Raw genomic sequence first — 111353 nt, 5'->3', positions numbered from 1 at the left:
GGCAGTTTATACCGAGAAATAGAGTTTTGTCTTATTTGCTTGAATAATTTATCAATTTCACACAGAGGAAAACGAGGCGTGAAGTGACACAGTTTCTATGGCTCTACTGAAACCTGAAGACCAAACAGACCAGCGCCTGAAATAAAAGTAAAATCAAAGAGAATTCATTCATTTTGTTGGGATCTGGTCGCCCCAATAAATACTGTTGTTATAGAAGCAAAGATTTCCCATTTGGCAGCTTCGGCGACTTCATATCACAAAAAACACAGTCGTACTACCATCTTCTGCTTAAAATAAGAAGTGACCCATTTACTGTCTTATCCTTTCTTATTTGTCCTCTCTGCAGGTGGTCCGGTGCCTCAGGTGGGCGTGACGATCACAATGGACGACGAGATGCTGAACGGCACCAATCGAGTCGTCCTGGATGGAGTCATGACGGAGAAGGAGTGTGACAGAATACTGCAGTTAGCATCAGTAAGTTCAATCAGTTTTTTTTAACGCACGCATGTGAAAACCCCTAACTTACACATTTACGTGGTCTTGCATAGGTGGCAGGATCTCTTGGAGATGGCTATCGAGGACGGCGGTCTCCACACACTCCTCATGAGACGTTTGAAGGTCTGACTGTCCTCAGGGCGGTGAAGGTGGGTGGAAATGACATAACTGAAGCAGGTCTATGAGATGCTCTCAGCAGCATCTCGTGACCCTCACTGCTGCTTCTTCCTCAGTTGGCTCAGGAAGGCCTGGTGAACCAATCAGATGCCAAGCTGTTACATGAGCTGGGTGAGAGAGTGCGAACCGTGCTGCACTCCTACTTCAGGAGCCCCTCAGGACTTTTCATCACTTTTACACACCTGGTCTGTCGCACTGCTGTCACAGGTAAAACCAACAGTATTCAATACTGGGATAAATGGAACAGGTCCTTTAATGTGTAACTAAATCATCCACTCTATTCTTACTTTATTACTTAAAGTTAAATGTGTTATTTTGTTGTTGTTCTGTTTTTTCTTTTTAAATCAGACGATCAGAAGGGCAGGCTCGACCTCTCTCACCCCGTCCACGTTGACAACTGTCTCCTCGAGCCGGAAACCAAGCAGTGTTGGAAGGAACCACCAGCTTTCACACACAGAGACCTCAGGTACTGAAAAAACATCTCTTCGTGGATTAATAATAAATTTGGGCTCACACTTTCTCCATAAATAATTTTAGAAGATGTTCTCAAGCCATTTTATTCCAGCAAATATCCACGAACAAAATGTTTTAATATTCCTTTAATGGTAAAATGTCATTTAGATATCATCAGCATATAGCAGTGAGAGAATGGTACATGTCATCGTTGCCAAAAGAAAGCTGTCACAAACCGAACAAAGATCTCTGTGATCCAGAGACTCGTGTCTGCTTAGAATACAGGTTTCTGAGAAACATCTTTAGCTGCTTGAGGAATGTGACATTTTCAAACCATTATATAGAAGATGTGAACATCGACGTTGTTTCTCCATTTCACAGCCCTAAGCTACATTTGGGAGTGTTACAATGGACAGCTAAAACACTTGTATCTGCAACTAATTTTGCTGTTTAAACAATGATGTATCCCAAGATACTGGTGCTCAAAAAACTGATTACAGAAAAACATCTTGCTGTTTCTAAAGAGGACAGGTGGGAACATTTCTTAGATGTTGCTGATTTTACATGGAATTACCTAAAAAGCATTAGTTTACACTGCAAGTCTTAAACAGTGTTTCAGGGGAACAATTGTGGCAAATATCAAAACAACCAGAGCACCTGTCGTCACTGATAAATAGTTTTGTTCTGTTGTTATGGGGAAATAATGACACCTTAGAGCTACATGAACTGATGGAGGTGGAGGGAGAGCAGAGAAAACACTGCTCTACAACACAATTGCTCCATAAATTAATGCAACTGAAAACTGAACGTGACACTTAAAGTTGCTGGTTTTAGTTTTTATTATATGTGAAGAGGTCAGTCTAAGGAAAAAAACGTTAATAATTGAAAACTGAAATGGCTTAGTTTCAGTGTTTCAATGTTTCTGCTTTGACCAAAATGTTCATCCTCTTTGGGTGTAATCATGCCAATTCTATCACCAAAGGAAGGAATTATGTAATTGTTGCATGTTCTGTTTGTCTGTCTGTTTGTTTGTTAGCACTTTAGTGGCCACAGTTTTCAAGATATCATTTTCAGATTTTATGAGATGGTTATGAGGTGGATGGAGGTGGGCCGTCTGAGGTTTCCTTTTATGAAATGTAAATGTCAGTTTTAACATTTTGTGACATTATTGAATTGAATTTTAGTCAGTGGCAGATCACAACAACAGTAACCTCAAGATGCTTTATATTGAAAGTTAAAGACCCTACAACAAAACAGAGAAACCCCAACAAGATGACCCCCTAGGAGCAAGCACTTGGTGACAGCAGGAAGGAAAAACTACCTTTTAACAGGAAGAAACCTTCAGAGGAACCAGCCTGTTACAGATTGAGGCTTTCTATTTCACCTTTTAAAACTTTAACCCTGGATTTGACCTTCCTTGTGGCAGGAAATCTGCAATGCTGCAAAGTAAAGTTACATTTCTTTTTATTTCAGGGGTGAGGACTTTATTTTATCTTTTGGGACAATTTTTTTATCTAAATGTTATATTATTTTTGCATGATTGATTAAACCAGAGGTTCCCAAAGTGTGGGGCCCGCCCCCTAGGGGGGGATGCAGAGCCAAAGCAAAGCAGGAGATGAAGCATCGCCAAATATGTTTCCAAACCAACTTCCTTCCAAGCCAAAGACTAGAAAATATGGTGAAGCATATCTTCCCTTTGAAGCATATCTTCCCTGCACAAGTGCCGAGGTAGGTTTCCCCTGCAGAATTGGTTTTCCTGCGTCGGGAGCACGCGCTGGGCTCTCCAAATCATGGACAAACAGTATCGGATTTTTAGTTCACAAACACTTCTTGTAATGACTAACTACTCCTGGGGAGCAAACATTTTTCTTGTAAAACAAAGGGGGGCCTAGCAAAAAAAGTTTGGGAACCACTGGATTAAAGTGACATTTCTCCATGGCACAGAATCTCACCTAGACACAACATCTTCACCTGCCTGTTTCTTCATTGTATAGTATACGATGAAGAAATGTAAAGTGGCCATAGATGGATGAAGACATGAGAAGTTTTAGTGAGAAATTAAAACGGTGTACGTAGGTGTGAAATTTAAGAATAAATAAATGGGATTAAAATGTGCAGTTTAAATGGAATTAGCAGGACTACATAACAGTGTAATAACAGACTGTAATAATCAAATGACTGTGTGTGCATTTATGCTCAGATTTCAGCCTAATTCTTACACAGCAGGTTACTTTTACGACTCTCTTTCTCCCAGCGCCATCCTCTACCTGAATGACGACTTTGATGGCGGAGAGTTGTTCTTCACTAACAGAGACGCCAAGACAGTAACGGTAAGTCATTTTAATCCTGTTATTACTATTTTTACTCTTTAATTAATATATTTGTTGGAGCTGGTAAACTTGTCTTCTGTGCCTTCAGGCTCGAGTGAAACCCAGCTGTGGTCGACTGGTGGGCTTCTCCTCGGGTCCGGTAAATCCTCACGGTGTTACCGCGGTAACCAGAGGCCGGCGGTGCGCCCTGGCCCTCTGGTTCACAAAGGAGAAGCTCTACAGGGACAGGGTGAGCTTTATGACAGCACAGAGCTGCCATGACCTCCTTCTCCTCCTCCTCGGGTCTGGCCGGTCACCTGCAGGCGTGTGGTTGATGATGTCATGATCCCGGTGTTGGATAACATGAGCAGCTGGGGCACAATGCAAATCTGGTGGCTGTTTGCATGTTTTCCTATTTACTGTGCCTGGTCTGTGGTGATGCCATGACATTGTCTTTTAGGTTTATCATAAATGCAATCATTTTTCATGCACCTGTCAATTTATAAACCAAAACACGTTTAGTCTTTTTTTATAAGCTGTGACTTTCTGCAGTGAGGGAGTGCGTCCTCATCAGTGATAATAACAGAGATGTAAGGAGCTGCGCTGAAGAGCTGCTGTCGAGCCAAAGAGACTATTGAAACGACTCAGTTTACATAACTTTTAGCATCACGTAGATAAAAGAAAATCTAAATTTACATGTAGAAACACACTTTGCTTAGATGAGCAGGGGGTTTTCAGCTCCAGCCTTACATTTTCTGCTTGGCTACATTTTCATAAAAGTTTTGGTTATGCAAGCAAAGTTTCATTAACTTAGTTTATCCCGCATTGGTCATTGTTTGCCCTGTGGGCTCGTGTTGAGCAAATGAAGCTCCCTCTAACAGAGGAGAATCTCTTTTACAGAAAAATTGTCCTGAAAGTGCAAGAAGAGAAGTTGAAATTATTCCAACAAAGATGAATATTCCTCCCAAACTTTAGTTTTATGTCATTGTGACTGCAGGAAGTCAATATTTGAGCTGTATTTTGGGTCTCTCCCTCAGGAGCGAGAGGAGGCAGAGGCCGTGTGGGCTGCAGATGGACACAGCGTGGTGAAAACGGACGAGGAGACCGAGGGCGGCGCCACCTCTAGCCGCAACGCTCGGAGCCAAGTGACAAAGGAGAAGAAGCGAGAGAGAGGCAGGGTGACGGGGGGCAAGGATGAGCTGTGAGGGCCAGAATGAGCCCAAACTCTATCATTTACCCACACATTCACCCTCTTCATGTTGCTGCCTGGTGGTGTAAAGTTTGCATGTGTGTATATATTTATACTGTATATGATGAGGGTATATGAGAGAATAATGTCCTGTCGTCCCTCTAATGTAAATGTCAATCACTGCCCTAAAAACCAAAGAGAATAAAAAAAGTCATAAATGTGACTCTGTACAGGTGTATCGTGGGTATTGTATACCAAAAGCATGCAAGTGCTGAACAAAGAGCGCATTAGATGATATGAAAACAGGGCTGTGTAATCTATTAGGTGATTACCGCACACCCTCTTTAACAGCCTGCTGATAAAAACAATTAAAACTAAACAAAAAGAAGGTTAAAGTTTATTTAGTCTGTTAGACAAAGATAGGATGATAAGATAGGAACCACACAGCAGCAGGAACCTGTAAACACAGTGACGCCGTCCAGAAACTATAATTTGAGGCAGTAAAAGAGGGAGAAAAGGACCAGAGAGAGACAGCGAGAGGTGTGGAGGAAGGGAAAAAAAGATAGAAATAGAGAGATTACTGTTAATCCCTCATAAATGAGTGCATTTGTTTATGAAGCTTAAAAACATCTCCCATTTAGAATATGGAATAGTAATCCGGGAGAGATGATTTAATCATTCACATCCAGCGCAGTGACACTCGACCACCTTCTCCCATCTTATCCTCCCCATTACAACCAGAGCCTCCGCTCAGCCCCCCTCCTCTGCTTTCATCTTGTGCATTAGGTGCCGACTCAAGTACCATTCATGGCCCATATTAACACTCTTACTCCCCCGTTATAATCCCCTGTGGCTGGAATTGGGTCGGTGGGCCCTTTTTAATGCAGCCTTGGGTTTAACCTCTTCCCTCCCTCTCACAGTGAGACCACGTAGCGCCCAAAACACCTCCGCATTAATCTTCACTTAAGTAGGAGTTAGTCACTAAAAAGCATTTTATGCATAATGCATTTTAATGCTTTATATATGCGCATTAAAGATCACACCCGTCTAATGATACCTGCGTATACAAACAAGAAATTTACACATCAAATTTCTATGTTTTTACATGAGCAGCAGAAATTATGTAAGGCTCAGCCGCGTAGTTATAAAACTGGTGTTATTATAATTGAATGCTGTGTGTAGTGAGTAGCTGACAGGATCACTCATCTCCTATATCACATTTCCTACTATTTGTGATTATGACCCTAACCTCCTATTGGTTGCTTGCTGATGATGGTGCCTTACATAATTTTGAAGAGTAGAGTAAACAGAAATAATAAGATTCTGGTTTTTATATCACAAGTTTTATTTTACATTCCTGTTTATAGAGGTGGCCTGACAGCAGGCAAAGCTTCCTCAAATATGGGTAGGGCTAAAAATAAATATCAAAAGTTAAAAGAACAGCAGCAGAGATGCAACATTTCAACACACCGACTGGTTACATACAGTCAGAACAACAATAGCACGTCACAACAAACTGTACTCGGTTTACAGCAGCTTACTGTTACTGTTGAACCCTTCAGGGTAGGTGCATCATCAGACACAGTCAAAGGTGAAAAGTCGTCACAGTCATCTGAGTTTGCTTGGAAAGTGGAAGGAGACTCTTTTCCTCGACTCCCCTGCAGACGGCTCAGAAAATCAACTTTGAGTTGAACCCAGAACCTTGTTGCTATGAGACAACTTCTTCTGCCAGTTTACACAAGAAAGATACTGAAAGAAACTTATCAGAAAAACGAATGCTCTTCATTTTAATGTAAACAGTAAAACCTTGAAATATCAGTCAAATTATACCCACAGCTGATTGACAGATTTTTTTTTCCTAAGCACAAACTGCCTGCTGAGAGTGCACAGATATTGCTTGGGAACATATGCAAGGTGAATAAACACCCACTCACTTGCTATTTCATTTTAAAGTTCATCTTGCTAGTATCAGGTTGGATCTTCTTTCACCTTTAGAGCTGTCTTAATTCTTCACGGATTCAACAAGGTGCTGAAAACATTCCTGACATATTTTTCACCATATTCACATAATAGCATCACACGATTGCTACAGATTTGTTAGCTGCAAATCCATGATGCAAATCTCCCGTTCCACCACATCCCAAAGGTGCTCTATGGGACTGAGATCTGGTGATTGTGGAGGCTATTTGAGTACAAGTGAACTCATTGTCAAGAAACCAGTTTGTGATGATTTGAGCGAAATGGCACATTATAAAGGGATGGATATGGTCAGCAGCAGTTCACAGGTTGGCTGCGGTGTTTCAGTGATCCACACCTGGTAATAAAGTCCCCCCACACTGTTACACTACCAGCAGCCTGAGCAGATGTTGCAAGGCAGAATGAAACCATGCTTTCATGTTGTGTCTAATTTTGACCCCACCACTCAAATACTACATCAGAAATCAGTAGATCAGTACATCAGTAGATCATCAGTTTGAAATACTCAGACCGGGCTTTGTAGCACCAACAACCATGCCGTGCTCAAAGTCATTTAAATCAGCTTTCTGCCCCATTTGGATACTCGGTTTGAACTTCAGTAAGGGTCATCTCGACCATAACTAGATATATAAACATCAGCAGTCTAACAACATGTTTGTGTCTGACACATTTGTCATTTAATCCACTCACTCCTCCCACAGATCAAATGTTCAGAGATCTCTTTCAGCGTGTGCAAAGTAAACAAAAGAAACTCTCCTCTTCTTGTTTTTATTGTGCTGTGCAGGGACCGAGTGCAGAATGACATATATTTAAATTTTCATCTCATTCGGGGAGGGATGCTCGCCTTTTCTGCTTTCAGTTCAGTCGGTTTAACATCAATAGTAAATGTAATAAAATCATAGCAGATTATAAGATTTTACAAACCACTCTGAGACTTTTCCTTGTAGTAGAGCATTGTTAGTCTTTAAATAGTAACCCATAATCGGACACTCTTTCTGTCTTTATCCCGTCCTGTGTCTGTGCCTCTGCTAACAAATCCCTTGTTTTGCTCTTTGTTTTTTCTCTCTGTGTCACTCGCCGTTTCACAGCCTGTGCTTCCCTGACTCCATTTCTCCAAATCAAGGGTCAGCACCACTGTCGTTACCACAATCCAGCGAGCAAAGGTCAACACTTTTAAACTGCAGAGCTCAATTTAGCCATGCTGAATCACAGAATAAAGCCAGGAAGCACACAGCAAAGGCTTTTCTGCTCCAAACACAGATATGTTCGCAAATGTGCAAACAAGGGATTCGTATTGTCTTAGTAGTACAGTGATGTCGCCTAACTGTGGGAATCCGTGTCAACAAGGGTTTGCCTGGAAAGTAGTAATGTGATATCTGAGGTACTTGTTCCATATTGGAACAAATAGAATCTTAATTTCTTCATTGGCAGGAACTAAGTGAAGTGTGTTTTAGAGAAAGAACATTAAACAAGGTCTTAGACTGGCATGTTTTGCATATTGTCACTGTGTACTTGTAAACACCCCTAAGCAAATTTGTTTTAGGACTAGTTTAGGATTTGAATGTGTTCTTCTAGTTCAGAGGACACTGGGTATTTAACACAAATTTCAAGGAGAAGTTACAAACACTGCAGTACAATAGCTCTGCCATAAATTCTTAATGAACATACTTCAGCTACAGAAAGTAACTCTCAATAAAGTGACTCTCCTGATCCATGTGAAAACCTCAGTGGGAGAAAGGAATGGGCGCTCCCTTTAATAATGCAGTTGGGATTCAGCACCTGATTCGGTGACTTTATCCCAGGCCTTTTGGGTCAAATGCAGTCTGTTCTCGTGGATCCGTCTCTCTGCCTAACAATGCAATGTCATGATCGTGAGTGCAAGCTGCGTTGTTTCATAACTAACACAGGTGATTTACTCTGTTAGATAATGTGCAAAAGCTGTGGAGTGGCACATCAACAGACGAGTGACAACAGAAACCTCTAAATTTAGATGTTTGGGCAGAACTCGAGCTAACCGAAGGGATATTAGGCCAGAAAGAGAGGCCTTTGTGGCCCTTTATCTCTACCTTTAGATGACAAAGAACATAAGAGACAGCTATAATGGCACACACTCTCTACACCGACAGGAAATTCCTGCAGTAATTCTTGCTTTATCATTATAGCCAGTCTGATCCCTACACTGCCAATCTCCCCCTGCCCATAGACTTTCTAATATTAGCTTCACCTCAGGTTTACAAAACACAAACCCTCCTGTCAGTCATAGATCTTTTGAAAACTATCTCAGCACCATAAAAAGCCATGTTCCCAGGTCCTCTATTTATCCTCTTCTCCCTCCCCTCCACGATTTCCATCTCTTAGTTTTTTGACTTGGATTCACCCCGGCTCATGTCTTGTGACCCTACAGACATGCTCTGCACCTTGTTTGGTTTCACCCACTGTTTCTTCTCCCTTTCTGTCTATTTCACCATCACCCCCCCCCCTCCCCCTTACTCTTCCATCCCAGGGTTTATCCCCTCATTGCTGATCTCCCTTCATCCCTCCAATCCTCATTTGTTCCTCATAGGAGCAGTGAGGCAAGTGAGGAATACCGCACTGTGCGCGATACCAAAAGCGAATGAGTGGAGGAAAGAGCAGGAACAGACAGGCTGAACTTATGACAGCAACCTGAGGGAGGCCGCCGCAGGAAGAGGGATTCAAGATCCACCAGAACACCTCGATAGCAGTCTCCGATTGGTAAGTGGATGGTCATGTGTTCCTTTCAGGAGACACTGATGTTTTCAGGTTTCAGTTTTGTGGATATGCTGCTGTGTCATGCTTCACGGGCATCAAGGGGTCATACAAAACTGACCTGAACACATTTACGGCTGATATCTTTTAAAAATGTGTCCATATTTCTGACATTTTTAAATGTGGTTGTTTTGAGTGTTGTGAGGCTTACACTTCAGAAAAGAAGTGTAAGTGTTTCTCAAGTTGGAAACCTGCTGATTATTAAAACGGTCTGATGAAATATGGAGTATGGAGATGTCACATTTATACTGATACACACCCGATGCCTTTAGCTGTGTTTCAACTTGTGCTTATGGCACATGCAGATGAGGGATTTGCATGGGATCAGCATACAATAGTGATTTAATTGTATGCGCTGATAATCTGAATAAAAAACAAACTCCTTTTGTGGTCTGACTCTTAATGCGATCAGACATAATCTGCATGACAGAGCTGCGTAAAGTTATTTCAGATGCATTATTTTCCGTGTAAACTTAAGAATCAAAGCATCGGCTGTTTGAAGTTTTAAGAGTTGAAGAAGTGGTCGATGGCATTTATGCAACATGAAAAAAATGATCTGTTACAGTGTGCCTTTTAAAAGAAGTCATATACACTGTTAATGGAGAAGGGAGAGATGCTTTGGCTGAAGTCAGGAAGACATTTTCACTGTGATGCAAACTGAGTGTTACATTTTAATTAAAGCCAATGAAAAACATCTTAATAGTGACATAAATGTCATTTCACATAAACTAACAATTAGCTGCCATTTAACAATTTTTTAACATCCCCTTCAAGTTGCAAGAATATAAGAGGGAAACTGTTTGAGGAGTCGAATCACTGGCCATACTCATGGACCCTGCCCCACCTTTCACCAGCTCTCCCTCTGCCTACCTCCTCCATCTGCCCCCTACCTCATTCTCATGCCCCTATCTGCCGCCCCATCCCTTTCTCCATCTCTTATCCAGATGCAAAGAGCAGTCAGTAATCGGATGAGAGCAGATTTGATTCAAAAGGCATCCCTTAAAATCTCAGCCAGTAGGATTTAAAACTCACTCTCCTGCCTCACCTCTTACCCTCCACCCCCCCTTATTTCAACTCCCTGCCTCCCCTCCCTCTGCCTCCACTTCTCCCTCTGTTTGTGTTAATGCACTCCACCATCCCGCCACCCGTAGCAGTCATTTAATCACACAGAACAATGGCAGGGTCCCAGGAACACAATGGCAAAAGGGTAATAGCACGACTAAAACACTCAAGCGTCATTAAAACGCTCATTACTGGAGCAATTTCCACATCTGGAGCAAAGGCTTTAAAATCCCCCTTGGTTCAGAAACTTCAGGGACGACGTATCAGTCAGCAGTTTAAGAAAGCTACACCCAAAGTGTAGCTGCTGTGGCTGGTGTGTGTTTTTGGAGGCCATCATCCATTTACTTTAGCTTTACACATAAAGCCCAGTGGCAAACAATTAAATCAAATCTCTTTCTTTTACAGAGTCACTCCCTCCTTTCCCTTCCTCTCCTTTTCACTTCAAACAAATTAGAGGCAAATCCACTTGGTCATGTGTTTTGACAGGGACACTCATTCAAATAGTAGAGGGGAGAGAAAGCGAGAGATTGCTGCAGGGACGCAAACGGTAAAATCAGCGCAAGTATTCCCTCCTGTCACTTTTTAAGGTAAGATAAAGGAAATGGCATCATGAAAACTGATTGCTTTAGAAAGAAAAAGAAGTAACTTTTAATATTTGTACAAGAAACTGAAAAGGGTGTGTTTTCTTTTTAAAGTTTGCTTATATTGTGGTGCTTCACCTGAGAAATTAACGCCGTGCTTTTCCATCTGAACTTCTCTGTGCTTCTTTCTGACTTTCTGGCTACCTCTTCAGTTGTGCGTTGATTACATTTGTCACACTTTATGAGTCTGACCATTAGGCGATTGGTTTTACCGCTAAACATTGCTCATTTAATCATCACATTAGCAAATTTAATAGCCATCAGCAGCAGATGAGAGCTCAGCTGGAGTGTTAAATGGCACAAATTCCTCTACAAGTGTTGTGAATTTGCCGTGAAGCTGAGAGGCAGCGAGTGAGAGCTGGTACACATCATTACAGGACATACTGGTTTGTGTGTACATTCAGGGTGAGGATCTTTGCTCTCACATCGTCTGAAGGGCAAACTTTAACCGCGTGAATATTCATACGGTGTGCCTCTGCGTGCGTGTCTGAGTGTAGGTGTGTCCTGTGGGTTTCTCTGTATGTTCCTGCGAAGTTAGAAAAAGTTTGCAAAGCAGATGGGGGCAGGTTTGACTTGCAAAGCAGCACTTACCTGGAGACCTACAGTAGGGAGGTTAACAGGTAAATGCAGGTAAAATTCTGAGATGGAGTGATAGCGCGGGCGGCTTGGCAAAGATTTTAGGATTTCTTGGTGACTGAGTTTTGTTTATGCTGCTTCACCGGAACTCTCCTTCTTATTCCCAGGACTACGGCCTCTTCTGACATCTTCTCTAGAGTCCACTATTGATTGATCACCATGGGTGAAATGGAGCAACTTCGAAAGGAGGCAGATAGTCTCAAAGACCAGATTACCGTAAGTTGGCCGCAATATATCATCTGTGGTAGATCCAGCATAATACACATGCTGTTCTGTCTGACGTGTGTTGACATATTATTCCTGACGGCACTTTGTGTGTGTGTGTACGTGTGTGCTCTGCAGGCAGCTCGCAAGGCGGTGCAGGATTCCACACTGCAGGAGGCAGCAGCTGGGATCACAGTGGTGGGGCGTGTCCAGATGAAGACCAGGAAAACACTAAGGGGTCATCTTGCCAAGATCTATGCAATGCACTGGTCCACTGATTCAAAGTAATTACCCAACATGCTGCACAAATTGAAAGGACACCTGCTTTTTTGTTGTGTCGCAGCCAAGATCTGATAGTTTTCTAATAATTTTCTAAATAATTGTGAGGAGAGTGAGCAAAGTCCAGATATGCAGAAGGGAGATGGTAAATTAGATTTGCTTTAACCTGAGTAAATTGATAGGGGGAAGCATATTCTTAATGTTACAGCCTCTGCTTCACGTGGGGTTTTTTTGCTGATTTTAATCCACATTTCTCCCCCAGGCTGTGTGTCAGTGCCTCGCAGGATGGAAAACTCATAGTGTGGGACACCATCACGACCAACAAGGTAGGAGAGGCCAAAGGGCAGGGCTATTACAATTCCGGTAATAGGAATTTTTGTTTCCAGCTATACCTAAACCCAAAGTAAACGTGGTTGTAAACCTTGCAGGGTGTATTCACTCTCAAACACACCAAAATACACAATGTACTTCTCACTGTGCCTTAAGCATCTCTCGCTCAAACATTAAGACTTAAGCACATACCTTTAAAAGTTACAGGATCTAAATTTCCATCGTGAGACAGCTAAATACACAACAGTAAATTCAGAGGCTGAAAACAAGCTCTCCTGTCCTCTGTGTGCACCTAGGTGAATGCCATCCCCCTCAAGTCATCGTGGGTGATGACCTGTGCCTACGCGCCTTCTGGAAACCTTGTGGCGTGTGGCGGTCTGGACAACATGTGCTCCATCTACAACCTGAAAGGCAAGGATGGGAACGTCAAGGTCATGAGAGAGCTTGCAGCGCACACAGGTAGGAAGATGACAAGAAACAGAAATGAAACGCTCCTTTGCGATGAGTCCTGCGGTGCCCCATGTGGTATTTCTGTGGTTGTACAGGTTACCTGTCCTGCTGTCGTTTCCTCAGCGACACTGAGATCATCACCAGCTCAGGCGACTGCACTTGGTAAGAATATAGTTTGATTCACTGAACAAAAGAAAGTTTCAATTGATTTTTTTGCACTTGTTTGAATTAAACTTGCCCTTCTAGCGTACTATGGGACATTGAGACAGGAACCCAGAAGACTGTGTTTGCCGGACACCAGGGAGACTGCATGTCCCTCGGCGTGTCCCCAGACTTCAAGTTCTTCATCTCAGGGGCTTGTGACTTCACAGCTAAGCTGTGGGACATCAGGGAGGGCACCTGCAGACAGACCTTTGCAGGTCACGAGAGTGACATCAACGCCATTGGGGTGAGAACAAAGGGGGAAAAAAGATTTCCTTTTCCATTGTGTGCAAAGCTCTCAGTGCGTCCTGTCCAAGGAGGCACGCTTTCTAACCACTTCTTTTTCCTCCAGTTCTTCCCCAACGGTAATGCAGTGATAACAGGATCAGATGACGCCACCTGCAAGATGTACGATCTGCGAGCTGACCAGGAGCTCATCACCTACCAGGACAGCAGCATCATGTGCGGGGTGACCTCTCTGGCCCCCTCCCTGTCTGGACGCCTGATACTCGCTGGCTACGACGACTTTAACGTCAACATCTGGGACTCGCTCAAAGCCGAGAGAGTCGGTGAGAAACCGAGTTATTCCACTTTTTTTCCTCCATCTTTTTTCTGCTATATTCCTTTTACTTAGTTTCCAGAGTGAGTTTGCTCTCTTCTTTTTGTCATTGTGGTTTCAATACAGTAATATAATGCAACACAAACACCTGACACACAGTCCCATAGACATCCCAGGCACAATAAATATTTGCACCAACTCCTCTTAATGCTGCTGGACAAATCTGACCAAACAAGAAAGACTAAAACTACATTTCCTGTATATTATTATTTTTACAAGCACACAATATTGTTTTAGTTACATTTCCTTGTAAAGTTTAGTTTTGCACATAAGTAAACTAAAACCAAAAACAGGGAATTGGAAGTTTATTTTAAAATGTTTGACCCTTTGTCTCATTTATTTCCCTGCTCGCTGCTGTTCAGGTGTGCTGGCTGGTCACGACAACAGAGTGAGCTGCATCGGAGTATCCACAGATGGCATGGCGTGCTGCACGGGATCCTGGGACAGCTTCCTCAAGATCTGGAACTGAGGCTGTTCATTGCAAAGAGAGCACTTAGTGAAGTGAAGAAAATATAAAGAAATTGAGGTCTGAGGGAGGGGATGAGGAGTCACATGGGGTGAGAAGAGGGTATGTTAAATTGTGCCAAGTCCTATCTAACGGTGGAGCGGGGTTGTAATGTGAAGATTTTCTCTCCTCTCCATCACGTTGCGCTCCAAACTTTCTTCTCACGTTATGGGGGAATTCTGGGTTCGGGGGTCTGAGCAAATGTCATTCCCATCAGTAGTTAATTGTACTGTGGTTCACATGGATCAAGTATGCACATTAATTACAGCAATTTGAGAACAGTTGCCAAATGGAAACGGTAGCACACAGGATGAGATAGAATTGAATACGTCCAGCTGAAGCATATGTTGTGTTGGGTAACTTACTAACATGCTGTGATTTCTATCATAGCATAAGTTAAATCATATAAATAATATGAGCTTTATTGTTTCAGACTGTTGTTTGTTGTTAGTTTTGGTAGATTCTGTAGATGCTTACATTTACTTCCTGTTCATTTTCTAACTTTAGTTAAAATGGAGTTCTAGCTTGCAGATGTCTGCATTAGCGTGTGTTTTTGTATGTGATCGATGGACAATATTTACCAGGATTTCGGGTCTCATCACTCGGCCTAACCCCTCAGTAGCTAGACCTGAAAAGTGCTTTGGGTAAACTGCTGAACTGACAGATGGGATAATAAAATGATTTTCATGCTTCGCTAAGCACTTACATAAAAAGATGACCCATTTGTCTCAGGACAGGACTCTTTGTATGAGTGGTGCATGGATGGTAATAGCTGCTGTGCTTATGAGTAGTACATCTGAATGTGTATATAAGTGCTTACTTTTCCTCTGCATGCAAACCTTTAAACTTGAAGGACAGGTTGTGTATATAAAAATGAAAAAAACAATCTAACTCTAATTTAAACAGGCTCTTTTCCAGAGTGGATACACACTGTACAAAGTGAAGCAGCACTACCTAATAAACATCTGCATTACACAAGTCTAAATGTTTATTTCTGGCATTCAAATCCTTCTAGATATGAGTGAAGCATGTGAAATGTCATCCACGCTTCTGTTGTCTTTGATTTCACTGTAGAGAAAATGTGAGCATTTATTTGTAGTGTGACTTTAGTTGTCTAGACAAAAGCATAAGAATGTAGTTTCTCTTAAGGATAAACAGGCTCTTTTGTGCATTTAACAAGCTCAGATGTGAAGCATTGCAGGCTTTTTACACACAGCTGCATGCTAAACAAAACCTGATTGCTTTTATAAAAAAAAATCTGCTCTTGTCCTGAATTCCCTGTCAAACCTGTTTAGTTTTATTATTCATTAATCAGGAACCATGCACACACACACAAACAAAAAACATCTCACAAGATGCCTCCAACCAGTTTAAGATACAAGTTCCGTTCCTTCTGCAGGTAGACAGGATATAAAAAGCTAAAAAATACAATAATATAATTATTGATAGTTGCATTTATTCAAGCAGGACTTTATCTATCTCACATATTGCGTCCAGCTAATTTAAAAACACCAACTAACCTAACATATATGTCTTTGGACTGTGGGAGGAAGGCACAGGAAGAGCAAGCAAACCCCATACAGAGATGCACCAGTTGGAGCTCAAACCAGGGACTCCCTTACTGTGAGGTGAAAGTGCAAACAGCTTCAATCAGCCTCACTCCCATCCACACTGTAAAACCTTCACCAACTTATTTAAACCGTATATTATCAATTAAAAATAATCATAAAAATTATGATGATATAGCCTCAGTTAAAAATGCTATAATAAAGATCACCTGTCAGACAGATGCAGGGTTGCTGCCTCAGCTCATCCCTTTTTGGAATACTCACAGAGGCCTTGTCTCATAGGAACTAATAGCTAAGAACCATATAATGGCATTACTCACAGATGATCTTATCACTTACCTCCAAAATCCAGATTTAACTCCGCCCATACTCATGAACATGTAGGTTATCATGTGAATATCTCCAAAGCACAAGTTCTCTATCAAGTTATAATACATTCATTATAATAGAGAGATTCAAAAGGGAATTTCACCAGAAGATGATGGAGTGATTGAAAGTAGTTGTAGCAGTTCATGTACAAAACTACGAGCATACCAATGGACTCTGTAGTATTTTTTCTGCTACATATTTTAATAATGTTGACACTAAACGCTTTAGAAGACATATTTGGTTGTGATATTTTCAAGGATCCCAGAGTGACACTTTTGGTACTGATACCTAGCGGCACGATTCAATATGACAATATTCCTCCCTTCACAGTTTTGAATATTGCATGTAAAAAGACCATAAATAGGAGCTGCTCCTCCAAGAACAGATCAGCGGCTGGCACTCATAGAAAAGTGTGGGCCACATGATCTGCCTGCAAGTCAAACATTTTAGAGTATATAAAGACCTGTCTACTACTGTGCTGTTTATTTTCTGTTACTCTTTCCACACCCTTCTCTCTTCTGTTCTTGTTTCCTTGTGAAAAAAATAAATAAAAAATTAATAAAATGAATAAATGTAAACTTAAAAAAAAAGGCCACATCTAATTAATGCTAAAATGTCTGTTTTTCTTAAGATTTTATTAGGTACACCTGCTATACTGCTCGTTAGTGTGAATGTCAAAGAGCCAATCACAAGACAGCAACTCAGCAGACATCAAGGTAACCTGCTGAATGAACTGGTAGTTACATAGTACTTTTTCTTAACTCAAAGCATGCCTTGGGGATAGAAAAGACACTTTACACTCACACTTTGATAGGTGAGGACAACGAAGTGTTCACCATTGCCCAAGGACGCTTTGACATTTAGACTAAGGAGTCGAGTCAGTTCAATGACATGTGAGCTATGCAATCTTTGCAAACTGGAGAAATATTAAATTTCAAGTGTTATTTCTGAATATAATTTAGGTGTTGACGAAGATTAAATGCGCACAAAAATGAACAAGAAAATTCTCCAAATAACAGATAAGAGTTAATCAGTAAAATTTTAAGCTCTAGTAGGTTTGCAAAGTTTATTTACACAACAACAAGCAGTTAAATATATACAGGACAACAAACAGTTTGTGGAAGCTATACACATAAAAACACATTTTTAAAAAACAGTGCGTGTAGTGCCTCATTGGTTCTCCTTATCCAGACACACAGCCAGCACTCGGCGGTCCATCTGTCCAGCCCTCTGCTTGTCGGGAGTGGACGTCTTCAGCTTCATCTGGAAGGAAATCAAAACGTGAATTTCCTGTGTTTTTGGACAAGTAAAAACACAGATGTTGCTTTCATGAGCTGATATATGTGGGTAAATTACAGCTACAAATACCTGAGCGCGCTGGTCTCTGGGTGAGTTGGTCTTCTTGAGGATCTGCAGCGGGGAGCGGCCTTCAGTTCCTGAAGAAAAAGAAAGTTTAAAAAAGGAAAAGCAATACAGTCTCACCATAAACAATCAAAAGGTGACAAACTTCCTACACACCTTTCTGCTTCAGTTTTCCAGACTGTCCTTTGTTTTCGTTGGCTACGTTCTTAACGGCCACACGGATGGCGAGAGGAGAGGAGCCTCCTTTTCCACCGAGCCCCTGCACTCCTCTCGCTCTGAGCCCAGACGGACGAAAGCCATTTCCCAGCCACTGCGGTTTGAAAACAGTCTGGCTAGGGCTCTTTGAGTCAAAGGTGGGGCAGCGGATGCCGGTGCAGGCCTGTGGCTGCTCAGGACCACGAACGCATGGTGGACCGGATGGAAGCAAATTAGCTTCTTTACCGAGCTCTTTAGTTTCTTCCTTCTCTGGCTGTGCAATGGAATCATCAGCATCAGTGTTGGAGGGGGCAGGTTCAACAGGAGAGTCTGCTTCAATGGTAGCAGAAGGAAGGGTGTTGGAGGGGGCAGGTTCAACAGGAGAGTCTGCTTCAATGGTAGCAGAAGGAAGGGTGTTGGAGGGGGCAGGTTCAACAGGAGAGTCTGCTTCAATGGTAGCAGAAGGAAGGGCGTAAGCGTGATCCACACCATCCCCGAGTGGCTCCACTTCTGCGCCAGGTTCTGGGGATGAAATATTTTCACGATGGACCTCTGCAAAGGCTCGGGGGGAGGGAGCGCCCTCGTGGCAGGTTATCAGGCTCATGCTCAGTCTCTTGTGAACAGGAGACTCTCTTGCTTCCTCAGCCTCCTCCAGGCTAATATCTGCTTCAGTTTCTATCTCCACCTCCACCTGAGGCTCTTCAGGAAGCACAAAAGGACTCAATTTCTCTACGCTCTGGAGAGGGGGCTGGACAGGTGTCACCAGTAAGTTAGCATGTTCATTAAGGTTGCTGGACAGCCGTGGGCCCAGGAGGGGCTCAGTGGATGCCAGCTCTTCACTTATAAAGTCCTCCTCTTTCTTTGATGCGCCACGGAAGCCTTTCTGATGGCCTTCGGGGAGTTTCCCTTCAACCTCACTGTGAAAAATCATACCCAGGCGACGAGCAAAGGACCCGACTGTTGCTGGAAAGAAGAATGAAAGGAAGTCATTTTTTTAGATTATTTAAAAAAAAAAAAAAAAAAAAAAAGTGAGAAAAGTCAAGCTGAAAGTTATTACGTTTATATATTACTTACCTCTCATGACTTCTCTCACAGGGGTGCGGGTAATGCCAATGGTAGGTGAACGTGGATCACTGAACACCACAGGGCACTCGCTTTTCATCTCAGCAGACGTTTTGGACACAAGCTGCCCAACCTTGCAAAGATATTCAATTATTCCATGTTTGATTGCCCCCCAGTTTACAACAGTAGTGTACGGAATAAAGCAGGGTCAATAATTATCCGTGCCTACCACCTATTCCCCATCAGAGGATGATTTTTTCCTGATGTTGTGACATACAGGTTTAGCAGCTAAACTGCACCAGCTTTGTGTTTATTACACAAAGGATCAGTGACAAACATTGATATCTTGGATCTGTTTTCTGATACTTTACTGGAGAAAACTTCAAAATGTGGATTTTGGGTGAACTTTCTAGACTCATCAACACCATCTGGGAAAGATGGCGTATAAGCGCATGTGAAAAGTCTCATTTGTTCTCCTCACACCTTCTATAGTTTGGACATATCACACTGATCAAACAAGAAGCTTTTCAAAGTCTTTGAAATGTGAGTATAGAAGAGAGTTTGGATCAGAGGGCCTCAAGATCAAAGTAAAAGTTTTCATGCCTTCATTAATAAAAAAAAAAATGACTGCACATTTTCTGGAGTTCAGACAGTACATTTTTTTTTCAGACTTCCTGTTTTTTGTTTTTTTTAAAATATATGCATGGATCCACCAGGTAACCCACCTGAATAGGTGTTCGTTCTATGCCAGCTGAGGGGGAGCGAGGATCGATGAGGTGACTGATGTGAGTCTTTTTGAAGGCTGGCTCTGGTTTTATGGCTGCAGATGCAGTCATCTTACTCTCACTTGATCCCATGATCCTTTTCTTAATGTTACCTGCCATTCAGGTAAACAGAGTTCTATTTATTTATTCATTCATTCATTCATAACATAAAAAACACAGCAAAAATACAAAACACAGATGTACACATATTTAGATAAAATACAATAAAACTATGTTAATAGTAGATATCCCATAAAAATACTGTCTAATATTCTCATTCATCAATACATTGAAAGGCTCGTTTCTTGGCGTGTTCCTCATTCTTACAATCACACAACGGTATGCTTAACAAGACATAAATAACCTGTTGCTAAACATTTTATTTTAGCTTATTAGCTGATGGATTAGTGCTCGTGACTTAAAGTTAACGTTTAGTTTTTAAATAAAAAAAGATCGTAGCTCATCTTAAACACGACTTTACTACTATATCTGTCACTATGGACAATTTGTATGATATTTACAGAGCTGGAAACCATATTCACATCTACGTATGTTAGCTAAATGTTGCAGTTTCACGTGACTGCACCGTTAACCGTTTAAAGTAGAGCAAAAGAAAAAACACAAACTCGGGCTACATCATTCAGACGTGTCATTTATTTCACTACTCACCTGAAAAAACGACAAATACAGTGGCCCAAGCGTATAGTTTATCCGCCTTTCTCCTATTCCACACTTCAGATCAACAGGAGGAACACACGACTTTTAAAACATTTAAATGGCGTGGTGCGCTTATGTTATTTTTAAATGAACCAATCAACTTTCTCTTGCGCTTCGCCTTCTCGACTCTGATTGGCCTAGAGGAATGCGAAGTTTAAAAGTGGGTGGGGCGTTGAAAGCGATTCACGTTTTGTTTTTCACTTGTGGGAGAAAATGAATGGGTTGGGAAAGCTCCGGAAACACGAGTTACGAGTTTTCTTTTGAATATGACTTGTTAAAGTAAGTATGGAGGCCGGAGTATGCCAAGAATAAATAAACATTGAACATGAATAGCGAGTTCGCATTTAGTGAAAACCTACCTACTAAAGTGAAAATGAATAAAATCTGCACATAAATAACAATGATAGTCAAATGTTAAAAACACAATGCTTGCTATATCCCTTCAGATTTCCAGATAGATTTAGCATAATTTTTTTTAAAGCATTTAAATTTAGATTTTTTACTTTGAGCACCTGTACGTTAGGGGAATGGATTAAAACAAACAAAGGAACTGAATTAAATGCAGTTCAGCACCCAGTATGACCTAAATCATGAAGTCAGGTTACTTTTTCCTGACAACCTCAACAAAAACCTAAATGTATGAGCCAATGTCATTGGTATGAGCTCTGTGAAAATTTCAGGCTGTACTATATCACTGGTCATATTACAGTCCGCAAGTGTACCTAATCAAGTGGTTGTTAAAAAAAAAAAAAAACTATAAAAATTATAAAATTATAAAGTCCCCCCCCCCAAAAAAATAAATAAATCATGTTTTGGCAAATTGACTGTTTTTTTTATTAAGTGCTGAGCACTCAAAGCACTTTATTACAAGGCTCATTCACCAATTCATGCAAACCGTTTCTATGCATAAGCACTTTTAAACTAACATTCGCACACACTCCAATGTGCATCAGAACCCCTCAGGGATCAGTATCTTGCATGAAGATCCTTAAACTTGTAGACCAGATGGCCTGCGCTACCTCCCAAGCCACAGCATTTCGTATTTCATAAGTTTGAATAATTTGGGGAACTAACTAAAAAAAAAAAAAAAAGCGTGTTAAACAAATTAAAATCCTTATTATTACCTCTGAGCAAACTTTAAATGTAATACCCTGCTGATTTGGCAAGTCTTCCCACTTCTTAGAGCTGACACTTTGATAAAGCCATCTTGCTCTATAATATGAAAATCTAATTTATTCGAAACCTTTAAATTGCAAATTAGTCGAAAGGGCCATGAAACACACCCATATACCAACTAGAGGGGGTCCAAATTGAAATAAAAGGATAATAACAGATGTCTGGAATCAAAGCTTTTATTGCTGAATATTATATTAAACATTGCTGTCAGGATATAAGTAGCCTGAAAACAATTATAGTGCATCAATTATGTTACAATACACAGTATGGCATAGAGCATTATTTTACAATGAAGCAAGTAGTTTTACAGGAGCAATATGAAAAAGAGCACGGAACCCAGAAAAGCTACTCTCATTGACATAATGTCTCTCACCAGAACCACACACACACAGAGACACACCCACACACAAACACACCTTATCATTTGAGTAACAGTCCCGCTGGTTATCAGTTCATTATCCTGGCATGATAATGATTACTAAAAAATTAAATAAAGTATAACAAAAGAGCTGTAGCACTTATGACTTGTATTTCTACTTTGAAATGGCATAATCTGTAATCCTTCTGCCTGCTGAGCACCTTGGATCATAAGCAGCACTCTTTAATGTCAGAGGTCTTGTACCTTGAGTGTACATAACCGCAGAGAGTACACACATCTGATAATTGCTGTGTTGTTCCTCCATCAGGACCATCACTGATCAATCACACCGTTGCAATCAGGGATGGTTGCAGCTCTGGAGGTAGAGCGGGTCGTCTACAAATTGGAAGGGCTGGTTAGACCACTGGCTCATCCAGTCCTTCGTATGAAGAGGCATGTGAATTGATAAAACAGGGCTTGTAGTGTAGAAAGCATTATATATACTGACTGCAGTCATTTAATATCATAGCTTTGCACCTGAGGAGGGAGAAAAAAAAGATGCTTGCCTTCACAAAGTTCTAATATGAACACAAGAGCATCTTTTGCTACCGAAAACACTATCATTTTATACACCTAACCAAAGTGACTGAAGTAAATACTTTTCAAAATGAAAAGCAGTCAACTAAGTCTCACATGAACAAGGACTACAAGCCTCAGTCTCCTGGGTGAAAGTCTTATGTTTCACCCATTCATGAACCACAGCGTTGTCCCTACCAGACTCTTGTGTACATCTTGTTCCCAAGTTGCAAAGCTAAGATAATACAACAATGTGATTGTCCGGTTGCAATGGTGGTCCTGAAGCAAAGTTAACGAGACGCTGTAGGAACAACATCAACACAGTAATAGATAAACTCAGAGGCCACCTAACTGTGAATAAAGACAGGGAGAGGACTGAGTGTCTTAACACAAACTAACATTGCTGGATGGTGAACAAATTAGTGATTAAACCACACTTATTCTTGTTTCTCTTCTTCTATGAGAAAGATTTTCAAGTTAAAATCATTCAGTCTGGTTCTCTTGATCAACAAAGGAGGAAATCCAGTGACTGCTGAACGTGTGAAACAGTTCATGACTGGATTACTGCTGCCTGCTTCTCTACAGGTGAAGCCTGATACTGCAACACTTTTAAACACACGTCCACATGATGATGATGATGATGAGCACTTTGATCACTTCACAGTGTGTTCCTTGATCATCTCCTTTTAACCGTTAGCTGTACCATGTCTCCTTCATTCCTCCATTCAATCAGCTTCATTCAGCCACTCATACATTTACCTCCCAGCAAAAAACATTCACACTCAATGAGCCCTCCCCTGGCAGGTCCTCATTCAGTCCCACCATCCACCTCTCTCTGACAGAAATGAGCCATCAAGGTGTCCAAGTCTCGCCTGTCGGCCGCGGCGTACAGAGAGCTCTCTCCCATCATGCTGAGAGCCATGCGCAGGGTGGACCAGATATTGTCGGACATCATAGTGGCCGCAGCTCCTCCGGGACCCCTCGGAGCTCTCGCTCCATCCTCTACAGCCTGGCGCTGGAGAGATAAAGCTTCAAGGAAATGCTCCACTGCCTCTCTGTGGATTTAAAAAAGAGAACAGGATGGATTTATGCTCAATCTGCAACGTGCTGATATCAACCTGAACAGGCAACAGTAATAAAAAACTTGTGTAAACTAAGTTCACTTTTGCAAATTAAGGTCCATTTCTCACTGGTGTACACTCTGGTGGCCACTTTATTAAGTACACCTGGTCAGGCGTTGTTTAAGGCAAATATCTAATCAGCCAAATGGCTACAACATTTAGCTTTTTAAACATGGCGAAGATGACCTGCTGACGAGAGATCAGAGATCACAATCCAATACAGCACCTCTGGGATGTCAGGGAATCATTTCAAAACAGACGAAAATGTCTGAGGAATGTTTCCAGCACCTTGCTGAAGGTATACCTTATAAAGTGAATGTTAATCATCATCAACACAAACCTTTGTGAGATTTCTTAGATTTCTTGCACATCTGGTCTAGTGTAGCATCTTTTGTGTGTGGTCTAGCTGTATCACATAAGCCCTTTTTGCATTAGTACCTACTCTGATCGACTTGCCACAGATCGCTACAACTCGGATCGACTGGTTTTCCATTACAACCCAGTGTGCGTGCTGTTGCCATAGCAATGCGTCTGGGCATCCCGCGACGTAATTAAAATGCAACACGAACACTACAACAAAGGTGGATGTCTAGCCAAGAATATAGCCACAGACTGCTGCTCGGTCTGTGGCTTTTTGTCAAACTCAGGGATCACTGCGTAGCCATTTCCCTCATTGCTGGTTTCAAAAATGGCAGTTTTAATTTTCGTGAACGAGATGCTCTCATGACTCATCGAGTGATGCTACTGACGAGCCAATCGGTGGCATGCAGCATGACGATGTAACTTCTAGTACCTGCTTGGATCGCTTGAAACCCTGGCTGAGCAGCTTCTATGGCCTAACGGAAAACCCTGAAAAGCGTGGCGAACCATCCTGAGTCGATGGGAGTAGGTACTAATGGAAAAGGGGCTATAAAATACCTTGCACTAGGCGCCAGATTTAACTATAAACTGCCCCCTAGTGGAAGGTAAAAACATCTGGGAAGCAGCATAAAATTGATAAAGTTCAAAAGTAGCACTCTGACAGAATTTGAAAAGGCACAAAAAGCATTTGATGTGTATGTAAGCAGTAGAATGTCAGTGTGTTTAAGACAATTTGAAAGGTTTAGGGTTAGAATGCTGATTTTACATAACATGTTTTTTAAAAGTTTATGTAAATTTAAACTGCTGGACTAATTCCACATCTATCAGAAAACTGTTCTGTTAAGAGAGCCACACTCAGGTCATCAGTGGTAAGGTTGTGAACCACAAACTGAGTAAACCTTGACACTCCCCTATCATAAAAAACAGCTTCTGGAGGATTATGCATTTAATCTAAAGAAGATTTTACATCTTTACATGCCAAGACTATCTAGCAAAATACACATCAAAACAGCACTGTTGCCTCACCTATGCGCCCCTAAGTTTACACAGCTGATTCCCAAGTTATAGCGACTGCGTACAAAGCCAGGCTGCAGTTCCAGTGCTCTCCTGTAGGCGGCCACAGCCTCTTCTGAGCGGCTTCCGTTGGCTAGCGTGGCGCCCAGCTTATTCCACAGCAGATAGTCCTTATGGGGACAGAAAAACAAAGAAAAAGCTCAGAAACTGAGCACATGACATGAAGCCATTGGGATCTCTACAAAGGCTTCTTCACCAACCTGTGGAGTGACGGAGAGAGCAGCGCTGAAACAGTCCACCGCTTTGTCATACTCTCCACTGAGGTTGAAGAGGACGCCGAGACCGCACTGAAGCTGAGGGTCCACCTGGGTAGGGTCAACGTTGGCTGCTCGCAGGTACATGGACTGGACGTCAGTAAACAAAGACCTGCACGAGGGAAAAGCCATAAGGAAAGGGCAAAGAGAAAGCAGTATCTTTGTATTCTCCTAAACGTGTGTGATGCTCACTCTGGCAGCAATGACCCGAACCTCTCTCTGTCCTTCTCCCTTTCTTTGGAGCCGTCTTTGGAGCGTTCGCGCTCACTCTGCTCCCAAACAGAGTGGTATTTTGGATTGTGCTTTAGCCAGTCACGAAGAGTCTCACAGGCCTGCCTGTGCAGTGACTCATTGGTGAAACTGACAGCCAGCGCCATGAGGGCAGTCAGGTTGTCGTTCTTCAGCTCTATACACCTATGGGAAGAATGGTGGTGTTAATAAAAAGAAGAAGTAGTCAGACAGAAATACATCACTATTCATTTGGCACTGAAACTCTTTTTTGCAAGTGTTAAAATATGGAGGTGCTTTCTTGGTTGACAATATTTCTTTAGAGGTGACACTCACATTAGTGCGTATTTAAAAAGGTCTTAACAAAAATCTATGCATTTTGTGTTTGAATAAATGAAACCCCCACTTTACCATAGTCTCTGTGGTGGAAAAAAAAAACATTTTTTATATGCAAAATGTGTATTTATATGCTTACAGATACAAAACTATACACTACATTTGATGAGACAAGAGACAACATCCACATCCAGGGTAATGATAATAATAACAATGATGATAATAATAATAATAATAATAATAATAATAATAATAATAACTACATGTTTTACTACATGTTTTAGTCAACTCTGACTTCTGACCTGCGGAGGGCGCTGATGGCGGCAAATTCTTGCTCATTCTCTGCCTGACAGGTTCCCAGATATTGCCAAGCCTGCAATTTAATGGGGAAAAAAAAGACACATGGTATTATTTCAAGGGCCTTCTGTTGGAAGCAGGAGAAAAACATGACTAAAATTAGAAGTAGGGAGACCTTTTGGCCCACAATTTTATATTAACTAATAACAGGATGTTCAAAGAATTTAAAAAAAAAAAAATAAAAAAATAAAAAAGTGTAATGCAAATGAGAACACAGCCTTTCAGAGTCTTACCAGCTGGTTGTCTGGTTCCTTCTGCACAGCACTTTCAAAGAACCGGACGGCACCAGGGATGTCCCCTGCCTCCATCCTCTTCAATCCCTCTGACAAAGGGTCCGGGTGGGATAAGTAGGGGTTCTCCTCTTCAAACTGATAACCCTGCAAATGAAAACAAGGAAAACATGGAAACTTTTCAGAGAACTTGTGTGTGTATATGATTTTAATTAGTACTTATTAGGGTATATGAAACACAGGAAAACATTAGACATTGTGCATGAGAGCTGTATGCACAAAAATGCTGAAATCATGCAACACAAAACAGATAGCAGCTCTCAGCAGACGCCTGCTCTGAGCAGGCTGACGGATACCTTGTCATAAGAAGTGCTGAGTAGCTGATCGAAGTCAGACAGCCAGGGATGACTCTCTGCATCTCTCTTCGCCATCTCCTCCCACTCCTGCTGCAGCTTCTCCCAGAAATCCACATCACTCTGGCAAAATGACAGACACGCGTCATTACTTCACAGCGTATTGGAGATAACTTTGACCTTTTTCAAATGGAAGACGCTGCTGCATCGATGATGCTTTGTAGGATGGCCCTATATTTTTTTCATTCCTTAAACAGGATTAAGTTTGTGGGTTTTTTGTTTTTTTAAATCAAGGGCACCTTCATGCCAATCATTCAGGAAAGTTTCCATTTTCAAACCTCAACTCCGATGACACTCTGTGCTTTAACCTCTACAATACTACTTATTATACTTGGCTTTGGGTTTAAGGTTTTGCTTGTCACAGACTCTTGCCTCACCTCCACTGCAGCTTTCGCTTGTTGAAAATCAGGTCCTGATGTAGCGAACTCATCTACCCAGGCTTCAGCCGACTCCTCTGACACCTGAATAACAATGAAGAGCAATGAGCAGGGGTTGATAGGAATCTGTATGCACTGGCGGAGAAAACTGTTATTAGAGGGGGAGAACGGGGGCATTCAGAGAGGAAAAATATAGAGGGGAGTGAATGTGAAGGAGTAAAGAAATGAAAGCTGGAAGAACACAGAAGAAACCATTTTTCTCGTACTGCTTCCTTTATCTCCTTCCTAATTAACTTCCAGTTTTCTCCTAAGACAGTAAAAGCACTAAACAGCAACTAGATCCAGGAAATCTGAGACTATCTGAATGGATGGGTAGGATCGAAATCGTTAACACTGGTAGCAAAACATACAAGTAACTACAACTGCAGCTTGAAATAAAACATGTACAGCTGCCGCGACCACAGAGGTCGTACCTGCCTGACGACTCTGGCCCACTGCTCTGCTTGTTTAGCTTTTACTTTGTCAATCTTCTTATTCACCTCTGGGGGTTCCAGGGGAAGACTCCCTCCCCCCGTCTTCATCAGGAACTACGGAGGGAGGGGTGGCAGTAGGGAACGGGACAATGTTTCGAGGAAGAGGAGGAGTTGGTGTGGAGGATTTTTACAATTTTTTTGGAGGGGTGGGCAAAAAAAGGAGTAATTTGAAGTATCAAGAGGAGCAGATGAATAACAGGTGTTAATGGAGGCAATGGTAAGCCAAGAATTCAAAGGCAGGTTAAAAAAATTAAAAATAAAAAAATAGGAAAAGCATAATTCAGAGTTAGAGGGCGATGGCATAGATGTAATCATAATGTAGCATGAATATGGCTGACAGCTACACATGCACAACATAATGTGGAAGCCATTTAGGCCAGGAAAAGAACACGAAACAGATGTAAAGCAGAAAAAAAGCAAACTGAGATATCAGGTCAAATTTTTGACTTACAAAAGATTAAATTAAGTACAGATTATAGTTTAATTTATACTTCTGCGTTGAATCTATTTAGAGCCTGTGCATCTATCCCTGATGTTCCTGCAATGCTCTGCAATTTCCCTATCCAAACACTAGATGGTGGAACACAGATCATAAAGTCAACGTTTAAGTGTCTTACACCTGCATTCTATCTGGAGGCCACCAGATGGCGATAGCTGTAGTTGCAAAACTACTAAAAAAACCCATCTTCCTGTTTTGACCTGTGTAAACACTCTCCTGATGAGTTCATGGGCCCAGTCACTTATTTTGGGTCATACCGAATTTAAAAAAAAAAAAAAAAAATGATGATGATAGTGATGCTATCTTTCCTGCACACTCACTGGCTAACCACCTGTCAAACAAGCAGTTTCACAGTCAGACTTTGTCACAGGAACATTCTTGAGGTCATTTTTTTGGGTTTGTTTTTTTGCAACCAAGATCCCCTCTCTTACAGTCGATTTGAAAAATGGCGGCAGAAGTAGCCAGAGAAGCTTAAGCCCAAACGGCGCTAGTAAACAAGACTGTGTTGATGATACATTTATGGAGTGATGCATGGTTACAGCACAGAGCTTCACAAGGGTTTGCAGTAAAAACAGCATAGATTTAAGGCAGAAGTATAAACACCCCATTTCTCCAAATTCTGACTAGATTAGTAAAAATTAGTAAGTAAAAATAAAAAAAAAATTTAAAAAAAATTGTTACTAACAAATCAATCGCTAGATCCAACTTAGGAGGGGCCAAAAAAATAAAATAAAATAAAAAAACCCCAAAACCTTCTTATTTATACTCATTTAATCAGAATAATTTAATAATCCCTAAGGAAATTATGTAAATCGCGAAAAATTGACTAATTTGCTGCTTTGCAGAGTATTTTTAACTTTCAAATTACATGGTTCATTTATGCCCTCAGTGGTATATTTCTTTGTGCTGTAAAATGTTTTATACTATTAATTTTTAAATAGACTTCTTCTAGAACTTTTGTTTCAGGAATTATCCCATTAATATAGCAAGAATAACAAAACTAAATTTATTTGCATTTTTAATATTATATGTGTTGATTTTGTTGTAGTTTTCCCTTCTAATCACTACATTACACACTTGTAATGTTCTGCAGCAAACTATGGATCACAGACCTAAAATGGCAAGACTTACTGCTGCAGAAGCCTTGAGGCTAAACCTAACCTTTTCAGGATACAGAATGACTGAATAAAACATCATCACAGCAGTTCAGAATTTCTGACATGAACACAAACATAATTTTTTATTTTTTTTTTTTTAAAGAACCTATTTGGTCATTTTTGTCACTTGTGGGTTAAACATATTCAACTCTGATCTATATTTTTGGAGGGTTGTGTGTATTTTTGCATACACTCAGAAATGTAATGCATTTACTTGACTAATTATTTTGTCTTGTTTTTCTGGATCAAAGATACAGCTTAAAAACCAACCGTTCAGAGTATAACCCCACCTTTCCTCCATGATAGCTAGGTTAGCAGTTCAACATTGTTGTGACAGACCTTAAAATCCCAAAAGAGCCTCTATTAATCTGAAACCTTGATTTCATAAGCAGTAATGCCCCGTGCTTTGTTTAATACAGTTTTCTCTTGGTTTATGCTGGAAACATTGGGAGGTACTGGAATCTTTGTCTCTTGAGTCACCACTTAGCCAGTCTGAATGCATTTCAGATGCATCGTCTTACATCCTGAAGCCATATTGGTTCAACTGATCTAAGAGAAACATGAAATATCCAGCAGACAAACAGTCTGCAGTAGTATTATAGCTCAAGAAATCAGGCCTTCAAATCAATAAGGCTCCTTTGGGATTATAAAATCTCTCATTAATTCAGTAAAACGCAGCTTCTTTTCGTTTGGTCAAGTGAAAGCATTACGCCTCCGTACTTTTGTATCTGTCGTCTTTTAGAGAAATACATTCAGAGAGAAACTCAATCTGGCATCAGCCTTTTACTGCCTGAACTGGTCGAATACAAAGCAATGAAGTTGCACCTTCTGTGAAATCCAGAATGAAAGGAAAATCACGTCAAGATGGGAAAACCCCAAATCTTGGTCGCGCACATTAAAACCTAAATGCTCAAGAGGAGAAGCTGACAGTTATGAGAGCCCTTTCTCTGCAAAACAAATTCCATCTGCAACACTGCAGCCCGGAGACTCATATTACAAGCAGACTGGTGGCTGCTTCTGGTTACATTTGTGGAAAGTTTTACACTGCATCAGATACTGGGGTGATGAGTCACAAGGCTTAGCCTATACTGGGCAACAGTGAACCAGTGTTCAACCCGAATATCCAGCGTTCACAGTTGTAACCATCCTTTCCTCAGTGGGCTGCGACTCGTACCTGGTTGAGGTTGGAGGCCCAGTTCTGAGCATTCTCGGCCTGAGCTTTATCTGTGAGCTGTTTGTCTGTCTTGCTCTCCACTGTCACAGTGCCCTCGCCAATTTGCCTAATGAATCGCAGGAACTACACAACAACAAAAAACAAATTACAACAAAAAAAGGCATTTACTATTACTAATTCATCAGTTTTACACCAGTAATGCTAGTTTCTTCCCAAACCAGCAACTTTCTTCCCATACTGAGACAAAAGCCATGAAAAACCACAAAAATCATCTGTGCACCACACGCTACAGTCTCAAGGACCTACTCTACAAAAGAGTTAAAGAAAAAAGTGAAAGAACATGGTGATAGACATGTAAAAGGAAATGATGTGAATTATGGTGTCACAATGACACGCTGCTCACCTCTGTGTTTTGTAACTTGGGGTCATCAACCTTTGAGACAAGCTCATTGGCTGTCTGCCTCAGCTCGTCTTCTGCTTGATACTCCTTAGTCCTGTCAGATTAACAATAAAAAAAAACAAAAAAACATAAATTTGATACTATAAAACTAGAAGAAGGTCTTGAGCAAGAATTTCCCATGATATTTTAAAGTGGTCTAGAACAATAGTTCTCAGGGTTTTCTGAAGATCTTTCAAAGCCTTTCTTTGATCATTTGCTGTTTTTTCACTCATTTCGACATAAAATAGTTTTATTTTTGTACCAACAAGGTATTCCCAAAGACTTATTAATTGGAAACTTAGCATAAGGCCTAGGCATAAAAAAAGCAGCAAATGATCAGTATTTGAAAGATGGAAAAATCCAGAAAAGACCTGACACAGGACCTCAGAAATGCATCTGGACCTTCTACTGTTCACTGAAGCCTCATCAGAAATGGTCTCAGAGGAAAGGTTGCCGTCAAGAAGCCAATAAGGAAAGCAAACTGGGAGAAAAGGATGAGGTATGCCAAGTTACACAAGAACTAGAGTAAGCTACTGGCAACACGTCCAATGGACTGATGAATCCAAATGTGATACTTCTGGTTCAAAAGGTCAGGTGACAGGTACACCAATGAGTGTCTAAGCCATCTGAAAAACATGGTGGAGGTTCTGTCATCACTTGGGGCTGCAAGTCAGCCAAGTGGTGCTGGGGATCTTGTCAAAATTGATGGAATTATGAACACAAAAAAGTGTCACCATTGGGCTGAAAAACTATCATTTACCATTTGGAAAACTTCTGATTGGCAACAGCTTCATTTTCCAGAATGACAATGGTCACAAACAGACTGCCAATGCAGTAAAAGCACAGCTGGTTAGAAAACCATACAATGGAAGACAATCAGTCATGGATCATTTCAACAGAATAGAACAAAAGGCAGCCAACACCCAAAGAAGAGCTTTGAATGTCCTTCATGAAGAGTACTTAAAGAAATTATAAGAAACCTTGTCTAAGACAGTTCAGGCTGTGTTGAAGAATGAAGTTAGTCATAGCATAGCATAGCATAGCATACTGCTTTTCAAGCACATTAGAATTGTACACACCATTTTCGACTTGTATTCTGTATTTCAATGTATGTTACAGATGTTTCAATGACACCCATTTCCAATTTTTCATAGAATATAAAATATAAATATAAAGCAATGATGACGACTGGCTCAAGACTTTTGCACAGTACTGTAGGTTGGAACAAATCACTTCAAATATAAACTGCGTTTTACACTCTCGTATTTAGAGACCAGTGCACAATGATAATTATACATTTTAAAGGATTCTTTAAATCAGCTTTCACTTCACGTTCAGCTGCTTCTACCAGAGCCTTAATGGATTAACTCAACACTGTCAGACAAGACTAGATCAGGTTAAATGTTTAACAATTCAATAGAAAATTCACTCACCAAGAAGAGAACATTATCACAGTTTTTTTAATTGCTTTAAGTTCTGCCAACAGCACTCTTGTCCTCCTTGATTCTCCCTCACATGTCTAGCCTACATTTTCTACATGTAATGCAGTGCTTATAACCCCCTCCACCCCCTGGCTCTATCCACTGCTCACCATTCATTTGCCTTGTCTCCAAGATCCCCCAGCCACAACTTCTCCTCAGACTGCTCCAGATACTCTTCTGCCCAGCGGCCAGGATCTAAAAATGAGAAAAATTTAACAATTAAAAGACAGCAAACACATAATAATGACATAAGCCGTTTTCACCCATGCAGTGCATCTAAAAAAAACCCTTTGTAGACACCTAACAGAGCTGCATGTGAGAATTCACACGTCTGATACTGCTGGATTGGACATTAAATGGTTTATAACCGTCAGCTCCCTTTTAAACAGCCTGTGCCTGAGTCTATGTGAGAACAGTGCAGGTAATCATTCGATGGACTCTCAGCACCCTCAACAAACAGTTTATTTTTAGCAGTGAGTACAATTTTAAAGTAGATCATCTCTTGCTTTGTGCTACATGTGTGCAAGGACAACCTTCGAAGAAGCTCGGATGCAATTCTGCTGACATTGTCCAGAGTTCATGTGTCAGAACAGCTACACTATGAAGACTTCGTCCTAAAGATATTCACTCTGATTTGAGCAAAAAAATGTGATGACATGAGACAGACTGATGATAACGGCAGAAAGATGATTTGCTCATTAAGCAAAAAATGCACAGAAGAAGGCCAAGAAAAGCAACGAAAACAAAACACACCTGCTGCCTCGGCAATAAATTCTTTCGTCCAATCAGCATCTGCAGTATCACCAAGCGCAATGAGCCCCGGGGCGGAGGCAGAGTCAGAGCCTTGGAGGAACTCCTCCACCCAGTCACCAGAGAGAGCCAGCGCTGCCACATCAGGAGCTATGACAAGGAAATACGAAGAGGTTCAAATTTACTGAAAAAAAGGTTTAAAAAAATCTTTAAACTTCATCAAATAATGATGAAGAGCACCTCTCTGTGGAGCTTGTCTGTAGCTCTGCTGGTCAATCTGCTGCATTTCCTCTAACAGCTGACCCATGTCAAAGGTCTGTGGAGGGCGTGGAGGTTCCTGAAGGAACTCGTTAACGAGCTGGAACAAAAACATAAATTTGATATTAAACCTAACAGTAACTCCTAATGATTTTTAAACACGCTGAGAAAACCTATTTTAGCTTTAGGGTGTAAACTTGAATTATATACTGTACAGTCTTAGAGCAAATCATTCAAATGTAAAGAAAAGGACTTACATCTTCCTCAGTTGCAATTTCAATGGGAGTGGGGTGAATCTGTTAAAAAAATAAATAAAAAAATAAATTACCGTATAGTATGTTTTACTTGAATGTTTTGCACAAAAATGTTAAATCAAGCAGCTCCAGTGATAAAGGTCACAGGAGCTTGAAAATATATTAAGAAAAGTTATTCCAAAAACAACACTAGTGCTTTTGCTGTAACCTGGTGCCAACTGCACATAAAATTCTTGAACTTTGCACTTAATATTAATAATTTTTAAAGGCCAATCAGCTCTTAAACTGCTATATAACAAGGGTGACAGAGAGCAATGTTAGATTTTCTAATTAAAAGGAAAGATATACTTGTAAATTTACAGCCCTACAACAGATTGTGTTAAATCTTGTATTCTTGTAGCAGAGGCACTTTTATACATTTACTGTATGCATTGATACAGTTTATGCATTTTAAGTTAAAAGCATGGATCCAGGAAATATTGTTCAGATCCTGCCTCAAAAAGCTCGATCAGTTATTCATAATAAGGAGCTTTTCTAAGAGTATCTTGATGCAAAGTGCGTGCAGGACAATATTCTGTTTTGCTGATGAAGAACTTGCCTTCTGTCTTTGACACTGCCGACCACCTCAATTTGCTCAATAGGCTAAGAATCTGGGTGGGTGTGCTGGGCTCTCCTTTGGAGCAGATCATAATACCTGTCACCATCTGTATAAATGTTCCTTTTCTGTGGCTGCTTCTTAGTTCAGGTTCTCTTCCTTGTCTCTTGTCTACGGTGTGCCACAGGGTCCTCTTCTGGTTTTGACTTTAAGAGTTCTGCATGGACAAACACCTGAGTACTCATATTTTCTTCTTTTGGGTAACCTTTTGTTTTGATGTTCTAGCATTTTTGTTGTGAGGTACTTTATGATTTTTATCTTGAAAGATCCAATATTAGTCAAATTTTACTTACCTGAATTCAGTTCTATGTTGTTCTGTATTTACTTTGCTGTGCATCATGCAAACGAGGGCCCCTCATTAACAGGAGGAGTAACAGAACATGGACGAACCCAAGAGCAAGGCTACAGCTGTTAATGGTATTTCACACCTGCTACACCAACTACTTTTACTTTGTGTTTGCTACTGAACCAGAATCTCCAACAAGATGAAGCTTCGGGGTCTCAGAAGTTGATTAATACTATTTGATAATAATATCCCCATTTCTTGTCATCTCCACACAGGAAAAGAAGAAACTAGCTTGGCTATGAATGACAGTGGTATGAAACAGCCCAACAACTCACTTTGAGATTAAAAAAAATGAAACAAATGCAAATAACGTAAGATGAATAACACAGGGTTGTCAGGTATTATTTCACTAATACATACCACTCAGCAAATTTGAACTCTTGGATGTAATTCTTTGTTACATTTTATTTTATAAAGTTACAAAGGGAAAGTTTAAGTAGAGTCTAACATTGCCTTAAATAAAAAATAATGAATGTCAGCCCCTTCCTCACAGACAAAAAATTTGGTTTTATTAATTTAATGTTGAAACTCAAAAAGTTTGCTAAAAAAATCAATAAAGAGACAGAAATGTCCTTGTTATTTTTCAAAGTGACCTCAAACTTCTAAGCATATCGTGTAGACAACAGAGCTCAGAGCCTGATGTCTTACAAAATACTCACTGGAGGTGCTGTGGCGTTCCGCCATGGCCCCCCTTCCTTGGTCATGTGACTGGTCAGCTTCATGAGGGGATTGGCTCCCCCACATTCTGCCTCCACCAACTCACGCATCGCCATGGCAACACAAGGATGAGGCAAACCCAATCAGACCACCTGCAAACTGAGAAGAAGAGCAATAAATGAACCACTCATATTCAGTCTGTGTTCAAGAAAAGTATTGCTATGAGAAGAGAGTTGTTACAGTTTTATTTAGTTTTATTTTGTCTTCAGCTTAGCTTCACTAAGTTTCCCCGAATGGCTTGGCTTTTTTTTTACTTTAGTTTTGACTGTTTACATTTTTTTTTTTGAGTGTAAAATATTTTTGCTGCTAGTTTTCTTTTCCCCTCATTTGCAGTTTTTATTTATTTACTTAATATTAGCCCAGTGATGGACTGGCTTTTTTGTTTCTCGCTCAGCATCAGCTGGAAAAGGCTCTACGCCCACTCTATGACCCTGCACTGGGTAAGCCATCCAACCATATACATTCTTCCACTTTCACAGAGCTAACACAGAAACAGATAACTGTTCACGCTAATTTAAAATCACCAGTTAAGCCAACATGTGCGTCTTTAGAATGGGGTGCTTCCAGGAGGCCTGGATGCAGGACCTTATTGCTGTGAGGCAACAGCGGCTAACCACAGCACCAATGTGTCGCACATGAAGAACACGCAAACTCCACACAGAAAGGTTCCAGTCAGCAGGTGGATTCAAGGCCACTTTGCTGTAAGTTGGCACCGCTGACCACTGCACCACCACGCCATCCAATTATGATTTTATCTATTACCATTTATTTTCTTTTTTCATATTTAGTTTTACTGTGATAATCATGCAATGGACTATGTAGAGTGAAGCACCTCAATGGAACAATTAAAAGCTGCAAATCCTAAAGCATCCAGTATGAGATCCAATTTCTAATTAGAAGATGACAACACTTAAATATTTGAGACACCAAACAAAATATAAAATGTTTTAATTTTTAACACTCCAAATATTCAACCCAGAAAGATATTTTTTAAAATTCGGTACCAGAGAGTAAGTTTTTAGTTCAAATTCAGTTAGTCCTTCACATTGTTTTGTGTCCCTTCCATCACATCTAAAAATAATTATTCAATTTCCTGACCCCTTTAACAGCTGACAGGCCGAGTGAAATCTTCAGGCTGCTCAAATAGCCTCATGAAACACACACAAATTCAAGCTCCATCTGCTGTTTTTCATTTCATCTTCTGGCTCTTAGTGAACCATTAATAATGAGAATGTGATGGCTCAGCAGGCACAGGCATCCACAGCATGTTTCACTTAACTCATCTGGTACGTTCAGAAGATTTTTGCTTTTAACAGCATTTACCAGGATAAATAACATCAGCATCACTATACTATCACACTGACTACATATAATACTATTTTATTTAAGCAAATCTTCTAATCAGTTGAGAAATGCTTATTTTGATAAATGCTAGCACAAATACTCCGGATTTGTGTACGCATTACTGTTAAAAGCTCTTGAGCCACCCCTCATTTCTTTATATTTTGTTAGGAAAATTGAAAATACATGTACTGGCAATGATTTCTTGAAATGTGCAAACATGCATTGAACTATAGAACATAAGCTGAAAAAAAAAACAAAACACCCCAACAAGATTTGTACTACTCTAATGCGCTTTAAAGTTAATATCTGGAACTTTGTTATGCAAGCTTTCTTATAATTTTATTAAGTAGTCTTCAAGAATAGTTCTCCTCTTTGGACGTTGGCTGCCTTTTGTTCTGTTCTCTGTCAAACTGCTTCAATCATTTTGAGGTAGATGCTCTGGGGAGGACAATCCATTACTGATAGTGTCCATTTGTGTGTTTTGCTATCCAGGCAGTGAATTAAGCTGCTGTCAATCAGATGCTTTCCAAATGGCAAAATCTGATGGATTTTCTGTGTTTAAAATTCCATCAATTCTGACAAGATCCCAGCACCACTGCCTGAAAGGGAGGAAAAAAAAGGTTCATACTCACCATTGTACCACACTGACGACAGTTTGAATCAAAAATTTCAATTTGGATTCATCATTCTAAGATTTGCTGCCACTGATTTTCAGTCAATTTCTTGGATAATTTGGCATACCGCAGGCTTTTCCACTGAGACCAGGTTTTCATGGATTTTTTCCTCATTCTTAAGAACCTGACTTTGAGATATTTCCAGTCTGCTGTAAATAGTTTTTTGTTGTTGTTGTTTTTTGTTCTTTTAGGCCTAATGTAACCCAGAGTAAAATCTGTTTTACTAGCATTTAGCAATTTCCTGCACTTATTTCCTGCCATTGAACACATCACCAATACATGACTCCAACCACATGACTTTGCTCAGCCAATCGGATGGCATGTAGGTCATAGTAAGCCTGTCCCGGCTTCCTCCCGTCAGATGCGTGGAGGTCGAGGGTTCTGCCAAGATTCTCAGCCCAGCTAGTCAATGTGTTGTCATTCAGCACCCGGGTTCAGGCCTGCCGGGTGGTTTGTGTGTCAGTAATTGTCTAGCTGGGCCGAAGAAGGTTGGTAAGAATCCAAAACATAGCGCCTCCAGCCCTAAACCAGGGTTTTGCTTCCGCTGCGGAGAAGATGGTCACATTAAGCCACAATGTGAAAATGCACCCAATTCAGCATTGGTAAGTGCTAAGCGGAAACAATTTGACAACAAACAAAAGTGGCAGAAGCAAAAGTCCTCTGCTTCTGAGGATTTAAACTAGTTCCAGTTCCTGTTGAGGGGCAACCAGGAGCTGAGCTGGACCAACCTTGTCCCGCTAAGAACAAAAAGCATGCCAAGTGTGCAAAATTGCAGACAAAGACAAAGATCCACACTGGATTACCGACAGGATTAGTTGGATCCAGATGTACAGCAGAAGTCAGCATTGCAGGTTGCAACTGTCCGTGTCTACTGGATACTGGTTCCCAGGTTACCACAATACCAGTTTCATTTTATAATGAGCATCTCTCCGATCAGCCAGTCCACCCATTGAATGAGCTTCTTCATGTGGAGGGGCTGCTGGTCAGTGTGTTCCATACCTTGGGTATGTTGAAGTTGCCATGACGTTTCCAAAAGACTTTCTTGGGAGTGACTTCCCAGTTCAAACGCTTGCACTTGTTGTTCCTGATGTGAGACCTGATTTTCCAACCTCAGTACTTATTGGCATGAATACACTTGAAATTCTTTATGAACAATTCTCTTCTAGTAACTGTTCATCATTCCAGCCTACCTCTTACGGGTACAGAGCAGTTCTGCAAACTCTCCAAGTGACGTACCAACAGAATTGTAATGATCATCTTGGTGTTGTGACCACCCTTAGTAAATCTCCTGTGCTAGTTCCAGCTGGCTGCACAGTTGTGGTCGAGGGTTCTGCCAAGATTCTCAGCCCAGCTAGTCAATGTGTTGTCATTCAGCACCGGGTTCAGGCCTGCCGGGTGGTTTGTGTGTCAGTAATTGTCTAGTCGCTCTTAAAGCTGGTACACACACTCAGGTTCCAGTTGTTGTATCCAACGGAACAGAGCAAGACATCTACATACCAGCTTTGAGTGTCATTGCAGAGCTGGGAGCCTATGACTGCATAGTCTCTGAGCACAGTGTGACCAACCCCCAGATCAGGAGATGTTGTCAACATCACTCACTTTCAATTTTGGTGAGTCACCAATACCAGCAGAATGGAAAGAACGGATTACAACAACACTGAATGCCATGTCTGAAGTTTTTCACATCATGACTTGGATTTTGGTTGCACTAAGGAAGTGAAGCATCACATCAAGCTCCATGACAATACCCCTTTTAAACACAAAGCAAGACCTATTCATCCCCAGGACATAGAAGCTGTTCAGTAAACATCTTCGAGAGCTTCTAGATGCTGGTGTTATCAGGGAGTCGGAGTCATCATTTTCATCACCCATAGTGGTTGTCAAGAAGAAAAATGGAGACATTCGACTATGTATTGACTACCGCAAACTCAACTTGCAAACGATTAAGGATGCGTATGCATTGCCCAACTTGGAGGAATCGTTTACAGCACTCACTGGATCGAAATGGTTCTCCGTGCTTGATCTCAAATCTGGTTATTACCAGATCGAGATGGATGAAGCCGATAAAGCCAAAACCGCTTTTGTAACGCCAATCGGGTTTTGGGAGTTCAATCGAATGCCTCAAGGAGTTACTAATGCACCTTCAACGTTCCAAAGACTCATGGAGAAGTGCATGGGAGACTTGCACTTGAAAGAGGTCCTGGTGTTTTGGACGATTTGATCATATTCTCCAACAGCCTTGAGGAGCACGAAGACCGTTTGCTGAGAGTGTTAAATCGCTTGAAAGAATTTGGGTTAAAACTTTCTCCAGAAAAATGCAAATTCTTTCAGACATCTATTCGATACTTGGGCCACATTGTGTCAGAAAATGGTGTTGAGACAGACCCAGAAAAGATTGCCACTTTGAAATCCTGGCCAATTCCAACCAACTTGAAGACCTTGAAATCTTTTCTGGGATTCGCTGGCTACTATAGGCGTTTTATTAAGGGGTATGCCATGATCGCCAAGCCACTCAACAACCTCACACGTGGGTACCCATCCACACACAAAAGCTCCAAAAATGAGACTTCTAAGAGCTCACAGTTTGATCCCAAGCAATCCTTTGGTTCCAGGTGGAGTCCTGAATGTCAGTTGGCTTTTGATACACTCATTGACAAACTTACCACTGCACCAGTTCTAGGTTTTGCTGATACGGCACTGCCTTACATCCTCCACACAGATGCCAGCACCACCGGATTGGGCGCCGCCCTTTACCAAGAGCAAGAGGGGAGACTTAGGGTGATAGCCTATGCCAGTAGAGGTTTGTCATCCAGTGAAAGTCGTTACCCAGCTCACAAGCTTGAATTCTTAGCACTGAAGTGGAGCGTGACAGAAAAATTTCATGATTACTTGTATGGAGCAAATTTTACAGTGGTCACGGATAACAACCCACTTACCTATATCTTGACATCAGCAAAGTTGGATGCTACCAGCCATCGTTGGCTGGCTGCTCTTTCTACATTCTCGTTCAAGATACAGTATCGAGCCGGCAAGCAAAATCTGGATGCAGATGCACTTTCCCGTCGGCCCCATGATGGTACTTCCTCTAGTGAACCTGCTCAAAAAGATGAGGAGCTAATTAATCAGTTTACTCAACAACATCTCTCAAGCAGCAGTGACGGTGAAATATCAGCTGAAGTCGTCGATGCGATTTGCCAAAGCTGTGTTGTCAGGACCCAAGCTGGGAATAGTCTGGTCGAATCCCTGTCCATCAACACAGCAGTGCTTCCTGAGAATTACTCAGAAGATTCCCATGGACTTCCTGTTATTTCCACCATATCCCATTCTGAGCTTTATGAAACACAGAGAACTGATCCAACTCTCCGGGAGGTTATTCACCAGTTGGAGTCAGGAGAAAAAGTTCCCCTGACAGCCAGGAAAGAGCTTCCTGAAATTCCTCTTCTCCTTCGAGAACTGAATAAATTGGAGCTGATTGATGGTATTCTCTATAGAAAGAGATATGAAAATGAACAACCATCATACCAACTGGTCCTTCCGACAGAACTGCGGCAAACTGTTCTCCACAACCTCCACAATGATATGGGCCACCTGGGAGTAGAACGGACCCTTGACCTTGCCAGGACTCGGTTCTATTGGCCAAGAATGGCAGTGGATGTAGAGAATAAAATAAAAAGCTGTGGCCGGTGCATTCGCCGGAAAAGCTTGCCAGAGAGAGCTGCTCCTCTTGTTAACATTCGGACATCACGTCCACTTGAACTCATTTGTATGGATTTCCTCAGTCTCGAGCCCGATACCAGCAACACCAAAGACATCCTGGTACTGACAGATCATTTCACCAAATATGCCCTTGCCATACCAACACCAAACCAAAAGGCAAAAACTGTGGCTAAATGTCTTTGGGAAAACTTCATCGTTTATTATGGAATTCCAGAAAGACTCCATACAGATCAAGGGCCGGACTTTGAGTCGAAATTGATAAAGGAGTTATGTGCCCTGTTGGGAGTCCAAAAGTGTCACACAACACCGTACCATCCAAGAGGAAACCCAGTAGAGAGGTTTAATCGCACTCTACTGGCCATGTTGGGAACTCTTGAACCCAAACAGAAATCCAAATGGAAACAGTTTGTAAAACCACTCGTCCATGCATACAACTGTACCAAAAATGAAGTCACTGGCTACACCCCATACGAACTAATGTTTGGACGTTGTCCTCGTCTCCCCATTGACCTCGCTTTTAATCTCCCTGTACGTGAGAAAGAATATCAGCCACATTCACAGTATGTCCAAGACTTAAAAGCTAGGTTGAAAGAAAGTTATCTGCTATCTTCAAAGAATGCTGCAAAGAACGCTGAGAGGAACAAGACTCGATTTGACCAACGTATTATACCATCCAAACTGGAAGTTGGAAGCAGAGTTTTGGTGCGGAACATGAGGCTGAGGGTAAACATAAACTTGCTGACAAATGGGAACCAGATGTCTTTGTAGTGCTGACATGTGCCAAAGATCTCCCGTCTACACAGTAAAACCAGAATGCAAAGACGGCCCAATTCGCGCACATTGCACAGAGATCTCCTCCTTCCGTGTGGGTTTCTTCCTGCAACAGAGTCAGGAACATCAGATGAGACTATTCCAATCACAACCCCTTTAACTCGTCAACAGAACAAGAAACAGCAGGAATCTCCTGAGTACTTTGTTGAAGAGGATGAATTGGAACCAACTTTTGTCCATCTTGCCCCACTCCCAATGGAGTTTAGGGTGGAGAAGTCTCTCAGCCCCTACAGTCTTTTCCTAGTGGTGAGGAGGAAGAAGGTACTCCAACACCTAGACCTGAAATGGGATCAGCTGGGGAAGCTCTGTTAGGATCTCAGAGTGAAAAACCATTGGAGTTTGATGCTGATGAGACATCTGAGGCAGATTTGCTTGAAATCTTACCCGAACCCACTCTTGAAACCGTATCTACAGACTTGTCCGATCCTGAAGTCTCTGACAACTTAACGGCCGAGCCTAGTCCTGTGACATTACCAACTCTTAATAGCTCAGATTGGGTTACTGACCCCCTCTGAGGCGGTCAACGCGTCACAGATCACCACCTAGGCGACTTCAGTATGCCCATTTAGGCGATCCATTGATATCAGTTGTTCAGTCTCTGTTACATAGTCTGTCAGATGCTTTAACCACCACAACCACCAATTCTAATTCTTCAGTCGTACATGTTGTGTAGTGTTAACATGCAACGGGTCGTGCATGTATTCAAGGGGAGGTGTAACCCAGAGTAAAATCTGTTTTACTAGCATTTAGCAATTTCCTGCACTTATTTCCTGCCATTGAACACATCACCAATACATGACTCCAACCACATGACTTTGCTCAGCCAATCGGATGGCATGTAGGTCATAGTAAGCCTGTCCCGGCTTCCTCCCGTCAGATGCGTGGAGGCAAGCCAGGTGACAGAGCTGTTGCAGGTTTGTATTGGCAAACATTTGCTTTTCCCGTTTTAATGCATTTTTTTAACCGCAACTACCTTATGCAACTTAGACGCTGATTACTGTGAGCCAGAGCCATAGTGTTGTTGTGCACTGAACAGAACGGAATTGGTGAGTTTGAACTTTTAATTGACTGTTTGTATTGCTACCAGCTGACGCTAATTGGCTGCTGCCGGTCCAAACAATTTGATTTTGATTCTTGATTTGACCGATAGTTGTTGAATAACAAATGTTGTGAAGCTATGTAATATGTATATAGCAGTTGAAATGTTTTAGTTAAATCCTTGCTGGTTAAATATACTGTTTGTTTATTTATAAATTGTGTACACAAGAACAAGAATACCTTAATGTATTTAGCTTAACTGGCTGACACTTTTTTTTGTATTCTTGTGATTTCTTATTGGCCTTGTTTATTTAATGCAGGCCAGGTGAACCTTTTGGGTATGAAAAGGATGGCGAGCCAATGAGCGGCTAGGAGCAGGACTCATTCTGCATTGGAGCTTCCACTGGTTGGGTAGGAAGCTATCAAAGACGACGCTCTGTCCCCATTTTCCAAATACACTGATTTCCACAATCATACACACCATTCCCCCCGTTTATGGACAATAGCGCTTGGACATTTCTCATGGACATTCAGATAAAACTCATGGACTTCAGTGTGGATCAGTGGTTTTGATGTTAACATGTGTTATTTATGGGGAACTGTTTTTGAGAATCTATATTGCTTGGTATAAGCCATAAGCCAGAAGAATTTGCTTAGTTGTCTTTGTGCACCCCCACTGGGTTTTGATTACTTGAATAGCTGCAGCAGGAGTGATTATTTAAGTTTTCCTTTTCTGTTTTTGTTATTTTTCTTTGGGTTTTGGTTTAATACATGGTACCTGCAAAAGCATTTTGTGTTGTGTGTATTTATTAATTACTGCCCATCAGCTCCAGTAGCATTCCCAAATCTTCTGATTAACCTAATATTTCACTCAGTACCTAGCCTGTATTAAGTCATTAGCGCTTCATCAGTGTTACACTAACACTTCTTTTCACCTCCACTTGTCCGGTTCGCTCAAAAGGTTTTTAAGGACATACTGCACACCATGCTGAGACATTCCAAGCACTCAGTTAACAGCTCTTTGGGAATTACTTTGTTGAAGCAAAACTACTATTGTAGATATATCAGACTGTTATCATTGACATTTTTCAAATTAATCTAAAGAAATGATGTGTTTTGCTACAGGCTGCTAGTAAAGTACCTGATGATACAGTTTATTCTTTGCCAAGCTGCTTGTACCAGAGTCGACACAAGACTGGTGCATCGCTTGTGTTAGGTGCCTTTTATATGCTTGAATGATGGATAGTGGGTCAGTGTTAAGAGACTAAAATAAAAAAAACATTCTTCTGAAATTGGTCAGGTACAAATACTGGGCTAAAAATGAATGAGAAAAAAAAAACAGCCAATATCTAAATAAAAACTTTGAAATACCTTCAGAAAGCCTTGAGAACTTGAGAAGTGTTCAAGACCACTTTACTATATTACAAGAATGTTTGGCTCCTCTGTGAAGCAAAATATAAAGAAATGAAGAGCAGCATGTTTGCACAATACTCCATATCAGGTCTAAAATAACAGCTATATAAACTGCAAAAGTTTCAACTGATCCTGTTTCATCTGATGATTACTCACCTAAACATTTAAAAGCAAAATAATAAACAATACTGTGACACTGTTTCACTCTGAAATGTAGTCCCAGATGTATGAAACTCTGCTGCTGAACTTCAATGACCCCTATCAATTACATATGCTGACCTCCCTGGAGAGGAGGAACATAAAAATTAATTCCCTTCCTAATCCCGCATGTGAGCGTCTACCTAAAAACACTTCAGTGACTATTACACAACACCTTACAGGTGGACTGTTGTTCTTGCTGTCCAGGCTGAAGATTTAAAGGCTACTTTAGTCCCACCGCTTCAAATGGCTGCTGTATTATGATTAGGGTCAAAGTAAGAGGATCAGACAGAGATATTAATACACACATTACCAAAGACGGGCCATTATGAGACCTGTTTATTGACTACAAATCCACGGAGACGATAGGAATAGGCGAAGGTTGCTTTTGTCACACATAGTCCACTAGTTATAGATATCAACTAAACACACCTGCCTGCATTGTTACCTTTCTGGGAGCACTGTGTAATAACATAGAGCTGCTCGGGGCTAACTGCAGCTTCAGCTACAAACAGCAACATTAGCTCGATAAGCGATACTCTGTGGTATTTATGTAACCAGCGTGCTGTTCATGAAACCTAAAGGGAAACCGAGGACGCTCACGACCGTCCGGAACTCAAAAAATATCAGCTGTGGCTAGCTGGCTAGCTGCAGTAGGGCCAGTGCAGAGATCACTCCCGTAGTGTGCACCCAGCGAAGAAGCATGAATAGACGGGAAGCATACTGTTCACCTCACCGCCGACAGCTGCTGCTGTATCCGAGCGACAGTCCCTCCCTCCGGCGGTATGTCCTCTCTTGTCCCGCTCTCACACCTCCGTCCGAACAAATTTTCCAGCAACCGTCCGAAACCAGTCGCTGAGTGCTATTAGCTCCCCGCTTTTATTTACCTTCCTCCCCCATGACCCACAAAACCCTTCACCGCTAGCCTGGCTCGTGCACGTTACGCCGGTTACGTATTCTTCAACTGGTTTTACGCATGCGTAAGGAAGCGTTAGTGCCTGAAAAAAAAACAGCGTAAAGAGCCTCACGTTAAAATGTAACATGCCTGAGAACAAAGTCCGCTTCTCGGATGAAACATGTATTTGTTAAAAAAAAGAAAAACACGGAAGTAACGCGCAGTGCTGTGCAGAAGTCTTCAGCCAACCATCATTTCTTTATATTTTACTTCCAAAGAGCCTGATTTCTGTCTTTGATACTTGTTTTGAGGAATAATTCTCCACGCTTTTTAGAGATTTTCACTTAAAAAAAAATAAAAAATAAATTCAGCCCTGTTCTTATACCAAACCATTTTGAGAGGAACGTTTATACGTTTTAGCCACTAAACACTGATATATGAACCATGTAAGCATAAAAACGACACCTAACAACGTTGTGTCTGCATATACAAGACAATTTAGCCAAAAAAACAAGCTGTTTTATCTTTATGTAGTTTTTTTACTCGCAGTTTATCATAAAACCACATCATTTGTTCTTATTTCTTTACTTGAATCTGAATAATGCCTAAGATAACACAATCTGACAGACATAAGTCTGTATTTTTGCAGAATCGAAAAAAGTGCTATGAGTTGAAACCTGGTATATCTCACCATGGTGTGCAGTCTGTACTTAAAAAAACAAACAAAAAAAGTAGTGTTCAGTAGATGAACAGTATCTTAAATTAATGTCCTTACAAATTAGGAAAAAAAATCCAGCAAAGACCTGACACAGGACATGAGAGATCCAGCTGGCCCTTCAGTTAATCCAGCTACTGTTAGCGAAGGAAAAAGAAGGAGAAAAGACTGAGGTATGTCAAATTACGCAGGAACTGAAATGAAAATCAGTAGCAACAGGTCTTTGGTTCAAATGTGAGGATATACAGAGGATGTCAGGAGAGACGTACACAGTGAGAGTCTATCTGTAAAACACAGTGGCGGCTCTGTCATGGTTTAGGGCTGTGTTTTAGCCAGTGGTGTTGGGGATCTTGTCCAAATTTATGGAATTATGAACACAGAAAGGCATAGAGTACCATCTGGAAAACATCTGAATTGCAATATGTTCATTTTTCAGCACTGATCCCAAACACGTTGCCAATAGTGTAAAAGCATACCTGGATAGAAAAACATACAATGTAATGCCTAGTTATATAAAACTTTGAGCTTTACATTGTGTGTCACACTTTAAGTACATGTCAGTTTTACATGATCAGATAATTTTGAATTGTAGGACATTTAATGTAAATTTAGTGTTGCTGAACTGATCATTTTGCTTAAAAAAGGATCAGAATGCTTTCTATTTCAGTTTACTGTCATTTATTTAAGTAGAAGCAGCCACAGAGGACAGAAATCTGGTGCTGTACTGTACCAGATTTGCCAAGCTAATAAGGAAAATAATCCTCACATCACACTGTGGCAGGTTTACCACATGGTACTAACACAAACAGCCAAGTTCAGGTCTTCCACATGTTTCAAAGTGAAAACATTTTCATCTGGGTTTAGAATAATTATGATAATCCTTGTCTAATCATGCTTATTACAGTTCCTGAATTCTTTTATTTTTTATTTAACACATGTTAAGCTAAAAAGAAGAAGCAATGTGTGAAAAAATAAGCAGACCCACTGAGTACATGGTAATTAAGAGGTTAAGTAGCAGCTGGGAGCAGCCAATTATTCAGTTTGATTAACTGCTGATGATCAATTAATCAAGCAAAAGGCCCTTGATTGGTTGATCACCATAACATTTGATCACCTCTATAAAAGTTATGGCAGTGTGCTGGTCTGTGTGCGTTAACACAGTGTCAAGAAGGAAAGATTTTAGCAGTGATCTTAGAGAAGCAGTTGTTGTTGCCTATCGAATGATTTGCAAGTGGAAAACTCAGAAAATGCTCAGATAAACTGCAAAATGCCCCAAACCTACACCTCAGACTCTGCAGGCCTCTTTTAGCATGTTGAATGTTAAAGTTCATGACAGTACAATTAGAAAAAGACAGAACAAGTATGGTTTGTTCAGGAGGGTTGCCAGGAGAAAACTTCTTTTCTCTAAAAAGAATATGGCAGCAGGGCTATTGCTTGTAAAGTCACATCTGAACAAACCACAAAGCTTTTGGAACAGTATGCTTTGGAGAGACAACACCAAAGTAGAGAACAAACACAGCATTATCAGCACAAACACCTCATGTCAACTACCAAACACAGCAGTGAAGCGGTGATGATTGGGGCTTGTTTTGCAGGCACAGGACCGGGGCACCTTTAAGTCTTTGAGCTGACCATAGACTCTTTTATATATAAAAGAGAATCCAATGTGAGGTCATGTTCTTGACAGCTAGAGCTTTTTATAAACTGAGTCACGTAACAGGACGATTGTCCAAAGAACAGCAGGGAATCTGTGGCTAAAAAAAAGCAAAGAGTCACGGTGTTGCAATGTTCCAGTCAAAGTCCAGAGCTCAACCTGATTGAAATACTGTGGTGAGACCTTAAGAGAGCTGTGCATAAATGAATGCCTACAAACCTCAACTGTTTAGTTTTTGTTAAATAATGTTTGTTTTTACCTCGTTTTAAGAACTGCTAAGGACTACATTATTTTTTATGTCCTGATATAAAGCCTTAGAACTGAAAGAGGGTGTTCTTTCTTTTAACCATAATCAATGTTTTTAAATATCCTAAACATGCTCAGATTTTTAGAATTTTTGACTATAATTTCAAAGTTTTATCATATATTTGAATTTTTCATGTAAACCTTTAACTAAACTTCCGAAATTGTTATTTCTCTGAGTAGTTCTCTACTCTAGTTACCTTTTTTAAAGCATATGTCTATTTCTTTGTTAGCTGTTTTCTAGAATTGCTGCATGAATGATTTTCTATATTTTTCCAATACTAAAATCTTTTGTTATTCCACTGATGAAACTTTCTACTGACCTTCCTGTATCATTTTGATATTCTTTTTTGTAATCGGTAAATTATTGCGTGAGCTACTTTTGTTGTTGTTTGTTTGTTTTATGGTTATAGCTTTTGCTTTATTCTTCAGACGTCTGGATACTTCATAAGATATTCTAGTATTGACTGTTTAGTCCTTGTTATGATTTAATGGTTCTTCTGGTGTTGACTGTCAGATTTGTAGTTTTGTCTTTATTATTAGTAATATTAGTTCTAGTTCCCCGGTGTTTCTCTGCCAGGGGCGTAATTTCAGGGGGTAGGGGGGTTATGACCCCCCAATAATCAGACCCAATCAATACCCCCCATAAAATTATAAATTATCTTGCATAAATAGGCTGTTGATTTTCTTTACTCAATTCACTTATTACCAGCAAAATAGTTGCATGTTTAATCATATGGGAATTTACCCAGATTTATTTATTTATTTAGACAGAGATCTTGATCCCCCCAATTTTCAGCACAAAGTTACTCCTATGTTCTCTGCTGTGCATACAATAGATTTTATAATCATATCATAATCTGTAATATAAGATTAAATCTTCAGGGTTAAATTTCATGTACAAAGTCATACTTACAATATTGTTATTTGCATGAAAACCCCACTCTAACAAGAAAACCCTCTCATGGAGACGTCATATAGTGTTTTTATTATGAATTTTGCAATGTTTTCTGACAGTTCTCAATAACAATTAGTCAGCATAATCCATGTTGTCATTGTATCAATAATTACAGGTAATGTTTGAATAGTAACATAGTAATAATATAAGTTCTTAATCAATGCAATGTTTATTCCTTCTTAACATCACACTCAAAAACAACAGGCTTTTATTTACTGACAGCGTTAGCACTGCACATTGATAGGCTACACAGACGGACAGCAAGAGACACAGAGGGACAGTGAGGGAGAGGTGAAGGGAAAAGGCGGTGGGGTAGGGAAAGGTGAGGAGTAGCACACGGTTGTACATTCATTAAACCGAAAATAACGGATGTAGTGGAAATCAAATACAAAAAGAAATAATAAAGAAATATTTTGAAATGTGAAAAATAATCGGCAAGAAGTGCGCGAGATGAAATGAGTGAGACGCTTCTTGGTATCACAACAATGTGCCCTCCTTTTTCTGTGATATCGACAAGTTCTTAAATTACAACAATATTACACACAAATTAAGAGACACTCATCAAGCCAGGGATTATCATCCTTATCACTACTACTATTATTATTATTATTATTATACTATTTTTCGATGCTGTTAAGGTGATTACTCAAATGGGGAAAAGTAAATGATGATCAGCTTTCTCTCCAAATGTGCAGATAAAGAGAAAGAGTGGCTGCAATAATAATAGTAATAACAATAATATCATAATAGTCATCATCGTATGTACAGAAAATTCATTACAATCAATACAATCAAAACTGCCCAAGCTGAGCGGACATTCTGGAAACAGCATGGGTAGCGTTATGGAGTGTGTCTGCGTGTTTCTGTTTGTGTGTGTGCATGTGGCGTCTTGCAGTTACTGTAAGAGCAGTGTGCAGTGAGTCAAACAGTGCAGTCAGAGTCATTTAGAGGCATTGCAGCGGTCACTGTGTGTGTGTGGGAGGGGGGGCTCAGAGGTCAGGTTACACCAGCTTTATTGTACGAGGTGATGTTTTGTCATTTTGTGTCACGAGCTGAAACTTTGCGAAGACTCGATTTTGAAGTAGAAAACACACCGAGTGGCTCTCAGTCTGCCTTCTTGGAGCGCTGCAGAAGTGCCAACTTGGGTTAAGGATGAAGTGGACGCTAAATAAGTTCCTAATAAAACGTAAAGTGCTCTCACAGAAACAAAAGCAAAACACCTGCAAGCTCATCATGAATACGTGACCCCGTGATGTCGGACCTCACTGTCTTTACTCTGTGTGTGGACTTGGCCGAGGAATGTGTCAGGAGAGGATGCAAAGAGCGAGAAAAGAGCTTGTGCAGACTTCTCGGGCTAGTCTAATGAACAGATGTGTCAGGATCGAGGCTTGTGTCTACAGATCTACTCGAGGCCTACATGTTGCAACAAATTGTCCCTGTTTACATTTTGTAAAGATCTCATTCTGTGTTCGATAACAAAAGATAGAATACAATCTTATTATTACTTTTTTTTTTTTAAACAAAACAGTCTCATTCAACCAGTATTACACTATACAGACACATGACCATTTTGTGATTTAGCACTGGTGCACCACATACAAATTTGGTGGGGTTTAATCAGGTGGTTAAATTACATTAGCTGTATACATTGTGCCACTGAACATTTAGGTGGAGGCAGCCTGTTGTTGGCTGTAGGTCACATATGGCGTTGGGTGTCAGGAGTATTACGGTGACTGCATTGTGCGTCGTGTTTGTAAGCATACATTCCTTATACTAGTCGTTCATTGATATTAAAAGTGTTGGAGTGTGTGACTGGTGAGCTGGGTTGTGGTTTCCATGAGAACGGGTGCAGAGATACGTGTGGCTCAGTAGCGGCGGGCATTGCCATCTCTGCCCTCCTTCTTGATGATGATTCGCTGGTCATCGCTCGCGTCATCAGGTGACTCTGCTACCTCCTCATCCTCCTCCCCCTCGCCCTCCGTGTCGGCAGAGATGCCCATACGAGACTCGTAGGACTGGAAAAAAAAAAAAAGAAGTGGATGAAGAAGTGTGATCACATCAATAAATATTGTTTTTTTTGGAGGGAATACTCTGAATTTCACAGTCAGCTGTTAGCAGTATTACTCAAGTTCATGTGTGTGAAGGCAGATGAGCGAATGCTTTTGGCAATATAAGACAAAGAATGAAAATCAAACATCTTTATTACCTCCATTGGGTTGACGATGATGGTGAGCGCAGAGTCGTCCCATTGACTGCTACCCTCCTTAGCCCCGCCTCTGGCTCCTTCGCCACGGCGATGGATTGAGCGGATTCGGAAAACTCCCAGGATCACCATCACGACCAGGAAACCTACGCACACCATTATGATGACGGTGGCTGCTCCTGGGACCACTGGAATAAAATAGAGCAATCAAATTAAAGAATCACACCACAATTTTCCAATTATCACCCTGTGAAATAACAAAGTCCCACAGCAATTAACTGATCACTACTAGAGGGGCACCCTCTAGTAGTGATCCTGCCTGTTGTTCTTCAGAATTATTAAAACATGCGATGGATGGGGTACATGGGGAGCACTGTAGTTCAATTCTGAGTCATCTGTATGTGTGCTGTCCTCCTGCCTTAAATGCTCACTTCCACATGTACAATCTAATTTTGTTCATAGTAATAAAATTAAGTTTGTTTGCTAAACGTTAAAACTATACAGGTGCCGTACAGTCATTTTAGATTATGGTTCAAACACAGGCTAATTTGATCTCAAGAGGGCTGGAGCAGTAAAACCATTACATAACATCCTACAACGAAACCCTTTCCCTTTCTTTTACAGCAAATGAGTGAAAACGTTCACAGTGAATGAAATATTCATTTACAAAATAGATGACGAATAACCCGAGGTGTTTAAAAAAAAAAAGAAAGTCAAAGATGTCTCAATTTTTTTCACATTCAGTCAGTCTGCTGTCATTGTAGAAAGAAATCCTGCTGTGGTAAATCACATAAAAGCCTTCGTGTCAGTAAGACGTCTACAAAAGCCATGATGATTCAGACCTTTGAATGGATAAAACGGCACTTTAACCCACTCTCATGACGTGCTCAATACTTAACAACTTGGAACAAAATGCTCCTGGTGCAAAATACGTGAAAGGGTGCCATATTTGCACCCAGCCCAGATGTTTGACACCGGATTAGGTTACACATTATATCTGTAACCAAATCCAAAGGCTCTTTTATCATATAGATTAAATTCTGGTGATTACATTCAGAGGTCTGCGTGTTTGGACAGACTTTCGAAAACTACTGCAGTATTTTATCACCAGTGTGATTTAGTGTCTGTTGGCAGTTTCTTTCTACAAGGACTTTAATTAAGGTAGGAAGTGTTTTTGCCAATGTTTTTTATTAAATTGTAACATCTTTGTAGATCTTAGTCACCTTTAAAAGAAATATTGGAAAAAGCACCCGTTGGGCTGTTTTTGAGCCCAATTTATATTTACTTTAGTTTTAATCACTTATATGTTTTGGTATTCAATATTTTTTCTCTTTAATGGTGAAAGACTTTAAGACATTTGAAAAAGGTGCTATTAAAAAACGGAAATGTCACCTGAGTTGCGATGTGGATTAGGTAGGGTGTGTCCACTCAACTCTCCAGCATGGTGGGACGGATGGAGGAACTGCTGCTGGGAAGCGAGCAGGTGGGACGGGTGGTACAGACTGTCCAAAGAGTGGAGGAAGTTCACCTACAGGGAATTAAAAACAGAGAAGAAGAAAGAATGACTTCACTGGCTGTGTGGTTAAACTGCATTGCTCCCTCACAACATCTCCAATTGCAGTTATCATTGGAACATACACTCGGGTGTTGTTAGCTACACCCGATAAGCTGCTTGTTAAATAAAATATATATTCAGCCAATCACATGGCAGCAACTCATTTGGGTATGCAAACATGCTCAAGACGACCAGCTGAAGTTCAAACCGAGCATCAAAATGGGGAAGAAAGATGAAGTGATTCTGAATTTGTCATGGATGTTGGTGCCCAACAGACGAGTATTACAGAAACTGTTGATCTGCTGGAGTTTTCCTACACAACCATAAGTGTCAGTTCTCTGGGAGAAAATGCCTTGTTGAAACTAGAAGTCAGTGGAGAATGGTCAACAGTAACTCCTTTCCACAGTTTTCATTTGATATCAGAGCTACTGGGACACGTCCACCCGGCAGGCAAAAACAGTAATGTGGTCTTTTGCCATCCAGCCATCTGGCACCAAATTGTGAGCACACGTCTCCTAATGCTGCCTTACAGGCAAAATCATACAAGTCCCTGCTTCTCCACAGCAAATATGGTTGTTGGTGGTGGCTCATTTAAACTGTAAGAATGTAGGTCTAACCTGAATTACAACAGTGTGTTCATATAATTAGATCCTAGCTTTTATATACATAAATGCCATTCCTAAAGTTCACGGCTTATACAGACAAGGTTTTTATGTCATTTCATTGACCATTACGTGACCATCAGTCTTCGGCATTGTCATCTCTGACAGCGACAAAGACTTATGTGACTGGCTGATGGTTATCTTCACCTCCAGAGTCAGCTCGTTGCTGGTGTATCTGCCGTTCATCTCAGAACAGGACAGGCGGAATCGTCTCTCAAAGCGAGCCGAGCCTTTAGCCAGTCGGTAGCGGACAGAGCGAAGGACGTCCTCATACACAGAGATAGATTCGGCACCTGGTGGAGGTGCAAAACACCAACAAAAGAAAAAGGACAGCACAGAAATAAAGACAAGAAGTCAATGCAGAGACAAAAGAGAAATAACAGGAGGAGATTAAAAAGGAGTGACTGATTAGTCACTCTCTCTTATCAGGTTAGCTTTTGTTTTAAACTTCATGGCAACCTAATATATTAATTATAACGAGGGCTTTTTAGCAACGCTATGACATGTTTTCCTTTCCTGTGACATAAACCAAGTTATACAAGTTTGAACTGTGAAACTTTAATGTGAAATATATGAGGAGCATTAAAACAGAGACATGGGAACAACGAAATTCAAATTATCTAATAAATTATGGTTTTATGTCCTTAAGTCTACTTTTTGTACCTAAACAAAGCACGTCTGGTTAAAAACAGAGGTGTATGCACAGCTGTACCTGTGATGGCAATATAAGCAGTAGTATTGATGATTTCTAGTCCTCTCTCTCGCACGACATCCATGTCTACCAGAAGCTCCTCTCTCTCTGGATTTAGCTCCTCCCCCAGTGGTTGGACCTCACAGCCATCCAAAGTGTGAGCGACAGCATCGGACATCAGAGCTATCAGACAATATTGGAGGTCAAACTCAAATAATGACACAATTAACGCTTTTCAGACAGAAATGTGTGCAGACTACAGAATCTGCTGTTAAATCTCCTTAAATCAGACTAGAGACGACGGGTGACTCACCTCCACCCTCCATCCCTTGTGCAGCTGTGTTGACAGCATGAGACAGGGAACAGACGATACGGAGTTCGGGGAAGAGAGGGACGCCGCGGGGACCTTCGAACTCAGGAGCTGGACGGGCCAGATGCGGCCCAACCCCAGACAGAGAGATCTGAGGAGCGTCAGGCTGGAGAACCACCAAGTATCCTTCGAGCTGCTTCAAGGACAGGCAGCTCTCCTCGTTGAAACATCTGGCAGGGAGTCAGAGGGGTAAGAGGGAGGTAATGTCTTTGGTCTATGCTAAATAAACTTCCACTGCTTTGGTCCAGACTCAAATATCTCTGCAGGTAGTGGCCTGGTTTACAGAGGATGAATCTTAAGTTTGATGATATCTTCTCACATTTTGTGTCACCATGTGGCAGATATTTTGTATTTCAGTGAGATTTGATTCACACATTCCTGCCCATCATCCTCACAGGTCACTGGTTTTGGAGTACTCCCTCGATAACACTGTCAGACTAACAATCAACAGTTTTTAAAAAATATCTAAACAGATGCATCAGATCCAGATATATTTTTGTTTTTATATTCCACGATTTCTTTCAGCTCTACATAACACAACGCCTACATTACCCACAAGGCAACTTGACTGCCAGCAGTTCAGGTGGAGAGTCAAGGTTCCTTTACTGACATTAAACCTCCATCAGTTATTAAGTGTGCCTCGTTTTTTTTAAGAAGTCTTCAGGGTTTTGAACATTTAGTGAAGAGGCTGTGATTCAAATTTGTATGTAACATGACTTTGCTTCTTTTCAGTTAAATTAAATCATACAGAGATGCAGTTGAGAATTTTCAGTCCACTAACATCAGTAATTACAAATGTCTCATTTACAAAGGCTGAGGGGCCGGTTGGCAACCCCTGGAAACAACCATTCGCAAGGGAAAAATGTGCACTGATGGCACAACAAGACATGACTTTTACTTTGAAGCTGAACATGCTCTGTTCTTGGTTTGTGTCACACTGTCGAGTTTCAGTGGCGCTTGTGAGTTTTTACAGACAAGTTGGCATTGTTCACACGATTGTGACTATCGGCTAATGATCAAAGCCCTCACAAGGAGGTTTTTAGATCATTACCCTCTTTGAAGTAGAAATAGCCATAAACTGGCTGGGAAATACAGACTCTTCCCTACGATCTATGTTTGCCAGAGGGTAAACGACCATCCCTCTAGACCTGTGCGACTGAGGCTTACCTCATGTCAAAATGATCTAATTTACTCCCTAATGTTACAGTCACTGTAGGAGAAACAGTGACTGGAGACTGCAGCATGGCCAAAACTACTGTGAATGTGTACATCGAACTCTCGCTGCCACTGAAATAGTTTCTTTGAGGATGGGGAACAGCTCTGTGACCACGTGCAGTCAGTTGCTGTATTCAAAGAAACTTTGGTGTGTCAAAATAGCAACAAACCAGCAATAAGACAGAGTCAGTCTGCCATTAATTCTCAACTGGATGTGATCTGAAATGTATGTATGAAATCATAACAGTTGCCTGAAGATAAAGGCCCTACAGTAATACACAGAAAACGCCAACAATCAGCGTCCACCTATGAGGAAGCACTTGGTGACAGGGGGAAGGACAAACTCTCTCTTAATAGGAAATCTATTGCAATTGAAATACACAGAAACTCACAGTAACGACTTTTATTCAGAGTCCAGCAGGAACCTCAGATTTGAAACAGAAAGTCAGAAATTTCTCCTTATTTTTATACGAATGTATGTAGAATATAACCAGTTCAATCGAATCCTCTGTTGCAAAGAAAAGTGTCATTAACAAGTTTTGCTCATCAGCGCAGACTGCTTTTATAAATTAGACTGCAATTATCTGCAAACCTTCTGACTCAGGTTGCCTCCCGGAAGGCAACCTCTACCATTTCCCTCTGATTAAAGGAGGTTGCATGTTCACTCTATGGGCAACCAGTTGGTTGCTAGCAAAAACATTCAATGCAGTGAGAAACTACTAACGTTTCCTAGTTGCAACTGATCCGTGCGACTGAGCCATTCAGTACAGTTTAACTGAGCAGAAATAAAAAGTCTGAGTTTTGCTGTAATTTTTAAATATGTCACTGTGTCCTGTTTTGTTTTTTTTGAGGCCATAGTTGTTTCTCTTGACCATACAGTTGTGGACTTCAGGGGATGTTTTTTGAAATTCACAAAAAATAGTCAAGGGCTTAAGGGTTTGGGACACAACTGATGCCGACTAGTAGCAGGAGTTAAGGCAATTTATCAGACATTGTACAGATTATTCTTTCACTTCACTCATGCAGTAGTTCTCTCACACACCTCTAGAGAAATAAACAACAAGCTCTTTGCGCCCTGCGATAATTGTGGCTAAGAATTAGCTTTATAATTAAACAAATTTAATTCAAATAAGTATTTTTTTCCTTTGCATAAAGTGTCACTATAACATCCAAATCAGTTTTTTTTAACTGTGAACTGATGTCTTGGGTGAACGTCATGCAATTCTCCTTTTTCTCACATGAAGCTCTAAGGCTCTCCTCGACATCAATAAAGAGTGAAGCACCATGGGAATAAAAGAAAACAGACTGGGCCACACTTTTTTCCTACTCTTAGATCTACTGTTAGTGATCACCACCTTTCTACGACCCTTGGTGTGCTCTGCTGCTGCACGACTGTGAATTTGTTCTCTTGTCCTGACATTTTGATCGCCTGGTGTCGAGTCACAATGATCATGTCAAAAACATCTAAATCTACAGCTATCTCCTTTTGCTATTTCCACCACAACTTCTGTCTGTTTGTGACACTAAAAAAAGAGCAAATGTCAAACTTCAGCGGCTCCGCGCTTACAAATTTAATTTTCCTGCCAGAAAAGAAGAGCAAATCAGATGGATGGCAGACTGATAACACATATTTATTCATCTGCACTAAAATTCGGCATCGTATTTGAAAGGGAATTAAGCTGCACGTGTATGTGTGTGTGTGTGTGTCTGTGTGTTATATTTCCGCTATCAGAGGGAGCAGCTGCTTCTATCAGCCTCTCCAGAAGGGCCTGCTGTTCAGCCATCTGGGTAACTCCTGGCCTCAAATCAGTCTAATCTTCACACACGCAATAAAACATGCTCAAGTAAAGAAAAAATAAAAACAACTCCAGTACACTAAAGCAGAAACTAAGAGGAAAAAAAATCTGTGCATGACCTTGAATCCTTGGGAACTTAAAAGCAGTTAGTTGGGGAAAATAATCTCCAGTGTGACTCTTGGTCTGATAATGATGATAATCTTATAAACAAGTGTCTAAAACAGCAGCCGATAAAGACAGCAACAGGGATATCTGCACTAGAGTTTGATCAGATGGGATTTGTCGGGAGGGACGCTATTTTGAGTATAAATTCACAATATATCACGAAGTATATGTGCCGCTCTGCCTGACTGAATTAAATTTTCATCAGCTAAAAGTGGCTGCTAAAGCTGGGGAGCTGGTTCACAGTTGTTAAGCACAGCGGAGCACTGACCCGGAAACAGAGTTTGTGTGCTTTTCATCTCCAAGCCAGGTGACTCAGTATGATTAACACTGAACCGATGTGGGTTATTTTTCAGGCGGACTATGCGGGAGCTGAGCAGCGGTGTGTTGTGCATATCAATGACAACATCAACAGCAAATAGTAAAGATACCGTTTCCAGTTGGGTAATTATTTAATGGCTGCTTTACAATAAAGAACAACGATAAAAAAGATTTGGTTTACCAAAGTAGTTACTGGGTGGCTGAATGGATAAGAGAGATAAGATATTCCCTGTTATCGCTTGTTTTGAGACACCTTGTTCACTACGTAATCGCCTCTTTCATCACACGTCAGTCCTTATCACAGCCGAGGCGTGGTCCACGTTTGATGAGTTCAATGTCAGAGCAGAAGGCAGCAGTGAGTGACACTTCATCTGACAAGTTCAGCTGCTCAGACTCAATTTCTGCTGTTGGGAGATTTCCAGTGTGCTGATTTACATTCCTCTCTGCCTTCGTCATCTTTCACTGCCCCTCTTTGTTTCCTGCTTTTCTTAAATTCTGTTTAAATAGCACGAATGTTTTGTTTCCACTCAAAGGACATGAATGTAGTCAGATAGCAAATTTGTCTTGCAGGAGGTTCCTGATTGCATCCTTGCATTTAAATTACATTCTGGCCCAGGGATGTGAAACCAGCACGTCTTTATAACTCAGTCTTACATGTAATATTACTGAGGTTCATGCACACTCATCTTTGTGTTTTTGTACCTGAGGGAGGTGGTAAGCTTGAGCGGACGAACGCCAGGGGTGGCGAAGCGTAGAGAGTTTCTGTATGTGACCTGCTGCACTGCACGGTTAAAGCTCTCGATGTCGTCTCCTTCCAGCACTAACACAGACTGGCTGGGGTTCACGTGAACCTGGAGGGTCAAAAGAGAAGGACGCTCATATTAATTTACATCAAAGTCTTGGCAGGTATGGACCGTTCATGTTAACCCTTAAACAACAAGTCTATTTTACTCACTAGAATGACAGGGTGGGCGCATTTATGACCATTATCCGACCATTGATTTGATAAAGGAACACTTTTTCATCATAATGTCATTGATTGTTTTCAGCAGTTTTCATACAAAAAGGAGTGAGCCCGACTCATGTCCAGCAGTTAAGCTGTTTTTATCATCATTTTGGGCATTAAGTATCTGCCTCAGTGCTTCTGCAACAGTAAATATTCACTGTAAAACAATGTAGGGATGTCAAGTGGAAAATTACAACAAAGTCAAAACGTATAATGTAACAAAAAACAAAACAAAACCATTTTCAGGGGTCAGCAATGGTACTACACTTTCCATTATCCTTGCAACATCAGTGGTCAGGTTCCTGTAAATAATATGAAAGGTTGCAGGAGAAATAGAAAAATTCATGGTTGGAAATATTATGATGAAAAAAGTCACAATGGCATGCAGAGAGGCATGTCCATAAGTATCTGGTGCCTCCTTCACTTGCATCAGCATCCCTTTAGACTTTAGACAATAATGGCTGTAATTCAAAAACTAATGCAGTTCTTTTGTTAAACCACTTGATTTAAAAGTGAAAGTCTGCACTTCAATCACATGCTGATTGTTTGATTTAAACACGATGTAGTGGTGTGCAGAGGCAAAGTTACAAAGGAAAAGTGTCATTGTCCAATTACTTATGCAACTAAGTGCAAATATATTCTAGAGGACAAAAATCACACTCAGATCTTTGCTGTAAGCTCCCTCTTTCAGAATCAAAGCAAACAACATGCACATGTGTATGGTTGAGCAGTGGCTTGTTTGTAGAGTTAAGTAGCTACTGTTCCTATGGTTGACATACATCAACTATGACTACACAAATATCAATGGACCTGGTGCCAAGTATGTTTTTCTTCTACGTCTTTCAGCTGCTCCCTTCGGTGTTGCCACAGCACATCATCTACCTCCATCTTACCTTATCCCTAGCATCCTCCTAATTAATTAAAGGACATGTTGCTGCTTTCTAACTCTTTAAAGCTACAGAATAGAGAAGAAAATGACTGAATTCACAATTCTGCTTTAAAAGCAAAGACCATAGCATTTAAGGTGGAATTTTTCTCCATAATATTAATAGTTTCCCATGTGGCCTCTTGGGGAAATTATTTGCCCACCCCTACTTTAGGTCAAAATCATAACTTTGGGCAGTTATTGAACATTTATCTGCTCTCGCATCACAAATGCTTGGTGATGAATGGAGCTACTGGATTATCCAAACAGCAAATACATTGTTTCAATTCTTATTGTTTTGTTTCATTTTGTCTTTAAACAGCAAAAAAGTGTCGGAGCATTGCTCAGGTGAGCTGTGATGATGCTACACCTGTGTCTTCAACCAAGCAAAAAAAAAAAGAAAAGACTTAAGTGTGTGCACATTAAGTGTGGGATGACCTCCTTTTTGTAACATTTTTTTTCTGTTCTTTTAAACAAACTAAGCACACAAGTGTGAATTATAAAACATGACGTAACACGCTTGAATTTATACAGTATTATTCTGGACTTAATGAGCACTGAAAGCACAGCTTAAACATATATTCGTTTAGAATGACTAATTAACATGTCTTTGGACTGTGGGAGAAGGTTGGACAAAACCAAGTGTCAAACAGTGAGGCTCCAACTGAGGGTTGAACCAGAAACCTTCTCACTATGAGGCGACATTGCTAACCGCTCCAATGCCACGCTGTCCCAAACACAGGGAATGTTGTAAAGATGGATAAACTGATGTGTTTTTTCTGTAAATGGTCAAAGTCCAGATGTTTTCCTCAATAAGTGAACATTTGGGATTTTTATATGAGACACTTTAAGTCTGCAAGGATTTCAGGACTTCAGAAGCTGAAAAACAGCTGAATTATATTTTATCGCTATTTTTATTTTTTTTAAACGTAGGTCTAAAAACTTACAAGAACGATGCAGTATTTGCTTTCTCTGTCATATCCCAGCTGCACTGCATATAAAGAAACCATGAACCACAAACAACCTCAGCCATCACTGCATCAGCCAAAAAAGATTTGGAGAATAAAGCGCGGCATGCTGTAGAAGAGATGTGTTTGAAATGTGGATATTAAGTGACTTTCACAGAGGGGAATAACTGGAGGTGTGTGATCTGGCAGCCTAGAGCTCCCTTAGCTGTTACCTTCATGCCAGAGCCCAAAGTCTCCAGGTCGCCAAAGTCCAGCCCCTCCCTGCATGCGTACAGGCACTCGACCACGCTGTGAGGCTCCACGCTGCCAGGACGCACCGTCACCCCAGACAACAGGCCATGGTAACTGCCAACATACTTCACTAAGGTGTGAACACACATAACATCATCCCATGAAACTTCAACTGCACCAGCAATGACACAGCAAAATGGCAGACCGCACACCATCATGCTGACAACAGTGTGAAACAAGGAGGTCACCTGAGTCTTTACCCTCTGGGATGGTGTTGTTTAGTATCTCCTTCTGCTTCTCCTCAGGCTCTGCAGGGAAAGCGGTGCAGCGGGGAGAGAGAGGGGGAAGAGAAAAACAGAAAACAATGAGGCGCTCCGAGAAATACTTTTCAGTCGAGAGGGGCTTGAAGAGCAAGCGAGAGGAAATCTGAGGGTACCAGAGATTGACAGGGAGAATAAAAAACACAGGCAGCAAGAAAACTGTTGACAATCTTCAAAAATTGCAGCATCTCCTCATTATCTGGCAGCAGCTGCTGCCACGCAGGAAACGGAGTTACTGTGTGTGTGTTTTTCACTGCTAATTGGCAGCCAGAGCTTCCCATTTTAACCAGCGGCTCGGGTGTAAGTGGCTGATAGCTGTCTGGCCTTCGTGTTGTTCTGCTGCCCTGAATAATTGATAAGTCAGTTATATTATTAGCCCTCAAAGACAAGATGCATCAACTGAATTATAACTGAGTGAAATGAAGGGGAGAAACGGCGCGGCGTGAAACGTCTCAGAGGCCTGTCTCGAGATGTCTCACGAGGACTCGTAACTTGCCAGAAATTGCATCCTGCTATCTCTGCTGATGTTGGGTTTAAACGACATTTCAGGGATGGAGAAACGGAAACGAGGATTCAAACTGCTGCTCGCAGCTTTCAGACAGGAAGTAAAGCTTTTCTTTGAGCTGGGATGAAACGTGCAGCATGTTAGTCTCACCCCAGCAGGCACCGATGAACATGCGCTGACGCGGGGCGGGGTTCGGGATGGCTCCGTTGTCGTGGATGAGGGCGGGGTCAAAGGTCACTCCATCCACGTAAAGGGTCACTGATGGGAACTGGACGCTGAGTGAAAGATGATGCCACTCGCTGTCACACACCTGTTGGAGGGAGATAACATGGAGTCAGCATGAGTGCATTATCTGGGTGGACTCTATATTTAAGTAAAAGTACAACTACAGCCATGGAAAAACACTGAAGCCCTACTACCCTGCAGAGTTTGCATGACTTCTCCTCTCATCAAACAGCTTCGTCCAGGTATTAGCATTAAAATGTATGTGAAACAACACTCTGAAGACAAAATTGTGTCCTATTATTGTTGTAGCTGGTTCAGGAAACAGTTTCAACTAATAAAAATAAAGTAATACTAATAATTTGTACAGTTTAGCTCAGTGGTTCTGAACAAAAAGCTTGGCATCGTTCAGGGTCACAAAATGGGGAAAGAACCGGAGTTATTATAGTTTTTATGTTCTTATTCATTTTTATTTTTATTTCTTTTGGACAGTTTAAATTAGTTTCCAGAGTGTGTTTGCTTATTTCAGTTTAGCTTTAGTTTAGATTTAGATTTTTATTAGTTTCTGCGTTGGTTTTAGTCTTTATTATTTATGATGTTATTTATAAGAAATGCCAGAGGTAAGGTTTAGGAAAATCAGTACAGATATTACAACACAAACATTAATCATTGAAAGCAGCTGACTCGCAGGCTCAGAGACATCCGAAACTGCAGTTTCTGATAACAAATTCTTCCAATACAACAAATACCAAAACTAAGGACATTTTTTCTATACTTTTAGTTTAGTTTAGTTTTCGCTTTAAGTTTTTATTTTAACTTTAGTTAAGCTAAATGTTTGGTCCACATCCAGCTTTACCTGTAATATCATAGACTGTATAAAAAGATGGGTGCACCCCGCTATGACATCACAAATGGTTTGAGAGGCCCTTTCTAAAACTTTAGTGCTGGTGTTGTGTTGGTTTTCTTGGATAAGAAGGAACCACATTTGGATGAGACGGTGGAGTGGTAAGTTTGAACCAGATCCATAGACTGCATGGGTTTAATACACAGACACATATACCTGCTATTTAGCGCTAAATAACAGACTAATAAAACCTCACTGACCAAAACCAGGAGCATGGACATCTTGAATTGTAGGTTATTATAAATAAATACACAACAAGACGTAACACTCGTCAGTTAATTCTATAAAATAATAATGCTTCAAAAGACACCAACAACACAAAAACAGCAGGGAGGTCCAGGGTGAGGCTTAGCAGCTACCAGCTGCAGCTGCAGCAACCTCGACCCTCATTTTAAGTCATGATTTAGTACAAAAGTTATAAAGAAATTCCCTTCTGTACAAGCTATGAAGGTTTTTAAAGCTGTAAGGTGAAGTTGGGCTAACATGGAGTCTGTGTGGTGTGACTCGTGTTTGGAGTCACGGCACTTGAGGAACTTCAGTTTCTTCTGGGGGGTTTTGGGTTGGTTCTATATTTTTAAGCCTTGGAGGTTGCCGCGTTGGTAGGAAATGAGTTAATGAAATCCGACTATGCAAATTTTCTTTCCCTTTGTGGCTGTTTTTGCCACTTATTGAATACTTTTTAAAATTCAAGTCAAAGTTTTGAGGTGAAATTTGCTTTTGGAACTTTTGACGGTCCAATCAAGTGACAAGTCCCCCTGACAAGACATTTCCTTTTGTAAGCTGCAAGTCAAAATTATAATCCAAATGATTCTAGTACTTGAGTATTTATATATATTTGTAAATATACTTTCCACCATGTGTGAATTCCTGTAGACATTTGCTGTGATAAACTTTCTTTATCAGTGATGTGAAACCTGAAGGAATACAGCACACAAATGACAGGGGAATTATAAAGGCAGAGGGAGTAGGAAAGAAAGACAGGGTAATAAGATATTGAGGTCCAGACAGGGGGATTTAACAAATCTTCTCTGTATCAGCTCAGCATCCTTTAATCCATGTGACTTCAATCTGTCTGAGACTGGTGGCTTCCGTCAAAACAAACCCCGATCACCCTCCACCACGTACACCAAACCGCAACCTCGCATGCATCCAGGTATGCAGGTGTGCCGAAAGACCTCGCTACTTGTATTCATGTATTCTGATGCATGCTGGACTTTTAACCTCACGGGTAGGTTTATGATGAAAGATATAGATTTAGAGCCGAGAAGTATGTTGTGATACATAAAAGGTTCGTGCAGCGACACAAACATCTTCATGTGCCTGGCCGAGACTGCGCGTTTCACCACGGTGCTGAAAATGGCAGAAGATGCAGTGTGATCAGAACAGAAAATGAGTTCCATTTTGTTCCATTTCCTTTTTACTGGGAACGAACTGCACAAAATAGTCCGAACAGAAATTGATTTTGTAAATACGGATGACGCACAGATCCTCTTCATGCATGAAACATTTAAATGATCTCGTTAGAGAAAGCCCGGGAGATGAAAGAAAAAGCCTTTTATCTAGATAAACAATAGGGTTGTCATTTCACTCGCTGTGCGTATATTCTCATCTGTAAAATAGCTGAATTTCTGACGAGGGACGGTTCAGATGTTTGACATGGCACAGACATAAAAAGTAACGACTGAATTTTCTTCAATTTCAGCTTAATTTCGAGCTTGAGATACAGAAGAAACTGTGCAGCCGACAGCATCGAAGCTGAGCGTTGCACCTTCCTTCAGTTACCTGCTCCAGTTTCCACAAGAACTTGACGGGGCGAGCGGCTGAGACGTCGGGCCAGTAGAAGAGGGAGAGGCGGCAGCCGTGGACGGAGAGGGAGTAATGGGAGAAGGAGTCATCTGTGGAGCAGGAGAGCAGAAAAACAGAAGATAATTGGTGCAGGCCTGTCAGAACTTCTTAAAATTATCCAGCGTTTCTTTGGGAGAATAAAGAAGAAATGGGAAGAATTACTGGTTTGCTGTGGTGTGGATTCGCCAGCCGGTGGAGCGGCCAGTGATTCTGACAGTAGACGGTGCTTCAAAATACGGATGTGACGGCAAATAAGCTATATTCAAAAACATGGATGCTTTATGCACATCCTCAACATGGTAGCACAGAAGATTTACAGTTGGGTCAATCATTTGTTGGTCAAATATCCAGTTTTTGTAGGTTTCCCTCTGCACTGTGGATTTTAAATCAATTAAGATGTGATTAAAGTGCAGACTTCCAGCTTTAATTAAAGGGATTTTGCAAGAATTTGCATTAAGTGTTGTTGGATGAAAATCCTTTGCAGTCTAGAACCCATGGACATCACTAAATTTTGCATTTCCTCCCTTGAGATGTTCGGCCAGATTTGGTTGCTGCTGTTTGTGGGTCTTTCTGCCTTTTGCCTTCAGTTGTTACAGTCTCTGGGTCTAAGAATCAAACTTTTGAGTTTTGTGTCTTTTTTAGATCATTTCCTGATTTGTTTCTCCGTATTTATGTTCCCAGGTTAAGGTTTCGCATCTAATTCTGTTCTTGGTTTCCGTTTATATTGTTTATATTGTTTATATTGTTCCTGTGTCTGGTCTAATCCAGCCTCTGTGTTTTGTCTTGTATCCCTTTGTGTCGAGTTAGTTATAATTCCTCAGTGTTTAGCCCTTTGTTCTTGGGTTCTGTTCTCATTTAAAGTTTGTTGTTTCCTGTCCCGTCTTGTTTTATTTATCGGCCTCGTCTGTGTTCCCTGTGCTTTGTCGAGTTTTCCTCTGCGATTCGGTGTGTAGTATTTTCCCGTTTTATTTTGTTAGTCCTTGGTCTCCTGTGCCCTGTGTCTAGCTTTACTTCCCGTGTTTCGTTATCCCTGATTTGTTCCTGCTGTGTCTCCCATTTGTTTACCCTTAACCTAATTGCCTTGTGTTTAAATTGTCCGTGTCTTCCTCCTGGTCCTTTTGTGATATCACATTTTGTGATTCTGAAAAGCTTTTAGAGTTCACGTCTGCCTCTCGAGTCCTTCATACTGGGTCCAAAACCTGCCTCCTGCACAGTATTAGGTGACATCAGTAAATCAAAAACATGCTCTGATGAAGAATATCAACTCATTGATATTCTTCAATAAATTGGTCATTGATGAATATAACATTTCTTTGCTTTGAGAAACTCTTAAGTTGCTTTTGCAGTTTGCTTTGGGTCATTATCCATTTGCACTGTGAAGTGCTGTCTGATTAGTTTTGCAGTCTGAATCTAAACAGAGCGTGTACACTTGATAATTCATCCAGCTACTTCTATCTGTGGTCACATCATCAATAAACACTAGCTGCACGATTCCACTAGCTGCCACGGATGCTCAGTCGCCTCCACCATGTTTAACAGATGATGCTTCAGCTCATGAGCTGTTTTACCGTCATTCTGCTACAATTTCATCTTGATGTAATCTGGCCAACGAGATTTTTTTCAGGCTCTTTTACATGTTTTCTGGGAAAGTCTCACCTGGCCTTCTCGTTCTTTTACCAGTGGTTTGCAGCTTGTATTTACATTCATGAAGGTTTCTCTTGGTTGTAGACCTTGACACTGATACAGATACCTCTTTGAGAGTTTTCATGGCTTGGTTGTTCTTCTTAACCATGAAAAAAAAAATATTGTCATCATCCACTTTCATTGGCTTCTGTGGTCTTTCAAGCCTTAGTATTTAATAACGTGTCAAATTGTCGATTTCGTCACTCCTAAGGTTTATTTAATCTCTCTGATTTATTTTGGCTTTTCAGCCCAGTGATGGCCTCCCTTCCTTGTACTGATATGTCTTTTTGCATCTTATATTTAAAAATACAGTCAAAAGCTATAAAATACAAGTTAAATGCTTTGAATCAACTTCAGACATTATGTCTGCTTCATTTATTATGAAGTTACAGGCAAACAGGCCTCACCTAGCCGTGAAACAGCTCATCAGTCAATTATCCAATGATTTTAGAGCCTCTGAAAACAGGGCACCGTGTGTAAAGAAGCTGTAAAGAGTTAATGTAATACTTTTGTTAAACCCCTTGAATTTAAGCTGAAAGTCTTCACTTTATTTGTCACAAATGTACAGAGTGTCTTTGTCCAACCTATTATGGATCTAACTGTATACAATAATTAGCATATTAATTCTTGAGTAAAACACAAACACATTTATTGAACTTGGTCTTTAACAACAGACAAAAAAAATGTATAATTTCATCCTTGAGTCAAAGTGAATTTTTGTGCCAAATTCCCTCAAACACTGCTAAGACATCACGCTCACGAGAGTGGGACACACGGACAGGCGGACGAGGTGAAAAGAGAAAGCACCAGCCAGCTCCTGCTGCTGGTGCAGAGGCACAACGTGAGTTTACATTCAATCTGAAACTCCACCGTGTTTTTCTCACCTGTGAATTTTATCAAAAAGGAAAGCTTGCTGAAAACTGCACCCATACAATGCTGAAAATATTCACATTACCCATAATATTGTTCCTGGCACAATTACAGTGTTTTACTCTTCTTCTGTTTTCCACTTGGCTGCACAAGCAGAGCAGCTGGAGGTTAAGTGCCTCTCTCAAGAGCACCTTGATAGTAGCTTTAAACAGTTTTTTTTCAGGGCATGATTTTCCCCGAAGCTCACGTGGTAAAATGGTACCCTCTAAGGGTTTAGATGACTGAGGAGTGGATAGAAAAGTGAAGAAGCAAAACCGTTTATAACCACAACATCACTCGTAGTCCGAAAGGCTAAATTAATGTGCGAGGGACAGAGCTTACCATTCCTGACGGTGCTGCAGACAATAGTCTCCTCCTCCTTGCGACTTCCTCTGGTTTGCGTGGTTGCAGGCTGGATGTTGGCACCACCTCTGCGCATCCACAGCTGGAGGGTGAAGTGGTCTCCGGATAGCGCGGACACAACCGAGTCGGGCACGACAGCGACGTGGTTGGAGCCGTTGAAGGAGAAGATCAGAGATGAGTCGGAAGACGGGAGAGTGGGCAGCGCTGAAGTCCAGTTAGCGGCAGGAGACGGAGGTGGGAGCAGGTCGACTTCGCCCCTGACAGCACCTGATACAAAAAAGAGAGGCGATACGAATAAAGGATCTGACGTCAAAAGGTTAACATGTTTCCAGTCATAAACCTGAACCCACCACACAGACGTCGCACAGATCTGTCGGAGTAGCTGTCTCTGTCACAGCCTTTCCCAATGTGGCCGGTCTGGAGCTCTACGGTGGCCTGGATGTTCCACACGGTCTCTTCACAGGTCTCCAAATGCAGGCTGGGGAACAGAGGGATGCTGCCTGACCCAGGGGTGTACTCCACACGCTTGGTCCATCCTGAAGAAAAACAAAAGTATCAATACCCGCTTCACCTTTAACATCTGAGCCCTTCAGACCTTTTCTACACTCCTTTAACATCAAACGCAGACGACTCGGACATTAAATGGTCTCGAACCACCGAGCTCCCCTAGCACAAAGTCTGCCTGGTGTCTGATTGCGGCCATGTGAGATTTACCACGGGTAATTTGTGGAGTGATTTCCCAGCGAGGGAGTGGGCGTCATGTCTCGGCTAAACCACGATAGTGAGAACAAATCTGACGCAAACATTCCCCTGCTGTGTGATACATGTGAGAGAAGGCAACCTCAGACAATATCCCAACTTGAGCCTCCAGTTTTTCCCACTGTTCATGACTGAAAACTGCTTTGGAGTCAACTACCTTTATCTTTAAAAGATGTCAAAGCTGACCGACTCCAGCATGCTAAAAAGGGGAAGGTGTGTTAAAATTATACAGCCTATCTCTCCCTAATGTCCTCCTTCACTACATCCATGAACCTCCTCTATGGACCTCCTCTTTTAAACAGGAAATCTACTGTCTGAAAAATCTGTGTGATCTAAAAATATACTGTCACAGTTTAATTATGCAGTTACCTTCCCTTGATATTACTAAGATTCAACACCACCTCTTTAAAACACAGTTCTTTTGATCTAAACATGCAAAGGTGATTCATCCAAGTGGCAGCCCACACACTTTCTAAATCAAAGTGAAAGTTTCATCCCCCCCCATCACCACAAAAAAAGGAAAAGATTAAACAACTAAAGCGCACGTATGTGTAAAGTCCCATCGGCCTTGTTCTGGGATCACAAAAAGAGAAGTGCGTGTGAAAAATTACCGATCCAGCCGGGTTTGCAGGACGGCTTGACCGTGACAACAACCTGAGCGTCAGCCTGAGCGCGGTTCTTTCCACAGTCGAAGGCTGTCACCCAGAAGGTGTGAACGCGCTGCCGCTTTGAATCCAACGGCTCTGTGTTCTTAATGTTTCCTAGGAGACACAGAAAAATAATGAAACAAAAAATAAACCGGGGGAAAAAAATAGAACATTAGTCACCCAACGACAAGGTTTTTGCATAACTGAAGCTCGGGTCAAATAAAGACCCATTGATAAAACCGGCACATTCGCAATAGCAGAGCCACTGCCCTGTTAAACGCGCCATGCTCGGTGATATGAAAGTGAGGACAGATTGCACACAACAGGATAAAAAACTGAAGGGTTTTCCTGTTTTTAGAGATAAAGATGAATAAACAGCGAGTATCCGTGATAGGCTGACAGCACTCAGCATGCCAGCTGACAAACAATGGGAAGGAAAGAAGATGGTGTGACATGGTGAGAGGGAAAAACAGAGGGATGAAAGAGATAGCGGTAGAAACAGAGGCAGAATAGCCAAAGTGAAACAGAAAATAGACAATAAACAGCCCACAGCGTTTTAGCAAAGCTGGAACAAAAGGTTGAGGTGCTGTTGTATCAGTCTGACCCCTAAAGAAAGGAACCGCTCATCCTCGGCAAAGCCCTCCAAGTCTGGGACATTTCTGCACAGTCATACCAAAACAGGGTCCTTCTCAGTTGCTGTGACTCTCTGTTAAACAGCTGCAGTTGATCCCAAACCAACCAGTCAAGGGATTCAGTTTAAAGCTCCAATATTCATTCGTTTTCAAGGTTTTCATTGTTGTTCTAAACAGACTGTTTGGAGTTTTAAATCAAACAGAGACGAGAGGCGGCACACAGCACGCATTCGACCGCAGGGCAGCAGATATAGATGTGAAGGAGACCGTGCTCTTTGTGGGATCATTTTACATGTAAATGTGACCAAAATCACAAGACAGCTGTTGTTTTCATCTTATTTTTTTTTAATTTATGTGTATAGTGATTTTGTCGGAGGACCTCGTGGTTATAAAATCAGGATTTTAGCAATGCAGAGTGGCAACATATGGCTTGTTAACAATGAAGTCTTAATAGGCCACATTTGTGTCACTTTTCATAGTCTTTTCACTAACTAACAGCAGAAACAGGAAAAGTATGTGGATGAGATCAGCTTAATGTGAATTCATCCGTATTAAAACACACTATATGTGAGCAGAGGAAGAAACAAACAGATGTGACCGATGGCAATGAAGCACAAAAAGCAACATGGAAACACAACAAGCTCTTGCTTTTTGGCCAAATCTGCGCCAAAGTTTGCACGCCTTCTCATGTCATCCCTCCACATTACAGCTTGGGCATAGCGATGGAGCATAATTAGGTCCCACACCTGAGGAGGAAAAACATCTAATGGCTCTCTCTTAGCTTTGTTTTGCGTGAAGGTGCCTCCTCCTCGCAAAAACTGATAAATGTGTAAATGCTTCTGTGCAGCGGGACGGTCTACCAACAAGATAAAAAATATATTTTTAATAAGCTGTCAAACCAAAAATATGAGCCTTGCTCTCTGCAGACCAAAGTTCATAACACTGGCAATAATACATGGGGCATCAACACCAAGAATGAGAAAGCTTTGGGACTCTGATACTTGAAATGCCTACATGTTCAGCATTTTATCACTAAAATACAAACAAATATCAGTTTTAGGTTCCTGTATTTCTGTAAGTTAACACAGCAGCAACAACACATCAGCTTGTTAACATATAACTAACCTTCACAGGGTAGTCAAATAATCCTAATATAACATTTCTGGCTACAGAAAGGCACTTTGTCAGGATTCAAAGCTCCAGTTAGTGAGTATGGTTTGTAGTCTGCGTTCTTATGAATCAAAGCTAAAGGTAACATCAGCCAGATTAACTGCACAGCCTACCAAGGAGAACAAATCAGTGCCTCCAACCCAACTCCCTGAAAATCAGCTCATTCTTTTTTGTATAACAGTTTTAGTTTATTTAATAAAGTCATCTGAAATTTGACATTTATATTCTGATTATTTTTAACTTTCAGGGCCTCAGAGCACATATGACAGTGTTGAAATTGTTATTGTTTCCAGCATTTCCAAGCTTTATTTACTGAAAAAGTGCAGGAGAAGGTCACATGACATCCTTGGAGCCGAAAATAACCTTTAAGCTCTGTTTAAAAAATGAAAACTAAATCAGTTTTACACCCAGTTCAAGAAGACAAAATCTTGTTTTTGTTCAGAACGATTTTATCTACAGCCAGATTCAGGCATCAGTTTTATGTCACAGTTCAAAAAGCAAAACTCCAATTTAACACCAATTTATTGTCTATGACAGAGACTAATAAGCACTGGTACCCTCCATGTTTGCGAAGTGAATTCTGGTCAAAACCAGGTCTCATTTTAATCTGCAGTTTGAAAACAGCCTCATGTTCTAGCAGTGATTTATTTGAGTTTATGGATAATTAGAGCAACATTAAATATCCACAGGTCAAATTTATCAACTTATTAAATATTCACTTTAAGCGATGATCAGTTTTGTACTGCAGCAAATTTCTTTTTAATTAATCCAAAAAGTCCGTGGGTTTCATTATTTATTTTGCAGAATATGTGCCCACTGGATTACAGTTTGCTTGTTTTTGGTGCTGTCGATTTGCTAAATATCAAGTTTTACTATTCAAATTAACATTAGGCTACACGTCTGTTTATTAGTTTCATCATTTTTTTGTTTAAGATTATAATTAAAACATGAGAAAGGTATTTTAAAACTCACGGACAAACCTTTATTACACAGCAGCAGTTTGCCCCAAAGTGGCACAACAGCCAAACAAATGATGGCGAAGGGAATTTAAATGCTTCTTCTTCCCCTCTACAGTATTGTCGTCTGTATAGAGATGGTTAATTGCTTGTATTGTGTATTTGCTTAAGATATTATTTTAACAACAATGCAGAGAAAGTTTATTTAAACAGTTCCTGAGATGACATGTTAGCACTTAGCAGTTAGCACAAGGGCTTAAATATGAGTTATTTTTATTAGTAGTGCCATTATACAGAAATTACATGTGAAATATAAAAAAGTGCAATTACACAGTAAACATTACTTTTAGAACGGATTAATATAGCTGATCTGAACACTGTTACATTGTCTGAGTACAGGATATGGTACACTGAGCAAATAAACTAGACTCAGTATCATTTTCAGCAATACTCAGATCAACAAAGCAATGATTTCATGAGGTATATTTGATATAATTCAGTGGTTTGAAAGGCTTCCCGCTGACATTTGTGTAACTGAATCCACGACACAAGTAAGGTTGGAAAACTGCAAACTGCTCCTTTAAATCATTGCGATCACACTGCAGTGTTGCATAAACTATTAAACAAAGTGTTTTATGTTTCGGGGAGATGAAGTTATCTTCTGCTGAGAAGCAGCGTTAGATAAGGGCTTCGTATTTATAGAAACACAGAAAGGAAAATAAAATGTCTTCTATCAGAAAAAAGGGTTTCTCTCTTTCTCCTAATGCGTCCTGTTAAATGTGTTACTTTGTCAGCTGTGTAATGTGTGCTTTTTGCGTCATAAATCTTTTAAATGCTGGCTGAACAATAAAAATGTTGGGGTACATTTCTAGGGAGGAAAATCTTACAACAATCTTACATCTTACTTAAGGATGTTGAATAGCTGTAAATTCAGTGTAACGTGGATTTATGTTGAAAACATATGTATCATGCACAGGAAATCCATTATCAAACTTAAACTTTACATTTTTCAATCAGTTTAACAGAAAACCTCCAAACTCCCAGGTAACAGATTTGAGAACATTCAAACTCAGTTGTTTTTTAAATCTATATCATAAAATAATGATCTCAATGTTTATTTCCATTTAAATATTTCCCAAATCATTAGCACTTAAGCTAATGAATGGATGTTGTGGAAACAACTCGATAATTAGGCAAAAATAGTTGATATAAAGAGTACCTGTGAATCGCTCTTATATGGGATCACCTCTGAGGATTTTGTCATCAAAACATATGTAATCCACTGGGACACTGAGTCCGCAGGTGTCTGGAGTACATTACGAGTTGAAGTTAGGAAAAGTTGCTTGAGCGAGGGAATAATAGTTGCACTTGCCTGATTCATAATTTAAGGGGAAAGGTCTTTTGACTGCTGAGGTCTGTGCTTTTCTCTTTTTGACGTCAAACAGGGACAGTAAATTTGGAGGCTCACTTCCTGATCTCTGCAGAAAGAAAAGAAGCGAGCATGCGATCTTTCTTCACAGTTTTGGGGTTATACAAACCCAAATATACTCAAAAATACAAAAAAATAGGTGGATTTTGCACAATAAGCCCCCTTTAAGCCGAACAGCTGTTGCGATGTTGATGCAGAGACAGAACAATCGTCCGCCCACACAAAGTCTATTTTAACATCTTTTGGTTTCTACCTGAGAGGCGAAGAATCATAAGTGCCTGCAAATCTTTTCACTCTGTCGCTATGCAGCAGCGTCTGGTGTGTATGTTTTTCATGTATTGAGGACATCCGGAGTTTAGCGGCTGAATACTGATCCGAATATTGAATTTCGTTATTCTATTTGCAACCAAGGCCACCCAAGAAAGAGAGAAAATAAGGAAATAATATGGTGACTGGTGGGCATATTGTATTTGTGTTGGAATCAAAGGGGAAATATGGATTAGTCTATGAGGCTCTAATTTGCAAAATGAGATTCATCTCACCGTCGTTGTCAATAGCAAAGGGCACATTGGGAGTGATGATGTCATAGAAGCAAATCTGGCTGTACTGCGGGGAGCAGTCGGCATCCAGAGCCTCCACGCGTACGATTCGGTCAAACAGACGCCCTTCTGAGACCGAGGCCTCGTAGCGGCGCTCAACAAACACGGGGGAGAACTCGTTGACGTCGTTTACACGAACGTGCACGGTGGCCCTGAGGGAAGCAGGAGCGGGAAGACAAACACAAGCAGGGAGATTACTGGAACAACAGAAAGCAGTACTGGATGCACAGTTTTTACAATGCATAGCTAGAAGAGCCTCAAACACTGACTTTGATTATTGCTTAAAGGATTAAAAATCTGTCTAAATTAGGGGGAGGGGTCTAACTTGTGGGATTTCTTGCTGTTGACTCCATCAGGTCCCTCTCCGCAGTCGTAGGCCTGGATGGTGAAGCTATGCTCCCGCTGGCTCTCACAGTCCAGCGGCTCCTTGGACCGAACCAGACCCTCACCGGTGGAGCGGTCCAGGACCACAGCTTCAAACTGGACTGAACCGGATCCCGAGGGGCCATTATGGACCCGGAAGCCACAAATTTCACCTGGGTGAGGGAAAGGGGGGCGGTGACAGATAGTAGAATCAATGAAATTATACTGCAGTCTTTATTAAAAAGAAAAAAAGCATTGTCTGAATTGGGAACTCTACACTAATGCGAGGTTACATCACTAAACACAGCGGCTTTGCATTGGCTTTGCTTTGATTGATGAGCATTGATTGGTTAAGCTTTACTCGTTATCTTTAAAGCACTCCACGCTGTGACTCCATCATACGTTTCTAAGTGTTTGTGAACTATATTCCTCCACAGTACACCTGAGATCCTGCAGCACAGTTCTGCTGCAAATCCCCTGGTCCGGTCTAGACTAAAAATGAAGGAGATCGTGGCGTCTCTGATCTCTGAAAAAAGCTTCACTGTTCAAATGTATCTTCCCAGCTTTGAATCTCTGCTAAAAACTGTGCACATCTCCTTCAATCAAACAGTTATTTTAATGTTTTCAGCAGCAAAAATTAAATTTAATCAACCCACTGTCAAGTTTAAATAAGTTATACTGTATAAATTAGGACAAACAGATCACACGTGATCCACAGTGGGAAGGGAAATGTCCCGCAGTGCTACACTATTGAACCAACTGTGACAATTTATTGTAATATTCAGCAGATTGTAGGTCACATCATCTATCCTTACACCAGAAATGTGCCGATAACTATCTAGATATTGCTTTAAGTGGCACTTTATCTCACGCCAAAAGTCATGATCAGAATAGAATGAAACAGATTGCAGCTGCGACTCAAAATGAAGCGGATCTTCCCTGGCTGACATAAGTCGAAGGTTCGTGCACAAACAGCTAATTTCCTCTTCATTCTTGACACGGGTCCAATAAATTTCAGGGAGCCCCCGAGTAATTTAAGTTGATCTTTTATAATTTGACTGAACATAGTTATTTCCAGGTCTGCAAGTGCAAACACGATAACCTCATTTCATCAGGCTGCAGAGGCAGAGCGCCGCTGACTGCTCCTGCAACGAAGGGTTGAATTACACTATGATGGTCTAAAAATAGTGGACTCCGTGACTGAATACATTGCTTTTAATATAGAGACCGTCTGTTGGGAAATATGGCTGGAAATGGCAGCAGTCTGACATCTCGAAGTGAAAAATGAGCACTCGTGTTTACTAGTAAAAGTTCAAGTACGCAAACTGACATGAATAAACCTCCAACTGGCCTCAGAGCTGCAGCATCAATCTGTCCATAAAATTAAAGTCACATCATTTCCAATTTGACCCAGTGAGATGATTTCGGTTCGGCTACTCGAGCAGATGATTTGACCTATTTTACCGCAGGCTTCACATCAAAAATGTTCGCATCAACTTTATGCTCTTCCATGCTTCTTATTGCAGTTGGTGTTACCGGCGTAGTGAAGTGGAGCATCTTTGTCGAGGGCAAAGAGAGGGGGATTGAGCAGCACGGTGTTGTCGTTCTCCATGACAATCCCCTGGTACTCTGTCTCGATCCATGGCTTGTGCTTATTGGCTAAACGGCACAGAGAGGAGGCTTTGGGTTAAATGGAGCAATTAGAAGGAACCAATGCATCTATTTTTAACTCTTCATTATGGGTGAGGACACGGTGAGAGTGTGCACGAGTGGGAAAAATACACAATGGACGTGAGACAGTCTGAGCACGTTCACAATCTCACAGTTCGCCCCCCCCAACCCCCTCTTTTCTTCTCCATCATGGACCACCTGCCCTTGTTCATGTCAAGCACCACTCTGCACACCTTCCTGTCTGACAGTGTAATTAAAGCCAGTCAGATTTTCTCCCTAACACACACCCACACACAGAAATATACTTCTCATATCAATCACCTAAACTGACCTGCCACAGGCGCCTCACAAAAAAAACAGAGTCAGAATCAAATGCCTCAGGTTTACTCTGAATTTAACCTTTAATTGCAAATTAATTATTCATCCTGGTGCTGAATGTTCTGTGCTGAGTGATCAAAGGGCGAGTTAATGAGCCAGAAGGATGACGATTTTACACTCCAGCAAAGAGCAAAAACAAAAGCCGGAGTGCCCTCCCTCTGTTGTCCTCAATCTCTTAACACAGAGTCTGAAATCAGACACAGGCACAGGACTTTTGTTTGGCAATCACTTTGTTGTCTTCACAGTGAGTTTTCTCCATAAAGTCTGACTGGAACTAATTTTGCTGTCTCGTCTGAGAGAGGAGAGGGAACAGAGGAAAAATGCTCCTGGTTCTGAATCTGATCGCACCGCTCTCCCTTCAGAGACGGCGCCAGAGTGTCGTGTGAAAGTTTTCTGAGTCTAATACCAGTAAGATATGAGAGTTTTAGCACAAACACAAGATGCTTTTTATTGTCGAACTAGCTTAAAAACACTGAAGAAGGTATTTCCATTTTACTTGCTATTACACTTAAAAAAAGCACGCCGTAATGTATTTTTCATTTAAGCCCGTCACGCTCCGTTGCTGTATCTGAAAATGAGCTCGGACTCACCAGCTGTAATGGGTTTTCGGTTAAAACTAAATTTGCTTATGAGGTTTTGTTGTGCTTTAATGAAACTGCAGGCAAAGACGTGACTAAAAACAGACTATTTTTAAAAAGATATGCCCGTTTCTGCCAAACCCCTTCATCTTCGGGTGTGACATTATGCTGCTTTGTCTTGAATGTTTTTGCAGTTAAGTAGTTAATAATTAATCCACATATCAAGAAATTAATCAAGAAATTAGGCAGATTATGTGACAATGAAAGTATTATTAATTGCAGCGATAGCTACATATGCTTTAATAGAAGGGTTTTTTTTATTTATTTTTACATTTTCACAAATGTCCAAATTATATATGCATGCTTTAATTATTTAATATGACATAAAAGAAAAATTACTGAGCAAAAAAGAAGTAAGGAGCACAAATGTGAGCATGCCAGACAGTTTGTAACACCAACTGGTTCAAACCAATTTTAGCTGGCACCAAACACATACTGAGGTTTAATACCCAGCCCTAATCAAAGACATTCATCCTCTCCTCCTCCTCCTCTGTTTCCATGGTCCTCTGGTGTGAGTCTCTTTTTTGGTCATTTATCTCCTGCCCTCTGTCCCCTCCGCTGATCCCCCCTCCCTCCCCTGCCCTGCCCTGCTATAGCATTAATCTGAGCATCAGGCCTGTGGATTACATCCCGGATTACAGATTGAGAGGCAGCTCACTCCATCTCTCTTCCTTCTCTGTGTCCCCTGGCACTCCTCCCCTCTCTGTCACTCTATCGCTCCACAACATTTACCCACCCCTCCTCACCGACACACACAAATAGCCCAGTATCTCACACTTTTCCTCTTCTCTTTTCCCTCATGTCACCTGATCTCACGTACCACCTCTCTACACCCCCCACCCCCCGCTTAGCAGCATGGATCTTTTCGGCACGTCCTCTCCTGTCACAGCTCCTTCTCCTCTTTCTCTCCTAACACCCCCCTCCCACCCCCCACCTCTCTGACACTCCATCTCCTTCAATCTCCTCGTCTTCCCTGCGTCTCCGCTCCTCTACCTTCTCCTCTGACATTCTCCCTCCACGCCGCCCGTTTCATCCGCCTTTCCTTCAACACGAATATCACAGGAACAATGATGCTGAAGCAGAGTCATGCTTCTCCAGAATGATAAATCTGCTATAGACGGGGGAAACAGATTTATCATTTTCTCAGAGTCACACCACAGGCGACACAGACACACCGGGTCATGAACATGTATGAGGGCTCAGACGTGCTGCTGAACGAGCGAGGCGTCGAAGCTGTAAATAAAGGAACAGTTCGGGCCAAAACAGCCACGGTCCTGCCTCAAAACCATCATCTCAATACTTCACAATTAAACAGTCAAAAGGATGAGGAACTGACCTTTGTTGCCAATGGCAACCGAAGTCAAGCAAAGGAGGAGGAAGGAGAGAAAATTCATTCTGTCCATCTGAGGGAGCAAAGGAAAAAAAAAGGAGGGGGGGAGAGGGGCAACAGGGTGGGGTGAGGAGAGAGGGGGAGGAATACAGTACATGCATCAACAACTGATCAGCAGTGAGAGGAGACAGGAACAGTAACAAGACAGAGAGACAGATCAGGCCTATCAGCTGGTGCTGCCTGTGTGTGTGCAAAAACATCACTGTGCAAGAGTCACGTATGTAAGACCTACACAGCAAAAAAAAGAGGCTACACAAGGAGGAACATGAACGATCGAGAAGCTGTTCACCATCACGAGAGTGGCATGGTTTCAGCTCGAGAGCCCAGGATAGCCTGTGGATCACATGCATACCTGCTCAGGAGTGTGTGTCAGGAGAAAAGGTGGCGTGTGTGTGTGTGTGGCAGTGTGGGTGTTTTCCCAGGTTTTCATTGTGGATTGTTGGAGCTGAAAAACCCTCAAGGACTCATTCTTCAGATGTGGCTGCAGCTGCATTTTTCCCCCCTAACCTAACCTGATATAACAAACCTCTATTATTTTTTCACCTTCACTGCTGCAGTCCTCGAAAAGCTACAGGACAGCACAGATGAACCCCCCCCCCCCCCAAAAAAAAAGAAGAAGGAGGAAATATATCAGAGAAGAGTCAATCTGGTCACAGGTTGTTCAAGGCTAGACACACAAACACACACGTTCAGGAGCAGAAACATGCGACTATGCGACAATTTGCAGCCGATTTATATCACAGCCTGCCTGCACTGACACACATTACCACACAGCTCCGGGTACATGGCTGCCTATAGCCGTGTTCAGACATCGCATCGGGAGCCCGAGCAGAATGTCGCAGAAATGAAGGTCTGCTTGAGCAGAAACTTGCAGGTCTGACATTACCGTGCTGAGTGCGGTGATGCTCCTGGTTGGTACCCTGCCTCTACGCTCGCAGCATCCGCCTCTCACGCCCCTGCCGCTCGGCACAGCACGGCAATCCCCCCGCAGGCTGCAAACGACCCAATCCTCCAGGTGGAGACGCACACAGGCGGATGCTCTCAACAACCCAAGACCCGGACAGGAGGGTTTATCTCCCAGGCTGTGTGATGAGATGCGAGGAGGATGAAGACACCGACGGATGCCCTTGTTTTTTTTTTTTTGTTTTTTTTCCGGCTCTACGGAGGAGGAACGGGACCAAAAAAAAAAGACGGCAGGAATATTACGCTGACGTCCCCTCCCTCTCGGCGTTTCTTAACCCGCCCACACTGCGTCCTTCTCCCTCTCCATCTCTCTCTCTCCGGCCCCCACCAGCTCCGTACCAGACTGCTGCTCTGGCTGTTTTTTGCTGTTGAACGCACATTGAGAGTGACTCAGACCTCAACACAGCAATCCATCTCATCACGTTTATCCCCCCCTCCAAACAAATAAAAATAAACTCCAACAGTAGCATCATGGTTACATGAGTAACACACGAGCTGCCCCATAGTTTGTTTTTTTTTCTGTTAAGATTTATTTTCGGATCATTAGTTTTGCCACACAAACCTCCCATGTTCACACTGCAAAATGACGTCATGTCACCCCCCTTTTGCCCCTGTGAGGCACATGAAAGCACAAACATATGAACTACAGCCAGAGGTTGAAAGCAGCATTTTATTTAACATTACAAAAGAAAAAGAAAAAAAAAAAAAATACCCTCCCCATTCTCTTTGCCACATACATTTTTTTGTTCCTTTCTACATCTTTTAGGAGTAAGGCATGAAAAAGAAGTCTCTTGGAATAGCAGTTCACATCAATTAATAATCACTGTGTCATGTATAAATATTACCAAAAATCTGGGCTGCCGTTACAGCGAGGTTCGTCCTCTCCATGGGTGTGTGTGTGTGTGTGTGTGTGCGTGCACCGGCCTCAGAGGCAGAGGCCTTTCTCCAGCAATGCATGGATCAGACATAACAGCACCCCTCAGAATAAAGGAGGCATGGGAACCTTCCACTTAGTAGCCAGGACTGTCCCCTCCCCGCCCCCCCCAACACCATTTTATTTGTTTGCTTCCAGTTCAAAAAAAAAGAAAAAAAAAAAAAGAAGAAGAAAATTTCACCCCCCCTTAAAAAAGCCTGTTTTCCCCCCCTTTTCATATAAAATCAGAACACCAAAAGAACCAAAACAATTAACTGTAGTGACTGTAGGGCTGTTCACTTTCACAAGTGTACATTTTTAGAGTCGAGGGGCTTGAATCGAGGCAGACAGAAAGACAGAGCGGCGTAAACACAACAGAGGGAGAAGAGGAGATGTGGCGAGAAGAAAACCATCACTGAGGAAAGGCGGGAGAACAATCGTTTCATTAAATCTTATCCAAAGCTACAAAAAAGTTCATTTTCATAAAACATGTTAACTTTATAAAATTCAATTTTTTACCCCCACCCCCAATAACAAATCAAATTAAATCCAGAACAAATGTACTGTAAAAACATTCATTAATACAAGGCCATTTAGAGTTGGGTGTTAGTGTACAGTGTGTGATTTAGAGTGCTTGTATAACCACTGGCAGCCATTTAGGAAGAAGAAGCCCTGATGATGATTACCATTACCATCCATCTTCTTACACATGTCGTAGCACAACATCAGAAAGTGCCACATGTGTGCTCACACTTCCTGCTCAATGTGGACGTGGAATAAAGAACGCATTTTTTTTTTTAAAAAGAAAGAAAAAGAGCCAAAAACAGACTCTGAACCCGTGACTTGTGAGCGTGTGCAGTTCTGTGTCGACAGCAAATGAATCTCTGAGTCCCACATGTGGTGAAATTTTAAAAAAGAAAAGACAAAAAACAGGAAATTGCTCCTGATTGGCTCACAATTACACCCCTGTGGCACAATGGTAATTTCCTGTAAACATCTCTCCAAATGTTTATAAAAACACCCTTCCCGCCTGAAACACAAAAATATATAGAAATTTATTTATTTTTTCTTTTTAAACATGGACATATATTACTAAAAGGCCTTAAAATATTTTCCGTTCTGCTCCTTGGAAGTCGTAGTTCCCTTAAGTACTCAGTCTCAACGATGGATGGACCTGAAGGAAACAGACATGTTAAAAACCAATTCACGCACAACTGAAATGTCTTTAACAAAGCTGTAGTTTGCTTACCACGCCAAGTTCTAGTATCAAGTCTTATTCCTGTTTCTTCTCTCTTCCCTCCTTTTTAGGCACCAGCGCCTTACGGAGGTATGGCATTATTAAATATGCTGCTAGGAAGAATAGGTGACCACAGAAATAAACAGAAGAATACACCTGAGGGGGGAAAGAGAAAGAAGACGGAACAGTCAAATCATAATCTGCACGTGCAATGCTCAGTTTCTCTCTGCTGAAACCTGCCTGGCTGCTTTCCATCTCTCAGACCATCTGTGTAACTCACTTAGCCACTCTATTTCCTAAATAAATGCTTTATTTGTGCTTTGTTGCTGACTGTTCCTTATAAATCTCCTTTAAGGCAGTACAGAAAAGAAAGACGAAAATTCAATCCCATCAGTCTTTTCAGTGGCTTTTCTTTTCATCGACACTGCGGGAGTTCTGACACGGGGGCCTCTTGGGGGGGGACAAACAAACCAAAAAACACAAAAAAATATAACAAAAAACCAAAAAAAACCAAAAAAACCAAAAGAACCCCCCACCACCACCCGCACACACAAGGTTGTCTGGCAAGAATAAAAACTTTTGAAACTTTTTGCTGTAACACAATGTGACAACACACCGGAAAAGTGCCAATCATCGTATCATGAATAGCTGCAGTTTTTTAGCACCCGATAAACCTTCAAGTTTAAAATTAAACGCCTCCGGTTCACCTCTAGTCAGAGGTGCTTCTAGTATGTTGCACAACAAAAGACTTGAAATGGCACAAACAAAAATTGTGTTTATGTTCCTCACAAATGACCTTCCCGTGGTCGAGTTCACAAAAGATCTTTCAGTGCAGCACTTAAGGTTTTGTTAAAGGCTGCTGCTGAAACGCTGCAGAAAAATTAAACCGACAGAGACGTGGTCAGGTTTTCCGCCATCAGGGCAGCACAGCGGTACGCTACAAACAGCAGCTTTGTAAACACGGCAACTAGTTGATATCAGAAATCCAAAGATCACTGCACACACAAAAAAATAGCAGCCTTTGTGGCTCAAAGTGTGTATTAAGCATTTAATATTAAAAAAATAAAGATAATATTGCACATGTTTATAAACAGCATGCTTTAAGTGACTGATGTGGTTGCACTTTAGTCCTACACAGAACTTTGAATACCCTCATCTGAATGTTGTAGCTGTGTACCGTCACCAGGGGGCAGTGTCACACACACACGGACTGTCTGTTGAGACTTCTGTCGTCTGATAAGGAGCTAAGCTAAGGGACCCACAACAGCACAAACACGGTGAAGTGAAACAGTGTTTCAGATAATGAACACTGCTCCCTGCAGCTGCTCATCCTGCTTTTCTGATCTTTGATCATTTTTGGCACTCCCTTTCCTTTGTGGAGAACTATGCTCTCTAAGCATTCCACCATCGAGGGTTTTTTGTTTGTTTTTTGAGGACAGCATGTGAGCACATCTTTATGTGATAGCTTGACTTTGCATAGCCAAATACAAACACCCGTAGCACAGCCACCACAGGTGGGACGCAGAATCGCTGCAGGTGGGGTGTGGACAAATATGAAAAATAATGAGTGGAGCTAATTTGAATAAATGATTTTTTGTGCCTAAGGGAAAGGAAACAAAAGTTCACTTGTGCTATTGCGATCATTATGCTTACATGCTATTATTTTTTTATTGATAGGATTCATAAAACTGTGGTTCTGTCATAAATTTCTGTGGGTGTGAATGAAGAAGATTCTTATCTTAACTGGGGGCTTGACAAAAAAAAAAAAAGAGTTTGAGAATCACTGATCCATGGACACAAATGTGGCACCACGAATCCACTGAAGTAGGATTGAAAGACTGAAGGTAGGGTTGGGTTTACATCAACACCTTTACAGGGAATTTTCAACTATTCGGCACAATTAAATTGCATTTAAAGAGAATTTTTTTGAAAAATAACATCTTATTAGTTGAAACTTCCTGTTCAGCGTGTGGCTAAAATGCATGAAATGCTGCCCTAAGTGAATGGTCAGGGGTTCCTTTCAAAGAGAAGTGAAAGAAGGAACCAAGAGAACTGTGACGTCTGGATTTACCTTGAGCCATTTGTCATAACTGAAGATGCAGAATGCCACTAAAGGATACCCCATGAAGAGCCAGTGGATAAACTGCTGGACTACATAGATGAGGGGGTAGAGTGCACTGTTGGCCAGCTTTGTCAGCACAGGACTGTCCTTTACTAGTGCCTGGGCCTGTCACACAAACACACACACACACACACAGGTCACATCAAGATAGAAGAATCAATCTATAACCTTAAGTCACAATTATTCTCATTAGTAATGTGCATTTAATCAATAGTAGCATTTGATTCAATAAGAGCATCACCACTCAGTTTATAACAGAGCTAATGCCACAGTTGTAATCAATATACATTAAATGCAACACTCTTAGTTTATACAGAGCGTGAGGACAGTTTGACAAACACAGCACAATCACTACTTTCTGAGTAAAACGTACGGCTCGAGTTACCCAGTCCCAGCTCTGCGCCCTGTAACTGACCTGTCGCTCCACGGTGATGATGAAGAACTCCATGGAGAAGCACAAGATGTACCCGGAGTGAAGGCCGTGCCAAATCGATAAAAAGAACAGCGTGGCCACATGAGATAAAGTCTTATTGCCCAAGAACTTCAACCGCTTGAACACATGTCTTTGTAAAGAAGAAGGAAGAGGAAAAAAAAAAATAATCAAATGAGCTGGCTGTATCCACAACCACAAATTAAACAACAATTTGTGAATATTCATCTACTTTCCACAAATTGGACACACAGGTCTATGGTTTCTACCACATTACCACTACTTCGCTCGCTTTAGTTAATTCATTTCGACTCATTTTATGACACAGCACTTTATTTTCAAAAGATGGCACACACAAACACACACACACACACACACACACACACACACACACACACACACGTTATCTTAATTACTTTTTTCTGTCTTTTGAGTTACATAACTGCTGCTCCAGTCATTCCCAGTTAGACGAAAGAGGAGACTGAGGGTGTACTGGTTAAAATAGATCTATACAGGTGGATAAAACCACCTGCTGATCTACTGGGATTTTCCCACAAAAATCCTCTATGACAGCGGTTCCCAAACTCCGGGCCACAGACCGGTACTGGTTGTGCAGCAATTATGATGCTATCATGTCAAAATAGACCAAAAATCTCTGAGAAATGTGTCCAGCATCCTCTCGAATCTATACCAAAGGCTAAAAGGGGATCACACCATGGTATTAGCATAGAGGTGTGCCTAATGATGACTGCTGGCTGAGCTCTCCCCTTTTTCTTTTTTCTTTAAAATTCAAATTCTTGTTTTAATAATGAAACATTATTTTTTAGTGGGGTTTTTCTTCGATTGACCTCTTGAGGGGGACAACCCATTTCTTATAACAGTTTGACTTGGCCGGGGTGTATCCCCACCTATCACACCTGAGATGGGCTCCACCACCCAGGCACCTGGATAAGAAGTGTGAAAAGAAACTGATGGAGCTTAGTTTGATCCTTCTGAGATTTTTTGATGTAGTCAGTGTGACATTTTCAGGTTAAATAAAACCTTAAACTGTGCGCGTCTTTCATTCGGTCTCTTCTAAAGAAGTTAGAGTTATAGATTATCTCTTTAACCGGAAATCCAGGCTGCCAGACACGCTTAATGCATCAGCTGTCACGCTGGCGAGCACTCATTCACCTTGAATTTGTTGTTGCATAGCAACTGAGTTATATTAAAACCCAACAACTTTGTGTCCTGTACTAAATGGACTTTACTAAATATAACTGTGACCCAGACTGGAACATTATAACAACTTAAAATCAAACCTCAAACCAGAGTTTCTTCTTCTATACTGCACACAGGTGAGAAGCTGCAGTGTTAGCTGAATGGAATGGGACCAGACACGGGGGTACATGAGGTGGTGCTGTGTAAAAGCATCAGTACGCTTCAAAGCGCCTCTCAGATAATTAACAGCATCCATCCTCCCCACTGTCACTCACACAAACACGAACTGAGTGATCCTGAATACCAGGACACAATACTGTTTGGATCCAATAGTAACTGAATATTCAAAGCTTTGGCCAGCTGGAGGGGCACAGGTGTCTGATTTTATACTAAGGACCTTATCTAATGTTAAAATAAGGGCCATGCTGTGATTTTGAATAGACTGACATTTCCAAAGGTCACTCAGAGAAAGCTAGAAGTGGTAAAAATGATGGTTGGGAGGTTGACAGTGATGTGCCACTCAGTGAAATAAGCAAGAACTTGTATGACAGCCAGTAATGTTTATAGACTGTAGATGCATAGATAAACAAGAAATCGGAACATCAGTGATGCAGCAGCCCATCCAGTTCACAATCATTCACAGTTCAGTTTATTGTAAATGCAACCTTGACCACAATATGGGTGAAGGCCTAAATCAGGGTTGGGAAATTAATTTCCCCAAGGGGCCACATGAGAAACTGGGACTGTTGTGGAGGGCCACACAAATAAGCTTATAGGAGAGTTCGGTTTATTGGTGAAGACCTCAACAACGGTCCCAGTTTCCAAAGGTTAATTGTTTAAATTCTGACCAGTGCTGTAGAGGAGCAGTAACTCTGGTGAACTGTGGACAAACAACTGACTGACAGACTGACAGACAACGGACATCTTGCCATGGCATATGCTGGTCCTTCAGCCTGCTGAACTAAGAAGTATCTTAAAAGTCTTTGTAACTTTACTAAAACTAACTAGGTTGGCAACAATGATGTTAACTGAAGGAACGACGGTCACAACTGGGAGTGACAAAAATGATACCAAAGCTGAAAACTCAACATTTCCTTAATGAACAAAAATCCAAACACATGAAGGTTCGGTGACAACAAACAGTCAATTCTTTTGCTACTTCTTCCTTTGTAACACCAGTACAGAGGGTGAAACCGTCTTAAAAGACTAATTACACAAGCACAAGTCCTGACACAAGCAGGTGTAGCTGTTAGCCGTCTGCTAACAGCTAACAACAGGCTTTCCTGTAGATTCTTAAAAAGACACACACACACACACACGCACACGCAACACTTTCCAAGAAGTCTGTGCTTCAGTTAAGTCACTGAAATTATAGCATTTTACTAGCTTATTATTAGTCTGTGTCAGACACTCATAAAGTTTACTAGCTAAACCTGCTACTGTTGGCTAAGACATTAGGAATCCACCATGTGATCCAAATACAGTCACCTCTGGCGGCAGAACATTAAACATAGCAAGGATCAAATTGTTATCTTTAAGACTTGAACTTGTGAACCACAAAATGGTGATGTCACAGTGGCTATGTACATCTCGCATATACGGTCTATGGGACAGATATACACTTGTAGCCATTATAGGCTTTGAAGAAAAAAAAAAACAAAACACCACAAAGACTAAACCCCAGATCTGTGTGGTACAATGAAGACACCAATGATTGTAGTACAATGCACAGTGTGTTTTCAAATCATTTCAGGTTGCACTTCGTTTCATAAACACATGACCTTGCTGCACGTGTATATATTCAAACCACAGCAGTGGACTGAAACTCCAATTAGCATTTTATTTTGAGGATTTTTCTGGAGGTTTTTTTTTTCTTCATTTGTTCTAAATTAAAATCTAAAGCCTAACATTTTCTGCCTACCAGTGTGGCAATTCTGAATCTGAACATATGTTCAGACGACCCTTCTGTATAAATATTTTATACGTGTATAAGAACGCTGAACCTTTCGCCTCCGTTTCCCTAAGGTTTGTGACTTATTGCATCATTCATGAATTTAATTGCACACCCCTCAAAAAGATCAGTATAACACAGCCTCACATTAACCAGTGCATCTGAAGCCTTTCATTATTAAAACTTCTCATGTGCACCAGGAGTAACTCAGAAGTGGTGCATTTTAGGCTAAAAATACGACTTCCTTTATAGGTTAAACAATGATCCCAGCAAGTGTCAAGCCTGTGATACATCTACCAAATGCCTGAAAAAGCTCCATCAACTAGTTCCAATATAATACCCCCTTAAGTCCTAACTGACTTTTTAGGTTGCATTTCTACATCCCAGCCACTTTAATTTCCATTTGAGCCAGTTTCTACTGCCACTCTACATCTGAAGGAGTGTCGTGGAGTAGAAAGAGAAAGTAAGCGTGGGTTGTTAATGCATTGAACTGAAACGGAGCATGTAATAAACTGTATGTTCAGTAAATTGCTTTGCTCACTGCGGCGGTTGTTGTAAAACTGCCACACTTTCAAAGAATTTCACACATGAATCTTCTGCACGAAAACTGTCAATAATTGTCTTTAATTGCAAAGTTAAAAATCCTCCCAGGATGCCTTCACCCACCTGTGTGATGATTCTTTTATTGTTAAACTGCAGAAAGGCAGAGGCTTTGGTAATTTATTTATTTATTTAGTGACAGACTGGCACGTATGCATATTGGATTGGGCTGTTATTCCTCCCTCTCTCCGTTATCATCCAAGCAAATATTTAACTTTTATAGCATGGCTTTGCATACCAGCTAGAGAACGTCTCAGATTTCAGACTGCACACTGACCTGGCAGCCCAGGCGTTAGTGTTGATGTTGAAAGAAGCAATGGTTCCTCCAAAGAGTGGCGTCGTCTCAAAGAGCCACACCTTCATATTGGCGCACGCGTTCCACTGGTGCTTACCGTCCACTACTCCATTGTATCCCAGTCCAGTTAATATGCATACACCTTCCTGTAACACATAAAGCACGCACTTTACTGGCTCATGTAAGATCACACCATGAAGCACACAAACCTGATTAACTGGGAATTCACGCTAAATGAGGTGTGCCTTAGAGAAATGTATGAATGCATACAAAACCGGCGATACTGCCGACAGCTTGTACAGTTTCACATTATTGAGGCTTTATTAGCTTTTAGTTGTTTGCAGTGAGGTACTTGTTCAAGATCAAGAGTCTACTTACCGCTATAACCCAACAGCTGACATATTTATACAAAATGATTTTGCCCCACAGCAGAATGAACACACAGCGATACCAGAATGGCTGCGCCTGTGGAAAGGAAATCGTTTTGCAATTAAGACATTAAAAAAAACAGATCTTTTCTTTGTTTATATCGTGATTATTGGGAATGCTATTGCTGTTCTCACCTCATACTCATCTGTTAAATAGTAGCTGTCTGGATAATGAGGACTAAATATCGCATATATCACCAGGCAGAGGAAACCAAGAGCAAACCTCTTCATAGCTGGTACAACACTGAGAGAAATAAGGAGAGATAAAGAGACTTTAATAACGTTAACTGAAGGGCTGTGATAGTGAGAAGTTGCTTTTCCCCCCTTTAAAAGAGATCTAATAAAGGATTATTGTTCAGTTCATTTTTCTTTAACCTGTTGGGAACCTTTCCAGGGCAGTCGGTGAGCTCCCTTGCCACAAGTCTTTGGTAGCTGCGCAGTGTAAACTGGGGACCCACAAGGAAACCGCCATAGAAGTAGGAGAAGCCGCACACCTCGAGCAGCGAGGGCACGGACCGCAGGGCCGACGCCTTCTGCTCTGCGCTCAGCTTGGACTGGAATTTAAAGATGTGGCAAGTAAGCAACAGGGAAAAACCAAATGGACATTAAAAGGCTCAGAATAAAGGCAGGTTAGCAGACATTAAATTGAATAAAAGACAAATAGGGCTTCACTAAATACTCATTAACTGACGGCTGTAAACAGTGTACTTGAGTATGACCCTTAGCATTCAGCTGCAGTACTGAGTAATGACATCGCTGAATGGCGTCTATGCAGATAAGAGATAAAAAACTGAGTTAAAAGCAAAAATCCTCAGATTAGAAAGAGAGTTTGGGTAATTAACAGCCATCATAGATGTGCCAGCAGCAAAAGACAGAATTCAAACTAAGCGAAGGAATGAGGAAACAGTAACACGTATTGTTGCAACGTGATTATTAATGGACTGGTTCGGTGAAGTCAGGGAAATGGGGAGACGCATTAATGAGTCGGGAGTAACATGAAGAAAACCACTGTGATAGGCACTACAGTGCTGTAGCTAACTGAGAGCCTGAGCTAACTGAGACATAAAGCAGAGAAGGCTGAGAAGAAGATCAGTGCAGATCCTCACCACCATAAAGATTTCTTATTATGTCGCTTTGAGCTGCTGGTAGACCTGCTTTCAGTCCTTTAGTTTCACGTCGTTTTAGCAGTTTAACAGGAATATCTGCTTCCAACTGCCCAATGCTTTGCAGCGCCTGAGGCAGTCCAACTACTATATACCAACTTCTTACAATTGCAACAATTGTTTGTTTTGCAATTAGTCCTCATGTCGCTGAGGACACTGGGCGCTTGGTACCCATTATGCCTTTTTCCAAGTCCCACTGGATTAAGCCTAAAGCACATGAGCGCACTGTTGTGTAGTGTCATAAAAATGGCATGGAGAGGCATGCAGCTCCGCCTCTGATCATAAACTCTACATCCCCCGTGGAAACTGTAACACTGGCGTACTGTGTGCCGTCTACTTTGGTTACTTCACTTATGAAACCTGTAGGCACCAAAAGGCCTTTCTGATTACTTCATATTTTACTACAATTATTTAACTGATAAAAAAAAAATAGTCATGTGAAAAAACTAAGCACACCCTTACGGCTTCTAAGTGAATTAAGAGGGCAAGTAGCTGCCACGTGGTGATAATCAAATGTACTTTATTTAACAGACTATCAGTAAGTGAGACTTTGGGTAGGCTGGTATTCTGGAGAATTCAGGTGTTTTAACACAATTCGATAATCTTCCCAGAGGTGGACAGCTCACTAAATTCACCCCAAAGTCAGACTGCGAGATGCTCAGGGAAACTTGAACGTAAAGATCGTATCACTACGGTTATGAAGAGACTGAACAAGTATGGTTTATTTGGAAAGAGAAAGCCAGGAGAAAGCCTCTTCTCTCCAAAAAGAACATGATGGCACAGTTTAGGCTTGCAAAGTCAGAGCAGAACAAACCACAAGACCTTTGGAATAACGCACAGGTAAAACAAACAGAAGATCAGCCTCATGCCAACTACTAAACACAGTGGTGGAGGTGTAATGATTTGGGCTTTTTTGCAGCCACGTGACGTGGGCACTTTTAAGTCCCTGAGTCGGCCATGAACTCGTCAGATTTTTTTTTAAAGAGTCAAATGTGAGGCCTTGTGTCTGACAGCTAAAGCATGGCTGAAGCCCAAGGACAATGTTTCCAAGCAAAGCAAATCTACACTGAAAAAAGAAAAGAATTAAGGTGTTGCAACGGCCCAAAGTCCAGACCTCAACCACGTGGCAGGGTGGTGGTGGTGAAATGCTGCGGTGGGACTTTGCATGCATTTGTTTATGCTTCTGTAAACCTCAATGAAGTGAAATAACGTTGCAAAAAGAGAGCGCAGCAAAAAGCTCCTCCACAGCGATGTGAGAGACTGATAAAGTTCTACAGAAAACAATCGTTTCAAATTATTCTTGCCACGGGTGGTTCTACAAACTGCTGAATCACGGGGTGTACTTCTTCCACAGGACTACACAGCGTACAATGAAAAGTCTTTTTCACATGATTCTAAATATTTTCTATAATTAACTTTTTACGCAAACAGGCCTGCTGGTGTAAACAAAACAAAACAAAAAATCCCAACTTAGAGACGTGACTCTGCTGATGCAGAGATTAAACCCTCCCCCACAAAAAAACAATACAGAAATGACTGTTACATGCTCTAACAAAGATGAATGTTAGGAAAACCTCTAGGCAAAAGCAAGAGAGAGCAATAACTCACCGGTTCCTTCCCGCCATCATAGTAATCAAACGCCAAACCTGCAATCAGAAAACACAAATGTGTCTATGAGACTATGGCAAAGGCACCATTACTGTCAGGAGCACTTGATTAAAAACAGCTTAAAGCATGTAAAGGCCCCGCCTGCAGCCTTTCAGGAGGTTGTAATGACATCAATGGGAAAAAAGGAAAACAATTACTGAGCTACATCAACTCACCGATAAGTTTAAGTGTGAGGACACAGTGAGGCATAGTCCACTTGATGTCATACTCCTCTGTGGCTGTGTAATAATACCCCGCTAGTAGGTATAACTGTAGGAAGATGACATTCAGGTATCAAATATAGTGTGAGCAGCTGTTTTGTTTTTGTTTTTTAGATTTAGAGAAAACCTGAAGAAAGAAAAGGACTCACAGGAAGCTGCTTAAAGTGTGAAAATACAGAGTTGGCACATTTCTTTTTATGAACGTACTCATAAGTTTGTCAGACTGTGGGCATCATAAAGCATGTAAAAAGTGCCACTTCCTTACAGGAAGCATGCGACTGTGTTGTAAGATTACAGACCTCCTTAAGTAAATGGAACAAACAGTAGTTAGGCATCAACAAGACAAAGAGTAGACCAGAAATGCGGATCAAGAAATCAGATTTAAAACTTTGCCTGAATCACAATATAGTACATGCGAGAAAAATAGCAGTGGAGAGATAAACCCAATAAAACCTTACCATTTGAAAGGTAAAGCTGCTCAGGATGGCTGTTACCGTCCTTCCCATGAGCCTCAGCATCAGAAATTGGATAAGGACGCATACTACGGAGTGATAGAGCTGAGAGCCTGGAAAAAGAAAAAGAGACGGTGAGCGGGGGAAGATGGCGAGTGTAGTCAAGTGTGACATGACAACAGCGTTTTTCCTCTACAGTTGAGAATTGGCAGAGACAGAGAGAGGACAACAAGACGAAGACATGACAACATCTGACTTGAAACGAACTCGAGGAGAAAGGTAAAGCAACAGACCTGCTGTAAAATCCAAGTGCAGCAACAACAAAATAAAGAAAAGAGAAAGAAATCAATGTTGGCAGTTTGTTTACTACTCCAGCATACCACTCTCCCAAGAGCGAGCACAAGCCACTCGGTTTCTTTGTCTACCAGCAGCAGACCTCAAACTGAGGCCAGGCCCCACTGGTGGTACATGCAGCCTACTGTGGTGCGCAGGAGGGGGTGCAGAAGACCAGAAGCAGGAAACCCAAATACAAACAACAAACAAGAGTTTGCTGCTGCCACAGGAAATTACAACCTGGATCATTTCTTGGTATTAATCATTTATAAATACTGTGGTAATTGAGGGTTTTTTATGCTTTTTAAAGTGGATGTGCCAAAAAAAAAATAGTCTACAAAAAGGTACACCGAGTGTTACGAGTTTGACATTTGGTCTAGATGAGCTTTCTGTGTGGCTGAAACAACGTGTTTTTTATTAGTCATCAGACTGAATATGAGCTGGTTTTCTTTTAATAATAATGTCATGGCTGCAACTAATGATTATTTTCAGTTTCGGATTTTTCATTTCTGAAAAACACAAACAAGAAAATGTAACCCTTTTTAAAAGAAAGAAATGCAGAATAAAAAGAAGTATAATATGTGACAGCCAACATTTTTTGTTTTATTCCAAAAATACTGAAATATTAAAAAACCGAAACTCAGTTTACTATTTTATGAAGGCAAAGAAGAACATCAAATAACTGCGTTGAGCATTTGAGATGCCTGAATTGGAAAATATTTGGCATTTTTACTTGTCCAATAATTGGTGGATTTTCTTTCTGTTAATTTACAGAAATTCCTCAAAACATCACCTTGGGCTCTCAGAAGCTTTTTATTTCTACTGATTGGAGCAAGAAAACGGCTGGCAGGAACTTTTTAAAAGTAAGTGGCAGCTCGCTGCATCATATGCTACGCGCGGGTAACAAAGCATAGTTGAAGGGAGGACCTTTTACTTCCCTGTGACTTGACAAAACTCGATGACTAATCCATAAAAGTGTCAGTGTGGTTTTAAAAGAGGCATTAAAACCACACTGCATTTAAAAGACAATGAGGCAAAAGTGCTTTCTGTTCAAGTCCAGCTTCTCCTTTTTTTCTTTTTTTTTTAAGTCAAAGTGTCTGTTCTTAGTCTAAACTGAATAATTTCGCCCTTTTTCTTGTTGGAAAAAAAAGAAGCAATGATTGACTTAACAGATAAAACAACTTGACTCTGAACATCCTGAAAACGTGTTGAGAGCCTTAACCTTAGAAATTCTGACTTGATTCATCCTCAGACTGTTATTTGTTACGATTACACAAAAAAGAAACACAGAAAAGCTTAACCAAAATAAAGGAACAAGGTCACTGTTAGCGATTTAACAGCAATGTTAACAGTACAGAATTCAAAATCAGGTTAAAAACAAATCTCTAAAAAGAGCACAATCAACAGACCGTTAGATGTTAAAGACACAGATACCACATTTTGGTTCATAACAGCAAATGTATTTATCCTTTTATGCATTTATGACAAACATACATTCACTTCAAATCATAAGAGATAAATCAGGTCTTTCCAGACATGCCACTTAATCTCACCAAAGTTGAATGCTGCTAGAGCCAATCCAGAGAAGGTGTGGAATAAATGGATAACTGTGGGAGTCTGGTAGAACAAGAACCACCGGTACACCACAGCAAAGGGATACCCTGCAGAACACACAAGGAGAAAAAGGGAAAATATGTTAATGGGAACTAGAGTGTGGTTCTTCATATCAGCCGAGTGGGCTACTTTTAATCTCTCCTGGCACTAGCACCGACCTTCTAGGTTAAACAGATGACGTGAGTTAGCGCATAACTAACACTGGTGGGTTTGTGTGCCACGTTGTGACAAGTCAGGAATCTCAAGGAGAAAGATTATCTCCATGGCGAAAGACTAATTCTTTTATATAGCGTGAACCATTTTGAGGTGAGGTAACAAAAACTTAAAGATATTTATATGATATAAATCTGAAATGTAAAAGGCTACAAACTGAAAAAATTCTACATGTTAAAGTTTTCTCTGCATCTGAAGGATAATGAATAACAGCAAACCAGCATCTGTGCTAGCTGTACCCTGTGAGATGCAAAGATCATGTCTATCTATCCACTTTCATAGCAAAAAAATAAATAAAATAAACCCCACAAAACAAACAAACAAACAAACTCAAACAAAAAGTTCTTATTCAGTATATATCAAGACTGAGTCAGGATATCCACTTATTCATTTGACTAATTACTCGTCCAATTCTGGGTCGTGGAACCTATCCCACCTGTCACAGGGAATATCCCAGACAGGTCACCAGACCACCTGACGGCTCTTCTTGCTTCTCATTTGTAAATTTTCTCTATACTCTATACACAGTTTTTGTTAAGGTGGTAGAAGAGGTTTGTTGTGTCAGTGTCTGTGTTGGACCCAATTTTCTGCAGAAGTCGCAGCAACTCAAGTACGTTTTTCCGTTCTGCATCAGACTTTTCATAATCGAACCATGTCTAAGCTACAGGGGTAGGCCCTCGTTTAGGAACGAGGTCATCTATTTGTTTTGGCTGGTCCTTCTGTGGTGCCGTGGCAACTATTGCAAAATGTAATCTCAAGCAATTAAAAAAATATTCCAGTAAACAGTGTGGTCCTGGTCTGAAGAGTGAAGCCAAGGCAAAAGTGCCTTAAATTGGCTACCAAGGGGCAACTGCTGGCTACAAGAAGTGATCTGACTCTAGAACTCGGGGGTAAAATTAACCTCAGATGCTTTTTAAAACAACATCATTTGCATCCATCCATTTTCTTAGGCTAATTTAGGGCTGTGGGGAGCTGGAACCTATCCCAGGTGTTAAAGGCCAAAAAGGTGATATGTACATGAAACCAGTCACTCGCCCATCACAGAGCTAACAAAGAGACAGACAACCACACATTCTCAGAAACACACGTACGGTCAACATGATCAATTTAGAATCACCTATGAGAAACCGGAGTACCCAGAGGAAAAAGCACACATGTACAAGGAGAACACACAAACCTTTTTCCTGTTCTGCCCTACAACATGGCATTTACTGTGTGTTTATTGTCCTTATTAAAGGCAAAAATGGAGGACAAACAGGGTATGTTTTAGGACCTGGCTAGCTCAGCGCAAAGCTTCAGGAATTTAACATAGCAGTGACAATGTTTCTCTTTCATATCTAGCCTACATTCTGGTTATACTTTTATTATGCCGAACACGCAACATCTTGCTGCCATACACATTTGCTACCATCTGTTAACAGCAGCATTTTAATACTAAGCTGTACTTTATACACCTCTGTGAGAGAAACATTGGCTTCCAGTGTCTGGTGGCTTAAGAGTTTAAAAATTAAACTGCACACCACTGATTGTTTAATCCAAAGACTCCAGGAGGACCAAAAAGAACTTGGGGCAGAGTGCCACAGACGGGGTAAGGAAGTCAGAAAGCACTGAAAGACAGATTAACACATTGTTTTTTCCAAGGGTATTTGTAGAAAAGTATGGAATAGTGCCAGCTTTATCCTTTTAAACTTTTGCAATCTGAAAAATCGGGTGAAAAGGCGCTGAATCCCTTGAATGCAAAATCCTACATGCTTCAAGTAGAAACCAAAAGCCCCATTAAAGGAAAAAGTTTTGAATTTTGTAATGTCCTACACAGCGGTTTATTATAAGTAACTTGACCTACACATAAAAGGATGCGCAAGAATGGAACAGATGAGGCAACTTTGTTTTTGTTGTAGAGTGCAGCCGTTACTACTGAACTACACTACTATGCAACGCACATGAAGCAACTTCAGGACCGGGGATCGTGCAACAGGTTAGGTGACAAGCTTCCAAACAAAGTCTCGGCTGAATAGCCCCTTTCAGTCTATAGCAGGGCTGGAGTCAGGCGAGGGAAAACAGACGTGTCCGTGTGTTGGAGCAAAGTTCAGCGAGGACAGTGTGGAGCACCCTCCCCCACCCCATTCACCCCATTTGGTGAGGACCCACATTGACATACTGCAGTCCTTAATGGCACGTTCCCCTGCACAGCTTCAGCAACATGGTCTTAAGTTTGAACCCAAAACAGGCAAAAGGTTGGAAAAACATGAAGACCAGCTAAAATGTCCTTACAATTCCAAGCTTTGCAACTGGTCCTCACAAGGACAACTACACGTGAACGCGCACACACACACCTCCGACAGCTCTAAAGTAGTGCTATGTGTTAATCCCAAAGCACTAAACCAACAAAAGTAATGTTAGACTTGTCAAATGAAATTCAGCTCTTGTACCAGTGCAACCCCCTCCTCAGAGTGTGTCCCCTCTCTGCACAGCTTTGTGTGGAAAAAGGGGAGTAAGGGGGCATATTTTGGCAGCCTGTGCTTCTCCCTCCCAACAACACTGCAGCTATTATTGTCGACCCCGGTGCCCCCAAAACCCCAATCTCATACGACAACGAGCTGGCCACACATAGCTCCATAAAAGTGCAGAAGGATGCATTTTGCTGCACAATCCTAGCTTCCCGTTTGGCAATCCTAACAGGTAGAAAATGAATGTAGTTCAATTAAAAGCCACATGTTAGCCGTTTGTGGTCAGGCTGTGCAGGAAACTACTCTGAGGGTGTGTGCTTCCTGGAAATAAAGCTACTGTTTGAGGGGCAGCCTGAGATTTAAATATAAAGCTAATGTTTTCGCTACCAACACCAGCAGACCGACAGACAACTGGTTAGTGTCACAGCTGAGTGAGCGTTATGTTAGCTGAAACTATTTAACAGTTAGACCACCATAGGAGCCGCTCACACCTAACGCACAGGTGGGTGTGATGACCTTTGTCCGCGACAACAACCTGTAAGTGTATCTTGGGTAGAAACTCACCGATTAAAATAGATAAAATGAGCCGAATCGCTGGTTCCGGGGAACCTAAAGACTCCGACAGTTGCTCCAGCAAGGGGGCCGCCATCTTTCTTGTGGGCGGAAACGTCTTTTCGCCACAGTTCAGAGAGCTGTGCGGACGCAAACATCAACTTTTTAAAGGATCCCTCAACGCCTTCTCTCTTTACCTCCCCTTTATGATGTCAACTTTTTTTTTTTCTTTTGCGGTCAGATTTTGATAAATTAAGATATACTTAATTTATCAAAAAGGTGGGCAGTTGCGATAAATAAGAAAATATAGCTCAAATATCACACGAAAAAATATAGTAAAGTAAGATAAATATACATTTAAATGAAACGTTAAGTAATTATATAATAAAATAAAATATTATTAGCAAAGCAAACCCATTCTTTGCTCTCCACTCGCGATTTTTTAAAACTGAATTTAACACAAAGCTTTATTATCCTTCTTTTACTTAAGGAATAATCAGCAGAGCTTTTAAAAATGCCATAAACGTTATTTAATTATGTTTTTGTTAATGTTTTTAAGATTTCCATATGTTATTAGCTTTATTATTGCAAGGATTTGTTTTAGTTTAATGTATATAGCTAACAATAAGTGGATGTATAAACAAAATATAAACAAAAAGAACAACTGCACAAACATTTATGATAATAATTTAATTTCTTTTTTTTAACATGTCACGTTTGGTGACAACTTGGTAAGTCAGTATCAACCCCACTTTTTGAATCCCTGTGGGTAAAACTCATGACAGTAGAAAACAGATGCTACACGGTGTTGTAAGTGTGCCCCCATGTGGCGAAATAAAGAAACAACATTAAGAGATGTTCCCTGAACAAGAACATCAAAAAGTCATTTTTAACTTTTTTAACTAGCCTTATAATTTATATTGCAGTTTACTTAGTTAAACATTAAAAATGGAAAATGTCCCCTTTTTGTTTATTTCAACAGTCTCGAGTGCAGACAAGTGTTACGGAAATCTGAAATAAATCAATATACACAAACAAGCTGTCTTTCTGAGATTTTAAGTCAAACAACTATACAGAGTACAGGAGATGTCCACATGGCATTTGACAAAAAGTAATAACAAGCATGGAATAATTTATAGGAATAAGTTATCTCCCCACCACGGTCACAGAATACAATCAGGACATAACGCGCAAAAGATAACTTGTACACATGAGTGTATTTTGTAATAGAGAACTATATAAAGACAAAAACATGATACCATGGAGCCTTTCATTCAGCTATATCAACACTGAGACGAATGTCAGGAGCGATTTGTAACAGAAGGATAGCAGCAAGATTGAAAGCATAGATGGACTGGCCATCGGGCATACCGGGCATTTGCCCGGTGGGCCGCTGGCGATTTTTTGTTTTTATGGGCCGCTGGATTTTTTTTTTTTTTTTTTTAAGGAAGGGTATATATAATGAAAGGTGTTGGATTGGCCAATTGGTCATGATCGACTCTGGGCTGGACCAATTACAGCCGAGGAGGCCGGATGCACCCTCCCCCTTGTTTAGCAATCTTATAGACGAACTAAAGAAAATGGAGAAGAAAAAAAAAGGAAAGGAGGGTTTATGAAAATATCACTAAATCTGTCATTTATTAATTTTAATATTAATTAATGATCATGTCTCACCTCTAGTGTTCTTGGTCTTAATTTAAGGTTTCTACCATGTGTTGTAGAGAGTTCAGGAGGTTAACTCGACCAAGCAGTCTTTTTGTTTCTGCTATGTACTGTTTAAAATCCAGAATAGGGAGGATGGTGTAGGTTTAAGTTTATTAGATTGATACATATATACCAACAAGGCAGTGTACATCAAAGCAGTTGTTTTCATGCAAAGGCTTTATGGTTTTTCCTATAGCGATTGACAGATCACGTGACTTTCGTGCATTGCATGCCGGGAACTCGTGGCAAAACAATCCAAGTACCACATCAAATGCAAGCATTTGCAGCACCACAAAACGTTCATTCTCCGGTTCCAATACCTTCTTGGTTTTTCTTTGCCGCACAAAAAAGGAATGTACAAAACGAAGGAGAACAATGCTGGTCCGTACAAAGACAGACTCGAGGAAAAGGCAAAGAAAAGATACGAGGAAAAAATCAAAGGAGTGAGAGGGTCAGACCCTTACGAGCACACAGAGTGGACAAAAGACGTTAGCGTGCTGCCCAACTTTCACCACGCTCAGATTTATAATTATACGGTTCTTGGGTGAGTGCATACACTCATGAAGTTTTAGTAACTTAAGGTCACTGCAACAAGCCCAGGTACAGTTTACCGACGGATGGGTACAGGACCTTGAAATGCACTGTGTAGAATGAAAGACCATCGTACGAACAAAGGTAAGTTTACCAGTCTCACAAATCGTCGTCATAAATACACATTCGTTAACCGTTTATTAATATAACCTTTGAGCTCAATGATAATTAATTAGTAGTGAAAATAATTTCTGGTACGCATTACAGAAATGTAGCAGTGACAATGATATTGTATGCTGTAATCACACTGGACAATTAGTGATACAAAACAACTGTTTTATCCTGTGAATAAAAGTATATGTTTTTGTCAATGTACCGTGGTAATAACAGAAGCGAAACGCAATATTCTGTCAGGACAATTCACTATTTATGCACAATAAATAAAGGAGCATAGCGCGACAATTTCTGTTCAGCGCCAGACTTGCTTGTAACCTATATCACCAATTATGTTAAGAAAAATGACATATTAACTACTACAAAACACCGTCCTTTGTGGGAATGCTTGGAGCAGACTAACATGTGAGCAGGAGTGTTCTGAGACGTTATATTTGGTATATCCAGACCATCCGTCGGCTCTTACTTCGGAAACATGGCTTAAAAAATGTCTCTTCAACGACTTAATCCGATTTAAAAAACAAAAAACAAAAAACAATCTCTTTATCCGTCAGCTTCCCGTGGCTGTCATGCGACCGGCTATTGCAGTTAATAATACAACAGCTTCTTGCCATTTTTTGGGTTTCTTTTTATCGCTGTGTAACGGAGTTCAATTGAAAGCCTGCATGCTAGTACCTCTTGCCACAAGTTCCCAGAATCCTTTGCGGTTTTACCCCTGAATGACGTCACATTTTCAATCTCTATCCTGGTGGGCCGGTCTCTAGTCAAAATGCCCGGGCCGATTTTTTGTCCCAGTCCAGCCCTGATTGAAAGGGAAAGTTTACGTGATGGTGGTGAGACCTGTTATGGTGTGTGGTTTTTGTATAGTACCACTAACAAAAATACAGCAGGCAGAAGTAGATGTGACCAACTGGAAGAACAATATGATGTTGTATTGTATTTTCTTTACTTTACTCCTTTATTTTAAACTACTTTGACTATTTACTGAGCTCATTCTTTCCACTTATTTTGGGTTTTTATCTTAGTCGGGGGAACATGTTATTTTCTTGGATCGAGCTTCATATTTATTCTGCTTATTGGAGCACAGCTTAAACTACGGTTTGTTTGTTTTTTTAACAACTTGTCATACTAATGATGATCAGCAAATGTTGTTAATGTAATTTTTTTAGTACACTGCATTTTCAACAAACAACACTGAATTAATAACAACAACAACAACAACGTGAACAAAAGAAATTCCCATTTGGTAATTAAATATTGTGGGTATATGTCATTTAAAAAAAACAACAACGACAACAACATTAAAAGGTACTCTATAATTAACATTAGAAATCCTTGAAAAATAAACTATGTAAGTATAATACAAATGATTTTAAAGAGGACTCGACTACCCACCAATCAGAGCGCTTCTATACTAAGCCGTTATTAGGGGGTGGGGCTTGGCAGATTGGCCATTCATCCAGAAAATGAGATATTTTCTGTTTTACCTTTGCCTCTAACGCAAACTGAAAGCAGTACTCTAGAATCTAAATTCGTATAATCAACTTTAAAGTTCTTGTTTTACCACAGTCATCGGGGGTTTCTCTTTATGAAAAACCTTCTAGAAAAATATCTAATTCCATCAATTTTGAGTCCCAAACCATGACACAGCCCCCACTGTGTTCTACCGATGGCTCACTATTGCACCTCTGTCCTTACATGCTCCATAAATAATGACAATAATTTGAACAAAATTATCATGGAAAACATAAACAAAGTAAATATGCAAACAAGTCACATGTTAAAAGTTAAGGCCAACATGTGACCCACCTGCCAAACTTTAATACACAAGCAGTAAATTTAGCTGAACTTAATGAGTAATATCACAAGCTAACCACCTCCTATTACCAGTTTTAAGTCTCTTTTTATATAACTTAATACATTTTCTTAGATATGTAGCTGTACATAATTGTGAGTAATTTCAAACTGAATTTCTGTTATTACTGGGGCCCACCTGCAGTTCCACTATGGACCACGAGGGGGCCTCAGCCAACACTGGACTAGAGTGCTGTTAACACCAATGGATGAGAGGACAAATAGGACCATTTACTCAGATTTTATGCACTGCCACATCATATATTTTCATTTATTGCATTATTCCTCAAGCAAGTTTCAACAACAAACACATAACAAAATATATACGCATAAATCAATCATTACAGCCAAATAAGTGAGTAAGACTGAACTTTCTGTTCCAGGCCAATTTGAAATCCATGTTTTTTATTTATATAAGCCTGGAAAAAATGAAGACTGGATTTTCTGTTTCCGAGCCAGACAAACGTGAGACTGTGTTTCGTGTTGACGAGCCTGCTAGGAAGTCAGAGACTGTGTTTCATGTTGCCAAGTTGGCTCAGTATGAATTTGAATTTTGTGTTTTCCAACTTGCCAATTCAGACACTGATCCTTGTTTTTAACTTATGAAATCAGAGTTTTTTTGTTGCTCCTTTAGTTAGTGCCTCACTCTGAACTTGCTCATAGTGTACCATAGTCTCAGCTTCTTCACAATGTGAATCTGAATCTGCTCATTATGCCTCCTCAAAGTGAAACTCCTCATTATGTACCTCAAAGTGAAATGGCTCACTGTGTGCCTCAGAGTGAAACTCTTTCCAAAAATAGCTGTGCCAGAGACTGGTTAGCTTCCCTAAGCTAACCTCTTCAAAGTCCGCTCGAAGCAACAGTCTGGAGGCTGTTCCCTTGCAGTTGACCAGTTTGATCTTCTAGCTCCCTCCGTGGCCCAAGTTGGTAATAGTGGAGATGGCTAAGCACGCTGCATCCGTCCCAGTACTTAGGGTGAGGGTGGCCAGGGCCCAGCTTATCCATACAGTGGCTTGCAAAAGTATTCGGCCCCCTTGAACTTTCCCACATTTTGTCACATTACAGCCACAAACATGGATCAATTTTATTGGAATTCGACGTGAAAGACCAATACAAATTGGTGGAACGAAAATCATACATGATTCCAAACATTTTTTTACAAATAAATAACTGCAAAGTGGGGTGTGTGTAATTACTCAGCCCCCTTTGGTCTGAGTGCAGTCAGTTGCCCATAGACATTGCCTGATGAGTGCTAATGACTAATTAGAGTGCACCTGTGTGTAATCTAATGTCAGTACAAATACAGCTGCTCTGTGACGGCCTCAGAGGTTGTCTAAGAGAACATTGGGAGCAACAACACCATGAAGTCCAAAGAACTAGTGATGGGTAGATGAGGCCTCGTGAAGCATTTCAGCACATTCTCCAAACTGTAGCGATACTGTGTCGACACAGTGTTGTTTTGCTCCATACTGACACCTGCTGGACATTAAGTATCATTGCAGGCAACTTACTTGAGACTCACAACAGACACTGATTCAATGACCTAGTCATACCGTGTATACACTGTAAGGTATTGTATTTTCCATGGAATCATTTTATATCTTTTACATTTCAAATATTTTAGACATCTTTAAAATATATTGTGAATTACATTAAGTGAAAATTAAAATGAAAGTATTGCGAATATAATATTACCCATTTAAATGTAATTGACTCAGAGTTTATTATAAATTTCTATCCAGAAAAATAAGTTTATCCATTGTTTTTGCATTCAGTCCATTGCGGGTTTTTTTTTTTTTTGGCACCATTTCCCCAGCTTTGGAAAACTCACAGGCACAGATGAAGCTGGGGTACACAAAAACTGTAAAGTCAGGTGGAAAAGGTTCTGACAAGATGTCTTCCTATTCCCCCAGTACCTTAAAGGATCCTCTGATCTTGGAATGTTTCTCTCCGACACTCTCCACAATACTAAGGGTTGGCAGTCCTTTATAATAAAATTCAGGCCTGCCTGGCCCAGAACAGTCTTCCTAGATGCTTGATTTCAAAATAATAAAACACATAATAAAAAAAAATATGATAAAGCTGTTCAGTGTCTATATAGGCCGACCTGTGTTCATTCTCGGTGTGTTTGTCTCCTCATTTTCATGTTTGGCTCTGTAATGCCTAAACACTGAGGAGGTGTTCTGATAGATTACACCAGGGGTGTCGAAGTCCAGGCCTCGAGGGCCAGTGTCCTGCAGGTTTTAGATAACACCCTGGGTGAACACACCTGAATCAAATGAGTAGTTCATTACCAGGCCTCTGGAGAACTACAAGACATGTTGAGGAGGTAATTTAGCCATTTGAATCAGCTGTGTTGGATCAAGGTCACATCCAAAACCTGCAGGACACCGGCCCTCGAGGCCTGGAGTTCGACACCTGTGGATTACACTGAAACAAAGACAGACAAACTATTACCTTATTTCCAGTTAAAAGATCAAAATGATCCCACACAGCAGAAACAATTCTTTTTCTTTCGGGCTCCATTTTGTTATGGAGATATGTGTATTTTTTTTTTTTTTTTTTTTTATCTTTGCGAGAGTAATTTTGTGGGGGGTTTTTTTTGGTGGCGACTCATTCCGTTGGCAGATGCGGATGCGGTACCTTTTAAACACAGCTTGGCGCATTGGCAATGAGCGATACAGCAGCTGTATCGATCACGTGACTTTTTCTTAAAGCGACGCACGCACCGATACAGGCTTCACTCTGTGAGCTTGATACAAGCGTCGATGCGTCAGTGTTGCTGGACCCATCACTACAAAGAACACACCAGACAGGTCAGGGATAAAGTTACTGAGAAATTTAAAGCAGACTTAGGCTACAAAAAGGTTTCCCAAGCCTTGAACATCCCACGGAGCACTGTTCAAGCGATCATTCAGAAATGGAAGGAGTATGGCACAACTGTAAACCTACCAAGACAAGGCCGTCCACCTAAACTCAGAGCCGGACAAGGAGAACGCTGATCAGAAATGCAGCCAAGAGGCCCATGGTGACTCTGGACGAGCTGCAAAGATCTACAGCTCAGGTGGGGGAATCTGTCCACAGGACAACTATTAGTTGTGCACTGCACAAAGTTGGCCTTTATGGAAGAGTGGCAAGAAGAAAGCCATTGTTAACAGAAAACCATAAGAAGTCCCGTTTGCAGTTTGCCACAAGCCCATGTGGGGACACAGCAAACATGTGGAAGAAGGTGCTCTGGTCAGATGAGACCAAAATGGAACTTTTTGGCCAAAATGCAAAACGCTATGTGTGGTGGAAAACTAACACTGCACATCACTCTGAACACACCATCCCCACTGTCAAATATGGTGGTGGCAGCATCATGCTCTGGGGGTGCTTCTCTTCAGCAGGGACAGGGAAGCTGGTCAGAGTTGATGGGAAGATGGATGGAGCCAAATACAGGGCAATCTTGGAAGAAAACCGCTTGGAGTCTGCAAAAGACTTGAGACTGGGGCGGAGGTTCACCTTCCAGCAGGACAACGACCCTAAACATAAAGCCAGGGCAACAATGTAACGGTTTACAACAAAACATATCCATGTGTTAGAATGGCCCAGTCAAAGTCCAGATCTAAATCCAATCCAGAATCTGTGGCAAGATCTGAAAACTGCTGTTCACAAACGCTGTCCATCTAATCTGACTGAGCTGGAGCTGTTTTGCAAAGAAGAATGGGCAAGAATTTCAGTCTGTAGATGTGCAAAGCTGGTAGAGACATACCCTAAAAGACTGGCAGCTGTAACTGCAGCAAAAGGTGGTTCTACAAAGTATTGACTCAGGGGGCTGAATAATTACGCACACCCCACTTTACAGTTATTTATTTGTAAAAAATGTTTGGAATCATGTATGATTTTCGTTCCACTTCTCACGTGTACACCACTTTGTATTGGTCTTTCACGTGGAATTCCAATAAAATTGATTCATGTTTGTGGCTGTAATGTGACAAAATGTGGGAAAGTTCAAGGGGGCCGAATACTTTTGCAAGCCACTGTAGTTTTCACATGGCATCTAAGCTACTGGGACACGCCTTCTCAGAGGTCAAAAACAGTACTGCAGTCCTTTGCCATCCAGCCATCATTTGAACACGTTTATTTACAACTGCCAGAAAATGTGTGGAGTATGGCACCAACATGTGAGCACACTTCTCCTAACCCTGCCTTACAGACCAAATGTTACCAATCCCTGCTTCCCCAGAGCGACCCATGCTGTCAGTGGTGGCTCATTTAAACTGTAGGAATGATTTACCTGACATTGTAAAAATACTCTGTCAGCTACTACTATGACACAACAATAATGTGACAAATTAATAGCACAGGAACTTTTCTGGGCCTACGCTGTAAACTTACAGGTTGAGAAAACAGAAGATTTATACTTGGTAGTTTGTTTAAGCTTGCTATGTTGCACTTATCTTTGCTTTAATGATGAACCTCCCACATGGTGGCATTATTGTCCATACTGTCCATACTTTTAAAGGTTTCATCCTGGCAGCAGTATAAGTTAAGGGATACATGTAGATGTGCCACTGAACTGGAGCTCTGGGAGAGATGTAATCACTTTCAGGGATTTAAATAAAGCTGCTGGGACAGAAGATGGATCACAAGACCCCAAAATTCGTACTTTCTCTTTATATCTTCATTTTTCCTCCATGGATGATCTTGGCTCAAGACAGGTGAACAAAACAACACTCATCCTGCAGTATTACCGAGTGTCCACTGTTGGCCTCTTTGTCTCAGTCCCTAAAAGTCTATTTTTTCATACTTAGCCTTTTTTACTGAATTATTTGAAATTGTTAAACAGCCATTAAGTCTATTTTCGTTCCACTTCTGCATCCCGAGTTCTGCATTTGGGTCAGCAACCTGACCATCACACAGCACTACATGATACTGGAAATCATTGCAAAACAATGTCACATGAATACATGGAACAAAAAGTAATTTCCACCATGCAATTACCGAAACATCTTTTGTCTTTTATATAAGAGATATATTTTTTCATGACCTGCCAATGGACTACAGATGCAAATTAGCTTAAGCTAACTCTGGTACAATGCATTGAATGGCTACATTTATGTTAATATTGTACACGGTCCCTTTTCACATACAATATAATATCCATCCATCCATCCATCCATCCATTCGCTTCCCCTTATCCTTATCCTTGAGTAGTAGGTAATATTCATGTATAATTTAGTTAATTATAGGCAAGAGTAAAAAAGAGTTCCATATTATAGCATCAGGAGTTTGTTCATTACTTTTATATTTAACTGGCTTTATTGCTGGCGTGTGTGTTTTCATATTGTCATCAAACAAAAAGAAGTCAAATGCAAATGGTCTCAGTAAGCAAACGTAATACCATATATATGTATCAGCAGATTTCTTCCCACAAGCTGCAGATGTTTGATTTGAGTTTTACACCGGATGCTTTTCATAACCTAACCCTAAAGAACGATGTTGGTTTTTTTTGTTCATTTGAGAATAAAGTCTAAATTAATTTTCAGATGTTGAGTCCAAATAACATCAACCAGGATCCAATATGTTGAGAAAAATTTGAAATGTTAAGATTAAAGTTGTTGTTTCAAGTCAGATTATTGCCAATGAGTACACAGCTGCCCCACCCTCCACAAAATATTTGTGTAGATGAGTCAGCGTCATAGGACTTCAGAATTGGTTTTGGTGGCGAGGGATTTTTCTTTTCTCTTCCTGCACATAAACATGGTTTTCGGTATGTATGAGAACTTCTGTCTGTTCAGGAGGACAAAAAACCCCCCAACAAACTGTGAAGAGAAGGCCACAATTGTGCAAAGTTGGCAATGAACAGATGCAATGTCGATTATTACACATATGCGCATTACAGTGGCGGTATGTTGTATCAGAAAAATCAGGTTGCAACTGATGATATTTCACAAGAATACATAAGAACGAATACTAAGATACTAAGATTTTCAGGTGATTGTCAAATTTCGAAAAAATATAATGTGTTTTCATCAGTGATTTTAAAAGACAAACTCTTCAGTGAACTTTGATGGGTGAAAACCAAAAAAACGTATGATTAAAATTTAAAAAATCATCAGTAGTAATCAAATTAAAATCCTAGGTAGATGATTTGTTGTGTTGACATCTAAAGGAAGCAGCTGAAACAAGACGAAGAAAACAATGAAAAATAATTTTTAGCTCACGTTCATGCACGTGCAGCAGGTAAGGCTTCACAATACGGACTTCAAGCATAGACGATGCAAAAAACACAAAGCAACTCAGTCATTTCTGAAGGGCAGAGGATTATTCTGCAGCAATCAAATGAATCACCTGAACTCAACTCAGTAGAGAATGCTGAAGACAAAACTGGATCCACAAAAAACAGCAAACAGCCTAGCAGAGCATCTTAAAGGAGGTAACCCAACTTTGCTTTTTACTGATGATAGCGATAATTTGTCCGATTACATGTGAGCCTTTTAAAATTTGGGGACATTTTTGTTAAATGCCTTGAATTAAAGCTGAACCACTTTCAGCACATAAACATGGTGGGTGATAAATATGAAATGATTGTGTCTGCTCAGAAGAAAGAAAAAATTAAGAACACACACACACACACACACACACACACAATCTTGGAGAATTTCCCACAGTTGTGCAAGGTGAAACAGCCGGCAGTGGACAGATGCAATATCACTGGTTACACATTTGTGCAAAAAGGAGGTGTATTGTTTCAGAAGAACAGGTTGCAACTGATGATATTTCACAAGAAAACACAAGAATGCATACTGAGAGACGCCCTTAAACTAATGAAGTTGATCTTCTCAACATTTCCGATTTTTTCCCCCAAAAATCTGACTTTGAGAAAAGCTCAAATCTGATCACTGGGATCAGATTTGTTTGAGGTTTTTAGTAAATGTACCTACAGTATGAAGTTATCATGTTCAAGAAATTTTCAGAAAAGCTGACCTCTTACCTTGATCATGAGGTTTAGGTGACTGAGATTCAAATTCTTCCAGTACTTTTAGTAAATGCACTTATGATATGAATTAGAAAATCCTATCTGACATCTTTCTCAATTTACTGTATTCACAAGATTTTCAGAAAAAACCCCTGACCTTGACCTTGAGGTCAAGGTCACCAGGATTCAAACCACTCCGAGATTTGGTGTCAGTTTGAAAATCATATGTCACCTCATTCTCAAGTTATTGAAGTCACAAACTTTGGTTGTCCAGTCTGTCTGTCAGCCCGCCCGCCCACCTGGCAGGGTAACAACAATGCCCCATCAGCCTTTAACGGCTGAGTGGTAAAAATTGTTTTTTATTTCTGATTTTGACTATAAAGTTAAAATAACTACTGCCAATTAGTGCACGACCTGCTGCACCCTCTACAAAATACCTTGTGTAATGAGTTTGAGACATTGTGCTTCAGAATCATTTTTAGTACCAAGGGATTTATTTTTCTCTTTCTGTACATAAACTGCTGTGTGATAAATATGAGGCCTGTGAAGAGTCTATTAAGAAAGAAACAGAAAACAAAAAACACTCAATCCCAGAAGAGTTTGCCACAATGGTGCAACGTGAAACTGCCGTCAGTGAATGGATGCAATGTTGATGGTTATGTAACTGTGTAGTAAAAATGGAGGTGTGTTGTATAAGAAAATCAGGTTGCAGCTAATGGTATGTTACAAGAATGCACAGAGAAACACATACCGAGAAACCCCCGAGGACTGAGACAGTTCACCCTTTTCTCAACACTTTATTCTCAAAATGAATAAAACTCTTCAATGTTTTTTTCTTAACATGGCCCTGATAATCTAAAACCAAAATATCACCTTTTTCATAAGAGATTTCCATCTGTGTGTGATTTCAGTAGCTTGAAATATACCTTACATTACAAACCTTGTCAATGAACTTTGAAGGGCAAGAAAAAAACCATTAATAACTCATTAATAACGATGAATCTAACATGTTCAACTAATCATCAAAGTGATCTGAGGTCATGTCACCCAGCTCTACCAAATGCACAGATTCACTCACTTCGTGACAAACCACTGATATAATCTATGTAACTTTTAAAGAAAAGTCAGAGCATTATGTCATGTAGATGGGCTTGTATGGTTTTCAGTGGCACTGAAACATATTAATAAGACAAAAGCTGCTGGATGACAATCTTATTGGACATTGGACGCTGAGCTGCTGTGCAGGAGAAAAAGAATAAGACCACAGAGAAGATCCATGGAATCCAATGAAAAAGAATTTGTGTGTGTAGGTTCTCAGTCATCCAGGTCGTGGTAATCTAAGGAGCTTGGAAAGAAAATCAAGTGGACTTCTTTAAGTGTCTAGAAGATGTTTCACCTAGCAGAGGAGAAGCTTCTTCAATTTTAAAACCAAATGCTGAAGATTTCCAGGTATTTAAACTCAAGTTCCCAAAGAGTTTGTTCTGTTCATCTGGACATAGCGTTTTCAGCGAGGTTGACTAACAATGACCTCTCGGCCCAATATTAGTCATGCTAGTTTCAGTCGTTATGCAAATGTTATGTTATGAAAACGCTACATCCAGGTGAACAGAATCAGCTCTTTGGGATTTCCTTACCTGGATGATTCAGCATGCATCAAGACCTAGAGGGAGTTGTCCCTTCAGACGGTTGTTGACCAATTATTGAACATGTGCCTCATCACATGTGCCAAGGTGTGAAAAAGGGTGTGGGTCATTCTAATAGTGAGACCTTGCCTCAGTCTATCATGTGACCTTTTGAGATCAATTGACGCAAGTTGTGAGTGGGTGTTAAGGAAGGGATCTGAAAACTGGAGTATAAGTGGTAGACAGCTGGTGTCGTAAGCCACCCCCTCTGTTCAAGGGTCACTGGTCATTCACAGTGGACATAGTGGCCTCTTTCACTCTTTTAAACCCTCCGTCTTCACTGTCCAAAATGTGAACATTCACAGATGTACATCTGTCCTGTCGAGGTGGCTCTCCTACCATGAAATTTTGCTGTTAGAAATTTTTCTGTAATTTATTTACAGTGTAGAAAAACTAACATTTACTATTTAAATTGCACTTATTTTTATATGAAATGGGATTAAACGTGTAGTTAAAAATCCTTAAACTGACAGAAAGGGGCGGTTTGCTGGTTTGACCCACTTGAAATCAAAGCAGGCTGTATGTGGCTTATGATGTAAAATGAATTTGGCATCCCTGATTTAAGCTATTTCTTTATTCAGTCAGCTCTTGCTATGGTTAGTGAAACTGAACAAAGAAAAAAAATGTGATTAATCAGAGGGCAATTACTTTTTCACACAGGGCCAGCTAGGTTCGGATAGTTTTTTCTCTTAATAAATTAAATCATCATTTAAAAACTCACTCGGGTTATATTTGTTTAATATTAAAATGCTGGTGATAATCTGTGTGAAAATTATTACCAAGAGGAAAATACTCTTAAACCCTGTACCTCTATCTGAAGAGGTGGAGGTACACTCTCACTATAGATCACAGTGTCGTCTGCAAACACCATAGTCCACAGAGACTCCTACCTGACCTCATGTGTCAACCGACCCATTACCAGTGCGAACAAGAAGGGGCTCAGAGCAAGGTCAGTGATGTA

The 111353-nt window shown here is 40.9% G+C and overlaps 6 protein-coding genes and 1 long non-coding RNA gene across 13 annotated transcripts in view; 3 read left to right on the top strand and 4 right to left on the bottom strand.

Moving 5' to 3' along the window:
- Nucleotides 1–4847, top strand: part of p3h3 (prolyl 3-hydroxylase 3) — a 10727-nt gene extending 5880 nt beyond the window's left edge. Inside the window, exons 10-16 of the mRNA XM_031744180.2 lie at nucleotides 347–474; nucleotides 549–644; nucleotides 729–879; nucleotides 1021–1138; nucleotides 3380–3455; nucleotides 3544–3684; nucleotides 4472–4847. Coding sequence (XP_031600040.1) covers nucleotides 347–474; nucleotides 549–644; nucleotides 729–879; nucleotides 1021–1138; nucleotides 3380–3455; nucleotides 3544–3684; nucleotides 4472–4639 — 878 coding nt within the window. The 3' untranslated portion in view covers nucleotides 4640–4847. The remainder of the gene's footprint in view (nucleotides 1–346; nucleotides 475–548; nucleotides 645–728; nucleotides 880–1020; nucleotides 1139–3379; nucleotides 3456–3543; nucleotides 3685–4471) is intronic.
- A 4362-nt stretch (nucleotides 4848–9209) lies between these two features.
- gnb3a (guanine nucleotide binding protein (G protein), beta polypeptide 3a) lies at nucleotides 9210–15292 on the top strand. Of its 2 annotated transcripts, none has more exons than XM_039619221.1 (9): nucleotides 9210–9333; nucleotides 11834–11942; nucleotides 12069–12214; nucleotides 12472–12535; nucleotides 12836–12998; nucleotides 13085–13151; nucleotides 13236–13437; nucleotides 13543–13759; nucleotides 14172–15292. In XM_039619221.1, the coding sequence occupies exons 2-9, from the start codon at nucleotides 11886–11888 to the stop codon at nucleotides 14276–14278; spliced, it is 1023 nt and encodes a 340-aa protein (XP_039475155.1). In that variant the 5' UTR covers nucleotides 9210–9333; nucleotides 11834–11885; the 3' UTR covers nucleotides 14279–15292. The 2 variants fall into 2 exon arrangements, with proteins under 2 accessions (XP_039475155.1, XP_031600113.1); XM_031744253.2 differs by lacking the exon at nucleotides 9210–9333 and adding an exon at nucleotides 11638–11710.
- Nucleotides 15293–17303: 2011 nt separating this feature from the next.
- On the bottom strand, nucleotides 17304–20460 carry cdca3 (cell division cycle associated 3). Its single transcript, XM_031744237.2, has 6 exons — nucleotides 20304–20460; nucleotides 19596–19747; nucleotides 18883–19003; nucleotides 17770–18771; nucleotides 17620–17687; nucleotides 17304–17514 (listed from the first exon to the last, which is right to left on the bottom strand). Exons 2-6 carry the CDS (start codon nucleotides 19725–19727, stop codon nucleotides 17422–17424), a joined length of 1416 nt encoding a protein of 471 aa, XP_031600097.2. The 5' UTR covers nucleotides 19728–19747; nucleotides 20304–20460; the 3' UTR covers nucleotides 17304–17421.
- A 1227-nt stretch (nucleotides 20461–21687) lies between these two features.
- pex5 (peroxisomal biogenesis factor 5) lies at nucleotides 21688–45645 on the bottom strand. 5 transcript variants are annotated; one of them, XM_031744184.2, is made up of 16 exons: nucleotides 45421–45645; nucleotides 35417–35573; nucleotides 33760–33798; nucleotides 33485–33602; nucleotides 33248–33394; nucleotides 32605–32689; nucleotides 30978–31068; nucleotides 30575–30697; nucleotides 27212–27295; nucleotides 26778–26897; nucleotides 26425–26568; nucleotides 26137–26207; nucleotides 25463–25684; nucleotides 25217–25382; nucleotides 24969–25126; nucleotides 21688–23516 (listed from the first exon to the last, which is right to left on the bottom strand). In XM_031744184.2, the coding sequence occupies exons 2-16, from the start codon at nucleotides 35528–35530 to the stop codon at nucleotides 23270–23272; spliced, it is 1929 nt and encodes a 642-aa protein (XP_031600044.2). In that variant the 5' UTR covers nucleotides 35531–35573; nucleotides 45421–45645; the 3' UTR covers nucleotides 21688–23269. The 5 variants fall into 5 exon arrangements, with proteins under 5 accessions (XP_031600044.2, XP_039475573.1, XP_031600045.2 ...); XM_039619639.1 differs by having other exon boundaries at nucleotides 25484–25684; nucleotides 45426–45645; XM_031744185.2 differs by having other exon boundaries at nucleotides 35417–35566; nucleotides 45426–45645.
- LOC120442674 lies at nucleotides 42782–43412 on the top strand. Its single transcript, XR_005614854.1, has 3 exons — nucleotides 42782–42954; nucleotides 43028–43086; nucleotides 43399–43412. It is a non-coding gene; the product is annotated as an uncharacterized LOC120442674 (long non-coding RNA).
- A 3580-nt stretch (nucleotides 45646–49225) lies between the features above and the next one.
- Nucleotides 49226–79953, bottom strand: clstn3 (calsyntenin 3). 2 transcript variants are annotated; one of them, XM_031744172.2, is made up of 19 exons: nucleotides 79589–79953; nucleotides 78649–78715; nucleotides 76162–76284; nucleotides 74588–74798; nucleotides 74206–74414; nucleotides 69441–69590; nucleotides 68421–68606; nucleotides 68050–68337; nucleotides 65053–65165; nucleotides 62295–62454; nucleotides 61568–61627; nucleotides 61301–61449; nucleotides 58892–59040; nucleotides 54639–54865; nucleotides 54347–54508; nucleotides 53782–53927; nucleotides 52810–52945; nucleotides 51421–51605; nucleotides 49226–51229 (listed from the first exon to the last, which is right to left on the bottom strand). In XM_031744172.2, exons 2-19 carry the CDS (start codon nucleotides 78713–78715, stop codon nucleotides 51080–51082), a joined length of 2871 nt encoding a protein of 956 aa, XP_031600032.1. In that variant the 5' UTR covers nucleotides 79589–79953; the 3' UTR covers nucleotides 49226–51079. The 2 variants fall into 2 exon arrangements, with proteins under 2 accessions (XP_031600032.1, XP_031600033.1); XM_031744173.2 differs by having other exon boundaries at nucleotides 61580–61627.
- A 364-nt stretch (nucleotides 79954–80317) lies between these two features.
- Nucleotides 80318–97647, bottom strand: lpcat3 (lysophosphatidylcholine acyltransferase 3). The gene is made up of 13 exons (XM_031744221.2): nucleotides 97496–97647; nucleotides 94211–94318; nucleotides 92331–92437; nucleotides 91828–91921; nucleotides 91613–91650; nucleotides 89217–89395; nucleotides 88977–89085; nucleotides 88792–88878; nucleotides 88396–88559; nucleotides 84353–84500; nucleotides 83887–84042; nucleotides 81828–81971; nucleotides 80318–81752 (listed from the first exon to the last, which is right to left on the bottom strand). The coding sequence occupies exons 1-12, from the start codon at nucleotides 97578–97580 to the stop codon at nucleotides 81852–81854; spliced, it is 1395 nt and encodes a 464-aa protein (XP_031600081.1). The 5' UTR covers nucleotides 97581–97647; the 3' UTR covers nucleotides 80318–81752; nucleotides 81828–81851.
- Nucleotides 97648–111353: the final 13706 nt, after the last annotated feature.

This window comes from Oreochromis aureus, linkage group 11, assembly GCF_013358895.1.
Source record: "Oreochromis aureus strain Israel breed Guangdong linkage group 11, ZZ_aureus, whole genome shotgun sequence".
Lineage (NCBI taxonomy): Eukaryota > Metazoa > Chordata > Actinopteri > Cichliformes > Cichlidae > Oreochromis > Oreochromis aureus.
Note: the sequence above shows the minus strand (reverse complement) of the source record. Positions and strands in the feature narration are given on the sequence as shown.

Coding starts and splice junctions, on each gene's coding strand:
- gnb3a (XM_039619221.1), top strand. CDS start 11,886: ATGGGTGAAATGGAGCAACTTCGAAAGGAGGCAGATAGTCTCAAAGAC. Junction 13,438..13,542: donor GTGACATCAACGCCATTGGG/GTGAGAACAAAG, acceptor TTTTTCCTCCAG/TTCTTCCCCAACGGTAATGC. Junction 13,760..14,171: donor GCTCAAAGCCGAGAGAGTCG/GTGAGAAACCGA, acceptor GCTGCTGTTCAG/GTGTGCTGGCTGGTCACGAC.
- cdca3 (XM_031744237.2), bottom strand. CDS start 19,727: ATGGGATCAAGTGAGAGTAAGATGACTGCATCTGCAGCCATAAAACCA. Junction 19,004..19,595: donor TAGAACGAACACCTATTCAG/GTGGGTTACCTG, acceptor TATCTTTGCAAG/GTTGGGCAGCTTGTGTCCAA. Junction 17,515..17,619: donor CCAGAGACCAGCGCGCTCAG/GTATTTGTAGCT, acceptor ATTTCCTTCCAG/ATGAAGCTGAAGACGTCCAC.
- clstn3 (XM_031744172.2), bottom strand. CDS start 78,715: ATGGACAGAATGAATTTTCTCTCCTTCCTCCTCCTTTGCTTGACTTCG. Junction 76,285..78,648: donor GGTTGCCATTGGCAACAAAG/GTCAGTTCCTCA, acceptor TGTGCCGTTTAG/CCAATAAGCACAAGCCATGG. Junction 74,799..76,161: donor TGCTCCACTTCACTACGCCG/GTAACACCAACT, acceptor TCCCTCACCCAG/GTGAAATTTGTGGCTTCCGG.
- pex5 (XM_031744184.2), bottom strand. CDS start 35,530: ATGGCGATGCGTGAGTTGGTGGAGGCAGAATGTGGGGGAGCCAATCCC. Junction 31,069..32,604: donor GGAGACAAGGCAAATGAATG/GTGAGCAGTGGA, acceptor TTAATCTGACAG/GACTAAGGAGTATCAAGCAG. Junction 27,296..30,574: donor GGGCCTCCAACCTCAACCAG/GTACGAGTCGCA, acceptor ATTGTTATTCAG/GTGTCAGAGGAGTCGGCTGA.
- lpcat3 (XM_031744221.2), bottom strand. CDS start 97,580: ATGGCGGCCCCCTTGCTGGAGCAACTGTCGGAGTCTTTAGGTTCCCCG. Junction 88,879..88,976: donor ATTTAACAGATGAGTATGAG/GTGAGAACAGCA, acceptor TCCTTTCCACAG/GCGCAGCCATTCTGGTATCG. Junction 81,972..83,886: donor GTTATGACAAATGGCTCAAG/GTAAATCCAGAC, acceptor TTCCCCCCTCAG/GTGTATTCTTCTGTTTATTT.